This window comes from Myxine glutinosa, chromosome 5 (assembly GCF_964187855.1).
Source record: "Myxine glutinosa chromosome 5, kmMyxGlut1.1, whole genome shotgun sequence".
NCBI classification, from domain to species: Eukaryota; Metazoa; Chordata; class Myxini; order Myxiniformes; family Myxinidae; genus Myxine; species Myxine glutinosa.
This window is the reverse complement of record NC_136265.1, coordinates 54,006,839-54,151,017: the sequence shown is the minus strand read 5'-3', so window position 1 is coordinate 54,151,017 and position 144,179 is coordinate 54,006,839. Positions and strand designations below refer to the sequence as shown.

General features: G+C 44.6%; 5 protein-coding genes across 10 annotated transcripts in view; 2 read left to right on the top strand and 3 right to left on the bottom strand.

Moving 5' to 3' along the window:
- POLD3 (DNA polymerase delta 3, accessory subunit) overlaps nt 1–18,932 on the top strand; it is a 67,622-nt gene extending 48,690 nt beyond the window's left edge. For both annotated transcript variants that reach the window (XM_068117056.2, XM_078778077.1), the window contains 5 exons: nt 440–666; nt 1,124–1,203; nt 2,130–2,208; nt 16,926–17,005; nt 17,119–18,932. In XM_068117056.2, coding sequence (XP_067973157.2) covers nt 440–666; nt 1,124–1,203; nt 2,130–2,208; nt 16,926–17,005; nt 17,119–17,214 — 562 coding nt within the window. In that variant the 3' untranslated portion in view covers nt 17,215–18,932. The remainder of the gene's footprint in view (nt 1–439; nt 667–1,123; nt 1,204–2,129; nt 2,209–16,925; nt 17,006–17,118) is intronic.
- The window catches only part of LOC144892275 (uncharacterized), a 341,101-nt gene extending 307,502 nt beyond the window's left edge, over nt 1–33,599 (top strand). The window contains exon 2 of the mRNA XM_078778081.1: nt 31,752–33,599. Coding sequence (XP_078634207.1) covers nt 31,752–31,800 — 49 coding nt within the window. The 3' untranslated portion in view covers nt 31,801–33,599. The remainder of the gene's footprint in view (nt 1–31,751) is intronic.
- On the bottom strand, nt 18,073–28,802 carry LOC137427514 (chordin-like protein 1). The gene is made up of 10 exons (XM_068117059.2): nt 28,648–28,802; nt 28,399–28,544; nt 27,603–27,733; nt 27,259–27,352; nt 26,727–26,857; nt 26,410–26,500; nt 25,560–25,636; nt 20,765–20,918; nt 20,381–20,602; nt 18,073–18,774 (listed from the first exon to the last, which is right to left on the bottom strand). The coding sequence occupies exons 2-10, from the start codon at nt 28,505–28,507 to the stop codon at nt 18,608–18,610; spliced, it is 1,176 nt and encodes a 391-aa protein (XP_067973160.2). The 5' UTR covers nt 28,508–28,544; nt 28,648–28,802; the 3' UTR covers nt 18,073–18,607.
- Nucleotides 33,600–42,475: 8,876 nt separating the features above from the next.
- On the bottom strand, nt 42,476–66,978 carry LOC137427515 (non-selective voltage-gated ion channel VDAC2). 2 transcript variants are annotated; one of them, XM_078778075.1, is made up of 9 exons: nt 66,795–66,978; nt 61,441–61,512; nt 57,355–57,404; nt 47,046–47,198; nt 45,303–45,355; nt 44,952–45,179; nt 44,709–44,859; nt 44,529–44,586; nt 42,476–42,863 (listed from the first exon to the last, which is right to left on the bottom strand). In XM_078778075.1, exons 2-9 carry the CDS (start codon nt 61,505–61,507, stop codon nt 42,772–42,774), a joined length of 852 nt encoding a protein of 283 aa, XP_078634201.1. In that variant the 5' UTR covers nt 61,508–61,512; nt 66,795–66,978; the 3' UTR covers nt 42,476–42,771. The 2 variants fall into 2 exon arrangements, with proteins under 2 accessions (XP_078634201.1, XP_078634202.1); XM_078778076.1 differs by lacking the exon at nt 66,795–66,978 and adding an exon at nt 62,484–62,631.
- A 2,139-nt stretch (nt 66,979–69,117) lies between these two features.
- Nucleotides 69,118–134,716, bottom strand: LOC137427518 (lysosomal acid lipase/cholesteryl ester hydrolase-like). 4 transcript variants are annotated; one of them, XR_013623486.1, is made up of 12 exons: nt 134,516–134,657; nt 132,597–132,739; nt 130,648–130,762; nt 109,981–110,179; nt 107,337–107,446; nt 99,719–99,855; nt 86,294–86,440; nt 85,866–85,937; nt 72,355–72,426; nt 71,765–72,247; nt 71,072–71,130; nt 69,118–69,403 (listed from the first exon to the last, which is right to left on the bottom strand). XR_013623486.1 is itself a non-coding variant. In XM_068117066.2 (10 exons), the coding sequence occupies exons 2-10, from the start codon at nt 132,717–132,719 to the stop codon at nt 71,999–72,001; spliced, it is 1,224 nt and encodes a 407-aa protein (XP_067973167.2). In that variant the 5' UTR covers nt 132,720–132,739; nt 134,516–134,716; the 3' UTR covers nt 71,134–71,998. The 4 variants fall into 4 exon arrangements, 2 of the variants coding, with proteins under 2 accessions (XP_067973167.2, XP_067973166.2); XR_010984513.2 differs by lacking the exon at nt 134,516–134,657 and adding an exon at nt 134,087–134,272; XM_068117066.2 differs by lacking the exons at nt 69,118–69,403; nt 71,072–71,130 and having other exon boundaries at nt 71,134–72,247; nt 134,516–134,716.
- Between the last annotated feature and the right edge of the window lie 9,463 nt (nt 134,717–144,179).

The window sequence follows — 144,179 nt, the reverse complement described above, 5'->3', positions numbered from 1 at the left end:
ACAGTACTATATTATATTTATTTGACTTCCCCTCGATGGATTAAAGATTCTACATTTTAATGCGCGGACGTATCGAGTCGAAATGTATTCATTAAACTGCAATTAGCTGCCAGAAATTCCGTCCGTCCTAACAGGTGTTCTTTATGACTGGACTGTATTTGTCAGGATTTTTGATGTTGCGGCTGCAAGGCAATTTGTGCGAGTTTGTTAGAGATGAACCAAGTGATTGTTATGACTTAATATCATGAACTTTGTAAATTATATATGAAAAAAGGTGGGGAGGATCAATTAATTTATGTATTTTTGAACGATTGACATGTCAATGGCCTCCCAGCTCTGGGCACGGCCTGCCTGCCATGGCCTTCCACATGGTTCGTTGGTTTTGTGTTTGGCAGTTGGAAAGGTGTTCACGCGATTCTGTGATCTTTCCCTTTCTCAGCACGAGAGCACGAGTGAACAGGATCAGTGACACTGAAGAGGAGGAGGAAGAAGAAGAAGCAGCAAAAGACTCGGATGATCGTAAGAAGAGGAAGAAGAAAAAAAATGATGAAAATAAGAAAGGTAAAGAGGAAGAGCCGGCACAAAGCAAAGGGAAGAAGAAGAGGAGGGTAAAGCGGAACCATGTACGAAGGGAACTTTCGGACAGCGACGACGAAGAGGAAACAGGTGAGGAACCAACTTCATGGTGATTTCTCGTTTTCATTACATTATTCACCACCAGGTGGCGAGTCGGCAGCTCGAGGGGGTCCTGACCCCATCACTCGACTCGAGGTGGGAGGGGAGGACTTACAGAGAGGGGAGCTTGGCAAATTTCCCCTAAAATTAGGGCAAGCTTCAGTTTTCTACTCCATATCATCTTGCCAAGATAATGCAATCCAAAATCCAAAAGCAAGTTTCCCTCCGCAGAGTCCAAGGAATAATAAACTGAAGTTTACAAAAAACAGTATTTTTTTTTTTTGTAAATGAGCCACACGGGTGATTGGAAGGGAATAATGTAAATAATCATTATTTAAAGAGGGTTCTTGTATCTTGTGCCTGGATTTTATTACATCTCCCAACCCTCTCCCCTCCCCAACCCCCCACCAAACCCCCCTACCCACCCTCCCTATCTCCATAACCACAGTAACAGCACCCAAGGAGCCTCGTTCACCCTCTCCAACCACACACCTTGCATTTCAAGCAGGTGAAATCACCATATCTGAGGTACGGCCTATTTTCCTGCTCACCTGACTTTACGAATGCACTTTTGTAGTTTATTTTCCTGAAAGTTATTCAGTTTATTTGCCTGGAGCGAGGACTGAACCTCCAAAAAATTTTAAGGCATATTTTGATCCGAGGCATTCCAGACACCAGAGGAGACTATTTGGCCCATTTTGCCCGTGCGTATCCCCGTAAATTGTCGGCGGTGCTATGGAGGTACAGCTCGCCCACAAAGAATGGAATTTGGTCTTGATGCCAGCACGAGAGGACCATCCTTCCCGATCACGATGTAAATGCACGGTGCTGCTGGCTTTACGGTCACTACCCAGAGGACGGCCCACTTGGAGACATGCATCTCTTGCTGGCGCTGAGCCAGTATGGCGGGTTTTTTTTAAATTAAATACAAACCTACTGAAGATTGAATTCGGCTCGATGGCTGAGTGGCGAGTGAACTATCGACTAGGCCATCCCCACCCGCGTAAATATCGAAAACTCTGATTTATTTAATTTCCCCCCTTCCAAAGTGTCACCACGTTAGGGTCTGCCCTTCCACGAAGACTTATCTATAGGGAAATATAGTGAACCACTCTTCTTTATTAATTAACTTCCTTATTAACCATGTTGCTTTAAAAACTAAATTTGTGAATAACAATAGTTTTCCCGTCATCACAGGAGCGATATTTTAAAACCACTGAATCTCGTGAGATGCATGATGTTTTGGGGAGGTGGGTCGAACTGTTTACTTCCTCATTTAGATACATTTAAATAGGTGAGATGGTTTGGGCCTTTTGGGGAGTTTTTAGTTCCTCCTGGTAGATATTTTGTTTTTTAAATGTTGTTTTGTTTGGATTTGGTTTAATTCCCTGCAAATGTTTGCTCCGCACGGTGCCATGGCCGAGTACCGAGACGTTGCCTGTTTCATGCCACAGAGCAAGAGGGCGACCGTGGGCAAGAGGCAGCGGAGGGTCCTAAAGGACTCCACCTACGTCGACGAGGACGGTTCGATGGGTGGGTCTTGAACTCCCGTGATTCACGCGAAGCATCTTGGAAAGGAAATGCAGTTGTTTTGATCTCTTCCAACCATCCCTCGTTTCCTTCAAGTTCCCCATTTTTGTAATGTTCCTTTCATTTCCTGATTAACCTTCAATAACTGACCCTCCCTACCAAAGTTTTACAGCTTGATGCTCAGCTCCATTCATTCATCTCTTTATTGAGTCTGTCTTGAGCTTTTCCATCCAGGACTTCCTGTCTGCTGCCCACCTCCACCTTGTCGTCTCTCTCTCTCGTTTCTATATCTGGCTATTACTATTCCCACCGAAACCAGGAACTATCCCCATTAACCGCCAACTCCTCTCTTCGTGCAGCGGTGCTTCTGAAGTGTTCTTCTTCACCTGTTTCCCCTTCACCCAGTTATTTTTCCTTTGACCCTTTGCCCTCTCATTTCTACTCGTCCACAACCCTCAACTCGAAAAAGGACAAAACTTGTCTAATATGTCCAACCCCGCAATGCATCAAACTAGAGCGGGCAGATTGGACTCCCAAGGCAATCCTTTTCTCCGCTTTCATGAAAACAAACAGAAATTTTAGTGCTGGCTATTCTCCTATTTCTTTTGGATTGCCAAGCCCCCTCCTCCCACCCCCCAACCCTCCAAATCCCCATCCTACTGCTCCACCAGCCTCAGCCATGCATGGTAAGTGTTCAAATTCACCAGATCCCCGTGTTCATGCATCACGTTTCCTGAGCATCATAAGCGGAAGAGTTGTTGTTCTCAACAGGCAAGGACGGGTGGTGTGTGTGTGTGTGTGGTCGGCCGCGGTGTCGGTTTGGAAAATAGAGGAGAGTTAAATTATATTTTTATTTGTTAAAGCCATTATCTTCAATTTTCATGGTTAGAGTGTCTGAATTGTTTCTTCAACACATTAGAGCTTTGTATGATGGAAAGCAATTGAGAGATCTGAAGGTTAAAGTTCAGTCGTCATTTGAGGTCCTGGAAATCAGGGTCCATTGAACAAGTTCAGGCCTGACAGAATGGCCCTAGAGTTACGCACACTCGCCTATAAGCTGTCTAACTTGGGTTTGAATCTCGACCCAACTATGAACTGTCATCCCAGTGTTTCACAGGCGCGGTGATTAATCGATGTGTGCGCTGTCTCTCAAATGAACATTAAACTGGGCGTCATGTCTGCCGGCATTAGTTGATGGATGTTAAAGACCCTATGGTGTCCTTCGCAAAGAGTATGCGAGTTATCCCTGGTAACCCGGCCAAATTTTCAAATTACTGCTGAAAAGGCAACTGCAAACCACCCAGCATAACCCTAGCCAATAAAATACTGGTAGTACTGGACCTGCCATTTGGCAGAACACCAGACTATGAATACGAATTAACAAGGTCAGGTTGTTTGGATGATCAAAGCTGCGTGCATGGCGAAGCAATGTTCCGGGTCCCCTTCCTTGAGTAGAAGGAAAATTCGTTCCGTTTGCGAACAACTTGGCCTGAACAACTTGCATCATGCATGCTGTTTGAGCATTTGCCAGACAGCACGGGTTTGATAGTTAAATGGTAGGGATTGAACTGAGATTGTGGTCATTAAAGGGTGCTCTACTATGTTTTTATTTAATTTATTTATGTATGTTTTATATACTAAGTTGAGGCTCGTGTAAGAGCGAACACATAACGCATCCAACAAAGGGAGCGGGAGACGAGGGGGAGAGAGAGGGAAGCACAACGACAGTATAGAACATGGACATCAGGAGATCTGTGGAAGGTGTAGGGGGCGGGGTAGATACAGGATAAACAAGATGGACACTACACGGACTTTCAGGAAAGAAAATGGAATTTGAAGGAGGTGGATTTGGGGTGTTTTAATTGGCGTAGAAGAGGTCAAGGTTTTGGATGGGGGAAGATAAGAGATGGTGGTGAACAGCTGTTTTAAAGACCTGGAGGGAGGAGAGGGATTGAAGAGAGTGTGGAAGATTGTTCCAGAGGCGGGAGAAAAGAGGAATGAAAGAGTGAAGGTGAGCAGAGTCTTGATTTTGGCAGTTTCACCAGAGGAGAGTTTCTGGCACATCTTATGCGTCCTGCAGGAATATTTGGGGGACAGAGCACAGACAGAGCAGGGGGAGCAAAGCCGGAGAGAAGTTGGTAGAAGACAGAAAGACCACCTACCTGCCTGCGGTGAGAGAGAGAAAGGCCCTCGGAATGGGCTTCATCGCGGGAGATTCCAATGATTCTGAAAGCTTTGGTTTCTACAGCGTGAAGCCGAGCCAGGTGTGAGGCAGGAGCACCAGCCTGTAGGGGAAAGCAGTATTCCATTGAGCTGCGGGTGAAAGCTTTGTATGTGGTGAGGAGCTCAGTAGTGCCCAGAAAGGACTTCGCACTACAGAGTTCGCAATGGAATACTGCTCTCCCCTCTGGGCTGGTGCTCCTGCCTCACACCAAGCTCGTCTTCACGCTGTTGAAACCAAAGCGTTCAGAATCATTGGAATCTCCCGCGATGAAGCTACCTCCGAGGGCCTTTCACTTACTCACCGCAGGCAGGTTGGTGGTCTTTCTGTCTTCTACCGACTCCTCTCCGGCCTTGCTCCTCCAGTTCTGTCTGTACTCTGTCCCCCAAATATTCCTACAGGTTGCACAAGATCGGCCTGCAACCCTCTTATGGTTAAACTGCCAAAATCAAGACTCTCTGCTCACCTTCACTCCTTCATTCCTCTTTTCTCCCTCATCTGGAACAAACTCCCTCACTCTCTTTAATCCCACTCCTCCCTCCAGGTCTTTAAAACAGCTGTTCACCACCATCTCTTATCTTCCCCCATCCAAAACCTTGATCTTTTCTACCACCGCTAATTTCATCCCAAATCCACTTTTTTGAAATACCAACTTCTTTCCTGGAAGTCCTTGGTGTCCTTGTGTTTATACTTCTCCCCCCCCCCCCCCACCCCTCTCCCTTCCCACGCCGCCTCCCCCAAAGCCCTCTCCCTCCCACACATTCCCGATGTCCCTGCTCTCAAATGTTGTGTTTATGTGCTTCCCCTTTTCTCCCCATCTTGTCTTCCACTCCCCTTTTTATATACTTTGTTTGTTTGTCTGTTTGATTTGTTTGTGTGATAAATGTTAGCTCTTTCACGAGCCTCGATTCTGTATACAAAAAAAAAAAAAAAGAGAGAATGCCCAGTCGGCGACTGGCTTTGGAGGTCAATTTGGAAATGTGGTTTTCCCAGGAAAGATCATGGCAGATAGTGAGACCCAAAAGCTTGAAGTGACAGAACTTCTTCAAGAGGATTGTTGAGAAAGTAGATGGGAGGGTTGTCCAGACGGTCTTTTCGAAGAGACATCGTGAGAGTGTGAGATTTGTCAGGATGGAAAGACATGTTCAACTTTTTTGACCAGTTTGTGATTTTGTCGAGGTCTGAAGAGAGTGAAGAGGCTGCAGACTGCTGATCTGAGGGTTGAGATATGGAGCGGCAGAGAGTATGTGTTGTGTATGTGCAGGCCGAGTGGAGTCATCAGCAAAGAGATAGAGAGGATTTTCCAGAGAGTCGGAAAGATCATTAATGAAGACCAGAAAAAGCACAGGGCCCAGGATACTTCTTTGAGAAACTCCAGCCTGAACAGGAATGTGAGATGAGAGAATTCCATTCAGGGCCACACGTTGACTGCGACCGGAGAGGACGTCCGCAAGCCATGCGTGAAAGTTATCATGGATACCATAGGAGGAGAGTTTGGTGAGCAGGGCAGGGTGCAAGACCGGATCGAAGGCATGAGATATGTCAAGGGAGACAGCTCTGATATCCTGTTTGGCATTGAGAGCCTCCATCCATTGTTGAGACAGCAGAAGCAGCATGTCCAGAGTAGAGTAACCTGGTCTCAATTCGAATTGATGATCCGAGAGAAAGCCATTGGAGAAGAGGAAGGATTTGATGTCAGAAACGATGATGGATTCCATGGCCTTGCTGATTATTGGGAGCAGGCTGATTGGTCTGTCGGTGAAAGGATCTGTTTTTGCACCCGTTTTATGCAAAGCGGTAATGTTGGCTGATTTCCAAGCTGATGGCAGATGAGCTTGAGCAAAGTAGAGGGTGAAGAGAACAGAGAGAGGATGTGAAAGAGCGGCAGAGCAGGTTTTTAGGACCCCGTGGGCTGATGCCGCCTGGTCCAGTTGCAGAATCCGAGTCGAGGTTTGACAGAAACTTCTCCACCTTGTCAGGAGAGAAGGACACAGCGTCCAGGAGCAGCTGGGTTCGACTGGGTAAGGTGGGTACAGAGAGCGATGGGTTTGGGACACAAGATTTTGAGGCAAACACAGAATTGAGGCATTCAGCTTTGTCACGTGCGGAGTCAGCTGTATGGCCGTTTGAGGTAAGGGAGGGGATGGAGGGGGAACAAACACCAGAAACAGATTTGACCAGACGCCACCAGGATTTGGGGGAGGAAGACAGGTTTGAGAGTTGAGTCTTGAGAGTAGAGAGATAGTGTTTCCTGGCTCTCCTGAGGGTAGACACACACTTGTTCTGTGGTTTTAAAAAAAGAATGGAGATTGCCTTCCATGAGGCGAAGGCAAGTTGTTTCAGGGCAACTGCCTCACCACAGATTCACTGGTCATGGATGGGAGGAAGTGTATGACAACTGAAGACGAGATGGGATAAGTCTGTGCATGAGAGAGAGCAATTTACTTCGGAAGAATTGGTGTCAGAGGCAGTGAAGATGGGAGACCAGTCCAGATGATTGATGGCTGCTTGAAGACTGTGCCAGTCAGCCTGAGTGAAATGCCAGACTCGTCGACGCTGAGGAGGCTCTCTGAGAATGGCCAGAGAGATGTCTACTTTAACAAGCAAATGATCAGATGAACCAATTAGAGCAGATGAACTGTGTTGTGTATGTGCAGGCCTAGTCTCACTGTTGGTGTCGTCATCAATTCCACACATACTTCCTCAAGCCGAATGAGGTTGCACCTTTGGCTCAAGGAAGTCTGTGTGGAGTGGACTAAACTTCGCCTGAGACTCGGGACCTGCTCCTTCCCGTTTGTTTTAAATTGAGGGATTAAATCTCTCCTAACTTTTCTGCTGTGAGTGTGTTGGGAGTGTGGATTGAAATGCAATCTCCAGCCCAGTTGAAGTCTGTGGAAGCCACAAGAACGTGTGCTGATGTATCCTCGACAACCAGCGGTACCTTTTTCTGGACAATCTTATTGCGGAGGACCGTCTGCCATGGCCAGTTGATGAAGTGCTATTCTGGCTGAATGAGAACTGTCGGTTGTGGCAAGGACACACACCACAACTCAAACCCTCTCTGGGATTCAAGTCTTTGGATATGTCATGAATATCTGGAGTTTGCAATGACATACCGGAGCACCCACTGCCTTGATGGAGAGCTTCAGCCTGGCGGAGGTGTGCGCCCTGTCGAGTGCTGCCCTGGTAACCCTGATGCAGATTCTACGAAATGTGGAGTAGATTTTGTTGCAGCTCTTGAGTAATGACTTGGCCGAGGTCGGCTCCGTCCGTCCCAATCTGTACGTTCCCAGCCGTGTTCGATGACGTTCATGCAAGGACTCGGTGGCGCCCAGGCTTTTAGGCCGTTCCGTCTCTCCCCGGCATCGGTGGTTCTGCACGTATGGCAAACGTGGAACCATCTTCCAGCAGTTAACATGTTCACCATAACCATGTCCTAATACGTGGAGTCCATTTGATTGTGCTCGTATAACGGATTGTTAAAATAAGGTTTCTGTATTGTCGCAGGCATTCATTTAATACTGGCAGGGCACGGGAAAGTACTTCCCTGATTCACTAATCGTTTCCAGAGCAAGAAAGATGTTTATTTATTTATTTCTTTGTGAAGTGCGGTAGCCGCGTGTAGTTTGGGAAGTGTTTCCAGGCTTTTTTTTTTTTTTTTTTTTTTTTTTTTTTTTTGACTCTGGACCCCTCAACAGCAAATTTCAAATCTATTCAGTTTGGTTTGTCCACCACCTCCTAATATATGCCGAAAAGGTCCATTGACATGTCCTAATGTCCTTGCCCAACGCAAGACGTCACGGTTGCTCCACGAGCCTCGGATCGCCATTGATGAGTTGATTTTTGAATGGTTAATCTGCTTCTCGTATGTGAATCAGGTCATCCTTGAGTTATTCAAGAAATCGGGATGAGAAGCATCCTTCAAATAATTGAATTTGTCATTGGCGTCATCGTTCTGCCTAATGCTTCCAAAAACCTCGTTTGATTTCTCATGAGATCTGATGATTGTAATTATCTGACCAATTCTCATGAGAATTTTGTTTCTAAGGGGAATTTATGCCGTGATGATGTAATGTGTGCTCCCTGAGCTGTCTAGCCTGGATTCAAATCCTGGGCCAGCTATAAACTGCCGTCCTGGTGTTTCGCAGGCAGATTTAGGTATTGATGTGTGCGCCGTCCCTCGGATGGGCTTTAAGGACCTTTGTGCCGGCACTGGCAGCCTCAACGGATGACACCTCACACCATTCATGAGGAGTAGGTGCAGTGGTGTAGTCTAGTTTTTTGTAGTGGGTATACTGTGATTTTTCCCTTCCAGCCTCATAGTCACCCGTCCCAGAGCGACACCCGTCCCAGAGCGACACCCGTCCTGAAGTGACATTCATATAGTGCATTTTATGAATGAAAGTTATTTATATAGCGCATTTTATGAATGAAAGTGTGAAAGTTCTGTTACGAAACTATGTTGTTACGTATCCTCGCGCATTTTTAAGTGGGTATACGGAAATCCTGGACCTTTCCTAGTTGGTATACGGCGTATACCTGCGTATCACGTAGACTACACCACTGTAGGTGAGTTATCACCGGCACCCTGGACAATTTACAAAGTCATCAGTGGTCCAAATCGTCATCAGTTAAGCTTCCTATGGCGGAGTGGCAATCTGTCCAGGATTAATTTGAACCTTGAAACATTAATGCCCCAGAGCTTCGTCTAGACTCCATAGTACAGGCCTCAATGCTACATGCCATTATTTGTGTATGTACAAGCTCCTCTGTGAGCCTTCTGGTACCAAAGGGGATAGGAAAAAAAATAACTCATTGTGGGATGGAGCAATCCTCCAAATATTCCACCGATTCCAACCGTCCCTGTTGGTTTTCAGGAAATCGCAGACAAGATTAATTTGGCTCAGCTCATGATACCTGCTGAACGTCTTCCTCGATGGAGCGTTGCGCCAGTTTTACAAAGTCCGAAGCCTCGAGTCTTCCCGAGAGATCCGAGAACGTAAAGGCTCAAAAGGCCAGGATCATCGATTTCCTTTGAGCCAAACAATGGCAGTCCTCGGCGAAGGGAATGATCTCCAAATGTCTTTCACTATTGTTATTCCCAGCTGCCCTCGTGTTTTCCTTTTCTGAAGATCGCCCTTGGTTGTAAGATAAGTGCTTCGCTCTCCACGATCCAAGTCCAGCGTTCCCAGGCTAAATCTCACATGGGCCATAAAAACCCTAACCGCGGACACGGAAACGATATTCTCATTTCTCGTGCTTTTCGAAAATGATCGGTATGGCTCGGCACCTCAACCCGTCTCTCCGAGATTCCTTATCCTGGCCATGTATCCGTATCCCACGCACCCTTCGGGGCGTATCCACGAGGCCTTTCCTTGCCGGGTCCCGGCTGGACGTGCTCTCGCGGAGGTCTCGTTATTCCTCGTGGCGACCTCACCTTCAACGCACGAGGGAATTTGGAGCCTGTGATGGATTGCCGTTGACTTGTTACCATGGAACCCATTATTTATTTTTTTGGGATAGTGAGGCCTAAGGCTGGCTTCACTGTTTCTGGAGTTCAAGTTTATTTATTTATTTATTTCGCCTGATTTGAGAATTGCTTATCTTGTGCTCTGCTCGTGGAAGGTTTCCTAAAACTTGAAGCATTTTGAATAAGTGGGAGAGCATTTTAAGTGTGAAGGTGTGCAGATGGGAGCACCATGGGAAGTGGAAGTGGTGCGTGCTCAGGTCGTTGCTTTCTTATCGGGTTTGAACTGAGTTGGCACCTTTTCCCCAGTATAGCACGTCATGCATACCAATTAGAATTGCTTATGGAGGAATTCGGACATGGATCCATGCAAGACAAGGACAAATCGACACTGCATTTTTTTTTTTTTTGTATACAGAATCGAGGCTCGTGAAAGAGCTAACATTTATCACAAAAAAAAAATCAAACAGACAAACAAAATATATAAAAAGAGGGAGCGGTAGACAAGATGGGGAGAGAAGGCGAAGCACACAAACACAACATTTGAGAGCAGGGACATCGGGAGATGTGTGGGATGGAGAGGGCTTGGGTGGATGAGGCGTGGGAAGGGGGAGGGGGGTGTGGGAGAAGTATAAAACACAAGGACACCAAGGATTTCCAGGAAAGAAGTTGGTATTTCAAAAAAGTGGATTTGGGGTGAAATTATGCGGGGGTAGAAAAGATCAAGGTTTTGGATGGGGGAAGATAAGAGATGGTGGTGAACAGCTGTTTTAAAGACCTGGAGGGAGCAGTGGGATTGAAGAGGGTGCAGAAGTTTGTTCCAAAGGTGGGGAAAAAGAGGAATGAAAGAGTGAAGGTGAGCAGAGAGTCTTGATTTTGGCAGTTTAACCATAAGAGGGTTGCAGGCAGATCTCGTGCGACCTGTAGGAAAATTTGGCAGACAGAGCCCATAGAGAGCTGGGGGAGCAAGGCCTGAGAGGAGTCGGTAGAAGATGGAAAAACCACCAACCTGCCTGCAGTGAGTAAGTGAAAGGCCCTCGGAGATAGCTTCATCGTGGGAGATTCCAATGATTATTATGAACGCTTTGGTTTCAACAGCGTGAAGACGGGCTAGGTGTGAGGCAGGAGCACCAGCCCAGAGGGGAGAGCAGTACTCCATTGAGCTGCGGATGAAAGCCTTGTATGTGGTGAGAAGCTCAGGAGTGCCAAGGAAGGACTTCGCACGACGGAGGATGCCCAGTCGGCGATTGGCTTTGGAAGCCAGCTTGGAAATGTGGTTTTCCCAAGAGAGATCATGGCAGATGGTGAGACCCAAAAGCTTGAGTGACAGAACTTCTTGGAGAGGATTGTTGAGAAAGTAGATGGGAGGTTTGTCCAGTCGATCTTTTCGGAGAAACATCGTAAGAGTGTGAGATTTGTCAGGATTGAAAGACAAGTTCCACTTGTTTGCCCAGTCTGTGATTTTGTCCAGGTCTGCAGAGAGTGAGGAGGCTGCAGACTGCCGATCCGAGGGATGAGGAATGGAGCGGCAGAGAGTGGAGTCATCAGCAAAGAGATAGAGAGGATTGGGATTTTAACTTGGGATCCAGGCATCTGGAGTCGAGTGCTCTGATGGGAATTCCAAGCAGGCCGACCCTCGGTCCGGTTGCCTTTTATACGTCTTCATAATTGTTTTTTTTTTTGCGTGAATTTTGAGAGAAACTGAAACTCTGCGGCAAGGGATATCAGAAATGGCCTCAGGACATGCTGATGGAACCCATTCCCTCTGTGATTGGCCTTCCTTCCTTGGAATTCCTCAGCCTTTTTATTATTTCTTTTGACACGAAATGTTTTGGCTTTTTAAACCAAAAAACCTTCACGGTTCAGGACAATTTATCGGCTTCACATTTGTTCCTACATGAGTCATTTTTGTGAACAACATTTCTGAAATCCTCGGTGGCAAAAAGATCCAAGTTCCCGGCGAGCTAGTCTCAGGCGAAGTTCTTTTTATTTTTCCTTTGAATTCCTGGAAGATTGGGGAACTAACATGGCCTCTGGGGATTCTCTCCTGCACAAAGAACACTTTGTGCTTGTGCCATGAATTCACTGATGTACTTGTCTCAAGATGAAGTTTTCTTAGATAGTGATTCGATCCCTTGCGATATTACGGCTCAAGAAGTAGACGAGTCGGAAGGTGGTGTCCCGATTTTATTTTCTCCTTCCAAAAGGGATCCTCCTCGGATAGCTCTGCGATCTTGCAGCTGGACTGCATGGACGAAGGTCACGTCGCAGACATTGGCGGAACCAAAACCTTGGCCTCGACGCTGACGCCGCTCGTTATGATCCCTTCATGGCAAACAAAGGGCAAGTCCCGACGGAGGTCGTCAGCATTCCGACTCGGATCCTTTCGTGCTTCCCTGTTTGGGCCTCCTTATTTACACCCGTCCCTAAGTACACTGCTGATTAACAATCGTGTCTGGACAAAGCAGCGCATTTTGACAGTGGCCAAAAACTCGATCCATGGACGCCCCAAAATTGACAATGATGAAGACTTCATGTGACCTAGTTTTTAATCGCCGCTATTTGTTCATCCATTTTGTTTTCTCTTAATCATTTTGGCTCTCGTACGTTTCTCCTGCTCTGCGTTCACTCCCCACCCCCCTTTCCCAGCCATGGATGTCGTGTCGAGAACGCTACAATATTTCATCTTGTTGAATGAAGGCCAGAACCTCATTTTGTGCATGCCTGTGTGAGTGAACCGATCTTTGGTTCGCTCGACAGATTGTTTGTCCCTCCATGTTTGGGAAAGTTGCCCACCGTGAGGGTCGACTTGTATGACACGGACAACCTAAACTGTTGGGATTTCCAGCGGTGCACCTGGGATTCATTTTGTATACGTCTCGTATTATTTTGGGTTATTTGGGGTTTGGTTAGTCGAAACTCCATTCACTTCCTATGTAATGACCTATGTTTACCTAGTTTTATCATATTCAGTTCTGTTTACCCATGTGATCGCTTTCCTCCATCCTGAGCTTCCGCAAACTTGGTGACCGACGGGCGTTTTGTGATGCTCTGCAGTGTAAACTGGTGGTAGAAACATTGGTGCTTTTCTTTTATTCAAGCATGGTTACTATATGTTTCTTGTTTTCAATTTTGTGGATTCTCCAATAGTACTGTGTTGGTGATTGCATTCCGTTTCCACAAGTGTAATCAGGAGCGGCGGTTTGCTATGTTGGGCGGTATAATCGGTGGTTTTTGTGATGTCGGGAGGTATAAGAAGTGGTTTGTCTTCAACAATCCAACAGTTTATAGTTTCATGGGGAATCGAGCCCAGATTAGATAGCTGGAAGGCAAGTGCTTTTGGTAATGCAGTGTATAACCTGTGATTTGACCCTGTCACAACATCACAATGCAAATTGCCAATCTGGAGACAACAGAGACCGACCCAATGCAGGTACACTTGAGAGCACGTGGATCGAACGGCCTGGTTTCCATGTAGTAGGCCTTGTGGATGCTTCACCCGTGTTGTGAGGTGAATCATTCAACACTATCTCTTTATGGCTCGACCTCCCACTCGATACACCGTTATGCTTTTATAAACCCGTGATTGGAGTGATCGAAGTGTATTTGGCGTCATTTCTGAACTACAACGATTACCTGCCTTTCACTTGGATAGGTTCTGAAGGGATGTCCCCCACATCCCATCTTGTTTTCTTTCCCGCAGTCTGGCATTGGGAATGGAAGATGGGTAGATATTTCCGCAGAAACGAAATGCTGATACACCAGGGATGTTTCCTGATCCAGAAATCTGGAATTGGTTACGAGGGGCGTGCAAAGACAAAGCCATGTTTTTAAGGTGACGGGCCTGGCCGTTCGTGGTTCATCCCGTACGGCCGTCATGCCTCAGACCTGTGAAGAATACGCATCGTAGTTTACAAACTGGATTGAGATTTGTGCATACGTTCGGTCTATCCTGGGTTAATGGGTTGAGACCAGTTTGCTAGGATTGTAATTCTCCGTTCAGACGGACTGCTGTTTTCGACCTTCGGAATGGGACGTTGGGCAGCCGAGACTGCAGGGAATTGGAGGAATGCATGCGGCACATATCTGTTTGGAGTTATAGGCGAATGCAGCAAGAACTTAGCCGGACAGTCATGAACCGCGAGGTAGCCATGTGACAGGAATGCCTAATGTCGACAGCATGTAGTGCAACATTGTGACAGGACATTGGGGCCCGACTCGCATATTCCAGGTTTAAGATACGGTACGTGTTAAGCTGGGCACTGTCATCTTCTCAGGATGTCTTGGAAATTTTCACGACATTGTAGTATTTTCTCCAACAGCTCCTGGAAACTGAGGACATGATCTGCTCAAGGAAATCCTGCATTTATGGTGGAAGGCGGGAACAGCGGGTCAAAAAGGCCGCCACCTCATTTAACCACAAAGCGATGGTCCTCCCTCCCAGCGGTCTCAGCCCAGGAGTGTTAGGCCTTTTGATGTAGTTCCAAACCTATTCCCAACGATGGTTCCGTTTCCTAATGTGAACCGAGGTCGTCTCTTTGGGTCCGCCTGGTAGACCCAAAGAGACTTGTTGGCATTGGAGTGGGATCAACCTGGATTACCTAGTTCAGTGTGAATGTTATCAAAGTCAGGGACGAGGATAGATGAGCGTGTGTACATGGGAGGGGACGTTGTACGTCAAAGTAACCTAGTTGTGATCGCCATGTTGGCGGGTCTGTTGTTGGGGCCTGTCCAGCTAAGTGCAATTGTGTTGTTGTGCACAAAGCAGAAAAGTGATCTAGAGGAGAAGTGACATGGTGAAATAAGAACCAGACCATTGAAAATGAACCATTAACCTTTAATCTCTTCTCTACAGTTGTTGTTGTTGCTCACACAAGTCTTCAACACAAAAGTTGTACAGTGAATACTCATCTATAAAAGGTTGTGGTTGTCACTGTTATGATCTAAGTGGGTTTTTGGTGTGAAAAATCAAACTCAAAGCTAAAGACTTTACCCACTAAGCATGACGCAAATCTTAAGGAGAAACACCTGGTGATGACGCACGGCAGGTAAATGCAGCAAGTATGGCATTCCTTCAAATCTGCTAAAGCAGGTACAAATCGGGTTGGCTGATTGCAAAAATTGGCCCAGATTTGGTTATATGAACTCATTAGATTGTTCATCTAACCAGGTGGTAAAACAGCCACTCAAGTAAAAAAAAAAAAGAAAAAAAAAGTATACATATATATATTTATATTTATTTATTTGTTTATTAATTAATTAATTAATTAATTATACGCTACATGGCCAAAGATATGTGGACACCTGAACATCACACCCGTATGTGCTCGTCGAACATCTCATTCCAAAATCATGGGCATTAATATGGAGTTGGTCCCCCTTTGCTGCCATAACAGCTTTCACTCTCCTGGGAAGGCTTTCCATTAGATGTTGGAACATTGCTGCGGGGATTTGCTTCCATTCAACCACAAGAGCATTTGTGAGGTCGGGCACTGTTGGGTGATTAGGCCTAGCTCGCAGTCAGTGTTCCAATTCATCCCAAAAGTGTTCGATGGGATTGAGGTCAGGGCTCTGTGCAGGCCAGTCAAGTTCTTCCACACCGATCTCGCCAAACCATTGCTGTATGGACTTCGCTTTGTGCACGGAGGAATTGTCATGCTGAAACAGGAAAGGGCCTTCCCCAAACTGTTGCCACAAAGTTAGAAGCACACAATCATCTCGAATGTTATTGTATGCTGTAGCATTAAGATTTCCCTTCACTGGAACTAAGTGGTCGAGCCCGATCCATGAAAAATAGCCCCAGACCATTATTCCTCCACCAAACTTTACAGTTGGCACTATGCATTCGGGCAGGTATCGTTCTCCTGGCATCCGCCAAACCCAGATTCGTCCGTCGGACTGCCAGATGGTGAAGCGTGATTCATCACTCCCGAGAACGCGTTTCCCCCCTCTCCAGAGTCGAATAGCAGCGAGCTTTACACCACTCCATCCGACGCTTGGCATTGCACATGGTGATCTTAGGCTTGTGTGCGGCTGCTCGGCCATGGAAACCCATTTCATGAAGATCCCAACAAACAGTTGTTGTGCTGATGTTGCTTCCAGAGGAAGTTTGGAACTCGGTAGTGAGTGTTGCAACTGAGGACAGACGATTATTACACGCTTCAGCACTAGGCGGTCCCGTTCTGTGAGCTTGTGTAGCCTACCACTTTGCGGCTGAGCTGTTGTTGCTCCTGGACGTTTCCACTTCACAATAACAGCACTTACAGTTGACTGGGGCAGCTCTAGCAGGGCAGAAATTTGACGAACTGACACGTTTGGAAAGGTGGCATCCCATGGCGGTGCCACGTTGAAAGTCACTGAGCTCTTTAGTATGGCCCATTCCACTGCCAATGTTTGTTGATGGAGATTGCATGGCTGTGTGCTTGATTATATATACCTGTCAGGAATGGGTGTGGCTGAAACAGCCGAATCCACTAATTAGAAGGGGTGTCCGCATACTTTTGGCCATGTAGTGTATATTATATATATATGGGACACCCATGACGTATTAAATGGTAAAATAAAATGCAACAATGTACCCGTTTTTGGCCTCACTTACCAGTCTAATCCAATTATAAAGGTCGGAGATGATTATTTGTTTTCCGTTGGAGTTCATGTCGGGCAAGAACATGATCACAGAGGTCACTACGGATTAATGGAGTGCTTTTGCATTCCAACCTTATCTTTTGCTGAACTCTGTACTCCTATCACAAGTATCGACCGTTTTATTTGCTAAACTTCTTTCAACCTTCCATTCTTCTTTCTTTTGGGACCATGTTGATTAGGTTATGGGTCTTTGCAGTGGTGTTGCATTGAAGCCTGTCGTACAAGCCTTTAATAACACACGTTGCTTTGTATTGGGAGGAGGAGGGGAATACCCTGTGCAGCTCGTGCCACGTTCAAATTTGAATGTGCTGTCCCAATACTTTCACTTACGCCGGTTCAAATAACTGTTTGTTTTGACGTTTTGGATCTCTATGGTGGTGGATGCAGTGACAGAGAAGGTGTGGGAGGTCGAGTCTTGCTCAGAAGATGAAGTCCAGGCAGAGCCACCTGCGAAGAGGCCAGCGCAGGTAACGAGCTTGCCCGTTATTACTTCTACATGCACCAGGTACGCCACTCGGTTTAACCACTTGTAGGAGGTAAACCATGCGGTTGCATTGTTGCTTGTCTGCTCTCTCCCCAGGTGCAGCCTGCAAAGATTTCCAAAGAAAAGAAACGCCCAACGAAAGCTGGGAAACAGACCTCTATCATGGGCTTCTTTCAGAAAAAGCCCCAATAGGCCGTCGGTCCAAGGTCACCTGGGTGTGTGCTCCGGGGTTAAGGTGTCGTGCTCTCCCATTATCATTGGCGCACACACAAGGCCACTTGCGTGCTTGGGTTATTATTTGACCCCGTGGAGCCAGTGCGGCTCAAACAGTATCTCGGCCTTCGTCGCAATTCCATCTCGGGATCGGACGAGGACCGAGCCGCACGTCTTGCAAAGCACAAATCCAACGTGCCTGGCCTCGGTCCACCGCCTGCCCCTGCCCCCCCCCCCCTCTTCCTCATCTTCACCAGGATTTTCCACTTCACTCGATTCCTCTTTTGTATCGGTGCTGTTTGTTGCAATTATATCACTTTGTTTGTTATAAAAGCACAAATATCTTCACGTGCAGTTAACCTTTATTAATATGTGTGTCTTACACACTCACAAGGACTCCATTATCCCGTCTTGCAGGCTTCTCTCTCATCGTCCCCTTTTACGTGGGGCTGGAGTATCGGTTTTTGACAAGGGGTGCTTTGGAGTTTCGGGGTGGGGGGGGTGTATTTTTTTGTGGAAAACTTTCAACCAAACCTGTTTGCAATATAAAGTCTCTTCCTGACGGCGTCCACGTCCTGGTGTCGAAACGGTTTGCCGAGGATGCGCAGATGTGGAAAATCGGAAAGTAAGGGATTGATTTCGGACGGGACGCTGCCTGAGGATTAGATGTGGCGTCTTACTGTTGGCCAAGTTTGGATCCATGGATGAGATTGCTCAGGCGGGATGGCAGAGGGTCTTTACTGAAAAAATAAATAAATAATGCATTTATGGTGGAAGGAGGCCGGTGAACTCCAGGGAGACTTTCCTTGTAAAGTGGCATATGCCTGTTCACACGTCTGGGAGTTCATTTGGTTTATTAAAACTTTCCAGCAAACAATTCATATTAATAATCATAATCATCAGCATCATCTTCATCATCATCCCTGGTTTACTTTGAACCACCTCTGAACGCAGAGTTCCCCGTCGTACCCACTTCCTGCGTTTGGATTGTGTGTGGGTAACTAGAAAGCAGGGCCCCTGGTAGGCCTACATTTTAAAAAGGCCTGCTTTGCAGCCATCTTTGGATAATTAATAGGCATAAGAAAATAAACTCTGGAACTTCAATAAATAGGCTTAGATGCCAAAAGGGTGGATTAATAGCCAGTTAGCCGTGCGGTTGGAATATGTCGGCGTGTTTTGGCGAACGGCCGTTTTCCGCAAACCAGGCACGCTTTCCTTGTCGAACATGCTGGAACAAAACCGGTGACTGGGAAAAAGAACCAAACCGAGGGATGGCGTGCGGGTGTCTTGAGATGGGGGAATATGCGTCCTTACTGTCATGTCTGCTTTCAACCGCAGGTGTGTGTGTGTGTGTGTGTGTACCCTCTTTGTCTCATCGCTGACCCCATGACCTCCGGTGAGGCGTTGCCATCGCTTTGCTATCCGACCATGCCGCCGGATCGTGCCTCCCAGTCTCGTTCTTTTCGTGCCCCCTCTCGGCTGCTCGTCCGGTCGGGGCGCCTGGAATTGCCAAGTGGCGTCCCACATCTCTCCGTCCACCTACCAGACAAATTGCATCGATTGTAGGTTGCCTGTACTCTGCCTGTACTTCATGATTGTGTTTGCGGTTGTTAGGTTGTTAGTGTGACGATAACACTTTAGGAGGGGAACGAAACAAACGTCTTGATTTCTTCAATAAACATATATGATAAAGTTCACGTCCCTGTGCAAAAAATACTCTTCACAGGTAGTTGTTCACCATCCCATCTATCAAAACCTCCACCATAACGCCCCCCCCCCCCCTCCAGCAATACAAATCTCGACCATCCCCCCACACCACCATCAAAATTCCAACAAACCCAACATTTGTCTTCTTTTTTTTTTCATTCACAATTGTTATCTTTTCTAATTCTTTACTCTCTTGAAGGTGTGTGCATCCAGCTTGGACGGTGTGTGCATCCAGCTTGGACGGTGTGTGCATCCAGCTTGGACGGTGTGTGCATCCAGCTTGGACGGTGTGTGCATCCAGCTTGGACGGTGTGTGCATCCAGCTTGGACGGTGTGTGCATCCAGCTTGGACGGTGTGTGCATCCAGCTTGGACGGTGTGTGCATCCAGCTTGGACGGTGTGTGCATCCAGCTTGGACGGTGTGTGCATCCAGCTTGGACGGTGTGCCTCCATTTCTTTCTTTCAATTTCCCTCTTCCACTTCTTTCAAATTTCTCCATTCTGTCACTACCTGTGTGTGTTTCTTCTACTCACTCGCCCTGTTGTACACCTTGAGTCAGGCACTTGATCAGTGTGAACCATCACCTGGGTATTGCACTTCATTTTGCCGTGGTTTCTGCGATATGTTTTAAGGTTTAATCAATGCTGTCTGATTGTATGTTTATTCGGGCGAAGCGAGATCAAGGCCGTTTATTCCTGCGACGTGAAACACCCTGCAACCCATGCCAATAGAAAACACACTTTTTGGAACACCTGCCGCATTTTCCATCCAATCATCATGTACCTTTGTTAAAACATTCTCCATGGGTAGGCGCTCCTGTGTTTAAAGTTTTGTGTCAATCGCACATCAAGTGGTTGCGGAGAAAAGAAATTAAAAGCTAAACTACATTGACCCATGACGTCCTCTTTATGAAACTGAATTCTGAATTGGGTTTTAAATATTTCAAAAAAACAATATGAGGGGCCCTCAAATTCCTTGGGGTGGTCGAGTGGCTGGAGATGGAGGATTTTTTTGGGGGGTGGGGGGGGGGGGTGGAGAGATTAAGGAGGTTTTGGGGGGAGTGGGGAGATGGAGGATATTTTGGGGGTGGGGTGTAGAGGGTGGAGAGGTGATGGTCTTTGTTGGGGTGGAGATATTGAGGTTTTTATGGGGGAAGAGGGTTGGAGAGATGGAGGAGTTTTTGGTAGTGGGGGGGGCGGGGGGGGGAGGAGGAGGGTGTGGGTACGAGGATTGAAAGAACTTCACCATTTATGAGATAAAATAATTAATGGTGATTTCTGATGGCGCAGGTGCACACGATGATCTTATTAACCTCAGGGATGCATCAACAAATCCATTTCCTAAAATGGGCACCTTTGGAGGGTCGTCGGAGCTCCGCGCATGTTTTAACCTGGAATTTGAAATCATCCAGCAATCAAAAAATGGAGGGTTACTAGACCTGCTGCAGCGCGTAAAGACTTCATCCCAGCTCGGATGACGCCTCGACACGCCTGGCAGCATGCTGAATTCGGTGCGCCGCATCTGGTACGGCGGGTGCACCTTCGGCAAACGGGGCGACCCACCCAGCACGCGCACAGGATGCAGGGTATGCGACCGCGTGCTGCCACCCAGGGATGCCACGTGTCCCCGTGAGAGTATGTCCGTCCATGGCGCACGCACACTGTGAGGACCATGGGGATGCGGGGGAGTGGTGTTACCTCCCCCCAAGCACAGAGCGGACACTTTAACCACCACACCCCCCTGAGTCTGCTGAATAACAAGATCACAATACACCATCTCAACAGCCTTTGGTCTCCTGAATGATCTAAAACTGACAAACAACCTTTTCTGTTGCCCTCCAAGCTGGAATTGAACACGACGTTAATTTGAGGAATGGCCGCTGGTCTTGCGGCGCGCTGTGGTCGCCCGGCAGGGCTAGGCCTTAGGTTTTGCCTGGTGTCGGAACGGCTGGCATGAGGTGGATGCTGGAAATGGTGCTGGAGACAAGCACCATATTATGGTTAGACGTCGTTCATAAAAGTACGACACGATATCGTTAGTGAGTTCGACACCTCCGTATATCAACGGGAAGTGCAGTTTATTTAGCCGGTTTAACCTGAACGAAATCTTACGGACAAAGTTACTTCGTTGGTTGATGCAGAATGACGTCACGAGTGAGACAAAATCAGAAAATGTCAGATTAGTGTTTGGGACAGGGTTCAGGTTAACGATCTTGGTCTGAGTTAACTTAGGGTTCGGGTTAGCAATCTTAGCATGAGTGTTAAGTTAGGGTTCGGGTTAGCAATCTTAGCATGAGTGTTAAGTTAGGGTTCGGGTTAGCAATCTTACCATGAGTGTTAAGTTAGGGTTCGGGTTAGCAATCTTACAATGAGTGTTAAGTTAGGGTTCGGGTTAGCAATCTTACCATGAGTGTTAAGTTAGGGTTCGGGTTAGCAATCTTACCATGAGTGTTAAGTTAGGGTTCGGGTTAGCAATCTTACCATGAGTGTTAAGTTAGGGTTCGGGTTAGCAATCTTAGCATGAGTGTTAAGTTAAGGTTCGGGTTAGCAATCTTAGCATGAGTGTTAAGTTAGGGTTTGGGTTAGCAATCTTAGCATGAGTGCTAAGTTAGGGTTCGGGTTAGCAATCTTAGCATGACTGTTAAGTTAGGGTTCGGGTTAGCAATCTTAGCATGATTGTTAAGTTAGGGTTTGGGTTAGCAATCTTAGCATGAGTGTTAAGTTAGGGTTCGGGTTAGGAATCTTAGCATGAGTGTTAAGTTAGGGTTTGGGTTAGCAATCTTAGCATGAGTGTTAAATTGGGGTTCGGGTTAGCAATCTTAGCATGATTGTTAAGTTAGGGTTTGGGTTAGCAATCTTAGCATGAGTGTTAAATTGGGGTTCAGGTTAGCAATCTTAGCATGAGTGTTAAATTGGGGTTCGGGTTAGCAATCTTAGCATGAGTGTTAAGTTAGGGTTTGGGTTAGCAATCTTAGCACGAGTGTTAAGTTAGGGTTCGGGTTAGCAATCTTAGCATGATTGCTAAGTTAGGGTTTGGGTTAGCAATCTTAGCATGAGTGTTAAATTGGGGTTCAGGTTAGCAATCGTAGCATGAGTGTTAAGTTAGGGTTTGGGTTAGCAATCTTAGCATGATTGTTAAGTTAGGGTTTGGGTTAGCAATCTTAGCATGAGTGTTAAGTTAGGGTTTGGGTTAGCAATCTTAGCATGAGTGTTAAGTTAGGGTTTGGGTTAGCAATCTTAGCATGAGTGTTAAGTTAGGGTTTGGGTTAGCAATCTTAGCATGAGTGTTAAATTGGGGTTCGGGTTAGCAATCTTACCATGATTGTTAAGTTAGGGTTCGGGTTAGCAATCTTAGCATGAGTGTTAAGTTAGGGTTTGGGTTAGCAATCTTAGCATGAGTGTTAAGTTAGGGTTTGGGTTAGCAATCTTAGCATGAGTGCTAAGTTAGGGTTCAGGTTAGCAATCTTAGCACGAGTGTTAAATTGGGGTTCGGGTTAGCAATCTTAGCATGAGTGTTAAGTTAGGGTTTGGGTTAGCAATCTTAGCATGATTGTTAAGTTAGGGCTTGGGTTAGCAATCTTAGCATGATTGTTAAGTTAGGGCTTGGGTTAGCAATCTTAGCATGAGTGTTAAGTTAGGGTTTGGGTTAGCAATCTTAGCATGAGTGCTAAGTTAGGGTTCAGGTTAGCAATCTTAGCATGAGTGTTAAATTGGGGTTCGGGTTAGCAATCTTAGCATGAGTGTTAAGTTAGGGTTTGGGTTAGCAATCTTAGCATGATTGTTAAGTTAGGGTTCGGGTTAGCAATCTTAGCATGAGTGTTAAGTTAGGGTTCGGGTTAGCAATCTTACCATGAGTGTTAAGTTAGGGTTCGGGTTAGCAATCTTACAATGAGTGTTAAGTTAGGGTTCGGGTTAGCAATCTTACCATGAGTGTTAAGTTAGGGTTCGGGTTAGCAATCTTACCATGAGTGTTAAGTTAGGGTTCGGGTTAGCAATCTTACCATGAGTGTTAAGTTAGGGTTCGGGTTAGCAATCTTAGCATGAGTGTTAAGTTAAGGTTCGGGTTAGCAATCTTAGCATGAGTGTTAAGTTAGGGTTTGGGTTAGCAATCTTAGCATGAGTGCTAAGTTAGGGTTCGGGTTAGCAATCTTAGCATGACTGTTAAGTTAGGGTTCGGGTTAGCAATCTTAGCATGATTGTTAAGTTAGGGTTTGGGTTAGCAATCTTAGCATGAGTGTTAAGTTAGGGTTCGGGTTAGGAATATTAGCATGAGTGTTAAGTTAGGGTTTGGGTTAGCAATCTTAGCATGAGTGTTAAATTGGGGTTCGGGTTAGCAATCTTAGCATGATTGTTAAGTTAGGGTTTGGGTTAGCAATCTTAGCATGAGTGTTAAATTGGGGTTCAGGTTAGCAATCTTAGCATGAGTGTTAAATTGGGGTTCGGGTTAGCAATCTTAGCATGAGTGTTAAGTTAGGGTTTGGGTTAGCAATCTTAGCATGAGTGTTAAGTTAGGGTTTGGGTTAGCAATCTTAGCATGAGTGTTAAGTTAGGGTTTGGGTTAGCAATCTTAGCATGAGTGCTAAGTTAGGGTTCAGGTTAGCAATCTTAGCACGAGTGTTAAATTGGGGTTCGGGTTAGCAATCTTAGCATGAGTGTTAAGTTAGGGTTTGGGTTAGCAATCTTAGCATGATTGTTAAGTTAGGGCTTGGGTTAGCAATCTTAGCATGATTGTTAAGTTAGGGCTTGGGTTAGCAATCTTAGCATGAGTGTTAAGTTAGGGTTTGGGTTAGCAATCTTAGCATGAGTGCTAAGTTAGGGTTCAGGTTAGCAATCTTAGCATGAGTGTTAAATTGGGGTTCGGGTTAGCAATCTTCGCATGATTGTTAAGTTAGGGCTTGGGTTAGCAATCTTAGCATGATTGTTAAGTTAGGGCTTGGGTTAGCAATCTTAGCATGATTGTTAAGTTAGGGCTTGGGTTAGCAATCTTAGCATGAGTGCTAAGTTAGGGTTCAGGTTAGCAATCTTAGCATGAGTGTTAAATTGGGGTTCGGGTTAGCAATCTTAGCATGAGTGTTAAGTTAGGGTTTGGGTTAGCAATCTTAGCATGAGTGTTAAATTGGGGTTCAGGTTAGCAATCTTAGCATGAGTGTTAAGTTAGGGTTCAGGTTAGCAATCTTAGCATGAGTGTTAAATTGGGGTTCGGGTTAGCAATCTTAGCATGATTGTTAAGTTAGGGTTCGGGTTAGCAATCTTAGCATGATTGTTAAGTTAGGGTTTGGGTTAGCAATCTTAGCATGAGTGTTAAATTGGGGTTCGGGTTAGCAATCTTAGCATGAGTGTTAAGTTAGGGTTCAGGTTAGCAATCTTAGCATGAGTGTTAAATTGGGGTTCGGGTTAGCAATCTTAGCATGATTGTTAAGTTAGGGTTTGGGTTAGCAATCTTAGCATGAGTGTTAAATTGGGGTTCAGGTTAGCAATCGTAGCATGAGTGTTAAGTTAGGGTTTGGGTTAGCAATCTTAGCATGATTGTTAAGTTAGGGTTTGGGTTAGCAATCTTAGCATGAGTGTTAAGTTAGGGTTTGGGTTAGCAATCTTAGCATGAGTGTTAAGTTAGGGTTGGGGTTAGCAATCTTAGCATGATTGTTAAGTTAGGGTTTGGGTTAGCAATCCTAGCATGAGTGTTAAGTTAGGGTTCGGGTTAGCAATCTTAGCATGAGTGTTAAGTTAGGGCTTGGGTTAGCAATCTTAGCATGATTGTTAAGTTAGGGCTTGGGTTAGCAATCTTAGCATGATTGTTAAGTTAGGGCTTGGGTTAGCAATCTTAGCATGATTGTTAAGTTAGGGCTTGGGTTAGCAATCTTAGCATGAGTGCTAAGTTAGGGTTCAGGTTAGCAATCTTAGCATGAGTGTTAAATTGGGGTTCGGGTTAGCAATCTTCGCATGATTGTTAAGTTAGGGCTTGGGTTAGCAATCTTAGCATGATTGTTAAGTTAGGGCTTGGGTTAGCAATCTTAGCATGATTGTTAAGTTAGGGCTTGGGTTAGCAATCTTAGCATGATTGTTAAGTTAGGGCTTGGGTTAGCAATCTTAGCATGAGTGCTAAGTTAGGGTTCAGGTTAGCAATCTTAGCATGAGTGTTAAATTGGGGTTCGGGTTAGCAATCTTAGCATGAGTGTTAAGTTAGGGTTTGGGTTAGCAATCTTAGCATGATTGTTAAGTTAGGGCTTGGGTTAGCAATCTTAGCATGATTGTTAAGTTAGGGCTTGGGTTAGCAATCTTAGCATGAGTGTTAAATTGGGGTTCGGGTTGCAGTTAGTAATAGGAAGAAGTTAGACTTAGCGTTAACGTTTGGCTTCGAGTCAGGTTAGGGTTACATAAGGTCAGGTTAGGGTTGTCCAGGGAAATATATTTTATCGAATGCTAACCGGTTACTGATGGTGACATCATGCATTAACCAATGAAATTGATTTATCGATTAGATGAACTGAATATGCCTGTTACTGGTTAAGAGAACACTTTATCCTGCTTATCCTCGTGGCAATTTGACAAGTGCAGGCGTTCTGGGGAAGAGTTTGATGAGGAATAGCGAATGAAGAGTGAAAAAGGATCTCAACGTACCACCTCCTCTTGTTGTGCTCCTTCTCTGGTAATGATCTGGATCTTTTGGACACCGCCCCCTCTACCTTCCGGTGGCTCTGCCAACAACAGACGGTCTGGGTTCAGTGGCTGCTCCGCCATCACAGTGAACGTATCCCGATAGATCAGGAAGTAAGGTGTATACGCGGTGCTGTCAATTCAATCACACAGTGAACCGTGGGGCTACTCCGACTTGCGACCCCGGATGTGGTCGTATCGTGGGATGGTCCCTTTACCCCTTGCGCAAGCCACCCAAGGAATTTGGCCGTGGTACCATGGGGCAAAGGATGCCATGGGAATACTTCACCTCTCCGCAGGAAAGCTCTTACCGTCTTAAGGACGAAGTGCTATGCGATGCACCACCACGCTGGCACTGCACCACCACGCTGGCACTGCACCACCACACAGGCACTGCACCACCACATGCTGGCACTGCACCACCATGCTGGCACTGCACCACCATGCTGGCACTGCACCACCACATTGGCACTGCACCACCACGCTGGCACTGCACCACCACGCTGGCACTGCACCACCACTCTGGCACTGCACCACAGCGGTCTTTTTTGATTCGTTTCATAAAATTTATTTATTTATGGGTGTCTGGGTGGGTTTGTGTAAGAGCAAGGGGATAGAGGGGAGGAGGGAACACAGACAGTGAAATAATGGGACAACGGGACACGAATAATGTGATGGCGGAACAATGCAATAGCAGGCCAATCTAACAACGGACCAATTGGACAGTTGGACAACCTGTGGCCACAAGGAACAATTTATTTGCGTGTGCCACAGTGAATTTGCGTCGTCGTTTGTGTTGTCCTCGCAAACTGACCTTCGCACACAGGGCAGCACGTGTGTGGTGCGTAAGTGCTGGAGCAGTTGAGTGGTGCGCACGTTTTGAGCGCGCAGTACGTTTTCCCGTTCTGCAAGGGAAAACATTTACTGTGTTTACCAACGTGCAGGAAACTATAACAACACATGTGGACCACGTTTCACAGGCCTGTAAAGTGGAACTTTGTTGTGCTCGTCTATTTATTACATACGAACGCCATACGCAATGGACTGCGCGGTCATGCATTTGGATAAACGCCCTCCTCCACCCGACACAACCTGGACGCGTACAATCGCCCTCCATGGTGTGAGACGTACCGAGCAAGCGCACTCCACGCACTGGTCGGAGCGCCAGGACGGAGCCAAGACCCGAACCCTGGGATCGAAGGTGTCGCCGTGCCCGTACAGCGAACCCGCAAAGCGACACGGCCGGGCAACCGGCCGAGGAGCTGTGGGCAGAGACCCGACACCATATGCCATCCATCCTTCCTACTGTTGTCAATGTTGAATGAAACACCTCAACGACTCCGGAGGGAACTCCACCCTGGGTCTTGGAATTAAATCCTCTGGATTCCCATCCCCTGCCCTTCCCACGCCTCCTCCCTCCCACAGATCTCCCGATGTCCCTGCTGGCCATCTTGTGTCTTGCTCCCTTTATCATATGTTTTATGTGTCAGCTTGTATTTTTGTGATCAATGTTAGCTCTTACATGAGCCTCGATCTTGTATACAAATAATAATAATAATAATAATGAACGGTCACATCTGTCCTCACAATCTAATCTCACCAAGTGCCGTTTTCCAATAATCAAGACAAGTTTCACAAAGGAGCGACAGGAAAGGTGACGTACCGACACAGCGAGGACAGCAGGATCCAGGTTTTCGCTCCGAGCGGGTACAAGTCAGGTAGGGACACCGTACCGCACCACACTGGACCTTGCCACCCTAGTACACAGCACCACGTCAAGCTTGAGCACCACATCGCACAACGTGCGTGCCATCACCAAAATGATCATTATTTATTTATTCATTCCTTAATTAGGCCTTGCTTAAAATTTGCTCAAAATCAAATTGGGGAAAGGAGTTGGGGGTGGGACAGTGAAATATCCGACCGGGTTTGTGTACGTAATAAATATATGGCTAAGTTTGCCCTTGGTGCAGCGTTCTGAGATGGAGTGCGTGTATTTGAACCAACCTGAATGCACGTACAGGTGATGCAGTAGTCTATCCCACGAGGAGCTAGGTACGGGTGCCAGGCCTCGCCGGGGTCGTACGAGCGACCTTGGAAGGGACAAGAGTCGGCCGTGCTTGGCATCCTCTCTGTTACTGGAGGGAGGGATGACATTTGACCTTTGGTTTTGTTAATGTCACTTCTAAGGTCTAAGTACAAAAAGAAAAGAAGAGTTCAAGTACAGATACAGAGCAACACCGCTATTTCTGTCTGTCGACCCTACGGCTCATTCCAGGTAATCAATATAACCTGGAGGAGTAAACCCAACGAGCGAAGAGCAACTCACCACACCTTCCATCTTGTATCATCGCACAGGGACATCTGAGGTTCGATTCCAGAACCAAGAATAAACTAAACCGGTGCTTCACAGGCAGGTGAAGTGCATCAGCAAGTGCACCATTCTTTCGGGTGGACCTCAAGCTGGAGAACCGTTTGCCAACATTGACTGGTGGACCTTAAAGATCCTAGGATGTTTTTTTTTTTTTTTTTGCAAGTGGACCATTATGTGTTCTGACCCTAACCAGATGTCGAGGCTCCACAAAGAGTCTACACCCCGGAATGCTCTTCCCACAACGCACCTTTGTCTCACCTTGCCCAACATCCTAAGGAGTCTCGACTCTATAAGGTTCTTGTTATAACTAGTTTATTATAACTATGTCTTAATGCACTTTCCAGAATTAATGTAAAGTCGATGCGAGTAAAGGGTACACCTTGCTCTAGGTGAGGAAGACCTCACGTGGTGTTAACCTTGTTGACGTACCTTCCCCTCCCTGACCCCGAGTGGGAGTCAATGAAGTGATGAGGACAAGAGTCCTGTAGATCATGAATAATAAGCTGCACTGGCGCAGAGACCTTCCTGGAGCTGCCATGAGGTTCGAGGTGCTTCAGAGGGTCTCCAGGACCAATCTGCAAACGTTCAACCATCATCAATATTCCAAAAGCGAGCTGTTATAAACGAGTGTACCTGTGGTTAGGAATGCTTGTAAATAAGGTAACCATAAAGCATTACCTGTGAGGTGCGTGGCCACTCCTGAGCACTGACAGCCTCGTGCTGCCTGCGTCTCCAGCTCTCTCGACTCGAATGGAGGAACAGCCCAGTGAGGACCAGCTCAGAGAGCAATGCCCTCCTCCCTCCTACCCCAGCACCCTCCTCGTGTCTCGCTCTCATCTCCTGCCAACGATCCTGGGATTTTGCTCTTGGAAGCCCGAGCTCTGGCACCGACTCCCTCTAGTGGCTTTGCCAAAGTATCCCTGCTTTTCGACTTAAAAAACAGGGAGAGAACTGAGAGCAGTGAATCACACAAAGTGCCAGGAACGAAGTGATTTACTTCGTTTACTCGAATTCGACTGAAATGAGTGGGAAAAATACCATTTTGGTCCAACGTGGATCTTCTTCTTCTTCGCTTTGATGTCCACCATTTTGGCCCACCGTGGATCTTCTTCTTCTTCGCTTTGATGTCCACCATTTTGGTCCACCGTGGATCTTTTTCGCTTTGATGTCCACCATTTTGGCCCACCTTGGATCTTTTTCGCTTTGATGTCCACCATTTTGGCCCACCGTGGATCTTCTTCTTCTTCGTTTTGATGTCCATCATTTTGGTCCACCGTGGATTTTCTTCGCTTTGATGTCCACCATTTTGGTCCACCGTGGATCTTCTTCTTCTTCGTTTTGATGTCAAAGGTTAGAGGTCAGGCCGGTCATTCGGATATGCCTTTCCCATTCCACTCCGTCATCAGCACGTCCATGACTGTTACAAAGAGGAGGCTGGAATCTGGTGGTCTGCGGAAGACCGTCCTCCACTCTATGAGGTCGTGAGGCCCCATTTAGGCCTGACCGTAGTGTTGGCTGCATTATACACTTTCTATTCAGATGTCTTCTTTTTCTTCCGTATGCTCAAAATAACGAAAACAGTTTATTAAATGAATGCAAAATGAAAATTTTATGCAACCTTGACCTTTCACCTTTCGATCTTCAAAAAAACCCAATAAACTCCTACCTTTTGATTTGATTCAGTGATCTGATATGAAAATTCTTAGAATTTCAGGTCAATCAGATGGAAATTGATGATTTTATGTGACGCTGACCTTTGACCTTTTGAACAAATTATTAATTTGCCTTCTCTGTATTATCATAATAAAGTTTTGTTGAAAATTTGATGACAAAACTCAAATGGTAAATTTCAAGTGAAATGGATGAAAATTTTATTTTATGTGACGCTGACCTTTGACCTTTTGACAAAATTATTTCTTTCTCTTCTCTATTATCATAAAGCTCTGTTGAAAATTTGATGACAAAAGCTCAAATGGTAAATTTAAATTTCAGGTCAATTGGATAAAAATTTATGATTTTATGTGCCGCTGACCTTTGACCTTTTGACAAAATTATAAATTTGTCTTCTCCATATTCTCATAATAAAGCTTTGTTGAAAATTTGATGACAAAACTCAAATGGTAAATTGAAATTTCAGGTCAATTGTATGAAAATTGATTTGATGTGACGCTGCCCTTTGACCTTTTGCCAAATTATTAATTTGCCTTCTCCTTATATCATAATAAAGCTTTGGTGAAAATGTGATGACAAAACTCAAATGGTAAAAAAGTTATGGCCTGGAAGATTTTAGGCGACCTTGACCTTTTGACCTTAAACGCAAAATGCTTCAGTGATTCAGCATGTAAACCCTGCTGAAATTTCAAGTCAATCGGATGGAAATTGACGATTTTATGCAACCGTGACCTCTGACCTTTTGAGCTAAAAAAAACTCGCCTTTTAGCCTTTGATTGGTGAACCAATATTAGTCTAGTAGGAAGACTAGGTCCCCCTGCACCCCCCGGAGATATACTTCTAATCAGTGTTTCTAGATTGGAAAAAATGTGTAGAAAATGACTAGCTATGGCCCCAAGCTGAAAAAATGTCCCACATACCATTTTTATGCAAATTACTGCTGCCATTATCAAAAAAACGATTTTTGACATATCTCAGCCAATATTGCAGATAATTGAAAAATGAAGGTGTCTAGACCCATGTTTTGAAGGGCATAGATCATGATAGAACTATTCATAACATGATTACATGTGTCTATGGTATACTAGTATGCATATTAATGCTGTAATTACAAAATAATCAGTTTTACAAATGATAAGGATACGTTAATACTGCAGATAACTTAACATGGTACATAAGGGGTCTAAACCCAGGTATTTTCAAGGTTAAATGTCAACAAGATGCTCCTGAGTCTTGCATAGGGGCGGGACATTGGCAGTAACATTGGTACCACTCAACTTTTCTTCCCACCATTGACTTTGTATTGCGAGAGATTTTCACTTGCTTATTTAAAGGTTTCTCACCCAGCCCACGTAAAATCTACCAACTCCTGCTGTTAACTCCCAAACATATTTTTTTATGTTATCCAATCACAGTGCAGAAATGACAGACTAGAGATCCAAATTAGTGCTGCTATAGCTGCCATTTTACATTTCCATCCATGTAACATGCGCGCTCGCGCGCTCGTATCAATTGGTAATGTCGCGCGCTCGTATCAATTGGTAACGTTGATGTTATTGAATACCTCAGTTGAAAGTTCAGTCTTCCATTCCATCTGTGTGTTGTTCTTGGTATTCATCCTCCAATCTAGCCAGGTAAGATGCTAACTATAATGTTACTCACACTCTTGACTTCAGTTTCTGCATGAAATCATAAACAGGCAGAATAACAGCTGAGCCAGCTAGCACCATGTTAGCTAACGTTAAAGCTAGCCTCATCTATGTACAGTATGTTCCTAATGTCGGTGTAACTTAAACTTTTGTTAATGCCAAACATGAGACATATCTGTTGACTTCTGTATATGAATTGAACCAGAAAGAGGCACGACAGCTGAGCTAGCTACAGTAACTTAGCACAATGTTTCATTGGCCTAGATAGCTAACGTTAGTGTGGAAGAATTTAGATGTTTTAGCTATTAGCACTTTTGATGCCACTAAACATGGTTTAGTCAGCTAAAAAGTACCCTAGTGTAGAACATGACTCAGAACCTCTGTTACCTCACTGAAAACTCAGAGCCTCCTTTCACAGGCACTTTTAACATCATTCGTGATTTCTTATTTGTCATTTAACAGTGATGGTAGACATCGACAGCAAGCATGCCCAAAAGAAAACGGAGTGTAGAACCTGCAGCCCAAAGCTCTCCTCCTACATGCATCCTTCATGTACCATCCATGTCTGATCATGGGGATTTCACGCCCCTCCGTAAAATTAAAGGATCTGCTTCAGAAAAACTGCAACTGCTTCAAAAGATCCGGGATAGACGTCTCAACCAACCGCATGACTCCCCATGTCGTATGCAATCAGTATGTGATCAGATCCCGGCAACTCTTCCTGATGACCTAGAAAGAGTAGGATATCACAGCAAGTGTTATAAGCACTTTGTCCGCCACTTTCATCGTCTGGGAGATGATACAGAACCAGGGCCATCAACCTCATCATGGCATCACTCTCCTCGTAAACCAGGAGGTTCTGCTGAACCCATCTTCCCGCCAGAGTGTATATTTTGTGAGAAAGTTGAGACCAAAGATGCTCATCGCAATACTGAGAGGCCTACAACCTTCCCATCCTTTAAAAACAAAGAAAATGCATGGGAGCAAATCGAAACACGGGCTGAGAAAATGGGTCTCTATCGACTCCATCGAAAGGTGAAAAACAAAGACCTCTTTGCATGTGAGGCCAAACACCATCCGTCATGTTTTAAAGCTTTCCGCACAGCATTCTACAACTATGAGCGTGCGATTCACAGAGCCGAAGCACCAAAGGAGCAGGCTTGCATGTCAGCCGCCCATGAAAAGGCATTCAACTCAGTACTGGAACACATTCAAACCCAGGTCATCCAGCAGAATAAAGTTCTACAGCTTTCTTCCTTGCGCTTGCTCTATGTCGAGGAACTGAAACTGAATGGATATGAGAACTCAAATTATCGGTCAGAGAAACTACTGAAACGCCTACAGAATGACCCAATCAAGGAGCATATCCACTTCACGAAGGTTGATCATGACAAATGTGATGTCATTTCTTTCTGGCTTGTGCACAGCTCAAACATAACAGTTTCCAATGCTCTCGCACGAGCATTCACACTCGGAAGCACAAACAAGAACCAAAATGTTGCCCTCCAACTTCGCCAGGGTATTCTACAGGCTTTCAGAGAGTGTAAAGACCAACCATGGCCACCAACAGCTGAAGACATGGAGCTCAATCCTGAAGACATCCTACCTCCAGACCTTGTCCGCTTTCTCAGCGTGCTAATGACTGGCAAGGAGGGCATCGAGACAGAAAAGGTGAAGCGTCTGGTCTTCTCCATTGGACAAGATCTGTGCCGTGCAGTGTCAGATGGAAAATGGAAGTTACCAAAGCACATTCTCCTCTGTGTGACTGTAAGGCACCTGTTCCGAAGCAAACAGCTCACCACAATACTACACAGGCTTGGACACTCTGAGAGCTACGATTTCGCCTTGGAGTTGGAAACTGCTCTCGCCAAGGTCCTGGATGAAGTCTCAACTTATCGTACACCACAAATTGTGACAGGAGAGGGCAACCTTGTATTCCACTGTGAGTGGGACAACTTGAATAAAACCACTACCAGTGTGCACGGCAGCAACATTGTAAACAGTGCTGGAGGAATCATGGTGCAGGAGGACTGTTGAAACCAATGTGGTCCAGTGGTCCCATCCTACCAACCTCACTGGTGGATCTTCTGAACACAGGAGAGCACGAAGAGGAGGAGGAAGAGGAAGGAGAAGAAGAGTTTGACTCTGACGATTTCGATGAAAATGATGATGACTGACTCAGTGTAGAATCACTAATGCTAATGATGTTTATCTAAAACAAGCAAGAGAAGAGTGGTCACATTGAGTGCTAGGACTATTTTGACAGTTGTAATATTTAGAAAAATAAAACTTTGTGTTAACGTCTGTGTAGACGGACCTTAATATGAGTCTATTATTTCGTAAAACTGTGATTATTTTGTAAATAAAGCACTAATTAGCATACTAGTATACCATAGACACATGTAATCATGTTATGAATAGTTCTATCATGATCTATGCCCTTCAAAACATGGGTCTAGACACCTTCATTTTTCAATTATCTGCAATATTGGCTGAGATATGTCAAAAATCGTTTTTTTGATAATGGCAGCAGTAATTTGCATAAAAATGGTATGTGGGACATTTTTTCAGCTTGGGGCCATAGCTAGTCATTTTCTACACATTTTTTCCAATCTAGAAACACTGATTAGAAGTATATCTCCGGGGGGTGCAGGGGGACCTAGTCTTCCTACTAGACTATATGCAAGTGCAAAATCCAGGTTCATTTGATGAAAATTGATGGTTTTAGGTGATGCTGACCTTTAACCTTTTGACTTTTATTAATTTGTTTTCTCCATGTTCTCATAATAAAGCTTTGTTGAAAATTTGATGACAAAAGCTTAAATGGTAAAAAAAAAAAGTTATGGCCCGGGCACAGTGACACTGGCTCTGTCACTCCGCCCCCGCCCCCCAAAATTCCATTTAGTTCACCGTGGTTGTCACGCCGCAAAATAAAAAACAAAAAAGTACAATTTGGTCCACTGTGGCTCTGTCACACCCCAAAATTAAAATAAATTAAAATACAATTTGGTCCACTGTGGCTCTGTCACACCCCAAAATTAAAAACAAATACAATTTGGTCCACCGTGGCTCTGTCACACCCCAAAATCAAAAACAAAAAAGTACAATTTGGTCCACCGTGGCTCTGTCACACCGCAAAATCAAAATAAATTAAAATACAATTTGGTCCACTGTGGCTCTGTCACACCCCACAATTAAAAACAAAAAAATACAATTTGGTCCACCGTGGCTCTGTCACACACCAAAATAAAAATAAATTAAAATACAATTTGGTCCACCGTGGCTCTGTCACACCCCACAATTAAAAACAAAAAAATACAATTTGGTCCACCGTGGCTCTGTCACACCGCAAAATCAAAATAAATTAAAATACAATTTGGTCCACTGTGGCTCTGTCACACCCCACAATTAAAAACAAAAAAATACAATTTGGTCCACCGTGGCTCTGTCACACACCAAAATAAAAATAAATTAAAATACAATTTGGTCCACTGTGGCTCTGTCACACCCCACAATTAAAAACAAAAAAATACAATTTGGTCCACCGTGGCTCTGTCACACCGCAAAATCAAAATAAATTAAAATACAATTTGGTCCACTGTGGCTCTGTCACACCCCACAATTAAAAACAAAAAAATACAATTTGGTCCACCGTGGCTCTGTCACACACCAAAATAAAAATAAATTAAAATACAATTTGGTCCACCGTGGCTCTGTCACACCCCAAAATCAAAAAAAAAAATACAATTTGGTCCACCGTGGCTCTCCCACACTCCAAAATCAAAAACAAAAAAAATACAATTTGGTCCACCGTGGCTCTGTCACACCCCAAAATTAAAAACAAAAAAAATACAATTTGGTCCACCGTGGCTCTCCCACACTCCAAAATCAAAAACAAAAAAAATACAATTTGGTCCACCACGGCTCTGTCACACCCCAAAATTAAAAACAAATACAATTTGGTCCACCGTGGCTCTGTCACACCCCAAAATCAAAAACAAAAAAGTACAATTTGGTCCACCGTGGCTCTGTCACACCACAAAATCAAAATAAATTAAAATACAATTTGGTCCACTGTGGCTCTGTCACACCCCAAAATCAAAAACAAAAAAATACAATTTGGTCCACCGTGGCTCTGTCACACCCCAAAATCAAAAAAAAAAATACAATTTGGTCCACCGTGGCTCTCCCACACTCCAAAATCAAAAACAAAAAAAATACAATTTGGTCCACCATGGCTCTGTCACACCCCAAAATCAAAAACAAAAAAAATACAATTTGGTCCACCATGGCTCTGTCACACCCCAAAATCAAAAACAAAACAAAATACAATTTGGTTCACCATAGCTCTGTTACACCCAAAAAATAAAAACATATGTACAATTTGGTCCACCGTGGCTCTGTCACATCCCCCCCCCAAAAATAGAATTTGGTCGTGTGGTTCTGTCACCCCGAAAGCAAAAAAATATACAATTTGGTCCACCGTGGCTCGATTACACCCCAAAATCAAAACATATTGTTACGGAATCGGAGTACGGCACTCCCCTTACCGAGGGGGGTTTAATACCCTCGTCGTTAAGCTGGCCGTCTCCGTTCCTGGACCCAACCCGCTCCTTTGTGGGATCGGATTGGCCAAGGTGATTGGTCAAGGGATTCCCAGACACCTCCGCCAATCCCTCCACAAAGCAGGTGGGTGGCCCCGCTCCAATCCCGGACAAGATGGTATTTGCCGAGCGGTTTAGCAATCCGGAATCCGAGCCGTTAGCAAAGACTAACCCGATTGTAAAGCGGTTCTGCCAAAATCGTGCCACAGGTACGCAATCGAAAGAAGGGACGAAAGCGATCGGATGAGAAAGAAGAAACCAAAGTAAGGAAAGAACACAGGTTTATTTCTATCTACAAGAGGAAATGAAAGGGTGAGAATATACAAGAAATGGAAGGAGCAGAAGGACACAGAGCAATTCCTTAAACAAGCTTAACTTATACCCAGGGACAAGACAAAACAAACACGTACACGAATGGGGAATTGAAGGCAGGAATGAATGGAGGGATGAGAAGGTTCAGGTGGTCCACAGAACGGGCGACAGGGAGGTCCGAGGATCGCGGCACGACGTCGAGGTTCGCGTGCACGCACGCACTTGTTCTTTTGTTCAGAGTGCTGGTTGGTATCGCGAGCAGGGCGTGCCGATTCTCATTCGCCTTGCGCTCCTTGGTCATGCGTCTCTTTCCACAGAACTCGTCAAGCGCCTCCCTCCACAGAACTCTCAAGTGCCTCCCTCCACAGAACTCTGGTGGGGGCTCCGCGCAACGGGTTTTATAACCCCGCCCTTGGAACCCTCGCGAACCTGCCAGATCTTTCTCTCCACGCCCTCTCAAGCCATGCACACCGATTCCTGGTTGGTCGTAAGGGCTTTCTGGCTCCACCTTTTGGTGATGAGTGGGGCCACGCCCATGCTTCTGGCGGCTCCTCCCCCTTCTTCTCCGAGATGGAGCACATGGGCAATAGCGTCTTGTGGTGAAAATGATGCTGACAACCGCCCAATGCAACGGCGGCGAACGCCGCCTTATTGGCACTTTTAGGCCACGGGGATATCGTAAGGGATCCTATCTTATTTGTTTTGATGCAACGTAGAGTCAATTATTGAACACACAGCCTTACCTGGAACACAGAATAACGATATAACTAGAGTATAGAGAGGTCCTATGATTTGCTACGTGGTGCGATGTGGACTAACTAAGGTGCACTTATTTCAATTAACAGCCAATTAAGGGGAAATGTACACAGGGGTTATTTATAAGGAAATTTAGAACCAAATTGACAAAGTGAAGGTTCTAAAAACCGCAACAATATGTACAATTTGGTCCACCGTGGCTCTGTCACATCGCCCCCACCCCCCCCCCCCCCCAAAATAGAATTTTGTTGTGTGGTTCTGTCACCCCAAAATCCCCCCCAAAAATACAATTTGCTCCACTGTGGCTCTGTTACACCCCAAACTCAAAAAACAATTCGGTCATGGGATGGCAACATAGAGAGTAACCCAGTTTTAGGACCGGCAGAGAAGTTAACCGAGAAGGAAGTTGAGGAAGCGATAAAAGTAATGAAGAGTAGAAAAGCAGGAGAGCCGACGGGAGTTGTGGGAGATATGTTGAAGGCAGCAGGAAGTTGGGGTGTGAATAGAATGACAGATCTGCAATCTGGTGGTGAAAGAAGGCTGCATTCCAGTGGATCGGGAACTGAGTACCCTCGTCCCTCTATACAAGGGGAAAGGTGACCCTCTGGACTGTGGCTCGCATCGAGCGATAAAGTTATTGGAGCATGGAATGAAGGCGTTGGAAAGGGTGGTGGAGAGGAGAAGGAAGAAAGTGAAGATCGACGAAATGCAGTTTGGATTTATGCCAGGAAGAGGAACGACAGACACGCTCTTTATTGTGGCAGTTGCAGGAGAAGTACATGGAGAAGAGGAAGAAGTTGTTTCTTGGGTTTGTTGATCTGGAGAAAGCATTCGATAGGGTTCCACGCGAAGTAATGACATGGGCACTGAGGAAGTTAGGAGTGGAGGAATGGTTGATCAGAGTAGTGATGGCAATGTACAAAAGAGCGCGCACAGCTGTAAGGACGAAGGACGGGAACAGTGGTGAGTTTGAGGTGAAGGTGGGAGTGCATCAGGGGTCGGTACTAAGTCCACTACTATTTGTAGCTGTGATGGAGGTGCTAGCTCAGAACGTAAAGGAGGGTTTACCGTGGGAGTTGTTGTATGCAGATGATCTGGTGTTTATTGCAGAAAGTATGGATGGACTGAAGGAGAAGATAAACAAGTGGATGGAATGTATGAAGACAAAAGGTCTGAAGGTGAATATCGGAAAAACGAAGGTGATGGCAAGTGGTAAAGCACATGGTGAGGTGGAACGAACTGGAAAGTGGCCGTGTGCTGTGTGTAGGAAGGGTGTCGGAGTGAACTCCATTTAATGTACATTATGCGCTGAGTGTGTTCATCGAAAATGTAGTGGTTTGAGAGGGTCATTAACCAGTGTGGCAGCTACATTCAAGTGTAAGGTGTGCACAGAGGGAGCTGCAGATGGAGGAAATGTTGAGTTGGATCTTGGAGACAGCATGAAGCTGGAAGGTGTGAAAACATTTTGCTATCTTGGAGACATGCTGAATGGAAAAGGTGGATCAGACTCGGCAACGGTTGCTCGAGTGAGATGTGCATGGAAGAAGTTTCGGGAACTGAGTGGCATGCTGACCAGGAGGGGAGTGTAGTTGAAGCTGAAGGGAAAGGTGTATGCTGCATGTGTGAGAAGTGATTTATGGGAGCGAGACATGGGTAATGAACGTAGAGCAGCAACGAAGGCTGGAAAGGGTGGAAATGCGAATGGTTCGATAGATGTGGAGTATCGTTGAGAGAGAGAGGAAGACAAATGATGAATTGCAAAAGATGATGAGAATAGAGCCTGTGATGGATGCTGTGAAGAGAAACAGTTTGAGATGGTTTGGTCATGTGTTGAGGAAGGATGAAAGTGACTGGTTGAGAAGAGTGATGGAAATGAATGTAGAAGGAAGTAGAGGAGAGGGAAGACCGAGAAAGACTTGGCTAAAGGTGGTGGAAGAAGGAATGCGGGCAAGGGGATTAACAAGGGGAGATGCAGAAAATAGGGCAAAATGGAGAAGATTGTCATGGGGACCGCAAGGCTACCCCCCGCTCTTGCAGGGAAAATGGCCTTAAAATGCGTTGTTGTTGTCTCAAGACTGAACTCTCAAACCTGTCTCCCTCTTCCAAATCCTGGTGGCATCTGGTCAAACCTGTTTATGGTGTTTGTTCCCCCTCCATCCCCTCCCTTACCTCTCACAGCTACTCAGTGACACTGCACGTGAAAAAGCCGAATGCCTCAACTCTGTTTGCCTCAAAATATTGCGTCCCAAACCCATCTCTCTCTGTTCCCACCTTTCCCAGTTGAACCGAGCTGCTCCAGCACCCTGTGTCCTTCTCTCCTGACAAGGTGGAGAAGTTTTCATCAAACCTCGACTCTGATTCTGCAACTGGACCAGACGGCATCAGCCCACGGGTCCTGAAATCCTGCTCTGCCGCTCTATCTTACCCTCTCTCTCTCTGTTCTCTTCACCCTCTCTTTTGCTCAAGGTCATCTGCCATCAGCTTGGAAATCAACCAACATTACCGCTTTACACAAAAAAGGTGCAAAACAGATCCTTGCAACTACAGACCAATGAGCCTGCTGCCAATAATCAGCAAGGTCATGGCATCCATCATTGCTTCTGACATCAAATCCCTCCTCTTCTCCAATGGCTTGATCTCAGATCATCAATTTGGATTCAGACCAGCTCATTCTACTCTGGACATGCTGCTTCTACTGTCTCACCAATAGATGGAGGTCCTCAATGCCAAACAGGAAATCAGAGCCGTCTCACTTGACATATCACGTGCCTTCAATACGGTCTGGCACCCCGCTCTGCTCACCAAACTCTCCTCCTATGGTATCCATGGAAATCTCCACGCATGGCTTGTGGACTTACTCTCTGGTCGTACTCAACGTGTGGCCCTGAATGGATTTCTCTCATCTCCCCTTCCTGTTCAGGCTGTAGTCCCCCAAGGTAGTGTTCTGGGCCCTGTGCTATTTCTGGCCTTCATCAATGATCTCTCCCACTCTGGAAAATCCTCTCTATCTCTTTGCTGATGAATCCACTCTCTGCCACTCCATTCCTCATCCCTCAGATCGGCAGCCTGCAGCCTCCTCACTCTCTGCAGACCTGGACAAAACAACAAGCGTTACGCCTCGGTCCCCCGTCGGGGAAGTGATGCGAGTTGACAAAGTGGAAGACACAGAAAACATGCTATATGATATTTCGCTCACAAGGTTCAGACATACATGGAGGCGGCCATCTTGGATTTTGACATGGCGACCCAATTTTAAACAGCGTTCTTCCTTGTGCCTAGATACACCCACACACCAGATTAGAAGTTGGTACTTCGCTTATTTTTCAAGATATTCCACTCACAAGGTTCAGACATACATGGCGGCGGCCATCTTGGATTTTGACGTGGCGACCCAATTTTAAACAGCGTTCTTCCTTGTGCCTAGATACACCCACACACCAGATTAGAAGTTGGTACTTCGCTTATTTTTCAAGATATTCAGCTCACAAGGTTCAGACATACATGGCATCAGACATACATGGCGGCGGCCATCTTGGATTTTGACATGGGTTGTACCCACACACCACATTCGAATGCGGTCCTTCGCTTACGCACGCATGCACGGACGGACGGACACACGGACGGAGGGGAAAACCATAGTCCCCCTTTCGCTCCGCTGTGCGACGGGGGACAATAACAGACTGGTCAAACAAGTGGAACATGGCTTTCAATCCTGACAAATCTCACTCTTACTGCGTCTCTCCGAAAAGACCGACTGGACAACCCTCCCATCTACTTTCTCAACAATCCTCTCCAATAAGTTCTGTCACTCAAGCTTTTGGGTCTCACTATCTGCCATGATCTTTCCTGGGAAAACCACATTTCCAAGCTGGCCTCCAAAGCCAGTCGCCGAATGGGCATCCTCCGTCGTGCGAAGTCCTTCCTTGACACACCTGAGCTCCTCACCACATACAAGGTTTTCATCCGCAGCTCAATGGAATACTGTTCACCCCTCTGGGCTGGTGCTCCTGCCTCACACCTAGCTCGGCTTCACACTGTTGAAACCAAAGCTTTCAGAATCATTGGAATCTCCTATCTATCTCCGAGATAGATAGATAGGAGAAGCTATCTTCTCGGAGAAGCTATCTCCGAGAGCCGTTCACTCGCTCACCGCAGGTAGGTTGGTTGGTCTTTGTCTTCTCCCAACTCCTCTCCTGCCGAGCTCCACCCGCTCTCTGTGCTTTGTCCCCCAAATATTCCTGCAGGTCACACAAGATCTGCCTGCAACCCTCTTCTGGTTAAACTGCCAAAATCAAGACTTTCTGCTCACATTCACTCTTTCATTCCTCTTTTCTCCCACCTCTGGAACAAACTCCCCCACTCCCTTCAATCCCACTCCTCCCTCCAGGTCTTTAAAACAGCTGTTCACCACCATCTCTTATCTTCCCCCATCCAAAACCTTGATCTTTTCTACCCCTGTTAATTTACCCCAGATCCACTTTTTTGAAATTCCGACTTCTTTCCTGGAAGTCCTGGCAGTGTCCATGCGTCTTATACTTCCCACCCCCCCCCCCCTTCCCCCTCCCACAGATCTCCCAATGTCCCTGCTCTCAAATGTACTTGTGCACTTCCCTATCTCTCTCCCCATTTCTCGTGTCTTTTTGTGATTAACACACACACACACACACACACACACACACACACACACACACACACACTTTGGTCCTCCATGGCTCTGTCATACCCCAAATCAGTTTCGTCAACTCATCACTACATATATGCTAATATGAAAGCATCGCTCCTTTGCATTGTGAGGGTTCATATGGAGGTGGTAAAGCATGCACCTTTCATATTCAGTACCTCACTGTGAATAACCATTGCTGGAGTGCAGGCATGCTGCTGATGCCACGGCCTATCTACTCATATGTCAGGATTAACGTCCTTGCAGGTTCGGGTTACACCCATGTAGAGAGCGCACATTTGTATTGTACACACTTCGGTGTTATCTTCAATATAGTCAGATTATTTAAAAATATATGTAATTTAAACGTAACCTGTGCCACAGTTTTAAAGTTAACCAAGCCACAGATTACCTTTCCATCAGTATTAAAAACCACCGTTTGGTTAGATCGCGACATCTACAAACCTTTAGACCGGCCATTAAACAGGCCCACATTGGCAGTTTTTGTAGCACGAGCCGCAATCGATCAACTTTTTGGATGAGTGGATCAGGAAGTTCTCCAACGCTTTCATTGTACCGAGACCGCCCCACCCCCCTTTCTCGCAGGTACATTTCCAAGTATTTTCAGTTTCTTTAAGAGTTTGAGTCGTTTCATTCTGCAATCCTCATCTGGGAGGTGTGGAAAACATCTCGGCCACACCGAGATTGACTTGGTTACTGCAGGTTTCTGCGCGTGTGCACTGAGCAATCTCGGGCTGATTGCGTCAATTTGAAAGTGCCGTGTTGCTTCAACCAAAAGCGCAACCAAAGTGGTATTGTAAATAACAATGAGAAGTTAGGGAAAAAAAGACAGGTGAGCTTGGTGACATTTAATCGAGGGAAATGAAAGAACAGCCCAGAAGTCGAAATGAAACAGGCCAGATGTATCAACGTTAAAGTAGAATAGAATCTGCAGTTGTAAACCTATAATCTAGCATTTCAGTGAAGTGTGGAAATGCAACGGTACACAAAAACATGGGGGAGAAGGGCGGGGGTGTTCAATCGCTCCGTAACCGGGTCGTGCCTACAGCCAACAATAATTTTAGGCCCAAAGATGGGGGAGGGGGTGTCACAACTCCCCGGAACAGGACTCTTGCGCGCATCATCTCGTTCACGCCTCCATTTCAAGCCCCAGACCCACTTTGTGACCTCCGCCGTGAATGTTATTCCCGTCCAGCACAGCAGACATTGACAGTTTCACTCCTGGGAATGCGAGACAAGAAAAAACGCCAAACCAATCGTTAGGAAATTAACGATTATGCCATCTCCGGTAAATGAACAATGAATAACAAAATGTTTTTTCTTAACCATTTCAATTACCAAGGCACAGCCACCTGTACACTGTATAACATCAGTTCACGTCATCCCCTCACAATTGAAGCATGAACTGTACGATTTCACAAAATCAAACAGCCGTTGCTATGCACGCGGAAAGGAGGAGACCCCGGCCTTCCGCAAGGAGGAGACCCTGCCTTCCGCAAGGAGGAGACCCTGCCTTCCGCAAGGAGGAGACCCTGCCTTCCGCAAGGAGGAGACCCTGCCTTCCGCAAGGAGGAGACCCTGCCTTCCGCAAGGAGGAGACCCTGCCTTCCGCAAGGAGGAGACCCTGCCTTCCGCAAGGAGGAGAACCTGCCTTCCGCAAGGAGGAGAACCTGCCTTCCGCAAGGAGGAGAACCTGCCTTCCGCAAGGAGGAGAACCTGCCTTCCGCAAGGAGGAGAACCTGCCTTCCGCAAGGAGGAGAACCTGCCTTCCGCAAGGAGGAGAACCTGCCTTCCGCAAGGAGGAGAACCTGCCTTCCGCAAGGAGGAGAACCTGCCTTCCGCAAGGAGGAGAACCTGCCTTCCGCAAGGAGGAGAACCTGCCTTCCGCAAGGAGGAGAACCTGCCTTCCGCAAGGAGGAGAACCTGCCTTCCGCAAGGAGGAGAACCTGCCTTCCGCAAGGAGGAGAACCTGCCTTCCGCAAGGAGGAGAACCTGCCTTCCGCAAGGAGGAGAACCTGCCTTCCGCAAGGAGGAGAACCTGCCTTCCGCAAGGAGGAGAACCTGCCTTCCGCAAGGAGGAGACCCTGCCTTCCGCAAGGAGGAGACCCTGCCTTCCGCAAGGAGCGGACCCTGCCTTCCGCAAGGAGCGGACCCTGCCTTCCGCAAGGAGCGGACCCTGCCTTCCGCAAGGAGGGGACCCTGCCTTCCGCAAGGAGGGGACCCTGCCTTCCGCAAGGAGGGGACCCTGCCTTCCGCAAGGAGGGGACCCTGCCTTCCGCAAGGAGGGGACCCTGCCTTCCGCAAGGAGCAGACCCTGCCTTCCGCAAGGAGCAGACCCTGCCTTCCGCAAGGAGCAGACCCTGCCTTCCGCAAGGAGCAGACCCTGCCTTCCGCAAGGAGGAGAAGACCCTGCCTTCCGCAAGGAGGGGACCCTGCCTTCCGCAAGGAGGGGACCCTGCCTTCCGCAAGGAGGGGACCCTGCCTTCCGCAAGGAGGGGACCCTGCCTTCCGCAAGGAGGGGACCCTGCCTTCCGCAAGGAGGGGACCCTGCCTTCCGCAAGGAGGGGACCCTGCCTTCCGCAAGGAGGGGACCCTGCCTTCCGCAAGGAGACCCTGCCTTCCGCAAGGAGGAGACCCTGCCTTCCGCAAGGAGGAGACCCTGCCTTCCGCAAGGAGGAGACCCTGCCTTAAAGGCCAGTAAAGTGTCCTGTGCGTTGCTTTCCCACTTCTCAGCAAGTAGAATGGTTTGCTGGTCTCGTATTGGCACAACACCCCAGAATGGCCAATCATCACCATGTAATGCAAGTTGCTCGGGCTGAATGCAAGCCAGAAAAGGAACATCGTGCAAATGCGAAGAAATGAAACAATAAAAACCGAATCACTTACCATCTCTTAGCTTTTGCGTGTAGCCAAGGCCAATAAGGCTTGAATTGTTCACTTTAGCCTGCAACACAAAAACACATGTGCTTGTACCTTTTTATTTCATCATAAACAGGAACCTTCAACTCGGATGAGGATCGCCGCAATGCAAAAGCATCGTTGCTAAGAAACCTAGATATTACTCACACTGACGGAAGAGTGACAGTCCAGCTGGTACTTGGCTCCGATACCAAAGCGTGTTGTATTGCTGCCTGCGGTCCAAGCCAGGTCCACCGCGGTTTCCAAGTTGTTGTTCACCTTCTGGTAGATCGAGCCTCCAAACTCTGTGCCGTCATTACTTTGATGGACAAAACCACAGAGATGCGTCAGGCCTGGAAAATCCATCTCGCCCGCAACGGCACTCACCCCACATTCAGACCGGACACTCACACGTTGGTGTGCAGCTGGAAATCCCCGGTCTTGTAGCCGATGGCAAAATTGCTACGCGTCAGCTTCGATTTGGACGTGTCAAAGGACATCTGGTAACCGACGAGCCAGCCTTCGTAGCCCACGACGGACACCCCGTGTACCCTAGGCCCGGCGAAGTCCAGGTCTACGTCGCAGCCCAAGTTAATGTAATCCCGCTTGTATAAGGTCTTCAGCTTTCCACTCTTCTTTCTACCAGCACACAAAGTACAGTATGTCCAAGTCACACTATGTCCACCACCTCCCTCCCCCCAACCTCCACAAATTTCATGGAACCATCGATCATTACAATTACCGACCCCACATTGTACTCACCCCGTGTTCGGAGCAAACGTCGTGTCCAAAGTAAGCTTGAGGCCCTTGGTGAGCTGTCAAGATAAAAGGGGGGTGCACGTTAAACGATGCATCGGTATTTAAACAGGAAAAAAAGAAAAGAAAAAAGAAGTTGGCAAACTTTTGAGGCATCATCCACATTTAACAACTTGTGGTATCGTTTGTGTGTTCCCGTCCGATTACATGACAAATGATGCTGGGAATCCCAGGTAGTGTGTGGATTCGGCTCATTCCACAAGGTCCTTGCAATTCAAGTAGAAGTACAATTATGTAACCTCCCACAAACCAAATAGTAAAATTCACATTTCCACAACGCGATGCGAGTTTATCGCAGAACACCGACGGAAAATAATAATTAGCTAAGGGCATCCCAACGTGCTTGCCATTTACATTTCCCATCATGCATGTCTTCATCCAATACCATCGCTACTGACCATTCACGGTTACTCTCGGCAAATCACCAAGCCTGCCATGCTCACAGGAGGCACTCCCGCAAGGTACAAAGTCCATTCATTGGTAGTGACCCGTTGGGGGAGTTGGGTAGCACGTGCCTGTTCACGCGGGCCTTGCACAGGCCCACATGGTCAGGAATTTACATTTTTGGCGAGATCATAGTTCTCGAACTCTTTTGATGTGCAAAGGCAAGCCCATTTCTCTCTGGTACCTTTTCAAGTATTTTCGGCTTCTTTCACAAGCTTTTTAAATTTGACCTGGTGTCTACGCACATTACAAACAACCAGCGTGTTTATTTGATCCGAAAGGGTCTTCCTCCTCGATCGGAAAGCTCATAGGTAGCGCACTTGCAATTAAACCAACTAGTGGGGTCACCCGTGGGAATGCCACGGGCATGGAGGTGCATCGTTTTTTTTTGTATACTGAATCGAGGCTCGTGAAAGAGCTAACATTTATTTCACAAAGAAATCAACCAGACAAACAAAATATATAAAAAGAGGGAGCGGAAGACAAGATGGGGAGAGAAGGGGAAGCACACAAACACAACATTTGAGAGCAGGGAGATCGTTGCGATCGGCGCAGCCGTTTTTGCGGTACCCGGGACAATAACGTTGGGTGGGAGTCCAAACCTGAAAATGCTGGAGACCAAAGCTGAAATTGGAAAAACAATATAGCCTATTTTACTCCAGGGGGTCCCAGGATTACCCACCCAAAATTTCGTTGCGATCGGTTCAGCCGTTTTTGTTGTGGTACCTGGGAATGGCTGGACGGACATTTGGTGAATTATAGTAAGATGGGGGTTTGAGTCCCAACCTGAATACAAACTGGTGTTTCACAGCTATGACATTACATCAACGAGTGTGCAGTCCTTCAAATGAGACTTCACGGTAGTCACTCTTTCGACTGGTCTACATGACGACAGTAGAAGGTCCTACAGCACTTTTTCAAAAGCAGTAGGCCAAAGTGTTCTGGGACCTTGGTCAATGTGCATTTTGTTATATTTGTTCAAGCAATGGCCACTGTGGCAGCTTTGGCAGCTTTGGCTCTGGAGACACGACCTGCTGTGGGCTACCTGACACCACTACAACATGGAGTCTCATGGGTCTTACACCCTCAATACACATCCCCCTCTAGTGGCCATAGCATACATCTTTACGATTGTAAAGTGCAAACAACCTCCCCTCCCACGAGGCCATTTGCAAGGCCGCCCCCCATCGACCCCCCGCTCCCCTGCCCCCCTAGACCCCCCGCTCCCCTCCCACTCCCGCATACCTTGTCCTCGAGCGAAACCTCCGTGCTCAGAGTGTTGTCGGTGCTCCACTTTTCGGTGAACACAAGGCCATGCTCACACCAGTTGTATTTGGTCTCCAGGCTCGCATTGACCTTCCCAGTTTCCAACGCCGACGAACCCTTGGTGGAAAACTCCTGCAGCCAAAGGAAAGTTCATTTAATCAATACGCTCGAGTTACTCTACATAATGTTTGCTCCAGCTACGAAATATGTAACCATTGGACGTCAATGTAATATTACAAATCCACACGTACGTGTAGAAGCGAATGGAACAAGTCCGTAAAAACCAGATATATTTAATAAACCGATCGTAATCAACCATTCCTTAAAAATTTGGTCAAACAAAATGGACCGTTCGAGAATGGTTCTTCTTCCTCCTGTAACGTTTGCCCCGTCAAGTCTATGAGGTAAAGAAGCCGTTTAAAGAGCGTTTGCACATTCCTGGCAAAACCACAGTGTTTAAGAGGAAAACCCAAAGGGCCCACGGCTGCACTACATTCAGGAATTGGCTGTGCAAATCCATCAAATCGGGGTAGTTCTTGGTCGCCATTTATTCCGACGATTATGATCTGATCGCCATGTCTTGCAACGGCCTGGAGAATCAAGCGAAATTAAGCTAAGTACTGTGTAAGAATTTTTTTAAATGTCTGTAAACCATCGAGAGACCATGGAAAACTCGTTTACGTTATTATCATACTACATATATATATATATACATGCAGATTTATCTCTTCCATACACTCGTAAACCAGTGGACAGAATGAGTTTAAACCTGGTGGTTTGAGTTTTAGGTTGAGTTTTAGCGGGTATTAAAAAGAATCATAACCCAGGGGGATATTCAAATGTTCATCTTATCGAATCACCTGGTGGAAGACACCATTACAAGTTTATATCAAAAGTGAGAGCACTGACCCTTCCTTAAGGAAGGGTAAGTTGCTAGTAAGTGTAATCATGTTCTCCTATGGGGGGAGTAAAGGGGGAGGAGGGGTGATCGTTTGCAATATAGTCTTCCTTTTCAAATCAGGACCGCACACACTTGGCTGTCAGGGGTTAGGAATGACTGATTGATAAAATAAAATAAAACCCACAAGTGAAACCTTTTTTTCTCTTTACATAAAAGTCAAGGCTCATGGAAGATCTCAGTTGAAACTTCAACAGCACTCGGTAGAGCGCACAAGTGAAACCTTTTTTTCTCTTTACATAAAAGTCAAGGCTCATGGAAGATCTCAGTTGAAACTTCAACAGCACTCGGTAGAGCGCACACCTCCACCAGGCTGAACAGTTTACGGTTTCTATCCCAATGATAGGTCGGATCTGGATTCGGACCTGAACCAAAATCTAATCGGCTTGTTCTCGTCACCGAACCAAGTCGTCCACCAAGTTTAGTCATAACCTGTCCATAACTTTTTTAAATATCATGTTATTTATCGCTTTTCGCCCGATCTCTCAATGGTGAAGAATCACTTTAAAAATTCAAGTAGCCAGATGCGGATCTTCACCAAACTGGAATCATTTCGTCCATGTCACATACGCTACCTCCACCAAATTTCGTCCGAATCCGTCCACAACTTTTTGATACATCTTGCTCACAAACAGACAAACAGACAGGGGTGAAAACATAACCTCCATCCATCTTCAGTGGCGGAGGTAAAAAGATGCTTAAATTTGGAACAAATTACCTGGAGCGGTGGGTCGCTAAGCTGCGGCTGGAGGCAATACAGGTGCAGGCTTGCGGACGGGCGTGCCTTCCTTCAAGGTACCAGCATCACGATCTTGGTAGAGCAAGTTTGGTACAGCTCATTGCCCAGGATTCACATTTGTCACCCACCTTGTGTCTGGGCCCTTCCCAATCTGTCAAATGACCAACATTTAAGGTACCAAGTACTAAGCAAGTTCCACTGACCATCTCGAGATGAGTCAGTTCACGGTCGGTCGCCTCAGGGGCACGGTAGGTGTGACGTGATCTACTCACAAAGCAAATTCACAGACTAGTGTTATGGATTCATCACTTCCACCTATGTTGATTATTTACTTGTAGGCTTTTTAGTTTCAGCGAATTTTGTTGTTTAGATTTTTGTGTGTGATGGAGATGACTTCAGTGAAAGGTAAAAATAAATGTTTGCAGAGGAAAAAGGAAAACGCAGCAAAGAAACGGAAGGAGGAGGAGGAGGAGGAGGAGGAGGAGGAGAACGGCCATGAGAGATACAACCGTGAATCGCATCAAGGCTGCGAGCGAACTTTTTTTTGGATATTGCTCGGACTTTTTTGACATTGGCCGCGAATGAGTTGAGGCTTCCCAGGGGAGGGATTGCCCACGACATAGTCCTATATTGTGAGTGCAATTAAACCTGCGTCTCAGGGTTTATTACCAAGTGTGAGTTGTCGTTGGAGAAATCAAGCACCTCCATTACAGGCCTATACGCCATTTTGTCCTCGAAAAAGAAGAGGCTGTCCGCTTGGTGCATCTTGTCGTGTCGTTGGGATTTCCATATCAACCTCACCGTGTGGAGTGCTGTTGGTTTACATATCGGCTCAATTCTCATATCGACCTCTCACCTCGCAACTCCTCGTTCGTCGTCGTGCCGATACCTGGCTATTTTGTTCTCATCGTTCTGCACGACCTCGATCGTCAACCAGCGTGGAGATCCTTACACGGACTTTTGAGAATGTTACATCCCACTCACGTTTGGCGTATCGTGAGTTCATTGCTTTGAGAGCATTGGGGAATGATGGTACCATCATATGTATTGTTCATGTGATGCAAGTGACATTTTCATTGTACTTTCTTTAATAGTATTATTGTGTATGTGAGAGTTGTTAAGACTATTACCTGTTTTGTTCTACAATTGCATTGGTGTGGTTTTACCATGGTTTATTAGCAAATGCAAAATAACAAATCTTTCTGCCGTGTTCCCGCTCCAGACTCTGAGGTGCACCATAACCGGGGTTTGGGGAGGTAATACGTAATACGTAACACTAGATTAAACTTCAAAACTGCCACGTTTGACTCGCACCACAAAAATCGGACCCAATGAAAACACTACATACTTTATTCGGAGGAGAACTGCATCAATATCCATTTTGGTAAAGATATTTGGACAAGAACCAACTGTCGGGATCTATACTACATGAAAGCCATTTGTGAGTTTGTGTCAGAAATTTTCTCAGACGGCTGAATGGATTTTCGTCAAACTTTGAGGTTCGTCAATGAGTGTCGGGGAGTGATTTTGGCAAAAATAAATACATAAATAAACGAGCGCAGTGTAAAAAATAAATAATTCAAAAAGTTCGATATATATATCCCGGTGTGTGTGTGTGTATATATATATATATATATATATATATATATATATATATATATATATATATATATATATATATATATATATATATATATATATATATATATATATATGTCCCGGTGTTTACCCCGGTTTAGAATAGGTACACCGTATCCCTGCGTGTCGTAAGAGGTGACTAAAAGGGTTGGCGTCAGGAAGGGCATCCGGCCATAAAAACATTGCCTCAAAAAGAGAAATGACAATTACAACTAGATATGGGCAGGGTACAGCCCAAAGTACCCCGTGGGGGACCCCACTCCTTCTCGTCAAAACTCAAGGTGGGGAACCCGATCAAAGCAAGGATGGAAATCACTCCATTTATGACGAAAGGTCTGATGCCTGACGTGGAGATCGGTTTCTGAGGTTTGGGACATGGAATGTAGGGACAATGACAGGGAGATCAGGAGAAGTCGTGGAAGTATTGGTCAGAAGAAGAGTGGACATATGTTGTGTGCAGGAGACAAGATGGAAGGGAAGTGGTGTGAGAATGGTGGAGGGTAGGCAGGGACAGAAATACAAGTTTGTGTGGCAAGGGTGCCCAGAAGGCGTGAATGGTGTTGGTGTCCTGTTTTCTGAGGAGTTTGTAGACAGTGTGGTGAGTGTGACGAGAGTAAGTGAAAGGTTGATGATGGTGAAAATGATGATTGGAAAGCTCTTGGTGAACGTCATCTCGGGATATGCTCCGCAGGTTGGTCGGAGCGATAATAATAATACATTTATTTTATATGGCGCTTTTCAAGAAGCCAAAAGACGCTTTGACAGAGTACAAAAAAACAAGTGCAAAAAGACAAAAATCAATAGGTAAATAATCAAAGCAAAAGGAAGGAGAAGGAGAAGAGATAGTCAGGGGTTAAATGCTGTGGGTTAAATGTTGAATGCAGTGTTGAACAGGTGGGTCTTGAGTGTGTCTTGAATGTGGTGAGTGAGGAGGAGTCTCTGATGGTGTGAGGTAGTGAGTTCCAGAGGGTGGGAGCAGCGATGGAGAAGGCCCTGTCCCCCCAGGAAATGAATTTGGTCCGGATGGGGGGGGGGGGGGGGGGGGTCAGGAGGTTGGTACCAGCAGAGCGGAGGTTGCGGGTGGGAGTGTGTCTGGAGAGGAGGTCAGTCAGGTAGGATGGGGCCAGGTTATGGAGGGCTTTGTAGGTCAAGAGGAGGATTTTGTACTGGATTCTCTGGGGATGGGGAGCCAGTGAAGCTTGTAAAGGACTGGGGTGATGTGGTCACGGGTCCGGGAATGGGTGAGTAGACAGGCAGCGGAGTTCTGAATGTATTGGAGTTTATTGGTGATTATTGAGGGTGAACCATAGAGGAGGCTGTTGCAGTAGTCCAGACGGGAGGTGATGAAGGCATGGATGAGGGTTTCTGCAGCCGTGGAGGAGAGGGATGGACGGAGACGGGCGATGTTTTTCAGGTGAAAGAAGGCCGTCTTTGTGATGTTTTTAGTGTATTTGTCGAAGGAGAGGGTTTGGTCAAAGATGATGCCAAGATTCCGGATGTGAGGGGAGGTGGATACTGGGAAACCGTCGATGTTGAGGGCAAAGTTATGGTGGATTTGGTGAGCGTTTTTGGGCCAATGATGATTATTTCAGATTTATCATAGTTAAGTTTGAGGAAGTTGATTTGAAGCCAGGATTTTATTTCAGTGATGCAGTATGTCAGGATAGAGTGGGTGGCGGTGGAGATGGACTTGGTGGAGATGAAAAGCTGGATGTCATCGGCGAAGCAGTGGAATTGGAGACCATGACGGCGGATTAAGTGACCAAGGGGGGACAGGTACAGGATGAAGAGGAGGGGGCCAAGAACTGAACCTTGGGGGACACCTTGGGGGACGGGAGCAGTGGGGGATTTGCAGTTATTGATGGAGATGAACTGGCGTCTGTCGGAGAGGTATGATTGGATCCAAGAGAGGGCAGTGCCGGTAATGTTAAACGTGGTTTCAAGTCGGGTGAGGAGGATGGTGTGATTGATGGTGTCAAAGGCGGCGCTGAGGTCGAGGAGGATGAGAATGTTGAGGTTGCCAGCGTCAGAGGAGAGGAGAAGGTCGTTGGTGATTTTGAGGAGAGCAGTTTCAGTACTGTGGTTGGAGCGGAATCCGGATTGGAATGTTTCATACAGGTTATTGGCAGAGAGGTGATGTTTGAGTTGAGTGGCTACAGCGCGTTCCAAAACTTTTGACAGAAAGGGTAGGTTGGAGATGGGTCTGAAGTTATTTAAGGTGTCAGGGTTGAGTCCAGGTTTTTTCAGAATGGGGGTAACAGCAGCAATTTTGAGGGATGGTGGGACAATGCCTGTAGACAGGAAGGAGTTTATTGTTGCAGTGATAAGTGGAGAGAGAGCAGGAAGGGAGGCCTTGACAAAGCTGGAGGGGATGGGGTCAATGCAGATGGCAGTTTTCATTCCTATGAGGAGTTCAGAGAGGTCAGTAGGGGAGACTGGGGAGAATTGAGACAGGGGTTGGCAGGATAAGGGGGGGCAGGTGGTTTGAGGGGGAGCGGGTGCGGTGGTGGTTAAGCTGTTGTAGATGTTGTCAATTTTGCATTGTAAGAATGAAAGGAAGGAGATGCAGTTGTCTACTGTGAATGACTGGGTGGTGGTGTTCAGGGGGCTGAGGAGTTTGTTTATTGTAGAGAAGAGTGCTTTTGGGTTTCCGGAGCCAGAGTGGATAATTTGAGAGTAGTAGGCGGAGCGGGCGCGGGAGAGGGCATCTTTGTAGTGTTGTAGGTGGTCCTTGTAGGCTTGGGAGTGAATTGTGAGACCTGTTTTATTGCGGAGTCTTTCAAGTTGGCGAGCACGAGTTTTCATCAGGCGGAGTTCAGGGGTAAACCAGGGAGCAGAATGGGTGAAAGAAACTGTTTTCGTTTTTATAGGTGCAAGCTGGTCAAGGCAGGAGAGAGTGTGGTTGTTGTAGTCAGTGAGGTCAGAAGGGGTGTGGAGGTCAACCAAGGGAGAAGTGGACATTTTTTCAGAGGGTGGATTTGAATGAGGTAGGTGAAAGCGTTTAGCTTACGGAAGTTGATAGTGCGATAATGCCTTGGTGCTGGGGTGGGGATGTTGATGGTCATCGTGATGGCTAAGTGGTCAGAGAGGGTGAGGTCAGAGCCAGAGAGATGGTGCAAAATTAATCCAGTAGAACAGACAAGGTCCAGAATGTGACCACGGTTATGGGTAGGAAAGTTGACATGTTGAGTGAGGTTAAAGCAGGTGAGTAAATCAGTGACGTCAGTGGTTATTGTGGAGTCAGTGGAGTCCATGTGGATATTGAAATCACTGAGGAGGATTTTTGGGGGAGAGGGAACAGAGCTGGGTCAGAAAGTAGGAGAAGTCAGACAGGAATGATGGGTGTGGTTTGGGAGGGTGGTAGACGACAGCCATGACTGACTGCGTGTGACCAGAGAGCATGCTTAAAAACGTCATAACTCTGAAACCATGTGACGCATGACATCATGCTCGCTGACTTTTTTGTTTGTCGTGGGTATGTGATTCTACCTGCAAAGTTTGGCCTCGATCTGTTCAGCCGTTGCAGAGAAAAAGGGGTTCACGAAAAACAATATGGCGGCCGAACCACATGACCCATGACGTCATAATTACCATTAAAATATTCTACAGACCGAGCCCCCCCTACGGTGAAAATTTGATCTCAATCGGTCCAATTATTGCAGAGAAAATGGTTTTTAAAGGAAATTAAAACTTAAAATGGCACCGAGTTAAGGAGCATCAGAATTATCAGAATTACCAAAGTTCAAAGTGCCATAACTTTGTCAAAAATGATCGAAACGTCAAAGTTCGAACTTGATCTCTAACTTATCATGAGGAAACCATGTACCAAGTTTGAAATCATTAGCATTAAGAGTTTAGAAAAAAAAGTCCGGAAAACTGTTCTTTGCGTGACGGACTGACTGAGACAGACAGACGGAGGGACGGCGTGCAAACCTATAGTCCCCTCCGGTGTACACCGGAAAGGGCCTAATAAAAACCCAAATTGATTTCTTCAAAATGCCAACAGGATTTGAACATGACTGGCCACACCGGGTACTCTTGCTAGTTTAAAACAAAATTATTAAAATAAGTTGGAATAATTCACCAAGAGAGAATGGTGTCCTCAGTACCACGATGAAAGGGTAATAAATAATATCCTCCTGAACACGACATCAATCATCATCGGAAAGATCAGTTAGCTGTATTGCCATAAAACTTGTATCAATGCGCATTTTACCCACAATTCAAAGAGTTTGGGGGTGATGAGTTCCATCATACTAAATTACACAATTTGGTGCGTGTCTGACCACGATACATTCGGTCGTTACTTATCCAATCTCAACCAAACTTGACAGAAAGACTAACGGTCACATGATGGAGGTTGCAGCGATTTCATTTGCCACCACCCCTTCCCTAAGGGGGTTGTTAAGATAGCTTATTATGGCGTTTTTACAAGGGCGCTTTCGATAATAGCATAATATTGATTTTATTACAAACTAAAACTAGAAAGCATCTGAAAATGCAAAGGCCGTCCACTTTGTATTCAGATGTCTTCTTCTGTATGCCAAGCATGACGAAAACAGCTAAAGAAAAAACAAAATGGAAATTGACGATGTTATGCAGCCTTGACCCTTAAACTTTATTTTAAAAAAAATAAAAAATAAATAGAACGCCACTCTTCACCACTGCGACGTTGACAGATACCGTATGCCCACATTATTACATCATTATACAACCTTGAATCAAGTTTGATTTAAATCCCTGAAGCTGTTCTCAAGTATGACATTTTTACCTGACATTTGATCTTTGATGCCAAAACCCAATCAGTTCATCTTTGCATTATATATATATATATATATATATATATATATATATATATATATATATAGTTACGGTTTTTAGAACCTTCACTTTGTAAATTTTAGTAAATGTTCCCTTATAAATGATCCCCTGTAAATATCCCCATTATTTGGCTTTATTAAAGATCGCACCCGAGTTCGTCCATGTCGAGCACCATAGGACCTCTCTGTAGTTATCTCATTAGTATGTGTTTTAGTTAAGGATCTGTTCCCAATAGTTGAATCTGCGTTGCATTAATCAAATAAGATAGGCCCCTTCAATTTCCCCAATCATCTCCCGCTCTTCAAAATGCAGTAGCGGTAGGGCAGCGTTCGCTGCCGTTTGTCTTGGTTTGTTTGATGGCCCAAAGCCGCCATTGAACATGCTGTCTCAGGCCGAGGAAAAAAGGGGGCGGGACACAAGAACAAGGTGTAGCACGTCAACACCATCAGAGGTGGAGCCAGCGAGCCCTCACCGGCCAACCAGGGCCGAGGTGAGCCGACCAGTAGGCGTGCCATAGGAGCCGGCGGCTGGATACAAGAACACCCTATAAAAGCGGCTGCGAGGGACTGCTTCATCAGAAGAGGAGAGATGAGTGCGTCGGCAGATGAGTGTGAAGGTCCGAAGTACAAGGTACCAGAGGAGAACACGCTGAATCGTAAGGCAGGAGAGTGGGTCCGTTGACCACGACAATATCGCCATATATTCACATTGTCCGACCGCGTGAAACCATACGTGCAGCTGCCGCCGGGTTTCGCCTCAAGCCCGGAGCGTGGACCGGAGCGTGGACTGGAGCGGACCTCGACGCTGTGCATCTGCCCGGACCTTCCTGCCCTGCCATCGGCTTGGACCTTCTCCCCCTTCCAGGCATTCCCTTCCTGCCAGTCCCTATTCGTGTGAGTCTGTTTGTTCTGTTCGGGGCGTATGATATAATATAAGGCTGTTTTAAGGCTGCCCTGTGTACCTGCTTCTTCCTCTCCTTGTAAATGCCCTTCTTTTGTTTCCTCTTCATTTCGTGTACATAATTAATAACTATCTGTTCTTCCTTTACTTTGGTTTCTTCTTTCCCCAATCGCTTTAGTCCCTTCCCAATTGAGTACCTGTGGCACGATTCGGCCAACGCTCGGAGTCGGGTTTAGTCCTTTGTTAACGGCCCGAGTCGCAGCTCGCTTCGCTCGGCGCATCCAATCACGCTGCGGCCCGGGTGGGAGTATCTCCTCGCTTACGGCCGGTGGTGGTAATTAGGTAGTGGGGCGGATTGGGCTGACAACCCTACTCACCACCGACCGGAAGTGACGTCATACTTCCAGGACCGGCGGACGGCCAGCTCAACAGGACAAGGGGATTAAAGGGCCACAGACAGAAAATCATGTTTGGTTTAATTAATAGATATTGCTTCACTTAACACTTAATCATCCTTTTTTTTGAATAAATATCACTCGATTGGCCCCCGCCACCCAAAAAACGGCGATTTGATTGCTCATGTGACTGGCTACATCAGAGGGAATTTTTGTTGCTGCTGGTAGTTTTTAATAATGATTTTGACTATCAGAAGATTCTTGGTCAGGCAGTTACCATTGCGTGCTGAGAAACCTTTCCCTCGATTACATCACACAGGTGACATCATGAATGAACATCACGATTTTAGGGGCGGGACTCCACTACGTTATTATTACGAAAACGATACTACTGAAACGATACACAACTGTATTAAGCAACCTGGGCTTAATTTGTCCAAAGCGGTCCAAAGGGTAGGCATAAAGCCTAAGGCCTATACGTACCGTTTTGTTACAAGAGATGTAACGCCGATGCTTTCGATATTTGATGGTCATTTTAACAATCAGATTTTTGTGATTCACACTGAATGAAAAAACGTAAAGGTAGAGCATGGCGATTGTGATATGACAGGTTCGACGATATGCTCGGCCTGAACGACATTGGAATTAAAAGGCTGGAGTGTGGAGAGTCAGCTGCCATACTGCCGTAATCACATCACCCTGTCATGTGACCAGATCCTCAGCTCTGATTGGTATACCTTTGAGGGGACATACACATACATACAAACACTGTTCTAGACGGCTTTGCCCTATGGGCTACGCCATAAAAAACAAAACAATAGAAGACACTGGACTCACCACTCCACTGTTCGTCTTGGTTTTCAAATCAAGTTTGATAAAACCGAATCCTGCAATAAAAGTCAAACAAAATTACAATTCCAAATGAGAAACAAAAACAAAAACACCTACAAAGCACAGTTTGGGGGTTTGTATGTGTTTTGTGTAGACACTAGTCCTTATTAAAGACCTTCCCATTGTACAGCAAACCTTGGTCTCCGAGGGACCATCGGATGCACCAGAATAACTACATCATACAAAGGAAAAAACAAAACAAATAGAACTGCACTCCGAGTCGACCGATATGCCTCTGCCCACATTATATATACATGTACCAAGTTTGAGTTAAATCCCGACAGCTGTTCTCAAGTATCACATTTTTACCTGACATGACTTCTGACCTCTCATAACAATTTTATCGGTTCATCTTTGCATCATAATACATACTTAATACCAAGTTTGGTCAAAATCCCATCACTGGTTCACAAGTCAGCTCTGCTACAGAATGTTTACCTTATAGGCCACCTCACCTTTGACCTCATAATCGAATCCATTAGTCTCTAGATTACACAATAAAAGGGTGTGTATGTATGTATGTATATGCGTGTTTGTATGTATGTATGTATGTATATGCGTGTTTGTATGTATGTATGTATGTATGTATGTGTGTGTGTGTGCATGTATGTGTGTGTGCATGTATGTGTGTGTGCATGTGCATGTATATGTGTGTGTGCATGTATATGTGTGTGTGCATGTATATGTGTGTGTGCATGTATATATATATATGTGTGTATGTATGTATGTGTGTGCATGTATGTATGTGTGTGCATGTATGTATGTGTGTGCATGTATGTATGTGTGTGCATGTATGTATGTGTGTGCATGTATGTATGTGTGTGCATGTATGTATGTGTGTGCGTGCATGTATGTGTGTGCGTGTGCATGTATATGTGTGTGTGCATGTATATGTGTGTGTGCATGTATATGTGTGTGTGCATGTATGTGTGTATGTATGTGTGTATGTATGTGTGTGTGTGTGTGTGTGTGTGTATGTATATGTGTATGTATGTGTGTGTGTGTATATGTGTGTGACTGTATATGTGTGTGTGTGCATGTATATGTGTGTGTGTGCATGTATATGTGTGTGTGTGCATGTATATGTGTGTGTGTGCATGTATATGTGTGTGTGTGTATGTATATGTGTGTATGTATATGTGTGTATGTATATGTGTGTATGTATATGTGTGTATGTATATGTGTGTATGTATATGTGTGTATGTATATGTGTGTATGTATATGTGTGTATGTATATGTGTGTATGTATATGTGTGTATGTATGCATGCATGTATATATGTATGTATGAATGAATGAATATATGTGTGTGTGTGTGTGTGTGTGTGTATATATATATATATATGTGTGTGTGTATGTGTATGCATTATGTATGCATTTTGTGTGTGTATGTATGTATATGTGCGCACGTATGTATGTACATGTGCATACATGTGTGCATGTTCATGATAGTTGTTTTTGCCTGCTATCCCCACATGTGGGTGGGTCTCAGGAGATGGAGCGGAGATCTACTGGGTCTCAAATTATCCACCTACGTTTGCGTGTGCTTATACATCATAGATTTTTTTTTAAATACCAATCCCATCCCAAAAGGATAATATTATCGCCCCCTCCACTTTTCTAAACTCGTGCTTCCCCCTATGGTGAATGCTCCTGTGTCCTCTGGTGTGTATTATTATCCCCTGTTGTACCGAGTCAGAAACGGGGGCTTATGGATTGGGTCTCATCTGTCCATCCATCCATCCATCCGCAACCATATCTGACATGTATGGACAGAATTTGTTCATATTTGGCAAAGACAATACATTACTGTATACAATATGGACATTTTGTTTTGCGATGCAATGCAATCAAAGATGGCCAACTGGCGGCCATTTTAGTTGTAAAAAATAACAACCCGATGTTGAACATGTCCTCGACCATTTCTCGGACATGCATTTACCGATGTTGCACACTTAGCATACTTAGCGCACATAATGAATGATGGCTTACATGTGCACGTCATTTTCTTTCGAGACCAGATCCAAGATGGCCGACTGGCGCACATTTTGTTACTTAAACGTGTCCTCAACTATTTCTTGAACATGCATGGTCCGATTTTGTTCAAACTTGGCACAAATACATTACATCAGAATTTACATATGCAGAAGATTTTGTTTTGTAATCTCAAAGATGGCCGACTAACAAGCCTTTAGCTTCGTACAGCACAATTAACTAGAGCTTCCAGGGAAGCAGAACTCAACTGAACTGACTGGACAACTTTAAAGTAGGTCGGGTCTCACATGCTAAGTTTGATGAAAATTCGTCAATATATGTGGACGCTAGATTAACGTCATTTCAGAGCTGAAAAAATATGCCGGCCTAGGGCGGCCATTTTGTGACAGATCGGGTTGACATGCGATAGCAACCTACCTTGTGTGGTAACGGTTAAACATTCTAAGTTTGATCAAAATCTGTTAATATTTGTGGACACTAGTGTTAACGTCGTTTTCATGACCAAAAACAAAATGGTCGCCTACATCCGCCATTTTTCAACGGATCGGGCTGAAATGTAATACCAACCTGGTCCTTGGGGTAAGGTTGGTGTTGGCTTAGCGGTTTTTTTTTTTGTATACAATATCGAGGCTCGTGAAAGAGCGAACATTAATCACATGAACACACAGAAAGACAAACCGACACATAAAACATATAACATAGGGAGCGGTAGACAAGATGGGGAGAGAGGGGGAAGGACACAAACACAACATTTGAGAGCAGGGACCGAGAGACATTCTCCGTCATGTTCCCTGTTAGGGTGCCGGCTTGGGATCTTAGGATCCTGGGTTCGAATCACGGTCGATCGCTGAATTAACGCCAGGGGGGGTGACAGCCTGTCATCCTTCCGAGGTCGGCAAATTGAGTACCAGCTTGCTGGGATGAATGATCACGGTGTGTACCCCGATTTAGAATAGGTACACCGTATCCGTGCGCATCGTAAGAGCGTGACCAAGGGTTGGCGTCAGGAAGGGCATCCGGCCATAAAACATTGCCTCAAACAGGGAACCATGATCGTCATGGGGCCCGCAAGGCTAACTCTAGCATGGGGCCCGCTCTAGCGGGGAAAATGGCCTTAAAACGATCATTCATTCATTCCTTGGGGTAAGGATGCTGCATGTCAAGTTTGATCAGAATCGGTTGATATTTGTGGACGCTGAAGTGTTAACGTCGAAAAGTTAACGGACGACAGACGCCGGAGGGTTCAGTATGTGATGAACTCAACTGGACGGTAGTCCAGTTGAGTTAAAAAACCACGGGGGCTATAACATTTCATGCCTTTTTCTACTTGTTTTGTCAAGGGTGTATTCTCCGTTTTTGTATTCTCTGTTATACAAAAACAGTATTCTCCGTTTTTGTCACCGTTATCACGATGGCTCCAAGTATTCTTCAGGACCTCACAGGCTCATTTTACGGACGATTTGATTTCTGTTTTCATAGTCGCTGAGAACGATAAAGGCCTCGGTTAAACAAATTTGCTGCCAATCGGTTCAGTTTTGACTGCAGTATAGCGACATGTGGTGAGGCTTCTCCCCCCCCCCCTCTTTCCCCTACATCCCCCCTTTTTCTCTCGCAACTTCCCCCCTTTTTCCCTTTCCCAAGGGGCAACTCCCCTCACAGAGTGACATGTGACGAGGTGTTTGCGTCTGTCTCTCCCTGTCTGTCACACAGAACAATGGTGATGACAGTGACATGAGTTTCGACTAATCACCCGTGTCACAGTCATGACAAGACGGTAGTCAATGCAGTGTATTGGACCGCTAGTGTCACCTACAGAGATTTGACGAAGGATTTAAGGCGATCCACCTAACAAGAGAGCGCTGTGACTGGGCTGTCCAACTTTAATTTACTTGGATATGTGAGCTATAAATTTGTCACACACAAGATTAGAATGTACCCTGTTTATATGTGCACGCGTGTCAAGTGTCAAGTTAATCCCAAGCATTTACAACAGGATGGAACGTGCTGGGCAGGTGCCCAGGCAAGTACCAGATACTCACCATAGCCCTTGCTAAAGATGTCCCGTGCAGCTTTTCCCAGGTCAGCGTATGCTGGAGGCGTTGCCATTGTCTCTGAAAAGCAAACAACAATGAAACAACTTAAAACTACAGAGTACAAGACAACATGTGGCTCAAGTTTCAATTGCCCTCCTACATTATTTGTCGTTTTCTTTGTATGCAGAGGCAAAGCTCGTGGAAGAGCTATAAGACTTAATGGATCAGGACGTTACAGTAAAAAAAAGGAAGAGCGGAGGGACGGGGGACAACAGCAGCAGGGTTGAAGCAGGAAAGCATGGGCAGAAAAGGATTCTAGGGGTGGACAAGATGGATACACACTCAGGAGGGGAAACTGGATATTTGTAAAGGACAAGACGGTAGGGAGCGGGGGGGGGATGGGTCGACTGGGGTGTAAATGGTTTTGGATGGCGGATTTGAGATGTTGGTGAACAGCTTTACAATCAAATAAATATTAACACCCGAGCAACATGCCCGAAGATCAAACCCGGGCCCATTTGTTTAAAAAAAAAAAAAAAAAAATTTAAAAAACCGTCAGAGGGCAAATGGCGGGCCAAATAAAAAGGAAAAAAACCTCCAAACAAATAAACAAATAAATAAATAAATAAATTAACTACTGGAGATGGGAGATGGAGGGGAAAAGCATCAATGAAGTTTCAAAAACGCCACCACCATAAGGAATGGCAGGATCTAGGGAGGACCGTGATGAGCCGGGTCATTTAAAATATCTAAGCTTGTACAGCAGAGCAGGTTCTGCACCGTCGTATGGTAGGAAACCATGAGCCAATCACCAGACAGCGAGTGGTTACGTGAGGCAGGGGCCATGAGCTATTCTTGTGGAGGCGACGAGCACACGACGAAGGTGACCCCGCGAGGCCTGGCGCAGCGCTTCTACAACGGCTAAACTGAATGGACCGCAGCAGCGCTTGCCATGTCGAACCATGACCGACGACAATCACACAGAAAGAAAATAATGATAATAAAAGCCACAAAGGTTTCCCTAGTGCCAGATGAGCTGCGACACGCACCACCGGATCATGCAATTCTAGGCCTCAGCCATCGTCGGAGAATGACGTGTCAGAAGAGGGGAGTGAGGGGAGGGAAGAGGGGGTGAGAATACACTGCACAAAGCCAACATGTGCTGAGCTTGCTCAGGTCCCCCGACGGACTGTGTCTGTCTCAATAGATTCCCATCCAATCGGTGTGCCCTCTCCTGCCGCAAACTCCCATAATTAAATGGAAAAACGGTGAAATGCTGCTCCCTTTAGGGTGAGCAAATGAAGACAAGCGAGGAAGGAGATGAGGCAAAAGGGAGAATGGGGAAAAGAACATGGCATATGTAGACGGGCAAATACCTGGGGGGGGAAGAGATCACTGGCTCGGCCGACACGTTTGCATGCGTACACCGTTACTTGAACAACACCTTCCCTGCATTCACCAGGAGACCTCAAAGACCTGTCTGCAAACTAGAAACCTCACCAAGCTGGGCTCAGCCATGTGTGCCTACTTCCTCATATTCTGACAAACCACACCCAAAAACACACCCATGGTGCACATCGATCAAAAGGGATTTGCCTATAGCCGAGTGAAGGAGAGAAGGAGAGAAGCGTTTAGGTCATGGGTACATGGAACACCATTGGGTGGCGTAAGATGGTCATTGTTGCAGGTGCGCACACATGGCAAGATGAAGTTGGTCAGTGGATGCCCACAAGATGTTTGAAGCATAAAACTATGTCCAACCAATGGGGCCCAGCCCTACACAAAACCAGCGAATCAAAAGGTACTTAGAATAGGAATGACGAAACTGCAGTGGCATGATGGGTCTGAATGTGCAAATGTGGATGGAAGTCTGGCTTCCTTGTACATGTCGAGAGAAGGACAGACAGGCAAACCCAGCACACCTTGATTAATATACCCCCCCCCCCCCAAAAAAAATAATTCCCCCATGCACCCCGCATTCTAATTCCCATCGATACCCCGATCTGCCTCTTCGCAGACTTCAGTTTTGTGGCAGTGCTGACAATGCACCAGGACCTCAAACCAAACCACAGACGTCTACTTTTCGCCCATAGTCGTGATAAACGAGTGAAGGAGGGTCTAACGTCCACCCCCCCCCCCTTTCTCCCTCCACCCCCCCCCCTTCCCATGCCTCCTCCCCCCAAGCCCTCTCCCTTCCACACATCTCCCTGCTCTCAAATGTTGTGTTTGTGTGCTTCACCTTCTCTCCCCATCTTGTTTTCCACTCCCGCTTTTTATATATTTTGTTTGTCTGTTTGATTTGTTTGTGAAGTAAATGTTAGCTCTTTCACGAGCCTCGATTCAGTATACAAAAAAAAAAAAAAAAAACGTCTTCATAGTCACGAGAACTACATCGATAGCTTTTGTCGTGCGTTCACATCGAAATAACAGACGGTTGGAGAAACATGCTCTGGAGATGCGATCTCGATTGGTCGACCAAAACACCAAACTGGAGCACACCACGTGAAGCAATCCAACGACGCAATCCTTCAAGGTCAAAAGAAAAGTAAGAAAACACATGGGCCTTCACAAAGCACCGCGCATTAGGGTGGCAGGAGCCGAGCGATTCGCTTTGTACGCATTTCATCGAGAATAGGCCACTGCCTCGCGAGGAACAGAATAATCAGGGATCCTTTACAACGGCGGAAAGGTGTCGCCAGCCCGGTGCGGGACACCTGCACACCAACGAGGAAACGGGCAGAAACCCACGTGTTCACGCCTTGTTCGGCCTCAGGATGCCACCAATTTACCCTTTTAAGCAAAGGAAACCCTTATGCTTTACAAATGAATAGCCCCGAGTGGGCTGACGGGAATCTCTTGAGGTTGTAGTTCAGACCTCTGCCGATTTGGGGGGGACCCCTGGAACTCCCAGACACAAAATTGGGGAAAAACAAACAAACCGAAGACCGAGCAATCTTGAGGACCATCGAGTAGAAGGGTTGTGTATGGGTTTCTGAAAATAAAAAATAAAAATAAATGAACTAAATAAATAAATAGAAAAAGAGGGCCTGAGCCAATCTTCTACTTTCAATAGGACGGGAGAGCCATGGAACAATCGCATTAAGGATTTAATAATTGAACCCAACAAACAACAACAACATTGCGACGCAAGGAATGAAGCACCACCCACTGGAATACCGAGACGTCATCCAACATTTCCAAAAATCTACTTTGGACTGGGACGAACGGAACTCGTCCTTTTGCTGGTTAAAGCCGGACATCTTGTATAGCTCCTAACAACCACCCTTCAACGCAGGTGGAACCACTAGATCGTGGAACCTCACACAAGGTGTTATATGGGGGTTCACCTGTCGCAATACAGGGTTTCCTCGTCCGAGCCAGGTATCACATCTTCCTGGTCCAGCATTCTCTGCTGCAAGTAGAACGAGGGGGAGAGAAAGACCGTGCACCTCTCAGGGTCTCTCGCCACTACACCCGCGATTAAGACCGTAACATTGAGCACCACTACAACAACCAGAACCTTCGAGATTGTACAAGTTCGAAGATGTGTGCAGTACAACACAACTCCATTGGTGTATTATATCGGATTAGGCCCAAGGTGCGATTACGCTGCAATTCATGCTTGAAGACCCATGCACAAGATGAAATTTTCATAGCATCAGCCGATCAGCTCGCTCGGTGATGGTGCCACGAGTGACCATGTGCAACCAAAAGCCATGCTCGTTTTTGTGCTAAGTTATCCATCAACGATTCATCATCAATCCTCGTGGCGTGTCCCTCTCACTGGGTAGATGGAGATGTGTGACGGGTCATGCTCAGGGCGGCACAGCAAGGTCGTGTAATTGGTCCATTTACCTTCCTAATTATTCAAGACATAACTCAACGCAGCCAATTGATGTCAAAGCTGTTTGGTATCAATAACACTCAGCTGTCAGATTCAAAACCAATTCAATTGTGTGTGTACAGTGTGTCGAGTCCGTACATGGCACTTCAACCTCCACGCAGGACAGACTTCATTTTTACATAAATGGGCCCCAATTCCTGAAATAATAACATCTAATACATCGGAGCCCAGTTCAAATCATGGGCCATCGGCTTCGGATGAAAACACCGGAGACAGCAACCTGCACACAAAGTCAAAGGTAGCGGCTCCGATTACTGTGACCTCGGTGTCTCCAGGATTGATCTCAACTTACACTGAAAAATACAACAAAGAGGAACATGCACTTCAAAAAACAAAGGACAAAATCGTTTGAACAATAATTGCGAGCGGAGAAAGTCAACATGAGCTGCGAGGAACCGAGCTCGAATTTCAGCTCGTACGGGATCCGGCAATGTCATGTCACCGGTTCGGAAAGATCTCGTATCTTGGCTCCTCGATTGGTCCAAAGCAGACTCCATCCATCTTGGGCCCCATGACGTCACAATGTTTCATACATTGGAATACAAGGGAAGATGCACTCAGGTGCACAAGTTCACCATCTTGCCCATCATGTACTGAGATCTCGCTACCGTATGAAATAGTACCTGCCAATGACAACTGACATTCTCAGCGCGTCAGTTATGAATGACAGTCTGGACGAGGTTTTCGTCATCATCAGACCAGGGTCCATGGCCTGAGAGTAAAGAAGAGATAAGATAGGGGGGCTTTCAGGCAGGTAGGATAAGATAGGTGAGGCAGGTAGGGGGGCTTTCAATCAGAGTAGTTAATGCATGGAAAGGTCTCGCTGGAAAGGTAGTGGCTGTAGATAGTAGATAGGTTGGAATTGGAGTTAGGTAGGTACCTGGAAGGTATCTTGGCAGGGCTTTGAGGTAGTAACACCTACCAGTACCCCTTCCCTCTTCCCAAACGATTTATTTAATTCGGTGCTGGTGTAGCACAGGAATGATGGGCCGAATGGCCGCCTACATAATCACACCAACCGCACACGCCGTGGTTAACCCGTCAAGCTCCAGTGGAAGCTGTTAGCCCAGAGAGATCATTTTACACGTGCCCCAATCGGCCAATGCCACCATGAAGGCGTGCGAGCACCCGCACGATCACTTAGCCACGCCCACCCCAAGATCACGCATGCGCTGTGCCGAGAAAGAGAGACATCAAAAAAAAAAGGTGTGGAAATATCAAATGGGTGCGAGAAAAAAATTACGAAGGTGAATCAATAAATGTACAAAAGATTAACGGATCATCGATAAACACCGGCATTGTGTGTGCATCGAACGCAGACACAAATGACAGAAAATGGGACCAAGCAGTAGCACGCACGGCGCACGACACCCGGACAGGACGTACGAACTCGACGCACGGCACCAAGATAGGACGTGCGAACTCGCCGCACGATGCGGTACACGACGCGACACACCTGAAAGCAACCGTTCTTCACGGGGTATGATCCCGCTCCGCGTGCTCCGAGTCAGGCTGGCTGAAGGACAGGACGTCTTGTCTTGACGTCACAAGAAGGACCCGTTGGACTGTTCGTGGCGCCTGTGGTTATTTTTGGCGCGGGCGGGGCTCACTTCCGCTAAGGATGATCATCACCGCCATCCGGACGTTTTATTTGGTTATTTCACTTTTTTTTTTTTTTTTCTTTGGTTCATGTATTTGATATTTATCCTTTTTCCTGGGCACATTGCATTTATTTAGATATATATATATCAGTCACTATGCGACCTTCATATCATCAGTGGAGAACCGCCAGCAAGGTGTCCCATACAGCTGCTGCTGCACCTTGCTGGGAGCGATACGTGCATACGTGCACGTGCATGGCGATGACGTCATGTTGTCCGCTCATTAGGTTGGAGAACCAGATTACAGATACCATTATATATATATATATATATTTAATTTATTTATATATATAATTATTTTATTTTTTTTACATTTTAAAATATTTATTTATATATTATTTTACATTTATTTATTTGTATTAATAAAATGTATATTTATTTATATTTATATATTAGTGGATGCAGCTCTACTTTATGAAAATGGAACATTGTAACGATAATAACCCACTTCCGTTGTAGTTGTTTCTCGACATTATCTATCTGGACAATTTGTTTAATTCAAGAACGCCATGTCTATCCTTCTAATTCTTAATAATCTCGTGTTTTCTTCATGATTGCATTTGGCAACATCATCGATATAACCCATAAAACAACAACTTCTGCTGTGGTAGTTCTTGGTGCTCTCTGGACATTTTGTATTTCTATCAATTTAATATTTATCCTTTTCCCCCTCTTAGCAATATTTTGTTTTCCTTTTTTAATGTCTTTGTATGTGGCCCAACCACTAAGCGCTATTATGTGGAGGAACTACTGGCCGATGAGAGTGCGTTTGCTGATGAGGCCACGCAGCCGCCATCTTGGGACTCCCAACCGAAAGGCCCATAGTAATCAATGTGGACAAACTATAACAGATTAGCAGGTTTTTAAATAAACTGAGTTTTTTTTTCTAATGGTATGGTGAGTACCAAGATGGCGGCCGGTGATCAGTTTTTTTTCTTCAGTAAACCGGTGATCCAGTTATATTTAGATCAGTGAGCCCAACGTCGTCCCTAATGTATCATTAAACAACAACGACTATTCCCTCCTCCTCCCCCCCCCCCCCCCGCCCCCACAATCTTGCCAACCCGGACGAAAGCCACTACCCTGTATTTAATCTGGTAGCTGCTCATCAGGGTTGAGGTTGAATACAACTTACCTGTTTTAACGAGTTCTGCGCAAATATCAAACTGATGCTCATGAACCTTTGGCTCCACCAATGTCAACCCAACGTACGTTTGAGTAACCGGCTGGAACTCTAAGATCTCAATGTAGTGTCTTGAACACAGTGATCATGTGACCCCGTGTTCATGTGACCCCGTCATAATATGACCCCGTGTTCATGTGACCCCGTGATAATATGAACCCATGATCATGTGACCCCGTGATAATATGAACCCATGATCATGTGACCCCGTGATAATATGACCCCGTGTTCATGTGACCCCGTGATAATATGAACCCGTGATAATAAGACCCAGTGATTATGTGACCCCATGATAACGTGACCCCATGATAACGTGACCCCGTGATTATGTGACTCGTGATATGACCCCGTGATAATATGACCCCGTGTTCATTTGACCCCGTGATAATATGAACCCATGATAATAAGACCCAGTGATTATGTGACCCCGTGATAACGTGACCCCGTGATTATGTGACTCGTGATGTGACCCTATAATATGACCCAGTGATTATTTGACCAAGTCATAACGTGACCCCATGATTTGACCTCGTGATAAGGTGACCCCTTGACAATGTGACCCCGTGATCATGTGGCCCCGTGAGCATAGACGATTGACATGTTTTTCTGTTGTTAGGTGTGACAATGTCCTTTTGACCTTGATAATGGATTCTGAGATATGCTGATGAAAGTTAAGTCCGTTTTTAATCACAACAAACACCAAGGTCTTTCTCCGTTTGGACATCCTGTAGGATGACGTCATTCATACCGTATCGTTCTCAAGGTTTTGTCTTCCAACAGGCAGGACATTGCATTTGGTTCAATGAAAGGGGAGCTGCCAGGTGATGGACCATTCCTGTACCTTGTAATCAAAGTCATCTTGATACGAGTCTGCTTGTTCCTACTTGTTAAGTGGATCCATAACTTGTTTAATCAACAAGAATGTACATAAAGTTATTGATCAATTGTAGCAGATTTATTTATTTTTGTGTACAAGATCGAGGCTCATGTAAGAGCTAACATTAATGACCAAAAAAAACAAACGGACACATAAAACATAATAAAGGGAGCAGGAGACAAGATGGGGAGAGAGGGGGAAGCACACGAGTTCAACATTTGAGAGCAGGGACATCGGGAGAGCTGTGGGATCCTCTCTATCTCTTTGCTGATGACTCCACTCTCTGCTGCTCCATACCTCCTCCCTCAGATCGGCAGTCTGCAGCCTCCCCACTCTCTGCAGACCTGGACAAAATCACAGACTGGTCAAACAAGTGGAACATGTCATTCAATCCTGACAAATCTCACACTCTCACTTTGTCTCTCCGAAAAGACCGACTGGACAACCCTTCCATCTACTTTCTCAACAATCCTCTACAAGAAGTTCCGTCACTCAAGCTTTTGGGTCTCACTATCTGCCATGATCTTTCCTGGCAAAACCACATTTCAAATCTGGCCTCCAAAGCCAGTCGCCGACTGGGCATCCTCCGTCGTGCGAAGTCCTTCCTTGGCACACCTGAGCTCCTCACCACATACAAGGCTTTCATCCGCAGCTCAATGGAATACTGCTCTCCCCTCTGGGCTGGTCCTCCTGCCTCACACCTCGCTCGGCTTCACGCTGTTGAAACCAAAGCATTCAGAATCATTGGAATCTCCCACGATGAAGCTAACTCCAAGGGCCTTTCACTCACTCACCGCAGGCAGGTTGGTGGTCTTTCCGTCTTCTACCGACTCCTCTCCGGCCTTGCTCCCCCAAGCTCTCTCTGGGCTCTGTCCCCCAAATATTCCTACAGGTCGCACAAGATCTGCCTGCAACCCTCTTATGGTTAAACTGGCAAAACCAAGACTCTCTGCTCACCTTCACTCCTTCATTCCTCTTTTCTCCCACCTCTGGAACAAACTCCTTCATTCTCTTCCATCCCTCTCCTCCCTCCAGGTCTTTAAAACAGCTGTTCACCACCATCTCTTATCTTCCCCCATCCAGAACCTTGATCTTTTCTACCCCCGTTAATTCACTCTAGATCCACTTTTTTGAAATACCGACTTCTTTCCTGGAAGTCCGAGCAGATCTCCCGATGTCCCTGCTCTCAAATGTTGTACTTGTGTGCTTCCCCCTCTCTCCCTATCTTGTCTCCCGCTCCCTTTATTGTATGTTTTGTGTCCGTTTGTTTTTTATTGATCAATGTTAGCTCTTGCACGAGCCTCGATCTTGTATATCAACAAAATAAAAAAATTATGGTATGTGATTGAGGGAAACTTTAAAGTTACCATTTCCGCAATGTGAGAATCAGCTGCTCGGGACATCGCCCGTGTGCAATCTTCTTCTTCTTCCTTCATTAATCATGCGTGATCTGCCTCTATTAAAATGTTCTGTAATATAGGACTTGCCGAATAATCTTGTTTTTTCGTATACAAAGTCGATGCTCATGAAGTAGGAACACATGGTGGTTCAGGATGTCACAGAGCAATAGGAACAGGTGAGAGAGAGGAAAACGCACCAACAGCGGGGATGAGGAGGGAGGGGGGGAGGGGGATTGTGTGGACAAGATGGACACAGCCACAAATCCTCAGGAAGGACGTTTTGGAAAGTTGGGAAGAGGTGAGCTTGGTGAGGGTTATTGGGGGTATAAAAGATCATGGTTTTGGATGGAGGATGATGTTGGTGAACAGCTGTCTTCCTGGAGTGAGGTTTTCCTGTCTTAACAAACCACCTTGTTTGAACATGATCTTCAAGGATTACAAAATTCTGAAAGCTGGGGCACACCATGCATGAAATAGCTGCAACCGGTGCAATTCATCAATAATGCCGTTGTAACGAGAGTGAAGTCTTACAATATATCAGGACACAAAGATGTGTTTAGCTCATTCAATGTGTGAATAATTATGATCTTTCACATTCGGCAACCCGCTCACCTCCTCCATCCTTGCAAGGCCTGCCCCATTTAGGTAAAGGACTCAGCTCCACAAAGCATCTATCAAAGGAACAAAGATTTTAATTCAAACACGAAGTACAATTTGAAAGCGCAACACGCGAGTGCAATAAAAAGTGCTGGTGAAAACACAAATTAACAAAAGCAATTTTTTTTTTTTTTTTTTTACCATTCTTACCATTTATCGAAAACAAAAAATCACATGTTTACCCGACATGACCTTTGACCTTTGATGCAGAAATCTAATCGGTTCGTATTTTCATCATAATATCCACTTCTACCTAGTTTAGTCAAAATCCCATCACTGGTTCACAAGTTCGGGCAGTAACAGAATTTTTACCTAATTGGACCTCTGACATTTGACCTCTTGACCCCATAATCTAATCAGTTCATCTTTGCGTCATTATACGTACTTGTACCAAGTTTGACTTGGTTCCCTTTGGCCATTGTTAAGTTATCACGGTAACGAAAACCTTTTACGGACTCTGACATTTGACCTCTTGACCCCAAAATCAAATCAGTTAATCATTGCATCATCATGCATATTTATACCAAATTTGGTCAAAGTCCCATCACTGGTTCACAAGTTAACACAGTTTTCACCTAAGATGACCTGTGACCTTTGACCTCATGACCCCAAAATCAAATAAGTTCTTCTTCACGTTATTATACATACCTGTGCCAAGTTTTACTTGGACCATTTGAGCTGTTCTTTAGTTATCGCGGTAACGACAACCTATCACGGACACATGGACGGACAGACAGCCGGATGGACAACCTGAAAACATAATGCCTCCAGCGACTTTGTCAGTGGAGGCATAAAAATAAAATCAGACATCAATATTAAATCACAATGAAAACATTCAAGAGGAGTTTCCTGCCCCACCTCCCCAGGCAATCTATAGGGTTCCTATTTTGCTGAGGTGTTGGAATATTTGCGCAGAAGCTTGATGAGATCGAAGTAGAGGCGCCATGGTGCGTCGAGGCCCCAAATGAAGTCTAGGTGATTCCAGTCGGCAAGCCGCTTTGAAAAGACCACGTTGTTGAGTTGTTTGAGAAGCAAGTTCACGTCCTGAGGGTCGGCCAGCCAATCTTGCCCACCCGACCACACTGCGATGGGAACCTTCATGTTCTTTACCAAGTACAGTGGAGGCTGAGGCTGGAAAAGTAGGGAAAAAGCCAGCTTGCCATCTTGCATTCAACAAGTGACCAGAACTATTCAAGAGACGTCAGATGCAGCACAAAATCACGACGGTCAAGTCGTACCTGGTTGTAATGCTTCCCGTTCATCTCTGCACTGCCGTAGTCATAAGCTTTAAACTTCCCGGAGAGCACAGCCTGATAAAGAGAGGGCCGTGAGGAAAGAATTTTATTTTTTAAGCACCGAAAATATGTGCAACACACGAATTGTCGTTTGTTGCACATATGAAGTACACTGTATGAAGTACACATCAGAACTTCGTCTGCACGATTTGAGTTACGTTTGTGGGGGTAGAGGATGACATATCATAGTACAGGTAGGATTGTATAGTATTAGCATGGACCATGGACGCGTAGGAGACATTTCGATGTATTAAGTAGGGAAACTGGAGCTGAAGATTGTTTATGTGTCTTCACACTGGGGGTGGAGTTATGTTAACTAGGTAGGGGTTAAAGTTAGTTTTCCCCAGTCTGTGATTGCTCTCTGTGGTTTTCCCTATGTTTTTCTCGATATCGTTCTCGTTCAACCAATCTTGTAAGTAACGATCTCATTGAGCAAGCTGAGTGCCGGCCGACAAGAGAAAACAATTTATTTTATCATTCCCCTGTTGTGTATTTGTGTCTGAGTGAAGATGTCTCAAATTAGGATTTAGCTTACCTCACCTTTCATTTTCACCACTTTCGTATTGCAATTATTTTTTATTAAATCATTATCGTGGTACTTTCATTAGTTGTGTCATGTTATTTATTCATTGTAGGTTTCGGGAATCGACCCGTGTGCTTCGTTCAGGTAAGCACCTCGCCGCCTCCGATCCCGCGCGCGCCAAAAACTACCGCCATTATTTGGAGTTTGCCTCAGAATTAAAGACCATCCGGCTATTCATCCAAGGCTGGTGTTCATCAGCCACGGACTTGCCAATATGTGCAACCCACAAAACTTCGGAACTTCAGAACTTCGTCTTCACGATTTGATACCTCAGCCAGAGTGCCATTATTAAAGATTGGTTTCAACCAATAGCAGTGAAGGTAGATTGGGAATTGTATAAAATGCATTTTTAATTGCAATAACAAGATAAACTAGAACTGCGAGCAGTGATGATAGGCTTCCAGGCAATACGGCTGACAAACCACGTGGCAAATGACATGAAAATTTTCAAGACAATTTCCTCATAGATAGTCAATCCTTTCTGTAAAGTTTCATATCGATCAGAAGAGCAGTTTAGAAGAATAGTTTTTTTTAACGGTATTTCTTTTCAATCCAATGTCTGTGAAACCATGTGACTGATGACGTCATAGTTTTCCACATGTCTTCCCCATGCATATGCGATCATATGTTTAAAATTTCACATTGTTCAGCAGTTTTAGAGAAATACTTTTTAAATATTCTCCATCAGTTCAATATGGCTGCCAAGTCACGTGACTGAGGACATCATCAATGTCAAATTTTTTTGCTTGTGGGTAGTCAATCATATCTGCAACGTTTTGTATTCATTCGTTACACGGTTTTGAAGAATGGGATTTCGAAAGTTTTTTTTTCAATCCAATATGGCCACCAAACCATGTGACCGATGACTTTTTTCTTTTTTTTTTCCAACATTATATACTCATGGGTAGTCAATCATGTTTAACATTTTGCTTGATCTGTTCAGCACTTTCAGAGAAGACATTTTCAAGAAAGTTTTTCCTTAAATCCAATATGGAAGCCAAACCACGTGACTGACGACATCATCACTGTCAGAAAAGTTTACCCATGGGTATGAAGTTTACCCATCGATTGAGCAGTTTTGGAGGAGGTTTTTAAGGTTTTATTGCAAATTTATATCCCCATGGGTTGTGAAACATATTGTCGCGTAACCGTGATTAACACCACAGTTACGGATGACCGATTTGCGAGACTTTAACTCCCGAGGCGAACACTCAATGGCGGACTCAAGTTCAACACCAACGCGCGGAATGGCGGGGCGCAGCGAAGGCTCCGCAACCTTATCTATTAAAATCAAACACCCAGGAAAACTGCGTTCAGATATTATGTACAAAAAGTAATATAAGGGTTTATTAGGAAAAGTAAAGCCAGTGAAAAAGCCCGCCGGTAAATCTAATAATTCTAATAAACCTAAATCGGGACGTCCCCACACGACTGACAGCAAACACAAACGAGGGAGATTAATCACGAAAATAACACGTCCCGTCGTTCAAAATATACGCGGAGATCGGGCTTATCTGTCTTTGTCGTCTTGTATTGTTGGTGTCCAGCACCGCTCCTTCCGGCCCGATCGCACACCACGAGGCCCCTCGCTCCAAGCACCACGCGTCCGACGCAGGCCAGCGGCTCCACTTGACCAGGGACAGGAAGGACTCCTTTCAACTCCACTCGACTCGACGCGGGAGTGCTGGCAGCCAAGTGCCAACGAACTGCTCAGTGCCAACTGGGTGTGCTCTCGTGTGTCTCCTGCGACTCCCTACAACCCGAACTGCACTCGAACTGCGACTGGAATGGCGTGTCCTCTCCAACTCTCCACCACCGCTCAACTCTCTGGTGCCTGCCCGCGTCCGCCAGTGCCTGCCACGAACCCAACTCAACTCAACGAACTCGCTCCGTGTGACTTGGGACTCAACTCAACTGGCGTCCGACCGTCGCCTATATTGGTGGCCGATGACGTCACATTGCGCACTCCTCAGCCAATCAAAGCCTCCCGCGACTCCTGACATCTCCCCCGTTACGCGACCCTGCGGTCCTGGCATAACACGTGCCGGCCAGGTTTGTAGGCCTTTGGAGGTGTACACGGTGGCGGCCAATCGTGGTGGTGTTTTTGACCTGGTTTCCTGTCAATTTAATACGAAGTCCTTGTCAGGGAAAGGGGATTATTTAATGTTGCGCTAAGGACCTAACTAATGTTTATGTGGTTTGCAGTGCCATAAAGGACAAAGGTTTGATTACTAGGTGATACTCACAGGGGCGTTACCTTTAATCCCTCACTATTTAACACTCGGACCTCCAGGTAGATCCACACTCATACATCTTACCCCGACAACCGCCTGAACATCAATAACTTATTACATGTAGAGTCCCTGTCACGACAGCCGAATACCTACCTATTCAGATCTACCTAGCTCTAGATGTTGCATTACCAAATTCATAACACAGCCCCCCCCCTGGAACCGTAGCTCCTGCAAGGTTCACCGCAGGGCTACCATTCCAGCCTTAACACTTACTGTCACACACTTAATTAACCTATGAAATAAATCAGGAAGGGCTGTGGGAAGTGAGTCGGACTACCTACCTACACTTCCTTAACATGCTGAACCCCTTAACCATCATGCAAGTATGTACATCTTCTTCGTTGTTCCTGTGGAGGGAGGAAACAACAACACACAACACTAACTTAACCACAAAACTTAACCATCTTTCCAAAACTCAAAACTCTAACCTTTGTACATACCCCGGTCTACAGACCGCGTCCCCCGGTGGATGCCACAAGACACAACCTTACCTGCGGGGCCATCCCCAATGCATCCCCCTAAATTTTCCACGGCCCTGTCCAGATGTTACAGGTGAGTGACACGGCTCGGTGGATTTCGCCCACATTCATGCAACACAGACCCCTTAACCACTCATTCTCATTCCATAGGTCATCAAGGCATTTCAAAAATCAACAAAGCACTTATTCCCAATACACCCCCTGCAGGACCATGGCATTGATGTCATTCACGTGTGTGTGCATTCCTCAACTAGGCAGCGGGGAGGTACCGCACAAAAGATGGTGGGGGCGCATCAGGCTGTGGTGCCCGCAGTCCCAAAAACAAGTCAACCGACTTACAAATTCATTGCCCCCCCCCCCCCTTTACCTCTTGGCCCCGTGACAGCCCAACAGCCCCTTTCCGCCGTTACCTCGCCGGTGAGGGTCTCCACACACACCAGGCTCCTTTGCCTCCTGCTTTCACGCAGCAACACGGGTCACCGGGGGACTTCCTCACCCCGCGGCGCCCAACCAGACCCTCCACCGACGAGCTCCAATTTCCAGTTACCACCGGCTGCCAGGGGTAATTGCCGCAGAGGGGGGCCCGCAGGCATCGCTCCTCAGAGCTTGCTCTGTACCTGCGGACACACACACCTTCCCCACCCACAAGACCCCAAAACACACTTCCTCCCCCGCTGCCATTCAATTCTCCACACAACTCAGCACAATTCAGTACAATTCCATAGATGGTGTAAAAGGTGTTACAAGGCTTGCCATGGCCTGCTACATGTGAAATCCCCCCAGTTCACATTTAAACCATCACATCTTCCCAAAAGTACATTTCCAAAAGCACAATTATCATCCCTCATTATCTCCAATAATCATCACACACTCTCCAGGTTCCACTCTCACGACCACATCAAAACACATAACCACAATACAAAAACATACGCCACCCACAAGACACTGTGGCTCCCATTCCATCCCCTCACCGGCCATGTCATCACTCTCACCCGCCTCCCAACTCCAAATTACATGTCCCCAATTTCCCAAAGCAAATCCTGAAGCCTGGGACAGTACTCCTCAAAACACTCACCTCAAGTGCAGGTAGTTACAGGTTGGTCAGGTTCAAAGTGCAATCCACCCATACAATTCCCCAAATTTCACATTGGGCCTACCAAATCCTTCCAAATTTCTCTTTTGTCCCCACTACACTGGCAGGTATGTGGATCCGCATCCAACGGTGATCATCACTACACAACTACCTGTGGCCACGACAGCTCTGCACCTCTACCGTGCAAGGGTCACCGGGACAAGGTGAGCAGTCAAAACGCCAACATGGCCCATGAGTGTCCATAAGGGTGCGACCCACCATCCATCCTTCGGCCCCCCCTGCGAGGAACACAGCTGCAGCAGCCCCAGCTGGCCAATGTGGTGAGCACTTGCTGCCAAAACACACACTACCGCACACACAACCTCGGCCCTGGGGGGCACGGTCGCAGTGCGTGGCATCCCTACAGCCACGTCCCCTGCACCTCCCCATCATCCCCCAGTCCGACTACAGAACTGCAGCCCCCCAGTGCTCACCCACACTTGACCACACCAAGGTCCAGTCAACAGCCATGCTCCACCAGGAGACCCACCCAGAAGACATGGTCCACACACCTCGGACACGCACAGCACCACGTTGACCCTCAGGCTACACAACTACATCCCCATCATCCCGCGTCCCAAATATCAGCACAGTTGCCCCCGCAACCAGTTGAAAGCTGTGTCTTGCTACCCTATTAATTTCATCACAGCCTCCAACACTTTGGTCTACACACCTGGATCAATAATGGCGTCACTGTACAGTGTCCACCATGGCATTTCAAAATCCACCCTTAAATTTGCATCTAACCCACAGATTACCCATGCCAACCATTTGTCACATTTCACTCACCTCACCAAAGAAGGATGCTTTGCCATACACATGCCAGCCGAGCATGGCCCATATGCTCGGCGCGTTACACATCTCCCGATTCACATCCCCATGGCTCTCTTCCCAACCCGAGAGTCCATAAATCACAACGGAGCATCTGTGGAAGGTCGCTCACACCATCACGTTCCACAGATGCCCCAATGGTTGTCCGGCAGGCTATCTCCATCCCTGTCCATTCGGTTTGACCCGCGTCCATAGACCAACCACCATGCCAGGTCACCACATGCTGGTTGTCCCAGAGTCCCTGGAGGAGAGTGCCAGGCCGCATGCCCGGGTGGTCACCACATCAGTCCCAAGCTGGCCATCTGCGGTGCCACCACCAAAGCGCGACCCACAACACCTCCCCCCAGTGGTCCTCAATATTTGCCATCCCAGGCTTGAGAAACCACCTCGGACCCCTCTGGAGGTCTTAACCCCCACCAGGGTCCGGTGACCCTGCCGGCCCGAGCCACCAGCTCGGACGGCGCCCCGACGGACAAGGGACGCCACACTCCACCAGACCCCCCGTGGGACCCAGGTCGTACCTCGACACCCAAGGCTGGACCCCACGTCCAAATCTCGCCATCACAGCCCCCCAGCTGGCTGGCATACCCAAATTTTGAAAGGGGCAACTTTTGCCCGAGGCCATCACCCATGACCTCTCCATATCCAGATCCCGCAGCCCGGGGACCAATCCCCACCATGGCTGCTCCAAATCAATTTCCCATTGTAATTTTATTTTAAATTTTATTTTACAAATTTTCATTCCCACCGCCAAACCGCAGCTGCAGGGAACAACCTCTACCACCGGTTGTTCTGCCCCTCCCTGCAGTTGATCCAAATTCCCTACAGGGACCAAATCTCCAGAAGCTCTATCTCCCGATCCTCCAAGATCCAAATCCAGCCCGGAGCCAACACACTCCCCCAACTGGTTGTCCAATTTTGGAGCCTCTGTTTCCAAATAGCAGTGTACAGTGAGCGTCCCCTCGGTCATTCCAACCACCTCCTCGGACCAACTCACCTCTTCCCCCAGACTCCTTTGGGCCTGAACAAGCTCTACCTCCATGGGACTGTCACAGGTCTCCAGCCGCTGGATCAAATCATCCTCATCATCATCATTAGAAATCATTCCTGGCCCCGCCAGGCTTTGATCAATATCCCCAATAAATACCCGGTCCGGCTCTATCGCATGGACCCCCAAAAACTCTACCCCCTCTTGCTCCGCACCACCGCCCTGGTGCTGCACAATTCCAAATTCATCCCCCGGTTGGGGTGTTGTGACATCCACACGGTCCCGATAAACAACCAGGCCAGAATGTGGGAAACATTCCCCATTACAACTCTCACATTCCAAATTTCCTTCCCCGCTCACCTGTGGACACTCAACGTTTACCTGCAGGCATTCCCCCTCTACCTGTACACATTCCCCATCCACCTGTGGACATTCCCCATCCACCTGTGGACATTCCCCATCCACCTGTGGACCTGCGGTCTCCCCATTTACTTCAATTGCCATTCCCTGTGCAATTCCCAATTTTGCCATTCCCGGCTCCTGAGCCCCGTGCACATCTGCATGGGCCGTACTCTCTCCTGTTCCCAATCTAGCTTCCCCCCGTTCCGATTCAATTTTTGCCACCTTTGGCTTCTCCTGTGCCCCCATTTGAGTTTCTACTTTACCCTCAAATTTCCCCAGTCTGTCCGTAATTTGGTTTTGCACTCTCCCTTCTATGCCATCAATTCGTTCCCCCAGCTGCTGTGCCATTTCCCCAATTTTTCCTTCCAATTGTTCATTCCTTTCCTTTATTTCATTCCTCCATTCCTTCCCCTGGGACTCCATTTTATTTTCCATCCCTTCAATTTGTTCCTCCAATCGATCACTCATTCCCTTCATTCCTTCCCTACATTCCTTCCCTTGGGACTCCATTTTTCTTTCCATCCCACTTTTCATTTCTCCCATTTGCTTTCCCAATCGCTCACTATCGGCCCTCTGAGCATTTATTAAATTTACTATGGTCTGGAGATCTATCGGGGCCGTCCCAGCGGCGGGGAAAGTTCCAACGCTATCCTCCTTATCCCCCATTTCCGGCTCACTCCCGACGCTGACGGAGGCCTCGCTGCGTACTTCCATCTCGTCAATTTCCGACATCCGCTTTCCGGAAGATTGTTTCCCGCGCGCGTATTTATTTTAATAATTCCAGTAACACAATTTAAATTTGACGAAGACGCGATATCGCGCTCCGTATGCCCAATTGATTATTAAATTTCTCCGCCTCGCCTATACAAATTTTGCGTTCGAACGTCGGACGCAATGTACGCCCGACCGTGTCGATGTCTCGCCGCGGACAAAAAAATTTGTCCGACGGGTTCAAATCCCACTCCTGACACCACTTGTCGCGTAACCGTGATTAACACCACAGTTACGGATGACCGATTTGCGAGACTTTAACTCCCGAGGCGAACACTCAATGGCGGACTCAAGTTCAACACCAACGCGCGGAATGGCGGGGCGCAGCGAAGGCTCCGCAACCTTATCTATTAAAATCAAACACCCAGGAAAACTGCGTTCAGATATTATGTACAAAAAGTAATATAAGGGTTTATTAGGAAAAGTAAAGCCAGTGAAAAAGCCCGCCGGTAAATCTAATAATTCTAATAAACCTAAATCGGGACGTCCCCACACGACTGACAGCAAACACAAACGAGGGAGATTAATCACGAAAATAACACGTCCCGTCGTTCAAAATATACGCGGAGATCGGGCTTATCTGTCTTTGTCGTCTTGTATTGTTGGTGTCCAGCACCGCTCCTTCCGGCCCGATCGCACACCACGAGGCCCCTCGCTCCAAGCACCACGCGTCCGACGCAGGCCAGCGGCTCCACTTGACCAGGGACAGGAAGGACTCCTTTCAACTCCACTCGACTCGACGCGGGAGTGCTGGCAGCCAAGTGCCAACGAACTGCTCAGTGCCAACTGGGTGTGCTCTCGTGTGTCTCCTGCGACTCCCTACAACCCAAACTGCACTCGAACTGCGACTGGAATGGCGTGTCCTCTCCAACTCTCCACCACCGCTCAACTCTCTGGTGCCTGCCCGCGTCCGCCAGTGCCTGCCACGAACCCAACTCAACTCAACGAACTCGCTCCGTGTGACTTGGGACTCAACTCAACTGGCGTCCGACCGTCGCCTATATTGGTGGCCGATGACGTCACATTGCGCACTCCTCAGCCAATCAAAGCCTCCCGCGACTCCTGACATCTCCCCCGTTACGCGACCCTGCGGTCCTGGCATAACACGTGCCGGCCAGGTTTGTAGGCCTTTGGAGGTGTACACGGTGGCGGCCAATCGTGGTGGTGTTTTTGACCTGGTTTCCTGTCAATTTAATACGAAGTCCTTGTCAGGGAAAGGGGATTATTTAATGTTGCGCTAAGGACCTAACTAATGTTTATGTGGTTTGCAGTGCCATAAAGGACAAAGGTTTGATTACTAGGTGATACTCACAGGGGCGTTACCTTTAATCCCTCACTATTTAACACTCGGACCTCCAGGTAGATCCACACTCATACATCTTACCCCGACAACCGCCTGAACATCAATAACTTATTACATGTAGAGTCCCTGTCACGACAGCCGAATACCTACCTATTCAGATCTACCTAGCTCTAGATGTTGCATTACCAAATTCATAACAATATGTTTAAAATTTAGCATTGATCTGTTCAGCACTTTCAGAGAAGATTGTTTAAGGTTTTCAATAAATCCTTTTTATTTTATTTTTTAATTAAAAAAAATGATGGAAATGAATGTAGAAGGAAGTAGAGGACGGGGAAGAAAAACTTGGCTAAAGATGGTGGAAGAAGAAATGCGGGCAAGGGGGTTAACAAGGGGAGATGCAGAAAATAGGGCAAAATGGAGAAGATTGTCATGGGGACCGCAAGGCTAACCCCCGCTCTAGTAGGGAAAATGGCCTTAAAGTGCCTGTTGTTGTTGTTGTAATAAATCCAAGATGGCGGCTGAAAAAGGTGAAGTGGAAAAAAATGCATCAAGCACTAGTTTGCTTAGGTATCTATAAATCAGTTAAAGTTTAGTGGAGCTAACGATAATGGTTTTCTCAGAATAATCTCCACACTTTTGCGTCAAGTAATAATAAAAGTCTTCACAAGAAGAATAGGCTTCCAGTGGGAACCTCACTGAAAGCCTCATAATTCATGCAATAAAATATATCAATCAAAACATAATGAAAGAACCTTACAGGAAACTTTGATAAACATCAGCACTGTAACGAATAGCGATAGACATAGAAAATATGAGGACTATAAAATAAAACCACAATATTGTAAGGAATACGAATCCCGTCGGAAAATGAAGTCAGATGAGGCAGTCCCGAAATGAGTGTGCCATCAAGAGATTTCCTGCCGTCCCAAATTGAGCAAGATGACCCGTTTAGCTTCATTGTTGTGCCTCTTCGTGGTTTGTGAGAAGCGTTTTCTGTTGCTTTGCTAGTGAGAGTAACAGGAGTATCTGCGTTGAAATCTTAAAGCTTCTCGTTTGAGGAAAGGGAAGTCCATTTTATGTATCACAATGGTCTGCGCATTCTAAATTTGAAACTTGTACATTTCTCTTCTCATCAAAACAAATGATAACAAGAAAAAGAGCAATCAGAGATTGCAAACCCTCACCAGGATGTATTTTCAGTGGTTTTTAAGGCTTTTGTGTTAAAACAAATATGGCGGCCGAACCACGTGACCAATGACGTCATCATTATTTTTTTTTTCTAAACTAATTTATTCCTAGATTATACTCAAGAAATTTCATCTTGATCGGATGAAGTTTTGTACTTGTCGAATAATGACGTCATAATTGAGGCACCTATGACATCATCATTAACATATTTTATTCCCCATGGAGAGTTCTTTAAACAAATGGTAACAAGAAATGACACCTAGTTTGAGCCATGTCTAATTTTTTTTCGATTCAGCGCTTTCGGAGATATGGAGGTGCAAAGTTTTTCGGTTTTTCCAAGATGGCGGCCGAACCACGTGAACTATGACGTCATGATTACCATTAAAAAATTATACAGGTGGAGTTGCACCTACGGTGAAAATTTCCTGTCAATCGGACCAACGGTTGCAGAGAAAATCATATTTATTCTGTGCGGACAAACAAACAAACAGACAGACAAACAAACAAACGGACTCAAATGCAATACCCTCTCCTCAGACGAGGGTAATAATCACACGAAACATCATTCAAACTTGTCTGCCTCCTCTAAAACTTGGTGTTTCCTTGGGAAGTCTGTGTCTGGAGTATGCTCCCCTTATATCCCTTCCCTCTCTTCAAATGGCGCCACAGCCAACTCTGCTCGTGAGAAGGCCGAATGCCTCAATTCTGTTTGCTTCCAAATAGTGTGTCCCAAACCCCTCAATATCGCTATAGACATCCCTTCCTGTTGTACTCAATTGTTCCCGGAGTCTGTGTCTTTTTCAGCTGCGATGGTGCAAAAGGTTCTTTCAACGCTCGACTCTGACTCTGCTATTGGGCAGGACAGCATTAACTCGCATGTTCTAAAAAATCTGTTCTGCTGCTATTACACATCCTCCCTCTGCCCTTCTGACTCTGTTTCCACGAGGTCACCTTCCATCTGCTTGGAAATCCACCAACATCACTGCATTAAACAAATGAGAACAGCACTCTGTAGAGCGCATACCTCCCTCCGCCAGGCTGAACACTTTACGATTGGTATCCCACTGATAGGCCAGATCGAGATCCGCACCTGACCCAAAATCTAATCGTCTTCTTCTTGTCGCCTACCAAACTCATCCACCTAGTTTGTTCGTAAGTAGTCTGCAACGTTTTGAGATGGTGTGCTCTTTATCACTTCTGGCCCAATCTCTCAATGGTGAAGAATCATTAAAAAAAAAAAAAAAAAAATCAGATACGCACACGGATCTTCACCAAAATCGAATCAATTCGTCCTTATCACACATCAACCTGCCCACCAATTTTCGTCTGAATCCATCCAAAACTTTTTGAGATATCATGTTCACAAACAGACACAAAGGCAGGTGTCCAACAACCTCATCTTTTCTTTTTCTTTCTTTTTCCCCAACAACCTCGTCTCAGATCACCAATTTCGTTTCAGACCAGGTCATTCCATTTTGGACGTGCTACTTCTACTCACCCAATGATGGATGGAGGCCCTCAATGTCAGACATGAGATCAGGGCCGTCTATCTCAACAAACCTCGTGCTTTTGATACAGTCTGGCATCCCACCTTACTCTCCAAACTCTCTGCCTATGGAATCCAAGGCAATTGCACACATGGCTGACTGACTTCCCCTACTCTCGTAGCCATCATGTGGCTCTCTCGCTCCACAAATGGAGCTCTCGTAGCCATCAACTCTCGTAGCCATCATGTGGCTCTCTCGCTCCACAAATGGAGCTCTCGTAGCCATCTCGTAGCCATCAACTCTCGTAGCCATCATGTGTCTCTCTCGCTCCACAAATGGAGCTCTCGTAGCCATCTCGTAGCCATCAACTCTCGTAGCCATCATGTGTCTCTCTCGCTCCACAAATGGAGCTCTCGTAGCCATCTCGTAGCCATCAACTCTCGTAGTCATCATGTGTCTCTCTCGCTCCACAAATGGAGCTCTCGTAGCCATCTCGTAGCCATCAACTCTCGTAGCCATCATGTGTCTCTCTCGCTCCACAAATGGAGCTCTCGTAGCCATCTCGTAGCCATCAACTCTCGTAGCCATCATGTGGCTCTCTCGCTCCACAAATCTCCACACATGGCTTATTGATTTCCTCTACTCTCGTAGCCAATGTATTGCTCTCAATGGAATCCTTTAATCTCCTCTCCCTGTCAAGGCTGGAGTGTCCCAAGGCAGTGTTCTGGGCCCAGTCCTGTTTCCGGTCTTCATAAATGATCTCTCTGACTCCATGGAAAATCCTCGTTGACTCCACCATCTGCCGTGACATCCCTCATCCTACTTGTAGGCTGCAGCCTCTTCCCTCTCTCCAGATCTTGAAAAAAAATCACAAGCTGGAAAAACACTTGCAATATGTCTTCTTGCAATGCTTTTCTTGCAATTGCCAAACTTCTTTCCTGGATGTCCTAGCAGTGTCCATGTGTTTTATACCTCTCCCACCCCCCCCTCCCCCCATGCCTCTTCCCCCCCAAGCCCTCTCCCTCCCAAAGATCTCCCGATGTCCCTGTTCTCTGCTGTGCACTTGTGTGCTTCACTCTCTCTCCCCATATTGTCTCCCGCTCCCTTTATTGTATGTTTTGTGTATCCGTTTGTCTTTTTTTGTGATTAATGTTAGCTCTTACACGAGCCTCGATCTTCTATATTTAAAAAAATGTCTTTCAATCCTGACAAATGTCACACTCTCACTATCTCTCTCTCTGAAAGGACCATCTGGCAAACCCTCCCATCTACTTTCCCGACAATCCTCTTGGGAAGTTGTCATTCAAGCTCCTGATTTTTCTGTGTTTCTCACTGTCATATATGATCTTTCTTGGGCAAATGACATTTTAAGGTTGGCCTCCAAAGCCAGCCGCCGACTTGGCACCCTCCATCGTCAAAGTCCTTCCTTGGCACTCCTGAACTCCTATCCACATACAAGGCCTTCATCCACAGCTTGATGGAGTACTCCTCTCCCCTCTAGGCTAGCTCCCCTGCCTCACATCGTGAAAACCAAGGCCTTCAAGATCTTTGGAATCTCCCACAATGAAGCCGAGTCTATGGGCCTATTACTTTGCCAATGCAGACAGGTCGGTGTTTTTTCTGTCTTCTCCCACCTCCTTTCTGGTCTCGCACCCACTTCACTACCATCTCAGATCATCTCCAATCCAGAACCATGATCCTTTCTACCATCGTTACCCTGCAACTTTCCCCCAACCAACCCCAAGCCAACCGAATTCCAAATTTCCATTTTTTTCCTCTTGAGTTTTCTTCTGTATCCATCTTGACAAACTTTCCAACTTGCCAAATTGCTGTTTCCATGGCAACTATTGTTGACCTTGATTAAGCAAGTATCATGCTATGCATGACTGACATCTTTCTGGTTTGTTTGTTTTTGTGTTTGACATTTACTCCTAAAGTGGTTGTACTCAGGATGTGCCCGGGAAGGTTTTACGGAGTCAAAAAAATCGCCCACCTGCCGCCAGTGACGGATGTTCTGCACAGAAGTGCCGGCAGGATAGTAAGATGTATACACAGGGATCTGGCTCTGTAAGGTGGGCGGGGGAGTGGATAAATAAATAAAAACGACAAAGAGAGGGATTAACACACAAACACCTTATATTGAACGCAACTACACAACACCAACTCTCCTTTAACCAGATTCGCTTCCCATTCACCTGTGGAAACATGTTAATATTCCCTTACCTGTGTCTTGCTCCCATGTGGGTGAACTAACGTACAGCAGCTTATACACCATCTCATTATCCTTAACTCATCTCCACCCGTTTTACAAACTGAGGACGAGACCTAACTTGATATCACATTCACACAGACACACGTGGAGCCCCCTCTGAGGACGAATCACACCGCAGCTTCAATTTTCAGGTGCTGGAAACAACTTACCAGGTTAAGGTTTTTCTCGTTGAAACCGCTGAAAAGGAAGAAGATGTTTCCACAGAGGTGTTTGATTATGAAACGGCCACACACTTCGGCTGAGAGCCACTTCAGCCAGTCGTTCTCTGGTGCAAAATCCTTCTCCCCAAAAAGGGACTGCAGAGAAGGAAATGGAAGGAAAAGGAGAAGAAGTTATGGAAATGAAACCAACGATGTGCAGCAATTAACATTCAAAAACACAAGATAAGTAGGGACGAGACACACAACAAACTCTATGCCTCCGCAATAAAGTCGCCTTGATTTCATTTTTACCTCCGCTACCAAAGGTTGATGACGGTTATGTTTTCACCCCTGTCTGTTTGTTTGTTTGTGAACAAAATATCTCAAAAAGTTGTGGACGGATTCAAACGAAATTTGGCAGAGTTGTAGCGTATGTGAGACGGACGAAATGATTAGATTTTGGTGAAGATCCGGATTCGGATCCGGCTACTAGAATTTTTAAAGTGATTCTTCACCATTGGGAGATTGGGCCAAAAACGGTATGTAGCAGGATATCTGCACTACGGTCTATTTTTGAGGATGAAACAAACTCAAAAAACCTTTTCCATAAAAGAGTAATTATGTCTCTTCTATTGGAATTGTAGATGGTTGCCCGCAAACCAAGCCTTAAGGGCGGTTTACAGAAGCGCTTTTTAAAAATAACAATAAATACAAGGTGCAGGAGGTGAAATTCGCTGCACATGATGTGCAATGCGCACAGAGTAAAATGAGTTGGGTGAATGAGTTGGACGTGTGATCCATGTCCGTAGGAGGATGTCTAAAAAAATAAAGAAAATATAAACATCTGACACTAGGCCGAGGCTTCAGACTTTGGCACACTCATGAGGCTGCACCATCGAATAAACTGTTCAACCCGTCATTACTCCCACCAGGGAGTAATGCATTCACTCTTGTCCGTGTGTGTGTGTGTGTGTGTGTGTTCGTGTGTTTGTGAACAAGATATCTGGAAAAGTTCTGAACGGATTTGGATGAAAGTTGGTGGGATGATTGCCCTTGGGATAAGGAAGAATTGATTAGTTTTTGGTAAAGCTCAGGATATTATTCCCGATCCAGGAATTTTTTGAAGGAATTTTTTACCATTGGAAGATAGGGCTCATTTTTTAAAAACATTATCTTCTATATATTCTATATTTAACATTGTGATATGAAAATAGTTTTCATATTTGTTGTAAATGTAGTTTAAACTCGTGGTTATGCGTTCGAGCGGTGTATTTTTTTTAGCAGCAACGTCTTCAATGTCCATTTTTTTTTTTTCTAATAAAGACATATTCTGTCATTTTAAAACCACCAAAGTGTGTATTAGGTTTCTCATTTCATAAAATGTATCGTTTGATATGTGTAATGCTTTAAAACTGTTTTTTGTTTGTTTGTTTATTTTACCTCAGAAGAGATATCAACATTTAGCTCAGCGAATGTCATTCGCGGTGTCAGTATTTGATGAACTTATAAAGACTTAGTTCCAGATTTATCAATGGCTGAGGTATATTAACAAACGAATAAAACAGATTTGGCAAAATTCCAATTTTTTTTTTAAAGATCGCATATTCACCCAGGATTGTGAGGCTGAAGAAGAAGAAACTCACATGGGCTTCCCAGAACAAAAAATAATTCTGGCTCTGCGATTTTCAGGTTTATTTATCTATATATCTACATATCTGGGCAGTGTCTGTTGTCACTGAACTACTCCCTGAAACTTTTATTTCCGTGGTTGTGAAGTGTTTTTAATAACATGGTGGTGGTTTTGAATCACGTGGTGGTGAGGTATTTTGCATTATGTGGTGGTGAGGTGTAAAATGACGTGGTGGTGAGGTGTTTTTAAATCACGTGGTGGTGAGTAGTTTTTATTTCCGTGGTTGTGAAGTGTTTTTAATAACGTGGTGGTGGTTTTGAATCACGTGGTGGTGAGGTATTTTGCATTATGTGGTGGTGAGGTGTAAAATGACGTGGTGGTGAGGTGTTTTTAAATCACGTGGTGGTGAGTAGTTTTTATTTCCGTGGTTGTGAAGTGTTTTTAATAACGTGGTGGTGGTTTTGAATCACGTGGTGGTGAGGTATTTTGAATTATGTGGTGGTGAGGTGTAAAATGACGTGGTGGTGAGGTGTTTTTAAATCACGTGGTGGTGAGTAGTTTTTAATTTCGTGGCTGTGAGGTGTTTTTAATTTCGTGTTTCGTGGCTGTGAAGTGTTTTTAATTTTGTGTTTTGTGGCTGTGAGATGTTTTTAATTTTGTGGCTGTGAGGTGTTTTTAATTTTGTGGCTGTGAGGTGTTTTTAATTTTGTGGCTGTGAGGTGTTTTTAATTTTGTGGCTGTGAGGTGTTTTTAATTTCGTGGCTGTGAGGTGTTTTTAATTTCGTGTTTTGTGGCTGTGAGGTGTTTTTAATTTTGTGGCTGTGAGGTGTTTTTAATTTTGTGGCTGTGAGGTGTTTTAAATTTTGCGGCTGTGAGGTGTTTTTAATTTTGTGGCTGTGAGGTGTTTTTAATTTTGTGGTGTGAGGTGTTTTTAATTTCGTGTTTTGTGGCTGTGAGGTGTTTTTAATTTTGTGGCTGTGAGGTGTTTTTAATTTTGTGGCTGTGAGGTGTTTTAAATTTTGCGGCTGTGAGGTGTTTTTAATTTTGTGGCTGTGAGGTGTTTTTAATTTTGTGGTGTGAGGTGTTTTTAATTTCGTGGCTGTGAGGTGTTTTTAATTTCGTGTTTTGTGGCTGTGAGGTGTTTTTAATTTTGTGGCTGTGAGGTGTTTTAAATTTTGTGGCTGTGAGGTGTTTTTAATTTTGTGGCTGTGAGGTGTTTTAAATTTTGTGGCTGTGAGGTGTTTTTAATTTCGTGGCTGTGAGGTGTTTTTAATTTCGTGTTTTGTGGCTGTGAGGTGTTTTTAATTTTGTGGCTGTGAGGTGTTTTTAATTTTGTGGCTGTGAGGTGTTTTTAATTTTGTGTTTTGTGGCTGTGAGGTGTTTTTAATTTTGTGGCTGTGAGGTGTTTTTAATTTTGTGGCTGTGAGGTGTTTTTAATTTTGTGGCTGTGAGGTGTTTTTAATTTCGTGGATGTGAGGTGTTTTTAATTTCGTGTTTTGTGGCTGTGAGGTGTTTTTAATTTTGTGGCTGTGAGGTGTTTTAAATTTTGCGGCTGTGAGGTTTTTTAATTTCGTGTTTTGTGGCTGTGAGGTGTTTTTAATTTTGTGGCTGTGAGGTGTTTTTAATTTTGTGGCTGTGAGGTGTTTTTAATTTCGTGGCTGTGAGGTGTTTTTAATTTCGTGGCTGTGAGGTGTTTTTAATTTCGTGGCTGTGAGGTGTTTTTAATTTTGTGGCTGTGAGGTGTTTTTAATTTCGTGTTTTGTGGCTGTGAGGTGTTTTTAATTTCGTGTTTTGTGGCTGTGAGGTGTTTTAAATTTTGCGGCTGTGAGGTGTTTTTAATTTTGTGGCTGTGAGGTGTTTTTAATTTTGTGGCTGTGAGGTGTTTTTAATTTCGTGGCTGTGAGGTGTTTTTAATTTCGTGTTTTGTGGCTGTGAGGTGTTTTTAATTTTGTGGCTGTGAGGTGTTTTTAATTTTGTGGCTGTGAGGTGTTTTTAATTTTGTGGCTGTGAGGTGTTTTAAATTTTGTGGCTGTGAGGTGTTTTTAATTTTGTGGCTGTGAGGTGTTTTTAATTTTGTGGCTGTGAGGTGTTTTTAATTTCGTGTTTTGTGGCTGTGAGGTGTTTTTAATTTTGTGGCTGTGAGGTGTTTTTAATTTTGTGGCTGTGAGGTGTTTTTAATTTTGTGGCTGTGAGGTGTTTTTAATTTCGTGTTTTGTGGCTGTGAGGTGTTTTTAATTTCGTGGCTGTGAGGTGTTTTTAATTTCGTGGCTGTGAGGTGTTTTTAATTTCGTGGCTGTGAGGTGTTTTTAATTTCGTGTTTTGTGGCTGTGAGGTGTTTTTAATTTCGTGGCTGTGAGGTGTTTTAAATTTTGTGGCTGTGAGGTGTTTTTAATTTTGTGGCTGTGAGGTGTTTTTAATTTCGTGTTTTGTGGCTGTGAGGTGTTTTTAATTTTGTGGCTGTGAGGTGTTTTTAATTTTGTGGCTGTGAGGTGTTTTAAATTTTGTGGCTGTGAGGTGTTTTTAATTTCGTGGCTGTGAGGTGTTTTTAATTTCGTGTTTTGTGGCTGTGAGGTGTTTTTAATTTTGTGGCTGTGAGGTGTTTTTAATTTTGTGGCTGTGAGGTGTTTTTAATTTCGTGGCTGTGAGGTGTTTTTAATTTCGTGTTTTGTGGCTGTGAGGTGTTTTTAATTTCGTGGCTGTGAGGTGTTTTTAATTTCGTGGCTGTGAGGTGTTTTTAATTTCGTGGCTGTGAGGTGTTTTTAATTTCGTGGCTGTGAGGTGTTTTTAATTTCGTGTTTTGTGGCTGTGAGGTGTTTTTAATTTCGTGGCTGTGAGGTGTTTTAAATTTTGTGGCTGTGAGGTGTTTTTAATTTCGTGGCTGTGAGGTGTTTTTAATTTCGTGTTTTGTGGCTGTGAGGTGTTTTTAATTTTGTGGCTGTGAGGTGTTTTAAATTTTGTGGCTGTGAGGTGTTTTTAATTTCGTGGCTGTGAGGTGTTTTTCATTTCATGTTTTGTGGCTGTGAGGTGTTTTTAATTTCGTGGCTGTGAGGTGTTTTTAATTTCGTGTTTTGTGGCTGTGAGGTGTTTTGAATTTTGTGGCTGTGAGGTGTTTTGAATTTTGTGGCTGTGAGGTGTTTTTAATTTCGTGTTTTGTGGCTGTGAGGTGTTTTGAATTTCGTGGCTGTGAGGTGTTTTTCATTTCATGTTTTGTGGCTGTGAGGTGTTTTTAATTTCGTGGCTGTGAGGTGTTTTTAATTTCGTGTTTTGTGGCTGTGAGGCGTTTTTAATTTTGTGGCTGTGAGGTGTTTTGAATTTTGTGGCTGTGAGGTGTTTTTAATTTCGTGTTTTGTGGCTGTGAGGTGTTTTGAATTTCGTGGCTGTGAGGTGTTTTTAATTTCGTGTTTTGTGGCTGTGAGGTGTTTTGAATTTTGTGGCTGTGAGGTGTTTTGAATTTTGTGGCTGTGAGGTGTTTTAATTTCGTGTTTTGTGGCTGTGAGGCGTTTTTAATTTTGTGGCTGTGAGGTGTTTTGAATTTTGTGGCTGTGAGGTGTTTTTAATTTTGTGGCTGTGAGGTGTTTTTAATTTCGTGTTTTGTGGCTGTGAGGTGTTTTTAATTTCGTGGCTGTGAGGTGTTTTTAATTTCGTGGCTGTGAGGTGTTTTTAATTTCGTGTTTTGTGGCTGTGAAGTGTTTTGAATTTTGTGGCTGTGAGGTGTTTTTAATTTCGTGTTTTGTGGCTGTGAAGTGTTTTGAATTTTGTGGCTGTGAGGTGTTTTTAATTTTGTGGCTGTGAGGTGTTTTGAATTTTGTGGCTGTGAGGCGTTTTTAATTTTGTGGCTGTGAGGTGTTTTTAATTTTGTGGCTGTGAGGTGTTTTTAATTTTGTGTTTTGTGGCTGTGAGGTGTTCTTAATTTCATGTTTTGTGGCTGTGAGGTGTTTTTAATTTTGTGGCTGTGAGGTGTTTTAAATTTTGTGGCTGTGAGGTGTTTTTAATTTCGTGGCTGTGAGGTGTTTTTCATTTCATGTTTTGTGGCTGTGAGGTGTTTTTAATTTTGTGGCTGTGAGGTGTTTTAAATTTTGTGGCTGTGAGGTGTTTTTAATTTCGTGGCTGTGAGGTGTTTTTCATTTCATGTTTTGTGGCTGTGAGGTGTTTTTAATTTTGTGGCTGTGAGGTGTTTTAAATTTTGTGGCTGTGAGGTGTTTTTAATTTCGTGGCTGTGAGGTGTTTTTCATTTCATGTTTTGTGGCTGTGAGGTGTTTTTAATTTCGTGGCTGTGAGGTGTTTTTAATTTCGTGGCTGTGAGGTGTTTTTAATTTCGTGTTTTGTGGCTGTGAGGTGTTTTGAATTTTGTGGCTGTGAGGCGTTTTTAATTTTGTGGCTGTGAGGCGTTTTTAATTTTGTGGCTGTGAGGCGTTTTTAATTTTGTGGCTGTGAGGCGTTTTTAATTTTGTGGCTGTGAGGTGTTTTTAATTTTGTGGCTGTGAGGCGTTTTTAATTTTGTGGCTGTGAGGCGTTTTTAATTTTGTGGCTGTGAGGCGTTTTTAATTTTGTGGCTGTGAGGCGTTTTTAATTTTGTGGCTGTGAGGTGTTTTTAATTTTGTGGCTGTGAGGTGTTTTTAATTTCGTGTTTTGTGGCTGTGAGGCGTTTTTAATTTTGTGGCTGTGAGGTGTTTTTAATTTCGTGTTTTGTGGCTGTGAGGTGTTTTTAATTTTGTGGCTGTGAGGTGTTTTTAATTTTGTGGCTGTGAGGTGTTTTTAATTTTGTGGCTGTGAGGCGTTTTTAATTTTGTGGCTGTGAGGTGTTTTTAATTTTGTGGCTGTGAGGCATTTTTAATTTTGTGGCTGTGAGGTGTTTTTAATTTTGTGGCTGTGAGGCGTTTTTAATTTTGTGGCTGTGAGGTGTTTTTAATTTTGTGGCTGTGAGGTGTTTTTAATTTTGTGGCTGTGAGGTGTTTTTAATTTTGTGGCTGTGAGGTGTTTTTAATTTTGTGGCTGTGAGGCGTTTTTAATTTTGTGGCTGTGAAGTGTTTTTAATTTTGTGGCTGTGAGGCATTTTTAATGTTGTGGCTGTGAAGTGTTTTTAATTTTGTGGCTGTGAGGTGTTTTTAATTTTGTGGCTGTGAGGCATTTTTAATTTTGTGGCTGTGAGGTGTTTTTAATTTTGTGGCTGTGAGGCGTTTTTAATTTTGTGGCTGTGAGGTGTTTTTAATTTTGTGGCTGTGAGGTGTTTTTAATTTTGTGGCTGTGAGGTGTTTTTAATTTTGTGGCTGTGAGGTGTTTTTAATTTTGTGGCTGTGAGGTGTTTTTAATTTTGTGGCTGTGAGGTGTTTTTAATTTTGTGTTTTGTGGCTGTGAGGTGTTTTTAATTTTGTGGCTGTGAGGTGTTTTTAATTTTGTGGCTGTGAGGTGTTTTTAATTTTGTGGCTGTGAGGTGTTTTTAATTTCGTGGATGTGAGGTGTTTTTAATTTCGTGTTTTGTGGCTGTGAGGTGTTTTTAATTTTGTGGCTGTGAGGTGTTTTAAATTTTGCGGCTGTGAGGTTTTTTAATTTCGTGTTTTGTGGCTGTGAGGTGTTTTTAATTTTGTGGCTGTGAGGTGTTTTTAATTTTGTGGCTGTGAGGTGTTTTTAATTTCGTGGCTGTGAGGTGTTTTTAATTTCGTGGCTGTGAGGTGTTTTTAATTTCGTGGCTGTGAGGTGTTTTTAATTTTGTGGCTGTGAGGTGTTTTTAATTTCGTGTTTTGTGGCTGTGAGGTGTTTTTAATTTCGTGTTTTGTGGCTGTGAGGTGTTTTAAATTTTGCGGCTGTGAGGTGTTTTTAATTTTGTGGCTGTGAGGTGTTTTTAATTTTGTGGCTGTGAGGTGTTTTTAATTTCGTGGCTGTGAGGTGTTTTTAATTTCGTGTTTTGTGGCTGTGAGGTGTTTTTAATTTTGTGGCTGTGAGGTGTTTTTAATTTTGTGGCTGTGAGGTGTTTTTAATTTTGTGGCTGTGAGGTGTTTTAAATTTTGTGGCTGTGAGGTGTTTTTAATTTTGTGGCTGTGAGGTGTTTTTAATTTTGTGGCTGTGAGGTGTTTTTAATTTCGTGTTTTGTGGCTGTGAGGTGTTTTTAATTTTGTGGCTGTGAGGTGTTTTTAATTTTGTGGCTGTGAGGTGTTTTTAATTTCGTGTTTTGTGGCTGTGAGGTGTTTTTAATTTCGTGGCTGTGAGGTGTTTTTAATTTCGTGGCTGTGAGGTGTTTTTAATTTCGTGGCTGTGAGGTGTTTTTAATTTCGTGTTTTGTGGCTGTGAGGTGTTTTTAATTTCGTGGCTGTGAGGTGTTTTAAATTTTGTGGCTGTGAGGTGTTTTTAATTTCGTGGCTGTGAGGTGTTTTTAATTTCGTGTTTTGTGGCTGTGAGGTGTTTTTAATTTTGTGGCTGTGAGGTGTTTTTAATTTTGTGGCTGTGAGGTGTTTTAAATTTTGTGGCTGTGAGGTGTTTTTAATTTCGTGGCTGTGAGGTGTTTTTAATTTCGTGTTTTGTGGCTGTGAGGTGTTTTTAATTTTGTGGCTGTGAGGTGTTTTTAATTTTGTGGCTGTGAGGTGTTTTTAATTTCGTGGCTGTGAGGTGTTTTTAATTTCGTGTTTTGTGGCTGTGAGGTGTTTTTAATTTCGTGGCTGTGAGGTGTTTTTAATTTCGTGGCTGTGAGGTGTTTTTAATTTCGTGGCTGTGAGGTGTTTTTAATTTCGTGGCTGTGAGGTGTTTTTAATTTCGTGTTTTGTGGCTGTGAGGTGTTTTTAATTTCGTGGCTGTGAGGTGTTTTAAATTTTGTGGCTGTGAGGTGTTTTTAATTTCGTGGCTGTGAGGTGTTTTTAATTTCGTGTTTTGTGGCTGTGAGGTGTTTTAAATTTTGTGGCTGTGAGGTGTTTTAAATTTTGTGGCTGTGAGGTGTTTTTAATTTCGTGGCTGTGAGGTGTTTTTCATTTCATGTTTTGTGGCTGTGAGGTGTTTTTAATTTCGTGGCTGTGAGGTGTTTTTAATTTCGTGTTTTGTGGCTGTGAGGTGTTTTGAATTTTGTGGCTGTGAGGTGTTTTGAATTTTGTGGCTGTGAGGTGTTTTTAATTTCGTGTTTTGTGGCTGTGAGGTGTTTTGAATTTCGTGGCTGTGAGGTGTTTTTCATTTCATGTTTTGTGGCTGTGAGGTGTTTTTAATTTCGTGGCTGTGAGGTGTTTTTAATTTCGTGTTTTGTGGCTGTGAGGCGTTTTTAATTTTGTGGCTGTGAGGTGTTTTGAATTTTGTGGCTGTGAGGTGTTTTTAATTTCGTGTTTTGTGGCTGTGAGGTGTTTTGAATTTCGTGGCTGTGAGGTGTTTTTAATTTCGTGTTTTGTGGCTGTGAGGTGTTTTGAATTTTGTGGCTGTGAGGTGTTTTGAATTTTGTGGCTGTGAGGTGTTTTAATTTCGTGTTTTGTGGCTGTGAGGCGTTTTTAATTTTGTGGCTGTGAGGTGTTTTGAATTTTGTGGCTGTGAGGTGTTTTTAATTTTGTGGCTGTGAGGTGTTTTGAATTTTGTGGCTGTGAGGTGTTTTTAATTTTGTGGCTGTGAGGTGTTTTGAATTTTGTGGCTGTGAGGTGTTTTTAATTTTGTGGCTGTGAGGTGTTTTTAATTTTGTGTTTTGTGGCTGTGAGGTGTTTTTAATTTCATGTTTTGTGGCTGTGAGGTGTTTTTAATTTTGTGGCTGTGAGGTGTTTTAAATTTTGTGGCTGTGAGGTGTTTTTCATTTCATGTTTTGTGGCTGTGAGGTGTTTTTAATTTTGTGGCTGTGAGGCGTTTTTAATGTTGTGGCTGTGAAGTGTTTTTAATTTTGTGGCTGTGAGGTGTTTTTAATTTTGTGGCTGTGAGGCATTTTTAATGTTGTGGCTGTGAGGCATTTTTAATTTTGTGTTTTGTGGCTGTGAGGTGTTTTTAATTTCATGTTTTGTGGCTGTGAGGTGTTTTTAATTTTGTGGCTGTGAGGTGTTTTAAATTTTGTGGCTGTGAGGTGTTTTTCATTTCATGTTTTGTGGCTGTGAGGTGTTTTTAATTTCGTGGCTGTGAGGTGTTTTTAATTTCGTGGCTGTGAGGTGTTTTTAATTTCGTGGCTGTGAGGTGTTTTTAATTTCGTGGCTGTGAGGTGTTTTTAATTTCGTGTTTTGTGGCTGTGAGGTGTTTTTAATTTTGTGGCTGTGAGGTGTTTTAAATTTTGTGGCTGTGAGGTGTTTTTAATTTCGTGGCTGTGAGGTGTTTTTCATTTCATGTTTTGTGGCTGTGAGGTGTTTTTAATTTTGTGGCTGTGAGGTGTTTTAAATTTTGTGGCTGTGAGGTGTTTTTAATTTCGTGGCTGTGAGGTGTTTTTCATTTCATGTTTTGTGGCTGTGAGGTGTTTTTAATTTCGTGGCTGTGAGGTGTTTTTAATTTTGTGGCTGTGAGGTGTTTTTAATTTCGTGTTTTGTGGCTGTGAGGTGTTTTTAATTTTGTGGCTGTGAGGTGTTTTTAATTTTGTGGCTGTGAGGTGTTTTTCATTTCATGTTTTGTGGCTGTGAGGTGTTTTTAATTTTGTGGCTGTGAGGTGTTTTGAATTTTGTGGCTGTGAGGCGTTTTTAATTTTGTGGCTGTGAGGCGTTTTTAATTTTGTGGCTGTGAGGCGTTTTTAATTTTGTGGCTGTGAGGCGTTTTTAATTTTGTGGCTGTGAGGCGTTTTTAATTTTGTGGCTGTGAGGCGTTTTTAATTTTGTGGCTGTGAGGTGTTTTTAATTTTGTGGCTGTGAAGTGTTTTTAATTTCGTGTTTTGTGGCTGTGAGGCGTTTTTAATTTTGTGGCTGTGAGGTGTTTTTAATTTTGTGGCTGTGAGGTGTTTTTAATTTCGTGTTTTGTGGCTGTGAGGTGTTTTTAATTTTGTGGCTGTGAGGTGTTTTTAATTTTGTGGCTGTGAGGTGTTTTTAATTTTGTGGCTGTGAGGCGTTTTTAATTTTGTGGCTGTGAGGTGTTTTTAATTTTGTGGCTGTGAGGCATTTTTAATTTTGTGGCTGTGAGGTGTTTTTAATTTTTTGGCTGTGAGGCGTTTTTAATTTTGTGGCTGTGAGGTGTTTTTAATTTTGTGGCTGTGAGGTGTTTTTAATTTTGTGGCTGTGAGGTGTTTTTAATTTTGTGGCTGTGAGGTGTTTTTAATTTTGTGGCTGTGAGGCGTTTTTAATTTTGTGGCTGTGAAGTGTTTTTAATTTTGTGGCTGTGAGGCGTTTTTAATGTTGTGGCTGTGAAGTGTTTTTAATTTTGTGGCTGTGAGGTGTTTTTAATTTTGTGGCTGTGAGGCATTTTTAATTTTGTGGCTGTGAGGTGTTTTTAATTTTGTGGCTGTGAGGCGTTTTTAATTTTGTGGCTGTGAGGTGTTTTTAATTTTGTGGCTGTGAGGTGTTTTTAATTTTGTGGCTGTGAGGTGTTTTTAATTTTGTGGCTGTGAGGTGTTTTTAATTTTGTGGCTGTGAGGTGTTTTTAATTTTGTGGCTGTGAGGCGTTTTTAATTTTGTGGCTGTGAAGTGTTTTTAATTTTGTGGCTGTGAGGCGTTTTTAATTTTGTGGCTGTGAAGTGTTTTTAATTTTGTGGCTGTGAGGTGTTTTTAATTTTGTGGCTGTGAGGCATTTTTAATGTTGTGGCTGTGAGGCATTTTTAATTTTGTGGCTGTGAAGTGTTTTTAATTTTGTGGCTGTGAGGCGTTTTTAATTTTGTGGCTGTGAGGTGTTTTTAATTTTGTGGCTGTGAGGTGTTTTTAATTTTGTGGCTGTGAGGTGTTTTTAATTTTGTGGCTGTGAGGCGTTTTTAATTTTGTGGCTGTGAGGTGTTTTTAATTTTGTGGCTGTGAGGTGTTTTTAATTTTGTGGCTGTGAGGCGTTTTTAATTTTGTGGCTGTGAGGTGTTTTTAATTTCGTGTTTTGTGGCTGTGAGGTGTTTTTAATTTTGTGGCTGTGAGGCGTTTTTAATTTTGTGGCTGTGAGGCGTTTTTAATTTTGTGGCTGTGAGGTGTTTTTAATTTCGTGTTTTGTGGCTGTGAGGTGTTTTTAATTTTGTGGCTGTGAGGCGTTTTTAATTTTGTGGCTGTGAGGCTTTTTAAATTTTGTGGCTGTGAGGCGTTTTTAATTTTGTGGCTGTGAGGTGTTTTTAATTTTGTGGCTGTGAGGTGTTTTTAATTTTGTGGCTGTGAGGCGTTTTTAATTTCGTGTTTCGTGGCTGTGAGGTGTTTTTAATTTCGTGTTTTGTGGCTGTGAAGTGTTTTTAATCTTATATATATATATATTGTTGTGGATATGAGAATGTTTTTTTGTTGTTGTGTGTAAATTGTTGTTAACATATCGCCCTCCTTACTCCAGTGTTGTATAAAGGTCAAAGGGCGTTCCCGTAGTTAATTCCATAAAGCATACATGCAGGACACCATATATCTTTGTTGACAGTTATTTCCTTATTATGTGTATTAGGGTAAGGCCTTGTCTTCCATTAATTAATACTCCATTGCACCGAATTCAAAGAGATAGATCCCCTTTCATTCCCATTCCCAAAACTTCTACTGCCAACTGCAATTGCCGCCATTACGGCGTGGTCAGCTCGGGGAAGAAGGGTGTGCCCGCCCATCGTCATCAAGGGTGGAGTCAGAGGGCCTGTGCCCACCAATCAGGGCCGAAGCGAGCTCACCGATGGGCGTGTCCTGAAGGCCGGCGGCTTGATCGCCCGAGGCGTTATATAAGCGTGCACGGACGCCGTTGCGCCAGAGAGAAAGAGAGAAGGTTCGAGAGAGAAGGTTCGAGAGAGAAGGTTCGAGGTCAATTACAAGAGTTGCACGAGAAGTCAATTATAGAAGTTGCGCCAAAGGTCTATTACAAGAGTTGCGCCAAAGAGAGGTGAATGACAAGAGTTGCGCAAAAGGTACCAAGACAGAGTTGTGCAAAAAAGGGTCCAAGAAAGAGTTGCGCCAGAGACGGCAGACGCGTCCTGAGGTGAGCCAGAGAAGCAGCTTTGGCTCCACCAGCAGCGTTGACTCCACCAGGCAGCTTCAACCCGTTACCCCGCGGGAACCAGATAGCGGTGGCATCGGTGGCCGTCGAGGTCCAGCCGACGTCCCGTGCGGGATCAAACCCGAACCATCTGCCCCAGCTGAACCTTCCCATTCCTCCTTCCAGCATCCATTCCTGCCATTCCATCCTTCTTGTGTACGTGAGTTTGTTTTGTTTGTCTTGTCCCAGGGTTAATTAAGCTTGTATAGTTAAGCTCGTATTTTCAGTGTCACCTGCTTTTTCCATTTTCCCTGTATATAACCTTGACTGCTCCTTTTGCTTAGTGTGTGTAAATAATAAATCCTGTTATTCTTCTGTACGTCTTCTTCTTCCTCTTTACATTCGGTCGCTTTAGAGGTTTCCAAATTGAATACCTGTGGCGTGATTTTGGCCAACGTCCAGGAATCGGGTTAGTCGGAGTAACTGTTAGGGCCGCGGCGTCATCCGCTCGGCAAAACAACATCCTATCCGCGGTCCGTAACAATATATATATATATACATATATATATCTGTGCAGTGTCTGTCTTGTGTTGTCTTGTCTTGTGTTGTCACTGAACTACTCCCTCAAACATTTGTGAAATCGTACTATTCCAACTTGACCCACGGCGGGAGTATGCGCTCTACTGAGTGGCGTTCTAGTTTTTAACAGGCTTTTACTCGTGAAAAATAATTTATAATGAACCTCACATCAGATGTTATTGAACCGGAAGATGCTTCAGCCACCCACAAAAGACTCATTCATCCAATGATCATACCGAGAAGATCCAGGCTGGGATCTTCGCCAACTTGACAATGGGACTACGGGAATATCCCATAGTGGCCACGGGACCCAAAGCAGAAAACAAACGGATCTTTTTGGCCAGAGAGGCGTTCGAGGAGAAAGCGGCCATCCCTGAATGGAAAAAATAGAAGCACACAGGGGAAGTCTTGGTCAAACAACGTGCACCGTATGCTCATGGTCATCTTCATTTATTCCTACTCCTTGTCTTTAATTTGCTCAAAATTCAAAAACATCTTCAGTTGATGTGACAGAACCCGCACCGCCACCTTCTACATAACACACTGTCGACGTCAGTTATCGTGTAATCATGAATGCAGTCACTAATACATTTTGTCATCCTTATGATAATAAAGGTTGGGCCAGCAGATCAAGGTTGGGTTATTACCCTGCGCTCGAGAAGCGAAAAGCAGGGTTAAGCATTCGGGTGCATACGTGCGTGCGTACGTGTCTACATTTTTAAAATTCACTTTCTCGGCAACACTTGGTCCGCCTGTAGAATTTTTTAATTCATAATTATGATGTCATAGGTCACGTGATACGGTCACCATCTTGGAAAAATGTTGCACCTCTATATCTCCCAAACCGCTGAATGGAAAAAAAATTTGAAACATGGCTCATTGTCAAGTACTCCCCATGGGGAATAAGATATGTTGATGATGATGTCATCGGTGCCTTCATTATGACGTCATAATTCGACAAGTACAACGCTTGATCTGATCAGTATGAAAAAAAAAATTCCTCTGCAACTGTTAGTCCGATGGACATGAAATTTTTAGAATATGAGCTGCTCGTCCTGTATAATTTTTTAAATGATAATTATGACGTCACAGATCACGTGGTACTGGCGCCATATTGGAAAAACTTCGCACCTCTATATCTCTGAAACCACTCCATGAAAAAAATTGAGACCTGGCTCATTGTCAACTACTCCCCATGCAGAATAAGATATGTTAATGATGATGTCATCGGTGCCTGTTATGACGTCATAATTCAACAGATACAACACTTATCGGAACATTATTAGAAATGTTCTCAGCAACTTTTGGTCCGAATGACACAAAATTTTCACCATAGGAGCGCCTTCTCCTTTATAATATTTTAATGATAATCATGACGTGATAGGTCATGTGGTACTGGCGCCTTCTTGGAAAGACCAAAAAATGTTGCACCTATATATCTCCAAAACCGCTCTATGGAAAAAAATTGAAAGGTGGCTCATTGTAAAGAATTTCATATGGGGAATAGGTGTTGTTAACGATGACGTCATTGGTGCTGTAATTATGACGTCATAATTCGACAGGGACAACGCTTAGTCTGATCAGTTTCAAATTTATTGAGCATGATCTATGCAACAATTATATTAGAAAATATAAATTTATGATGTCATCTCTCACATTGTCTGGCAGCCATATTGGATGAAAGAAAAAAAAATGTTCAAAAACAGAAGAGTTGGCTCGCACCAAGTTGCACAGGGTAAGTATTCTATGAATACCATCAAAATGTACATAATAATATTGAAATTAAACTTATAATGTGAGGATGGCCTTCATTGTAAATATAACACGTGTGTTATACATAGTAAATTTTACATAGTAAATACTATGTAAAAAGAACCAAACAAACATACGTGTGCGTGCATGTGGCGTTTTTATACTAAGCTAGCCACCTCTCTCTGTCTCGCACGCACTCCTAAACTGCTGGTCGGAGTGAGTCGAAACTCGGTGGTTTGTACTCGGGGCGTGCCGTGATTATTTTATAAAGTTGGGATGGTTACAAACTTACAATCAATATAACTTTTAACATTAAAGTGAGCAGATTATCATTATATAGTATATTGTAGCGGTTACCGCTGGATGTACATAATCGCCTTGCACCGGCCAGAACACGGCCAGACGCGCCTCTCCCGGGCATGCCCGGACTCACTGTTCCCGGGCACGCCCGAACCTCCCGGGCACGCCCGGTCTCGTCTTTCCCGGGCATGCCCGCTCTCGCCTTTCCAGGGCTCGCCCAGAGCGTCCGGGCATGCCCGCTATCGCCTTTCCAGGGCTCGCCCAGAGCGTCCGGGCATGCCCGCTATCGCCTTTCCAGGGCTCGCCCAGAGCGTCCGGGCATGCCCGCTATCGCCTTTCCAGTGCTCGCCCAGAGCGCCCGGGCACGCCCAGCCTCGACTTGCCAGGCCGCAGCCAAACACGCCCGGGCAGGTCCAGACTCGCCTTTCCAAGGCTCGCCCTTGATACCCGGGCATGCCCGGTATAGCTTTTGCCGGGCAAACTTCCCGACATAAATGTGTATATATATTGTTGCCCGATAAACGGGCTTGTCAGAATACCTGAGCTGTTTTGTTTCAATAAAGCAACTCGGACGAATTCCGTCTTTGGTCGCGTCAATTCTTTCGACTCGCGTTGGAGCGCAGTTCCTTCATTGGTGACCTACCGACATGGATACGGCAGTGACGCTTAAACTGCCTACCTTCTGGGAGGCTCACGCGGCTGTTTGGTTCGCCCAGGCGGACTCCCAGTTCGCCCTGCGAGGCATCACCGCGGACGACACCCGCTTCCACCATGTTGTGGCGGCGCTCGGTTCCGCCACCGCGGCCCGCGCCTTGAGCCTCCTCCAGCACCCGCCGGCTGCTGACAAATACGACGCGCTGAAGACGCTCCTCCTCGGCGCTTTCGCCCTCTCACCGGCAGCACGCGCACGGCGCCTGCTTGACCTGCCCGAGCTCGGCGACACGCGCCCGTCCGAGCGCATGGACTATATGCTCTCGTTGCTCGGCGAGCACTCTCCGGCATTCCTGTTCCGGGAGCTGTTCCTCCGTCAGCTGCCTAACCCGGTACGCCTCGCCCTGGCTGGCACGTTGATCACGGATTCCCGCGCCCTCGCCAGGGAAGCCGATAAGATCTCCTCGGCGGGCCAGCACATCGGCGCGGTTACCTGGAGCCTGCCGCCGTCCGAGTCGACGCCCGAGCGCCCTGCGCGGTTGGAGGCCGAACTGCCGGTGCAACTGGCGGCCGCCACGCCGCACCGCCCGCTTCCGACACGACGGCCGGGGCCTCCACCTGACCGGGCGTGGTGTTATTACCACGCCAGGTTCGGACACAAGGCTCGGACGTGCCGGCCCCCGTGCACTTTCGGCAGGTCGGGAAACGGCCGGGCCGGCGTTCATTCCCAGCCATGAGCGCCGGCCACTCGGGCAACTTGCTGTTTATTCGGGACAAAGCGTCTGGACGGCGTTTCCTGTGCGACACCGGCGCCCAACTGAGCGTCATACCTGCCTCCGAGCAGGACAGGCTGGACGCAGTTTGCGGCCCCTCTTTGGTCGCTGCTAATGGCTCGGCCATACGCACTTTCGGCCCACGCGTCATCACCCTCTGCTTCGGCAGCCAGCGCTTTCAATGGACTTTTGTTACCGCCAGCGTCCCCGTGGCTTTGCTGGGCGCCGACTTCCTCTGCGCGCACGGGCTGCTGGTCGACGTCACACGACGGCGCCTTGTCCACGCCGAGACCTTCAGCTCCCTGGCGTGCACAATGAGCAGCTCCGCGCCGACCGAACTGGCGTGCGCCCTCCCGGCAACGAACGAGTTCGCTCGCCTGCTCGGGGAATTCCCGGCCCTCACGCGGCCGACGTTTTCGGCCGTCGCGGTGCGGCACGGGATCGAGCACCACATACCCACTATGGGCCCGCCGGTCTACGCCAGGGCCCGCCGCCTCGACCCAGCCAAGCTCGCCGTGGCAAAGGCCGAATTCGACGCGTTGGAGCACCTCGGCATCGTGCGGCGCTCCGATAGCGCGTGGGCCTCGCCACTGCACATCGTGCCAAAGCCGGGGGGTGGATGGCGCCCGTGTGGCGACTACCGCCGTCTCAATGACGCTACCACCCCCGACAGGTACCAGATCCCGCATATTCAGGACTTTTCCGCCCGTTTGGCGGGACGGGTCATCTTTTCGAAAATTGACCTGATACGGGGCTACCACCAGGTACCTGTCCGGGCGGCCGACGTCCCGAAGACGGCCGTCATCACGCCGTTCGGCCTGTTCGAATTTTTGCGGATGCCGTTTGGCCTCAAGAACGCGGCCCAGGCGTTCCAGCGCTTGATGGACGGCGTGCTGCGCGACCTGCCGTTTCTTTTCGTCTATCTGGACGACATCCTCGTCGCCAGCACGTCCCGCGCCGAGCACCTCCTCCACCTCCGAACACTGTTCGGTCGCCTCAGCGAGCACGGCTTAATTGTCAACCCGGTCAAATGCCACTTCGGCGCGACGACCGTTGACTTTTTGGGCCACCGCATCACCAAGACCGGGGCCATGCCGCTGCCGACCAAGGTCGAGGCCATCACCACGTTCCCGCATCCCCGTTCCATCAAGGCCCTCCAAGAGTTCCTCGGCATGGTGAATTTTTATCACCGATTCGTGCCCCGCGCTGCTCAGCTCATGCGGCCCCTTTACGAGGCCCTCCGGGGCAAGCCGGCCAAGCATGACATTGTTTGGTCCGCGGCCATGGACGCGGCCTTCGCCAGTGCCAAACGGGCCCTCGCCGACGCAACGCTGCTGGCTCACCCGGTGCTCAACGCGCCCATCGCCCTCACTACGGACGCCTCCAACTACGCGGTGGGCGCCGTCCATGAGCAATGGGTGGACGGGGTTTGGCAGCCACTCGCTTTTTTCAGCCGGCAACTCCGGCCGAACGAGTTAAACTACAGCACGTTCGACCGCGAGCTGCTCGGGCTATTCCTGGCCGTTCGCCATTTCCGACACCTCCTGGAGGGCCGCCCGTTCACGGCTTTCGTCGACCACAAGCCGTTGGTCTACGCAATGGCTAAGGTCACGGAGCCGTGGTCGGCCCGCCAGCAGCGCCACCTCTCCGCCGTGTCGGAGTTCACCACGGACATCCAGCACGTCGCCGGCAAAGACAACGCCGTGGCCGACTGCCTTTCGCGGGCCAGCGCGAACGCGGTCCACCTCGGCATGGACTTCACGCTCATGGCGGCCGACCAGACCACCGACGCCTCGGTGCAGGCACTCCGCGTGGCGGACACGGGCCTCCGCCTGGCCGACATCCCCTTCGCGGGCACCGTCCTGCTCTGCGACGTCTCCCAGGGCCAGCCTCGCCCCATCGTGCCCGTTTCCTGGCAGCGCCGCATCTTCGCCTCCATCCACGGCCTTTCTCACCCGGGCCGGAAAGCTTCTCAGAAGCTGGTGTCGGTGCGTTTCGTCTGGCACGGCCTTCGACGAAACATCCGCGACTGGGCCAATGCCTGCACGGCCTGCCAGCGAGACAAGGTCCACCGCCACACCCAGGCCCCGCTGGCACCTTTCGCCGTGCCTGAACGGCGTTTCGACCACGTCCACGTGGACCTGGTGGGTCCCCTGCCCCCCTCGCGGGGGTTCACCCACCTGCTCACCATGGTGGACAGGACCACCAGGTGGCCGGAGGCCGTGCCCCTCACCTCCACCACCACCGCCGACGTGGCGCAGGCGTTCATCGCCACCTGGGTCGCGCGCTTCGGCGCACCAGCGGACATCTCGTCCGACCGCGGCCCACAGTTCACGTCTGAGCTTTGGGGCGCGGTCGCCCGTTCGTTGGGGGTCACGCTGCACCGCACCACGGCCTACCACCCCCAAGCCAATGGGTTGTGCGAGCGGTTTCACCGCTCCATGAAGGCCGCACTCATGGCCGGCCTTCAGGACGACGGTTGGGCCGACCGGCTGCCGTGGGTCCTTTTGGGCCTTCGCACGGCCCCCAAGGAAGACCTCCAGGCGTCCGCCGCCGAGCTCGTCTACGGCCAGCCACTCCGCGTCCCGGGCGAATTCGTGCCTGACGCTACCAGTCCCTGGTCCGCCGCTCGCCAGCGCTCGGACCTCCAGGAGGCCGCCCGACGATTTGCCCCCGTGCCGACGTCCCGCCACGGTGGCCCCCAGTCCTACGTCCCCCCGGCGCTTCGCACAGCGGAGTACGTCTTTGTGCGTCATGACGCGCACCGGGGGCCACTCCGGCCGCCGTACGACGGGCCCTTCCGGGTCCTGCGACGGGGCGACAAGTCTTTCATCGTCGACTTCGGCGGCCGGCCGGACCGGATTTCTGTGGACCGCCTCAAACCGGCGCACATGGACGTCGACCGACCACCACGGTTGGCCCTTCCTCCGCGGCGAGGCCGCCCCCCGTCCACAGTTCCCCCCGCTCGACCACCCACCACCACGTCAGACCCCTCCCACGACCCTCCAGGGGTCGCTTCGGCCGGGTCATCCGGACCCCCCTTAAATTGACCCTGCCGGTGCAGGTCGATTCTGGAGGGGCGTGTGTAGCGGTTACCGCTGGATGTACATAATCGCCTTGCACCGGCCAGAACACGGCCAGACGCGCCTCTCCCGGGCATGCCCGGACTCACTGTTCCCGGGCACGCCCGAACCTCCCGGGCACGCCCGGTCTCGTCTTTCCCGGGCATGCCCGCTCTCGCCTTTCCAGGGCTCGCCCAGAGCGTCCGGGCATGCCCGCTATCGCCTTTCCATGGCTCGCCCAGAGCGTCCGGGCATGCCCGCTATCGCCTTTCCAGTGCTCGCCCAGAGCGCCCGGGCACGCCCAGCCTCGACTTGCCAGGCCGCAGCCAAACACGCCCGGGCAGGTCCAGACTCGCCTTTCCAAGGCTCGCCCTTGATACCCGGGCATGCCCGGTATAGCTTTTGCCGGGCAAACTTCCCGACATAAATGTGTATATATATTGTTGCCCGATAAACGGGCTTGTCAGAATACCTGAGCTGTTTTGTTTCAATAAAGCAACTCGGACGAATTCCGTCTTTGGTCGCGTCAATTCTTTCGACTCGCGTTGGAGCGCAGTTCCTTCAATATACTGTATGTCAGTTTTAACTTGTATTTTAACATTAACAATTCTCTGTATGCAAAACCATTCGCTTCTTTCTCGGCTTTTAAAGCCCAAATTTGGCACATTCACGGTCGAAGGCCGGACACGACCGGACAGAATATTGAAGACAAAGAAGAAACAAAATATTGGCAGGAAAACAAGGAATACGAAGAGATGAAGAGAGGCAGGAGCACCAGCAAAACTGGCGAGTAACTGACCGTGTGACCCAGTAAAGCCCATTAATCCTGGACTATGTGGCCCAGGATTAGTGGAGCAAAGTATGGATTGAAAGAGCATCAAGAGAATTCTGTGTGTACACGTGAAAGGTATGGCGGAGTATACGAATGAGTAAGGGGGAAGCTCGTGATGAGATTGAGGACTAGGTTTGCAGTTGTTAGCTGAAATGGGCCATGTAGTCGCACGCAAAAAACCCCCCCCAAAAACACACACACACACACACACACACACACACACACACACACACACACACACACACACACACACACACCTCTCAATGCTCAATCAACCCATACTTTGCTCCACTAACACAATGGTGATTGAGTTTCAATTTGGACATCAACTCGAGCGAAGCAATTAAAACAAGTTGGATGATAAATGAAAGGCAAGCAAAGAAGAGATCAGAGTTTTAAAAATATATTTTCTTGAACAAAACAAAGATCTGAAGCAAGCATTATCCTACGTGGCCCAAATAATCCAAATGCAGATCACGCGTACCAATAGTTGCTCCCTGTGAATGTCCAATGTAAAATAGTTGCTGATTTCTGGTAACTTCCAGAATGAAATCAACAACAGCCGGAAGATCGTACGTGGCCATTTCATCAAAACTGCAAGCACAGAGGGAAGAGTGCAAAACAGATGTCAGTTTGTGGGGTTTTTTAAAGGTGTGAAAGTGTGGTGGTGCTGCAGTGAAGGTGGTGGCCTAAGAATAAAATACATCGGGCTGTGGAGTGGACTCGCGTCCGGGAGGTTGAAAGCTGAAGTGTAGATGAACACAGGAGACTGAAAGATTCGGATTGGAAGTTCTGGAATGTGAGCTGTTCGCAGGAGAAGCAGCACATCACCAACAGAATTTGGATTAAATATAAATAAATAATCCATGGGTCATTTATGACCATCAGGGAAGGGCTAGTGTACCTGCCCTGAAAAAATGGTAGTTCACACTTTATGCTCGACTCTTGATGCTCTGAGGGTAAGTTGGAATGAATACTATCATTTTACTCAAGAAAAGACAGCACTGTCCACATTGTCCTCATCGACAAAATTCATTACTTAGTATTATTATGATCATCTGCGGTGTAAAAGCACAACTCAGAGCTCATGACACTGTACAAGGCCTGCATCTGAAATATCGTAGACTATGGGGATTGAGAAGCTGCATCCCATCTTGGTACCACTGAGGTAATAAGCTCTTCATGTTACGGGATATCTCGACAAGAAGCCTAGTTCCAGCGTCTGCTTCTCACCCACAGAGGACAGGTTGGTGGATTTAGTATTCCAGTGCTTTCCTTGTGGCCTCACTCCTCTCCCCCTCTGACTTACGCCCAGGTAGTGCGTATTCTTCGAGAATCTCAAACCTGGTTACCCTCACCAACTCTAAACTGAACGCTTAACTCCATTCCTTCATCCCTCTAATGTGCCTTCAGAAAGTTATTCACACCCCTTAACTTTTTCCATATTTTGTTGTGTTACAGCCTAATTTTAAAATTGATTAAATTGAGATTTTTTTGGCACTAATCTCCACATAATACCCACATAATGTCAAAGTTAATGATCTCTCCGACTCTCTTGCAAATCCTCTCTATCTCTTTGCTGATGACTCCACTCTCTGCCGCTGCATTCCTCATCCCTCAGATCGGCAGTCTGCAGCCTCCTCACTCTCTGCAGACCTGGACAAAATCACAGACTGGTCAAACAAGTGGAACATGTCTTTCAATCCTGACAAATCTCACACTCTTACGATGTCTCCGAAAAGACCGACTGGACAACCCTCCCATCCACTTTCTGAATAATCCTCTCCAAGAAGTTCTGTCACTCAAGCTTTTGGGTCTCACTATCTGCCATGATCTTTCCTGGGAAAACCACATTTGAAATATGGCCTCCAAAGCCAGTCGCCGACTGGGCATCCTCCGTCGTGCGAAGTCCTTCCTTGGCACACCTGAGCTCCTCACCACATACAAGGCTTTCATCCGCAGCTCAATGGAATACTGCTCTCCCCTATGGGCTGGTGCTCCTGCCTCACACCTAGCTCGTCTTCACGCTGTTGAAACCAAAGCGTTCAGAATCATTGGAATCTCCCGTGATGAAGCGACCTCCGAGGGCCTTTCACTCACTCACCGCAGGCAGGTTGGTGGTCTTTCTGTCTTCTACCGACTCCTCTCCGGCCTTGCTCCTCCAGCTCTCTCTGGGCTCTGTCCCCCAAATATTCCTACAGGTCGCACAAGATCTGCCTGCAACCCTCTTATGGTTAAACTGCCAAAATCAAGACTCTCTGCTCACCTTCACTCCTTCATTCCTCTTTTCTCCCGCCTCTGGAACAAACTCCCTCACTCTCTCCAATCCCACTCCTCCCTCCAGGTCTTTAAAACAGCTGTTCACCACCATCTCTTATCTTCCCCCATCCAAAACCTTGATCTTTCCTACCCTCGCTAATTTCACCCCAAATCCACTTTTTTGAAATACCAACTTCTTTCCTGGACGTCCTTGGTGTCCTTGTGTTTATACTTCTCCCCCCCCCCCCCCTTCCCACGCCGCCTCCCCCCAAGCCCTCTCCCTCCCACACATTCCCGATGTCCCTGCTCTCAAATGTTGTGTTTATGTGCTTCCCCTTCTCTCCCCATCTTGTCTACCGCTCCCCTTTTTATATACTTTGTTTGTTTGTCTGTTTGATTTGTTTGTGTGATAAATGTTAGCTCATTCACGACCCTCGATTATGTATACAAAAAAAAAAAGAAAAAAAAAAGTGGCATTGTTTTTTTTGGGGGGGTTTTTTTTTACAATATAATTAAAAAAGAAATACAGAAATATCTAATTTAAATAAGTAAACAACCCCCGATTCAATACATTGTATTCAACTGGACGACTAACAATATACAAGGTCCAATGAGAGAGGGAGAAGTCGTCACATGACTGCAATATCAAACATCGCATTTTGCAAAAAACAGTCCCTTATTAAAAACCTCCAACAATTTTGGTGAGAAGCATATCCTCGTCATTAGAGCCCAATAAAGATGTGGCATAAACAATGTTGGCAGGTGTGAGGAAGAAGACCACGTGACGATGCAAAATAAACACGATTAAATAAAGAAGAGCCACAGCAGAGGAACATAAACACATCCCGATCTAGTGATTGTGCAGTCACCTCCAAGCCCAGAAATCCGCGTCGCTGGGACTCAAGCTGCGATGTTTGCGCGACCAGGTGTTTCCTCTACTGTTGGCGAGCCACACGTCAAATCCAGCATCGGCGAGCAGAAATCCGAGACTTTTGTCGGCCCCGTCGCACACCCAGTTGGTTGCGTCGGCGAGGACGCCATGTTGAAGGAGCACCGGTGGCCTTGTGCCTGGGAACACCACAAATCCCAGCGGGGACTTCATGGAAACTACCACACACTACCATATTTTTAATTTTCATGAGTTATATAAAAGCACATGACGAATTTCTGGCCACAAACAACAACGAATCGAGTACAACATTAAATAAAGGTAGTTGGAACTAAATACAATTTATCACAAGAAAATTAATTAATAATTGCATAGCTATCCATAATTGCGCAAACTTTATTTTCTAGTTTCCAATCTATCAACCTGTTCTCAATCGAATATATTCAGCCAACAGTTTGAGCCGTGAAGGACGTGATGAGATGGAATTTTGCTTCATAGATCAGGAGGGCCATAAGCAACAACAGCAACAACAGCAACAACAGCAACAACAGCAACAACAGCAGCAACAGCAGCAGCAGCAACAACAACAACAACAGCAACAACACCAACTAGAGAGTTCATAGAACACCTTACCCCATACAGTGCTCAGCTTTATAACTCAATTGAAATGCAATAATGATTGGAAAAAGGTCATATAATAAAAAAAAATCCGGAAGTTTAGCACCATTGATGCAGTGTCTTATACACCACCTTATTTAACATGTCCAAGTACTGAAAAACTGGAGGTTTTTGGAAGTGGTCAGAAGGCGATTTGTTTTCTTCAGTGTTCAAATTAATATATAATATAAAATAAATAGAAATAAAGTAAATATTGTAAAGGTCGTATATAAAAAAAATTATATCAGAGGTTTAACGCCAAAGACGAAGTGTCGATTACACCACCTTGTCTAACACCCTCCATTCGTTCTTCACGTCTCTGTTGTTTGTGTCCTTTATGGCGTCGCTATACAGTCACGTGAAAAAGTAAGTACACCCCATGTAAAGTTTTGACTTTTTCAACATATTTCAACATACAGCTATTTGATCTTCATTTCAACAATATTGATAGATAAAGGTGATATAATATTACAAATATCATGAAACATTTACATTTTGTAGACCATTGTATAATTTAAATAAACATAAATGCAAATTTCGCATGTGGAAAAAGTAAGTACACCCCTACATTTATCACTACTTCAAACAACTAAAATTAGAATCAGGTGCACCAGCTCAGGTGCAAATGATTAGAACATCGTTCGAGAGGATCTTGGAGGAACCTGTCTTATTTAAACCTCAGACATTTAGTTTGATTTGCTCTTTGTTGTTGAAGTGTGCAGCATCACCATGCCTCGATCAAAAGAGCTCTCTGAGGCCTTCAGAAAGATGGTTAAAGATGCCTACGAGTCTGGGAAGGGATTTAAAAAGATCTCCAAACAATTTGAAATCAATCATTCGACTGTCCAGAAGATCATCTACAAGTGGAGAAGATTCCAAACAACTGCCAACTTGTTCGGGCCAGGCCGCCCCAGCAAGTTCAGCCCGAGAGCAGACCGCAAGATGCTGAAATAAGTCTCCAAGAACCCCGAACCCCATAATGTCATCACGGGACCTACAGGTAGCTCTTGCCACTGTTGATGTCAAAGTGCACGAGTCTACCATTAGAAAGAGGCTGCACAAATTTGATCTACATGGGAGGTGTGCCAGGAGGAAACCTTTGCTGTCCAGAAACATCAGGGCAAGACTAAAGTTTGCCAATGAACACCAAGGCAAAGACCAGCACTTCTGGAACAATGTGCTCTGGACAGATGAGTTAAAGGTAGAGCTATTTGGCCACAGTACCAGAAGACATGTTTGGTGAAAACCAAAGACAGCATTTGAACACAAGAACCTGATACCAACTGTAAAGCATGGTGGTGGAAATATTATGGTTTGGGGCAGCTTTGCTGCATCAGGGCCTGGGCAGCTCACCATCATAGAATCCACTGTGAATTCTTCATTGTACCAGAGGGTGCTTGAGGATAATGTGAGGCCATCTGTCGGCAAGTTGAAGCTCAACCGAAGGTGGACCTTGCAACATGACAATGACCCTAAACATACCAGTAAATCCAACAAGGAATGGCTGAAAAGAAAGAAATGGAGGGTCCTGGAATGGCCAAGTCAAAGCCCGGATCTAAATCCCATCGAAATGTTGTGGGGGGATTTGAAACGAGCTGTGCATGCAAGAAACCCCTCAAACATCGCACAGCTGAAAGTATTCTGCATGGAGGAGTGGGCAAAAATTTCTCCCAATCGATGTCAGAGACTGGTACACAGTTATAAGAAACGCCTACTTGAGGTTGTTTCTGCCAAAGGGGGCAATACCACCTATTAGAGCCAAGGGTGTACTTACTTTTTCCACATGCGAAATTTGCATTTATGTTTATTTAAATTATACAATAGACTACAAAATGTAAATATTTCATGATATTTGTTGTATTATATCACCTTTATCTGTCAATATTGTTGAAATGAAGATCAAATAGCTGTATGTTGAAATATGTTGAAAAAGTCAAAACTTTACATGGGGTGTACTTACTTTTTCACGTGACTAAGTATAAAATGTAGGTTTCCTGTCTGGAATGATTTTCAATTTTGTTTGACGACCAGACAGGCAGAGCAATAAATGATCTCAATCCTCTCTGCGTATGTGCGATCGGGTCAAATGCAGAGCCAACGTACTGTTCAACTACAGGTTTGTTCTCCAATTTGTGTTAAAAATATAACATTCAATTACAATAATGTTGTTACTCGATCATAAACTGACGTTTGTGGATGGATGGACAGACGGAAGTGAACCAATTGCTCAAATTCAATTTTCGCTTCATGTGCGCGGGGTAATAACCATGTGACAAACAGAACGAACGAAGACACCAACAATGCGACATCATCCGGCATGCCAAACGCTCTGAGAAAAGTCTTCTTTCGTTTGGACAGAACGGAATAAATAGTTGGAAGTGAAATGAGATACTGTAACCGGAATTGTAAGATATTAATAACAAGAAAGAGCAATCAGAGATTGCACATTGCCAGGATGTGTTTGTGTGGTGTATTTTGTGAGGTGTTTATGAGCTCCTGTGTTTGTGTGGTTTATTGACGATGTCGATTTATGTTCAATCCAATATAGCTGCCAAAACACGTAACCAATGATGTCATCGATTTAATTCTCCCATATCATTTTTGTGTAGATCACACTGATCGGATCAAGTATTCTATTTGTCTAATTATGATGTCATAATGAAGGCACCGATGACATCACCATGAATATATGTTGTTTCCAATGGGGAGTACTTGACAATGAGCCATAATTTCCATTTTTTTCCATGGAGTGGGTTCGGAGAAATAGGAGGTGCAAAGTTTTTCGGTTTTTCCAAGATGGCGCCTGTACCAAGTGACTTATGACATCATAATTATTATTAAAACTAGCCGAAACCCGTGGAACATCCACGGAAGGGAGGATGTGGTGTATGGATAGAGTGTACCATTATGGATGGCATAGGGGATTTGCTTGTCCGAGTAAGAGTTAGGAAGAAAGATGAGAATGAAGAGTGCGTATATGAACAACGATCGCCGACACCGGCACAAATGCATGCTCTGGATTGTCCACTTAGTGGACGGCTTGCTTTCGCCTTCGCCTGTCCAATCAGCGGACGGCTTGCTTCACCTTCGCCCAGCAGACGCCAATACGATGGCGTCGTAAGATGGCGTCGTATCGGCAGTTAATCGGATGCTTTTGGGCCCCAACGTCGGCTAATTCAGATTTTTCGAGTATGTCTGTTTGTGATAAACAAAGCGTGCGGTTCGTAGATCGTAAATCCATTAGTGCCGTGGGCATCGGGTCACTGGGTGCGGCGTAAAAGGGATAACAAATTCGAGTCCTTACGCTATTATTATATAGACTAGCCAAAACCCGTGGAACATCCACAGAAGGGAGGATGTGGTGTATGGATAGAATGTACCATTATGGATGGCATAGGGGATTTGCTTGTCCGAGTAAGAGTTAGGAAGAAAGATGAGAATGAAGAGTGCGTATATGAACAACGATCGCCAACACCGGCACAAATGCATGCTCTGGATTGTCCACTCAGTGGACGGCTTGCTGTCGCCTTCGACTGTCCAATCAGATGAGACAGCTGGCTTAACGTCCTCTGATGCGACGTCACACCGGCGAGGTATCAGGAGGCGGGGACCGAATCCAAAACAGAAGCTAAAGTAAAGACCATCGGAGATCTCCTGCGGCAGCGTTTCTAACCGATGTGGTAAAGTACAGTACGTACAGTAAAGGACATTCTCATTGATCCGTTGATTAACTATAACTGACCTGCGCCGCCCTGCTGTAGCTTGACATGTTAGCAGGTACTCTGACCTTTTTCACAACTTCAAATGGCGTTTCATAAAATCCTGCTGTGACTCGACATGCGCCGCACCATAATCATTGCTCATAAAACCCGACATTGCTACAGAGGATTATACTACCACCGGAAGCCGACACTTGGTTGTCCACAGAGGGAGGGAAGAAACACACCATGTGGAATGAAAAACAAAATGCTTTAAAATATTCAAGAAAGAAACATTTTTTTTCATTTAATATTCCATAAGTATTTATTGTACGACTAACGATTGTCAAAATAAGAACCTGCTTTGGGCAATCGCACACTATACCGTCGAGGCCGCTTTTACAGAATAAGAAGGAAATAATTAAATTAATGCTTTCCTATTTACATCGTTGTCAATACGTCAAAAAATCATTTTTTAAACCTGTAATCACTGGTTGTAGGGAATGCAGATTTGACGATCAGCTGATTTATGTGTGTGTGTGTGGGTGTGTATTTTAGACTTGGACAATATAAGAAGGAAAATTGCTTTGCAATACATGCCCATTTGCAAGTTTCAGATCAATATCAGTAAGCACGGCCCATTATTTAATGACACCACTCGACTGTCCAATCAGCGGACGGCTCGCATCGCCTTCGCCCAGCAGACGCCAATACGATGGCGTCGAAAGATGGCGTCGTATCGGCCGTTAATCGGATGCTTTTGGGCCCCAAAGTCGACTTATTCAGATTTTTGGAGTCTGGCTGTACGTGATAAACAAAGAGCGCGGTTCGTAGACCGTAAATGCATTAGTGCCGTGGGCATCGGGTGACTGGGTGCGGCGTAAAAGGGATAACAAAGTCGAGTCCTTACGCTATTATTATATAGATAATTCTACAGGAGGAGGCGCTCCTATGGTGAAAATGTATTGGCAGTCGGACCAACGATTGCAGAGAAAAGCATATTCGCTCTGTGTGGACAAACAGACAGACAGACGGACAAACAAACAGACAAACAAACGGACCCAAATGCAATACCCTCTCCTCTGGGGAGGGTAATTACATCAATACAAGGATTGGGGATGATTTGGGAAGTGGTGAGAGAGTGAGGATGTGGGAAGTGGTGAGAGAAACCGCATAGAGTGACGTATTATTTACATAGATTACAACAAATAAGTTTCAGATTACATTGAAAATTTTCATATTTCCCCCAAAATGGTGGTGTTTGCTCCCAAGACTTTGACCTGTAATGTATATGCATGCATAATGTTCTATTAAAAAACAAGTGGCGATTCATTCAAAGTACACTGTCCCCAATAACATATGCAGCACATGGAGACGGAATTGGGAGGGAGCAGTGTGCAATAATAATTGATTGATTATTTAATTAATTGCATGATTTAAATAAATAATGATCGTAAAATAATTAATTTCTTAATCAATTGGCTAATAGAATCCCTAAACCACCACGGTTTCATTCGAATCTGTAACATTTTGCAAATTGAGTAATTACTCCAAAATAAATAATTAATCGATTAATTTATTAATCAAGAAATCAAAAATACCCTTTACAGCCAAATCACTTGGCCACTGTCTTGTCAAATATCAGCTTCGTAGCTCAAGAGATACGGAGATATTGCCCAGATGAGAAAGGAAATAAATAAGTACTTAATAAATCGATAATAATTAAGTAATTAACCCAGTAAATCCCTCTGAGAACCTCCATTATCCAAAATCGAAAATTGAAGCCTGAGCAATTGTGTGGGCTACTGTCCTTGTATTCATGCACCAAATTTCAGAACAATCAGGCTGGTGATAAGGGAGGAGTAGCAGAAATAGCAAAAACTTAACAGACAGATGACCGGACGGACAGACATCTGGACATCATGACCCATTTTGGAAGATCATCTTTTCCAGAATAACTTGAACGGCACTCTTCAACGTCACGACATCGACCAATATGCCTCCGCCCACATTATTACGTTATACATACCTGTAGCAACTTTGATTTTAAAACCTACAGCTGTCTTCACGTATCACACTTTTACCTGACATGATATCTGATGCTGAAATGTAATCAGTTCATCTTTGCATCATAATATGTCATCATAATATGTTGTGTCACCGGCGATTAAGACCACCTGATGACGGATAGCCGAACTGCTTTAACTCCTGAGGCAAGCAGCCGAATATATGGCGGTTAATTTACACATGCGCGGGTAGGAAGAAATGTGAGGCATTTATCTCAACCAAAAAAATACACGGGTTTATTCCCGAACCCACAAAACATGCAAACGAGACAGTAAATTCAACAATCAAATAGTTCAATGAAATAAAAACTGGGAATGAAAAATGAAATGCGAAGTAAAATTAATCTTCTAACTGAGGTACCTCCACACATGGACTCAAACACGGACACAGGGGAAAGATAAATGAACTCCCTTTTCGTGCCGGCACTTATAGACTGTGGGCCATGCCTCAAAATAACACTTTTTCTTGGTCTCCACCTGGGGGCTACTTGATATTTCCAACAGTAATAGATAATAGGTCACTGATTACTTTTTTCAATGTTCCCATCATACTAAAATACGCCATTTGTGTCTGTCTGTCTGTCTGATGAATTTTTGACGCCAATACATCCCGTCGCTACTTATCCAATCTCAACCAAACTGACAGGATGATGAAGGATTACATAATGAAGGTTGTAGCGCATTCATTTGACCCCCTCCCTAAGGGGGTTTTCTCCCCGAGCGGGTTTTCCCCACCATTGCCGTCAATGGGGGTGTGAGTTTAGGTGTATATCAATATTATGTTAGCGTTATCGTGGCGTTTTTCCAAGGCCGCTTCGAATAACAAAACTAACGATAATAGCATAATATTAATGTTATGACAAAACAATATCAATACCATTAATATCATCTCCCCAAGGCGTTATTCCTCCTTGAACAAACAGTCAACGTTTATAAATAGCTTATCATGGCGTTTCCGTAGGAGCAATGGCACAACGGCATCCACAAGAAGTAAAAATATGATATAACTAAAAAAAATTATGATATATAAATATTATAAAAATAAAAATCCACAAACATGTTTGATTCGCTTTTGAAACAGTCGCTATTAACAGACCAATCACAAATGCTGTGTCTGCAAGGGCCGACGAATTGACCAATCACAGGCTTTGTACTAATATCACAGCCCAGCTGATGTATCTGGCCAAACAATGGTATGCTGCATGCACATTGGCAATGGCATGCTGGTTCAAAAGAAAAGCTTACTTCATTTCTTTATTTATTTATTTATTTGTATACAAGATCGAGGCTCATGAAAGAGCTAACGTTAATCACACAAAATTCAAACCGACAGAGAAAACACAAAATAAGGGGAGCGGTAGACAAGATGGGAGAGAGGGGGAAGGACACAAACACAACATTTGAGAGCAGGGGCATCGAGAGATCTGTGGGAGGGAGAGGGCTTGGGGGGAGGTTGGAGAGGTATAAAACATATGGACACTGCAAGGACTTCCAGGAAAGAAGTTGGAATTTCAAAAAAGTGTATCTGGGGTGAATTAGCGGGGGTAGAAAAGATCAAGGTTTTGGATGGGGGAAGATAAGAGATGGTGGTGAACAGCTGTTTTAAAGACCTGGTGGGAGGAGTGGGATTGAAGGGAGTGGGGGAGTTTGTTCCAGAGGCGGGAGAAAAGAGGAATGAAAGAGTGAAGGTGAGTAGAGAGTCTTGATTTTGGCAGTTTCACCAGAAGAGGGTTGCTAGCAGATCTTGGCGACCTGTAGGAATATTTGGGGGACAGAGCCCAGAGAGAGCTGGGGGAGCAAGGCCGGAGAGGAGTCGGTAGAAGACAGAAAGACCACCTACCTGCCTGCGGTGAGTGAGTGAAAGGCCCTCGGAGTTAGCTTCATTGCGGGAGATTCCAATGATTCTGAAAGCTTTGGTTTCAACAGCGTGAAGCCGAGCGAGGTGTGAGGCAGGAGCACCGGCCCAGAGGGGGGAACAGTATTCCATTGAGCTGTGGATGAAAGCCTTGTATGTGGTGAGGAGCTCAGGTGTGCCAAGGATTTTCGGAAGTTGGTTGGCTAAAATTCATCACAAGTGCTCATTAGTGGAAATCTGCAGATACCAAAGAAGCTGAAATTGCACGAAATGCAATCCAAACTTATGCATTGGAGCTTGTTGGAGCCCCAGAAAGACTCGATACCATCCCCTCCCAAGCTGGATATCATCGCAAGTGCTACATGCGATTCACAGACAAGTGAAAGATTGACAGAGCCAAGAATAAGCCTGCAAACGTGCCCCAAAGCAGTGAGCATTGTGAGTAGATGTCCACATTAATTTTCAAATGTCTTTTTTTATTATTGATTTCCTCTCCCAAGCTTGAAATCATCCCTTTATAGTGCCGTTTTGTTCATCTAGGAAGTGTAGTAGTACATGTCCCATGTACTGAGATCTGCGTAGTGCTGACTTTTCTACTCTTCGTAATTCTGTAATTCTTGTAATTCTTCGTAATTCTTTGTAAAAAGTAATTGTTTGTGGTATTGGTAGTCTTCTCAAGTGCTCGTGCAAATGTCACCACAGTGGGTCATCATTTTTTTAAGACACAGACACAGACACTGGAAATGACACAGCATCCCGCAGGATGACAACTCATATGGAATACAGAGCCCTGTACCATGCTGCTCTGGCACTGAAGTGTTCAATACAACACAAATGTAGTGGCATCCCTCCACTGAATTGGCCACCAACTGCAAAGGACTTAACATTACAAGCAGCTGAGAACATAGCACCATATGAGTTATTTAATTTCCTGGCATGGACTACAGGCATCACAAGCACTATCCCAACAACTAACTCACGTGTAGAAGTTGATGATTCTGGCAGCAAAAAGCTTACATCTGTATGCCAAGACATAATGAATCTGGGAATTAAAGGGAAATGGCTAATGCCAAAGCATTCCGCCTTGGCAATGTCAGTGCGGCATCTGACTGGGTCAGCTAGATTAATTGGACTCCTGAATGGCCTTGGACACTGTTCCTCAAAATCAACAGTATTAGAACATGATACAGCACTTGCAGAGTTACAGCTTACAAGAGAAGAGGAGTACATCCCACCGAACATTCAACCCAATGTACATACAACTTTGGTTTGGGATAATAATGATTTCAGGGAGGAGACTTTGTCAGGAAAGGGAACAACCCATAACACCAACGGGATCATTATTCAACATGGAGAGCCGAGTGTTGCAGAAGAGCAAGATGTACAACAGCCATCTCTGGCCAGATCAAGAACACGATCTCTTCAGCTGCCTGCTCCAAACATTGATTGGTACTCCAGAGGGCAGAGGAAAGGTCCGGAGCCGTATGGTGTAGGAGTATCTATGAAACAGGCAAATCCCTTACACTTCCAAGAAGATGCACGAAGACTTGATGATGCCTACTTCCTCAGTAAGTTCCTAGAGACCAGCATGGATGCCCTCCCTGGATGGACAGGTTTTAATACCTTGTTGAATGGAGATAACATTCCACCGAAGTCAACAATTGGATATCTCCCAGTAGTCGATGCAAGTCCTACTGATCGTAACACTGTCTATACAATTCTGCAACGAAGCATTAACATCGCAAACAAACTTGGCTTCGAGAAGATAGTAGTAGTCATGGACCAGGCAATTTATTCTAAAGCTCAGGAGATCCGGTGGCAAAATCCAGTCTTCATGCAAAGTATACCTCGTATGGGCGAGTTCCATACAGCCATGACATTTATGGCCTGTATTGGGAAACGCTTTTCTGATGCAGGACTACAGGACATTCTCATTGAATCTGAGCTGGTTGGAGTTGGTTCTATCAATGGTCTTCTTAATGGCCATCACTATAACAGAAGTGTGCGAAGCCACAATATTGTTTGTGAGGCCTTGCAGAGATTAAGATAGCAAGCATTCATCAACTCTCTGCCAGTTGAGCAGCAAGACCTCGTAGTTTGCCATGCAGGAGAGGTGCAATCTGCACTTCAAGTGATTTTGAGACCTTGGTGAGGTCTGAAGGAATCAGCTCTCTCCTCCAGAGGTTTGCAGAGTTTGTAGAGAAAAACAACAAACAGAACCTGATATTTCAGTACTGGAGGAGCTACATTGAGAAAGTGCAACAGTTACTCCTGTTCATCAGAGCAACCAGAGTTGCCAACTGGAATCTCCACTTATCGAGTGTTCGCTCCATGCTGCCATGGTTTTTCTTCTATGACCGCATCAACTATGCACGCTATTTGTCCGCATAGTGGCTTGAGATGTGTAGCCTTAGAAATGATCATCCAGACATCAGTGATGAGTTAGAGAAAGGAAAGTTCGTCGGTCAGAGGCAGCAAGAATATGGCTTTTCTCAGGTTGCCTGTAACCAGGTGATAGAACAGACAGCCAACCGTGATTCCAAAACCAAAGGAGGTCTCACTGGATTCAGCATCAACAAAGGAGCTGCTCAAAGATGGGCTTTGACCCAACATGAGAGAGCTGGGATTATCAGACAGTGTGAAGAAATGGCTGGTAAGAAGGCATCTACACGGTCTCCAATTGACCTGGATGAATCTAGAAAAATGTGAGATGAGAAAGATGTTAGAAGTTCCAGCCTGGAGTTCCAACAAGCCCCAAAGTACCTCGGTGTACGCCTAGATCGGATACTGTCCTTCAAGCAACACCTAGAAGAAGTTAAGGCCAAGGTGACATCAAGGGTCTCGCTTATCCGACGTCTCGCTGGTACGACCTGGGGAGCCTCCGCCAAGACCCTACGAATATCCACGCAAGCCCTGGTCTTCTCTGCAGCCGAATACTGCGCCCCAGCCTGGAGCAGAAGCCCACACGTGAGAAAGGTTGATGTTGCCATTAACAACACTCTCCGCATTGGAGCTGGTTGCTTGAAGCCCACCCCGGCATTCCACCTGCCAGTCCTAGCGGGAATCGCCCCGGCCGGCCTCCGACGGGAGTCTGCTACACTCGCCCTGGAAAGGAATGCCCAGAAACACGACTGGCACATCCTGCACAACACCACAATGATAGTGGCGCCTCCAAGCAGACTCAAGTCCCGCCATCCCTACAACAAGGCGGCACAAGAGATACTCAGTTCTATCCCTGGGGACCTGTCTAGAAGCGCATGGCTGGCGGCATCTTGGAAGCAGGTGTGGGAAATGGCCGGGCCCACCCGCATCCACCGCTACACCTGGGACCCAGGAGGTGGCGTCGTAGGAGAAGACCTACCACGCCTGCAATGGACCTTGCTGAACCGTCTACGTACGGGGGTCGGCCGCTTCAAATCATCGCTGAAGATGTGGGGCCTGGCAGATAGCGCCGCATGTGAGTGCAGCGAGCCTGAGCAGACTGCTGAACACATAATTACCACCTGTCCCCTATACAGACCACCTTCAGAAGCCGGCCTCTTCGATATAGGACCAGAGACGAGGGCATGGCTGCACGACACTGAGCTGGCCATCTGATGATACATGAAAGAAGAAATCCCTTTGATTCTTTCTTGGAATCCGATCAGCTTTTTCACATTACCTCAGGGAAAGTTGCATCAACACCTGTGGTGCAAGATCTCCAGCAAGCGCATGAGAAAGGAGAAGCAGCATTTCAGACGTTTTGTGAGAAGCGACTCCAAGCCTCAGATATCGGCTTTCATGATCCCATCGCAAAAATGAAATTGAAGACATTCAAGGACACAGGAAAGGCAGCGTTATCAAAGGTGAAGGGTAAAGAGATCACTCTCAAGGCTGACCGGAATCTTTTTGCCAGGCTTATGGTGATTGGTACACTACGGAAGCTGGATATTGATGAGATGCTAACTCATTCACTAAGTTCTTTGCCCTTGCCACTTGCAAACTATGACGGATCACTTAACAAGACCAACAGAGCAAAGCTCTTACACTTTCTAGAGGGAGCAGTAGAACCTACTCCCACAATCAGCGATATCCCAATTGATTCAACATGTGTGTGGGATGCTATGGCATTGATTCAAGTTCTAAAGCCACCAGGAACATTTGGCCAGCTTGCCGATCAGGTACTATCAGTCCTAATGAGACAAGCCAAACTGGATAAGTCGAAAGTGGTGCACTTTGTTCCTGATAGATACCATACTGACAGCATCAAAGGTGGTGAGAGAAGTAGACGGTCAGTAGGAGGAATACATGTCAACAAAATCTTCTCTGCTGAACAGAAGATACCCAAACAGTGGTCAAAATTCTTGTCATGTGGCCAGAATAAAGAGAATCTTTTACAGTTCCTCTTTGAATACTGGTGCGGGAATACAAGAGAAATCATTGATGATGTAACACTCATCGTTGGACATGGCAATGAATGTCATGCTCTCCGTCAGAATGAAATGAAAACTTATCTTGAAGTAGTAGCCATCCAATGTCTCTTCACCAATCAAGAAGAGGCAGACACTAGACTGTTATTGCAAAGTGCATTTGCAGCCAGATCAAGTTAAGTGATCATGTTGTCATTCGCAGCCCAGACACAGATGTATTTGTGTTATGTATTGCATTCTGCCAGGATATTGATGCAAAACTCTATTTCCACACTGGAAAAGGAAAGGCCACACGTACAGTTGACGTCCAGCACATCTTTCATCACTTTGGAAAGGAGGTGTGCTCTGCTCTGGTTGGATTTCACTGCTTTTCTGGATGCGATTCAGTCAATGCCATGTATGCTATGGGGAAGGTGAAGTCTGCAAAGGTCTTGATATCAAGTAAAGAGCACTGTGCTACATTTGAGAAGTTGGGAACATCTTTTGAGGTTTCTGAAACTCTGTAGACAGGACAGAATGTATCACTTGTGAACTCTATGGCCAGAATGGCTGTGTAGATGTGAACCAGGCCAGGCGTCAGATGTTCAAGACCGGTAGATGTGAAGAGAAATGTTTGCCACCCAACAAGGATGCATTGCACAAACATATCCAACGTGCAAACTATCAGGCAGCAATTCACAAGGGATGTCTTGAGAACTTGCCAAACATTCCACCTCCAGCAGATCATGGATGGAAATTTGATGGTGGTGAGATAGCGATCGATTGGATGGGACTTCCCCCTGCACCTGCAAGTGTTATGGATTTGTCACACTGCTCATGCAAGAAAATGCAGTGTTCACAAAGGAGATGTTCTTGTTTGGCTAACAAGGTTCCTTGCACAGACCTGCACTCTTGTATAGGATGTGAAAATGTTTCACTTTCACCAGATCAACCTGAACACAATGAAATTGACACTTCTGACTCTGAGGATGAATTGTAGCTTGTTATTGTCTTTCGTGTATTTCACAAAAGCAATGACTACTGGATTTTTGTGATATATATATATATATATATATATATATATATATATATATATATATATATATATATATATATATATACATATATATATATATATATATATATATATATATATACATATACATATATATATATACATATATATATATACATATATATATATATATATATATATATATATATATATATATATATATATATATATATATATATATATATATGGTATTGTTACGGGTCGCGAACAAGATGTTACTTTGGGCCGAGCGGATGGTCAACCGCGACCGTTACAGGATCCCCGATTAGCCCGACTCCCTCAAACGTTGACCAAATCGCGCCACAGGTATTCAATTTGGAAACCTCTAAAGCGACCGAAAGAGAAGGAAGAGAGGAGGAAGACAGAGTACAGAGGAAGAACAGATTTATTATACACACACAAGCAAAAAGGAGCAATCAAGTTATTTACAAGCAATGGATGGAAGAAGCAGGTGACACAGGGAAATCATTAGCTTATACTATGCAGTTTACTTATAAACCCCAGGACAACATTCAAGACAGACGACGTTCACACTTACACGGGGGAAATTGCAGGCAGGTATGGCTTGAGGATGGATGGTTGTTTGGGAGGCAATGGAGGGTCCAGCATGGATTCCTGCCTGGCGCGCCCTTTTCTTGGCCTGCGTCCTCTTAGCTGCAGCGCAGCTGGTCGCACGATGGCTCGCAGGCTCGGTCACACCTGCTCGTTCAGGCGTCTTCCTTCTCCCCAGCAACAATGAGCGACAGCAAGCAAGAGGACGGAGTGCGTCCCGCAGCGGTTTATATTGGTTTCTCACCGAACCTTCGCGCACTTTCTCGGGGGTTCCCGCTCCGCCCTCTCTTAGCCAAACCCCTTGTTCTGGGTTGGATGAGCGGGGCCGACTTACTCCTCCCCCCTATGATGAGGGGGGCGACCCGTCTTCTCTAGCCACTCCCCTTGTTCGTAATGGCCGCAAATGTCGAAAACCGGTCAGCAGCTGCAGGTAATGTGCCGTCACGTTGCACAGCAGTTCAGTACTGCAATAAACGGTTGCTGTCAAAGCTCAAGTGGGGGAATCCCTGGCACTTGAGCTGCCATGGATCATCGGAGGGGCCTACGCTTATTTCGTTTGATGCAATGCAGAGTCAATCTAGTGGGAAACACATATTTAGCCTACATAGAATAAGGAAATAAGCTATTTAAAAAAGATATATCGTGGCCTGTCTGTAGGTTCATGGAATTAACTAGGGGGACGTCTTTCGATCTTATTTACTCTACGAGGGCCAGTTAAAACACAGCAAACCAGTTCTCACATTCTTTACACTTTCCAAATTCGTTACAGTATATACAATATATTGTTATGAATTTGGTAATGCAACATCTAGAGCTAGGTAGATCTGAATAGGTAGGTATTCGGCTGTCGTGACAGGGACTCTACATGTAATAAGTTATTGATGTTCAGGCGGGTGTCGGGGTAAGATGTATGAGTGTGGATCTACCTGGAGATTCGAGTGTTAAATAGTGAGGGATTAAAGGTAACGCCCCTGTGAGTCTCACCTAGTAGTCAAACCTTTGTCCATTATGGCACTGCAAACCACATAAACATTAGTTAGGTCCTTAGCGCAACATTAAATAATCCCCTTTCCCTGACAAGGACTTCGTATTAAATTGACAGGAAACCAGGTCAAAAACACCACCACGATTGGCCGCCACCGTGTACACCTCCAAAGGCCTACAAACCTGGCCGGCACGTGTTATGCCAGGACCGCAGGGTCGCGTAACGGGGGAGATGTCAGGAGTCGCGGGAGGCTTTGATTGGCTGAGGAGTGCGCAATGTGACGTCATCGGCCACCAATATAGGCGACGGTCGGACGCCATTTCAGGAGTTGTTGAGTCTCTCTGAGCAGACGCGGGCAGTTGAGTTGAGTTGAGTTCGTGGCAGGCACTGGCAGACGCAGGCAGGCACCAGAGAGTTGAGCGGTGGTGGAGAGTTGGAGAGGACACGCCATTCCAGTCGCAGTTCGAGTGCAGTTCGGGTTGTAGGGAGTCGCAGGAGACACCCGAGAGCACACCCAGTTGGCACTGAGCAGTTCGTTGGCACTTGGCTGCCAGCACTCCCGCGTCGTCGAGTCGAGTGGAGTTGAAAGGAGTCCTTCCTGTCCCTGGTCAAGTGGAGCCGCTGGCCTGCGTCGGACGCGTGGTGCTTGGAGCGAGGGGCCTCGTGGTGTGCGATCGGGCCGGAAGGAGCGGTGCTGGACACCAACAATACAAGACGACAAAGACAGATAAGCCCGATCTCCGCGTATATTTTGAACGACGGGACGTGTTATTTTCGTGATTAATCTCCCTCGTTTGTGTTTGCTGTCAGTCGTGTGGGGACGTCCCGATTTAGGTTTATTAGAGTTATTAGATTTACCGGCGGGCTTTTTCACTGGCTTTACTTTTCCTAATAAACCCTTATATTACTTTTTGTACATAATATCTGAACGCAGTTTTCCTGGGTGTTTGATTTTAATAGATAAGGTTGCGGAGCCTTCGCTGCGCCCCGCCATTCCGCGCGTTGGTGTTGAACTTGAGTCCGCCATTGAGTGTTCGCCTCGGGAGTTAAAGTCTCGCAAATCGGTCATCCGTAACTGTGGTGTTAACCACGGTTACGCGACAATATATATATATATATATATATATATATATATAATTATATATATATACATATACATATACATACACATACATACGGATCCGGGGGACGGCACTCCCGTTAGCAAGGGGGGGTAATCCCCTTGTCCTGTTAAGCTGGCCGCCCGACCGGTCCTGGGGGTATGACGTCACTTCCGGTCGATGGTAAGTAGGGTTGTAAGCCCAATTTGTCTTAATTGGGCTTACAACCCGTAAGCGAGGAAATACTCCCACCCGGCCCGCAGCGTGATTGGATTGCGCCGAGCGAAGCGAGCTGCGACTCCGGCCGTTAGCAAGAGACTAAACCCTACTATAAAGCGTTTGGCCAAAATCGCGCCACAGGTATTCAATGGGAAGAAGAGACTAAAGCGATCGGGGGAAAGAAGAAGCCAAAGTAAGGATTAACAGATATTTATTAATTATGTACACGAAAACCCAAAGAAGAGGAAACGAAAGTAATATACAGAAGAAGAAGAAGCAGGACACAGGACAGCCTTAAGCAGTCTTATATTATACCCCGGACAAACAAACACACTCACACGGGATTGTAGAACAGGTAGAGGGTCCGGCGATGGGGTCCAGGCTCTGGTGCCGTGGGCGAAACCCGGCAGGCAGCTTGGCGTATGGTTGAACGCGACCGGACAGTTCATACAGTGGGGAGGGGGGGGGGGGAGCTGGTGTTCTGTGGCGTACGTAATAAATGCACGCTCGTGCCAACGCACCCTCTCCATGTTCTCTGATACAAGCGCACCCTTCTTCAACAAGTCTCTTACAACCAGCACTCTCTCATCAAAGAGTTACAACGTGCGCGCCTCCAACCAGTTCCGTACAACCAGCGCTCTCCCATCCAAGTCTGTAAAAAGGCTTTGCGTTCACGCTTATATAACGCGACCAGCGATCACTCCGCGAGGCAAAAAGCCACGCCTGCCAGCGATGTTCCTTCAGCCCTGGTTGGCTGGTGAGGGCTTACCGGCCACGCCTTTGACGACTGGATGACTGGATGACGTGGCCACACCTTCTTCTTGGCGCTCCGCCTCCTTTCTCGGCCTAACTGTATGGCTTATGGCGGCGTGGTGCCAGCAAACAGCCCAATGCAAACGGCAGCGAACGCTGCTGGCAAGCAAAGTACCACAATTTGGAGAGAGAGAGAGCATAATGGATGGAATGGGGCCTATCTTATTTGATTAATGCAACGCAGATTCAACTTTTGGGAACAGATCCTTAACTGAAACACATAATAAATGAAATAACTACAGAGAGGTCCCTATGGTTCTCTACGTGTTGTACATGGACTAACTAGGGTGCGATCTTTAATAAAGCCAATTGATGGGGATATTTACAGGGGATCATTTATAAGGGAAACATTTACTAAAATTTACTAGTGAAGGTTCTAAAAACCATAACAATATATATATATATATATATATATATATATATATATATATATATATATATATATATATATATATATATATATATACATATATATACATATATATATATATATATATATATATATATATATATATATATATATATATATACATATATATATATATATACACATATATATATATATACATATATATATATATATATATATATATATATTTAAAAAAAAAAAAAAAAAAATATATATATATATATATATATATATATATATACATACATATATATCTCTTACTATAATTCACCAAATGTCCGTCCGTCTGTCTGTCCATCGTCCGTTCCAAGGTACCGCAAAAACAGCTGAACCGATCGCAACGATAATCCTGGGTGGGTAATCCTGGGATCTCCTGGAGTAAAATAGGGTATATTGTTTTTCCAATTTCAGCTTTGGCCTCCAGCATTTTCAGGTTTGGACTCCCGCATAACGTTATTTTCCCGGGTGCCGCACAAACGGCTGCACCGATCGCTGCGCAGCTGCACCGATCGGACTCGGTGACCTCGGACTAAAGACCTTTTATAAGGACATGGGTTGCATCCCTGCTTGAGAGAATGCCAACCCCTCCCCGCCATCACGGTTGTCTCTCCAACTCACAATCCCACGAGATATGTGGAAAGGACGATCCAAAACCAATTATCTTCTTTTTATGATTCGTATATAAACATCATTAAAAGTAAATGATGACCTTGGCCAAAGTTCAAACGACGTTTAATCACTACATGAGAGAATTCCACATAGCTATTTGGGCAGTGTATAAGCTAACAGATCGCTGTCTCCATCGATCTGGCTAAGGCCGTAACACCTATCAGCTCAAAATCCTTTTAACTGTTGACTTGGTAGTTTTTACAATGAAGGAAACATTAACAATGTTGTTAAAAGTTTATTTTGTGATTAATTTGTGATTGGAATGAAAAAAGAGATATCGAGTTCAAGTGAATGATGACATGCCGTGATGGTTTCTAATTTCTGAACGTGAACTTCGCGGATCGCCATATGCAGATTCGCCATGGACCCACGATCGATGTTTCTATACGTGAACGTACCCGTTTGTTTGTGAACGGGTACGTTTTTCATGGAAGTCCTTCACGAACTTGCTGTCCATGTCTGACGTGTGACTGAAGGTGCTACAGGAATGTGGAATTTATTGGTTTCATGCTTTAGCATTCGCCGTATCTGCATTACCTGTTTGCTTCTGGCTTCCCACCCATACGTAGCACGGGTATCTCACTAGTATATATAATTAATGCTTTGAGACATTAGGAGTATATCAAAATCTCTCCAGCATAGTTTTGACATTCCAGTGCCCCAAAACATGTTGACATTGCTTACATGTAATGGTTCCTAGGGTAAAATGGCCTTAGCAACCATTTATTTGTATTTCTTTGTTTTTCTATGACTGTCACTAATTTCTGCTTTGAGATATTAGGAGCATTTCTAAATGTCTCTCCAGCCTAGTTTTGACATTCCAGTGCCCCAAAACCTGTTGATCTTGCTTACACGCCATGGTTGATAGGGCAAAATGGCCTTAGCAACCAACTCTATGAATTTCTTTAAGTTTGTATGAATTTCTCCATTTGCTCAATTTTCAGACTTGGGAACAATTGATTTTGATGTTCAGGTACATATTTTGAACATATTAACGAAGGTTTCATGTAGTCCCCATGTGGAGACTACGGAACTCAAAAACTAAGAGAAAAATTGGGTATGGCCCATGGTCCATTAGCTTTGGCCTCAAATGGCCCTTTCTGAGAGAATGTAGTGGTGATAGCGAGGTTCAATGCCTCCCACGTCGGAGCACCCCAAAATGTCGTCGGCCAACGATGGTGAGAGTGCACAGAGCCACTAAGCGAGCTGTGAAGATGGCCCTCTTTCCTCTCTCTATGTCCCTCCCACGAACGTCACGGCCTTCAGACCACCACAAGCCCATCAGTCTCCAAAACCTCCTTTAATAGCCGCCACCACAGCAAAGAGCTCCTTTCTCTCAACAGCGCGCACACTCAACCAGCACCAGGCCCACAAAGATGGCGCCACCTTCTTCCTCGAAAAACAAGAGAGACAGACTCCTCTTCTTCCTCTCTAGACCCAATCGGGCCGTTTCCCTCGCCGTTCGCCCCGCCACATCCACAGTCCAATCACGTCCCTACAGGGCGTGGCCTCATGGCCTTCCTCCCTGCCCTCTTATTCTCTGCTTCTTATGGGCGGGGCTTTCTCCTATTAGGTTCATTGTGGGGCGGGGTTTAGTCTGACCGGCTCCTTCTTTGGCTTCTGTCGGCGGTAAAGGTAATTTCAAGGAGGTGCATAGCCGGCCGTGACAGCAAAAACGTTAGGGGAAAGATTAGAGAGGGTAAGCAAGCACTGGGGTAAATTTTCCATTAACCCTTACTACTAATTAGCACTGATTCACCCACACCCCCCCTCCCCCCCGTGTGAAGAACAATTAAACAACTTTAAGTTACAGTCTCCCTACTTATTACATCGAGATTTCTTCTACGTGTCACACGGTCCATGCTATTAATTATACAGTGCTACATTTCCTACGGTATCCTTTTATCTAACCCCCACAAACATAACAATGTCATATATGTCATCATATATATCATAATATTTGGACATAAATTCTTTTTTAACTAACGGGACCTCTGAGCAAGCGATTGACTTAGCTACCCTCAGCCGATCTTAAATTATCGCGGTAACGAAAACCTGTCATGGACGGACGGACGGACGGACAGACAGCCGGCCAACCCGGAAACATAATGCTTCCGGCGACTTTGTGGGTGCAGTCATAAAACACCAGGCTTTTCCTCACCGTTTCTGGAATGATTGATGCCAAAGGGGATTCGGTTGATACTCAGAATGAATCCATCAGCAGTCGTGACCTCGTATTCTTCACTTGGATATCCCTGGCTTGTTATAATTTGACTCTGTAAATATCAAATTTACACACAACCCCTGGTCGAAAACAATCATGAACTACATGACAAAAGACTTGCATGAAAATCACTAGTTGTGCACTCAAAGATCGCCAAAAACAAAAATGAGGTGAAAAAAAAACGCTCAACCAGATCGACACAAATCAATCGGGATATCAATCCTGGGATCACAAGATCCCAAGCCAATAAGTAAATAGATATCAGGGCCTCAAAAATGAAATCCACCTGCGATCGGGTTAACGTTTTATTTCCTTATTTAAATATTGGTGCGGTCCCGGGTTTCGGGGTTTACTGAGGGGGGGCCTCAGTTTCCCTCGGACTTACCGGGCCTGAGGCCAACCAAGCATGGATTACTTCACATCCCCGCGGGTTGCGAACACCAAATAGTTGACTACGTGGCCCAGGGTCCTCAGTTTAATTACCGTTTACCTGGGGGTCACGTGGTTTCCTAACTGCGCCCTCGATATGCACAGATCTTATCTTATCTTCAGGTCTTTATTGGATGCAGCCGACCTAAACTGCCAGTGCACATCAGACTTAGACTGATTAGAGCCAATTAGTTGGGGAATTAAAACCTCCTCGGCTAACCTATATGCGGACAGTGCTAGACCAATGAAGGTGCTTTGATCTAGCCTGACCTAGCGGATGATGCTAGACTTAGGTCCGTCCCTCAAACTCCATCGCACAGCTCCTGCTCCATTCCAACCAGCTCCGACCCGCCTTTCATCGTACACCGCTGACCAAGCCAAAATGAATCCGTTTTGTGTCCAGAACACTGTGCATTATATAGCCGCTAGGCAGTGCTGGAGCTTTGATACGGACCATTAGTGATGCTAGGTGTGGTTACCAGCATTTGCAGTGCATTGGTGTACGTCCAGTTTCTTCAGGGTTGGCACCACCACACGTAAGACTCCAGTCGTAAAAAATGCCCTCATTCTCTGCGGACGTGCCATGTAGTGGAGCTCCCAAATTAACATATGGCTGTTGTCTTTCTCTGTGATTTCCGGAGAGTATGAACGAGCGCTGGGAGTCTAATTGATTTTCCAAATAAGCTGAGCGTTAGGACTACTAATGAGGAGCTAATGACCGATTAACCCACATATTTGCTCTTCTGCTAACGAGGCCTGAAGAGGGATGGTGAAGCGTCCATAGCCATAGCATCACGCCACTGTCGTTGCTGCTGCTTTCCGAAGATGACAGCAGGCGTCTGCCGTTTTTGTGGTTGAAGGGGTGATAGTGGCAGCATTGAGAGTGAGCTGTGGTTGAGGTGGCATCATGGTTGTGGTTAGTACTGCGGTTTTGAGACGTTGTGGTTGTTTGTACTGAGGTTGCGGTGTTGTGGTTTGAGCAATGGAGAGCATGTACAGTGAGCTAGTGTAATGTTTGATTAATGTGAAATGTTAATAAATGTGTTTTCATTATTTTGTAGTGCAGTGCGATGATTGCAGCATTTGTAGGAAGAGCATGGTGAAGGTTATAATGGTGTGACAGTTTGTTTCTTGCGCTCGACTTTAATTGGGCTTTGGCGCCATATGCAAATTAGGTAAAGGGGGTTGTGTTAGAGGTTAGGTTAAGTGTCGTGTGCCCATGTGGGAGTTTGCTTACACCTAAATGGAGGAAAAAACCTCACTAATCCCACACAACGCATCTTAACCCAATAAGCCCACTACACAAAAGGGGAGGCCTATCTGAACAATCACGAATGAAATAACTAACTATAGGGACCTGTATGGTGGTTGCATTGCCTGGGGAAGGGGAGGTGACGACTTGAAGAACAAGATGAGGAGGTGGAAACGGCACCGAGTCGTATGGAGGAGGATCTTACGATGTTCATGAATAACTCTGGATCCGGGGAAGCAAAGTTCCCTCCAACGGTGAGGCCGTCGGCATGGGAACCGGTGGTCAGAAAACTCCCCAGCAGCAAATACAGCCACAGTAGGTTGCACATTCTGTATTTCGACGGGTCTCCTGCAAGTATCAATATGTTCAAAACATCAGTGTCACAAACAAATTCCACATCTCGCAAGCCATCTCTGGCATCCCAAACAAATTACAAATTCCTGGTCTCACCTATAGGGGGAACTGCATCAGCAACACAGCCGCACACACCAAACACAACACAAGCACACAATTCCACATGGACGTCTCAAACAAATTCCACATGGACGTCTCAAACAAATTCCCATGGATGTCACAAACAAATTCCACATGGACATCACAAACAAATTCCACATTCACGTCGCAAAACAAATTCCGCATGGATGTCACAAACAAAATCCACATGGAGGTCACAAACAAATTCCACATGGACTGCACAAACATTCCACATGCCGTTCACAAACATTCCACATGGAGGTCACAAACAAGTTCCACGTGAACATTGCAAAACAAATTCTGCATGGATGTCACAAACAAAATCCACATGGAGGTCACAAAACAAATTCCACATGGAGGTCACAAACAAATTCCACATGGATGTCACAAACAAATTCCACATGGACTGCACAAACATTCCACATGCACGTCACAAACATTCCACATGGAGGTCACAAACAAATTCCACATGCACGTCGCAAAACAAATTCTGCATGGATGTCACAAACAAAATCCACATGGATGTCACAAACAAATTCCACATGGAGGTCACAAACAAATTCCACATGGATGTCACAAACAAAATCCACATGGATGTCACAAACAAAATCCACATGGATGTCACAAACAAAATCCACATGGATGTCACAAACAAAATCCGCATGCATGTCACAAACAAATTCCGCATTGATGTCACAAACAAAATCCACATGGAGGTCACAAACAAATTCCACATGGATGTCGCAAAAACTTTCACATGGACGTTGCAAACATTCCACATGGATGTCACAAACAACTTCCACATGGATGTCGCAAACAACTTTCACATGGACGTTGCAAACATTCCACATGGATGTCACAAACAAATTCCACATGGATGTCACAAACAACTTTCACATGGACGTTGCAAACATTCCACATGGATGTCACAAACAACTTCCACATGGACGTCGCAAACATTCCACATGGAGGTCACAAACAAATTCCACACGCACGTCGCAAAACAAATTCTGCAAGGATGTCACACAAATTCCTTATGAATGTGACAAACAAAATCCACATGGATGTCACAAACAACTTTCACATGGACGTCGCAAACATTCCACATGGAATTCGCAAACATTCCACATGGACGTCTCGCTAAGAATAACAGCTATCGGCATGACATGTTCATCAATAAATCGATTACACAACGCACAACAACAGCTGTAGTGTACTCACCTGTATTCTCCAAAAGACTTCAGGAAAATTAATATATAAATATTCCAAAAACGATTTCCTTGTACTTTGTAATTGAGAACGAACGAATTGAAGTGTCCCAAGCACACCTTGAACCCCGTCACTGTCGTCGTCCCAGGTACTCAAACGCTATTTGTGTGATCTCCTTCCCCTGTAACCTGATATTCTGGTCATACTAAACACCGCCCGGACACGAAATAGGGTGGAGTGAACGTCATTGGGAGGAGGTAAGAGTGAATGGAAGGATTGCCGCCAAACTCGCATATTCTATGGCGCTGCGTTCCCTTTTGCCTACATTCACTCTTACCTCCTCCCTATAAGGTCGACACAACGCCATACGGTCCATAAATCCAATATGGTGGCCAAATGTCAACATTTCTTTCCCGTCTCTACACCTATAAGTTGGTTTACCGGTTAAGGTGGCTGGCGTAAGATCGCAAGGTCCCTGTTGGATTAGCACCAGGTGGGGTCGACTCGGCCTGACATCCTTCCGAGATCGGCAAAATGTGTAACAGCTCTCCTGGGATGAATGAGCCCTTCTGATATCCTGGGAAGGAGTGGCAAACTTTCCGGGACTCTGCCCAATAGCGAAGAAACTGCTTTGGCAGCCAAATGCATCTGAAAATGCAAAAAGGAGTTGTCTTCTTCTTCACCTATTCCACACACACGAAGCCAATAAATATGTTTACGATTCACAAAATACTTTTTTGTCAAACACACAGGACAATGATACATGGAATAAAGAACAAATGATCCAGATTTATGAAGTTATATATACTTGTGACGAGACAATTCAAATAATGGTAAATTTAGTGTTATGGGGACAAACTAAAGCGAACACCAACAACTCAATTCAGTACAAACGGCGAGTCTAAGGACACCAGATGTTAAATTATGTTAGTATACGTCATATTCCCTGAGTTATTGCATATTGAACATTCAAATTTACAATGTGGTGAAAACGTTGATTTTCAACATTCTCGAGCAGAACAAAAACAAACTTATTTACAGTTTGACTAAACCGAAACTTATTTACAGTTTGACTAAACCGAAACTTATTTACAGTTTGACTAAACCGAAACTTATTTACAGTTTGACTAAACTGAAACTTATATACAGTTTGACTAAACTGAAGCTTATTTACAGTTTGACTAAACTGAAGCTTATATACAGTTTGACTGAACTGAAGCTTATTTACAGTTTGACTAAACTGAAACTTATATACAGTTTGACTAAACTGAAGCTTATTTACAGTTTGACTAAACTGAAGCTTATTTACAGTTTGACTAAACTGAAGCTTATTTACAGTTTGACTAAACTGAAACTTATATACAGTTTGACTAAACTGAAGCTTATTTACAGTTTGACTAAACTGAAACTTATATACAGTTTGACTAAACTGAAGCTTATTTACAGTTTGACTAAACTGAAGCTTATTTACAGTTTGACTAAACTGAAGCTTATTTACAGTTTGACTAAACTGAAACTTATATACAGTTTGACTAAACTGAAACTTATATACAGTTTGACTAAACTGAAGCTTATTTACAGTTTGACTGAACTGAAGCTTATTTACAGTTTGACTAAACTGAAGCTTATTTACAGTTTGACTAAACTGAAGCTTATTTACAGTTTGACTAAACTGAAGCTTATTTACAGTTTGACTAAACTGAAGCTTATTTACAGTTTGACTAAACTGAAGCTTATTTACAGTTTGACTAAACTGAAGCTTATTTACAGTTTGACTAAACTGAAACTTATATACAGTTTGACTAAACTGAAACTTATATACAGTTTGACTAAACTGAAGCTTATTTACAGTTTGACTGAACTGAAGCTTATTTACAGTTTGACTAAACTGAAGCTTATTTACAGTTTGACTAAACTGAAACTTATATACAGTTTGACTAAACTGAAACTTATATACAGTTTGACTAAACTGAAGCTTATTTACAGTTTGACTGAACTGAAGCTTATTTACAGTTTGACTAAACTGAAGCTTATTTACAGTTTGACTAAACTGAAGCTTATTTACAGTTTGACTAAACTGAAGCTTATTTACAGTTTGACTAAACTGAAGCTTATTTACAGTTTGACTAAACTGAAGCTTATTTACAGTTTGACTAAACTGAAGCTTATTTACAGTTTGACTAAACTGAAGCTTATTTACAGTTTGACTAAACTGAAGCTTATTTACAGTTTGACTAAACTGAAGCTTATTTACAGTTTGACTAAACTGAAGCTTATTTACAGTTTGACTAAACTGAAGCTTATTTACAGTTTGACTAAACTGAAGCTTATTTACAGTTTGACTAAACTGAAGCTTATTTACAGTTTGACTAAACTGAAGCTTATTTACAGTTTGACTAAACTGAAGCTTATTTACAGTTTGACTGAACTGAAGCTTATTTACAGTTTGACTAAACTGAAGCTTATTTACAGTTTGACTAAACTGAAGCTTATTTACAGTTTGACTAAACTGAAACTTATTTACAGTTTGACTGAACTGAAGCTTATTTACAGTTTGACTAAACTGAAGCTTATTTACAGTTTGACTAAACTGAAACTTATTTACAGTTTGACTGAACTGAAGCTTATTTACAGTTTGATTGAACTGAAGCTTATTTACAGTTTGACTGAACTGAAGCTTATTTACAGTTTGACTAAACTGAAGCTTATTTACAGTTTGACTAAACTGAAGCTTATTTACAGTTTGACTAAACTGAAGCTTATTTACAGTTTGACTAAACTGAAGCTTATTTACAGTTTGACTAAACTGAAACTTATTTACAGTTTGACTGAACTGAAGCTTATTTACAGATTGACTGAACTGAAGCTTATTTACAGTTTGACTAAACTGAAGCTTATTTACAGTTTGACTAAACTGAAGCTTATTTACAGTTTGACTAAACTGAAACTTATTTACAGTTTGACTGAACTGAAGCTTATTTACAGTTTGACTGAACTGAAGCTTATTTACAGTTTGACTAAACTGAAACTTATTTACAGTTTGAATAAACTGAAGCTTATTTACAGTTTGACTAAACCGAAACTTATTTACAGTTTGAATAAACTGAAGCTTATTTACAGTTTGACTAAACCGAAACTTATTTACAGTTTGACTAAACCGAAACTTATTTACAGTTTGACTAAACTGAAGCTTATTTACAGTTTGACTAAACTGAAGCTTATTTACAGTTTGACTAAACCGAAACTTATTTACAGTTTGAATAAACTGAAGCTTATTTACAGTTTGACTAAACCGAAACTTATTTACAGTTTGAATAAACCGAAACCTATTTACAGTTTGAATAAACCGAAACCTATTTACAGTTTGACTAAACCGAAACTTATTTACAGTTTGAATAAACCGAAACCTATTTACAGTTTGACGAAACAGAAACTTATTTACAGTTTGACGAAACAGAAACTTATTTACAGTTTGACTAAACCGAAACTTATTTACAGTTTGACTAAACTGAAGCTTATTTACAGTTTGACTAAACCGAAACTTATTTACAGTTTGAATAAACCGAAACCTATTTACAGTTTGACTAAACTGAAACTTATTTACAGTTTGACTAAACCGAAACTTATTTACAGTTTGACTAAACCGAAACTTATTTACAGTTTGACTAAACTGAAGCTTATTTACAGTTTGACTAAACTGAAACTTATATACAGTTTGACTAAACTGAAACTTATTTACAGTTTGACTAAACTGAAACTTATTTACAGTTTGACTGAACTGAAGCTTATTTACAGTTTGACTAAACTGAAGCTTATTTACAGTTTGACTAAACTGAAGCTTATTTACAGTTTGACTGAACTGAAGCTTATTTACAGTTTGACTAAACTGAAGCTTATTTACAGTTTGACTAAACTGAAGCTTATTTACAGTTTGACTAAACTGAAGCTTATTTACAGTTTGACTAAACTGAAGCTTATTTACAGTTTGACTAAACTGAAGCTTATTTACAGTTTGACTAAACTGAAGCTTATTTACAGTTTGACTAAACTGAAGCTTATTTACAGTTTGACTAAACTGAAACTTATTTACAGTTTGACTGAACTGAAGCTTATTTACAGTTTGACTAAACCGAAACTTATTTACAGTTTGACTAAACTGAAACTTATTTACAGTTTGACTAAACCGAAACTTATTTACAGTTTGACTAAACTGAAGCTTATTTACAGTTTGACTAAACTGAAACTTATATACAGTTTGACTAAACTGAAACTTATTTACAGTTTGACTAAACTGAAACTTATTTACAGTTTGACTGAACTGAAGCTTATTTACAGTTTGACTGAACTGAAGCTTATTTACAGTTTGACTAAACTGAAGCTTATTTACAGTTTGACTGAACTGAAGCTTATTTACAGTTTGACTAAACTGAAGCTTATTTACAGTTTGACTAAACTGAAGCTTATTTACAGTTTGACTAAACTGAAGCTTATTTACAGTTTGACTAAACTGAAGCTTATTTACAGTTTGACTAAACTGAAGCTTATTTACAGTTTGACTAAACTGAAGCTTATTTACAGTTTGACTAAACTGAAGCTTATTTACAGTTTGACTAAACTGAAGCTTATTTACAGTTTGACTAAACTGAAACTTATTTACAGTTTGACTGAACTGAAGCTTATTTACAGTTTGACTAAACTGAAGCTTATTTACAGTTTGACTAAACTGAAGCTTATTTACAGTTTGACTGAACTGAAGCTTATTTACAGTTTGACTAAACTGAAGCTTATTTACAGTTTGACTAAACTGAAGCTTATTTACAGTTTGACTAAACTGAAGCTTATTTACAGTTTGACTAAACTGAAGCTTATTTACAGTTTGACTAAACTGAAGCTTATTTACAGTTTGACTAAACTGAAGCTTATTTACAGTTTGACTAAACTGAAGCTTATTTACAGTTTGACTAAACTGAAGCTTATTTACAGTTTGACTAAACTGAAGCTTATTTACAGTTTGACTAAACTGAAGCTTATTTACAGTTTGACTAAACTGAAACTTATATACAGTTTGACTAAACTGAAACTTATATACAGTTTGACTAAACTGAAACTTATTTACAGTTTGACTAAACTGAAGCTTATTTACAGTTTGACTAAACTGAAACTTATTTACAGTTTGACTAAACTGAAGCTTATTTACAGTTTGACTGAACTGAAGCTTATTTACAGTTTGACTAAACTGAAGCTTATTTACAGTTTGACTGAACTGAAGCTTATTTACAGTTTGACTAAACTGAAGCTTATTTACAGTTTGACTAAACTGAAGCTTATTTACAGTTTGACTAAACCGAAACTTATTTACAGTTTGAATAAACTGAAGCTTATTTACAGTTTGACTAAACCGAAACTTATTTACAGTTTGAATAAACCGAAACCTATTTACAGTTTGAATAAACCGAAACCTATTTACAGTTTGACTAAACCGAAACTTATTTACAGTTTGACCAAACCGAAACTTATTTACAGTTTGACTAAACTGAAGCTTATTTACAGTTTGACTAAACTGAAACTTATATACAGTTTGACTAAACTGAAACTTATTTACAGTTTGACTAAACTGAAACTTATTTACAGTTTGACTGAACTGAAGCTTATTTACAGTTTGACTAAACTGAAGCTTATTTACAGTTTGACTAAACTGAAGCTTATTTACAGTTTGACTAAACTGAAGCTTATTTACAGTTTGACTAAACCGAAACTTATTTACAGTTTGAATAAACCGAAACCTATTTACAGTTTGAATAAACTGAAACTTATTTACAGTTTGACTAAACCGAAACTTATTTACAGTTTGAATAAACCGAAACCTATTTACAGTTTGACGAAACAGAAACTTATTTACAGTTTGACTAAACCGAAACTTATTTACAGTTTGACTAAACTGAAACTTATTTACAGTTTGACTAAACTGAAACTTATATACAGTTTGACTAAACTGAAACTTATTTACAGTTTGACTAAACTGAAGCTTATTTACAGTTGGACTAAACTGAAACTTATTTACAGTTTGACTGAACTGAAGCTTATTTACAGTTTGACTGAACTGAAGCTTATTTACAGTTTGACTAAACTGAAACTTATTTACAGTTTGAATAAACTGAAGCTTATTTACAGTTTGACTAAACCGAAACTTATTTACAGTTTGAATAAACTGAAGCTTATTTACAGTTTGACTAAACCGAAACTTATTTACAGTTTGACTAAACTGAAGCTTATTTACAGTTTGACTAAACTGAAACTTATTTACAGTTTGACTGAACTGAAGCTTATTTACAGTTTGACTAAACTGAAGCTTATTTACAGTTTGACTAAACTGAAACTTATATACAGTTTGACTAAACTGAAGCTTATTTACAGTTTGACTAAACTGAAACTTATTTACAGTTTGACTGAACTGAAGCTTATTTACAGTTTGACTAAACTGAAGCTTATTTACAGTTTGACTAAACTGAAACTTATTTACAGTTTGACTAAACTGAAGCTTATTTACAGTTTGACTAAACTGAAACTTATATACAGTTTGACTAAACTGAAGCTTATTTACAGTTTGACTAAACTGAAACTTATTTACAGTTTGACTGAACTGAAGCTTATTTACAGTTTGACTAAACTGAAGCTTATTTACAGTTTGACTAAACTGAAGCTTATTTACAGTTTGACTAAACTGAAACTTATATACAGTTTGACTAAACTGAAGCTTATTTACAGTTTGACTAAACTGAAGCTTATTTACAGTTTGACTAAACTGAAGCTTATTTACAGTTTGACTAAACTGAAGCTTATTTACAGTTTGACTAAACTGAAACTTATTTACAGTTTGACTGAACTGAAGCTTATTTACAGATTGACTGAACTGAAGCTTATTTACAGTTTGACTAAACTGAAGCTTATTTACAGTTTGACTAAACTGAAGCTTATTTACAGTTTGACTAAACTGAAACTTATTTACAGTTTGACTGAACTGAAGCTTATTTACAGTTTGACTGAACTGAAGCTTATTTACAGTTTGACTAAACTGAAACTTATTTACAGTTTGAATAAACTGAAGCTTATTTACAGTTTGACTAAACCGAAACTTATTTACAGTTTGAATAAACTGAAGCTTATTTACAGTTTGACTAAACCGAAACTTATTTACAGTTTGACTAAACCGAAACTTATTTACAGTTTGACTAAACTGAAGCTTATTTACAGTTTGACTAAACTGAAGCTTATTTACAGTTTGACTAAACCGAAACTTATTTACAGTTTGAATAAACTGAAGCTTATTTACAGTTTGACTAAACCGAAACTTATTTACAGTTTGAATAAACCGAAACCTATTTACAGTTTGAATAAACCGAAACCTATTTACAGTTTGACTAAACCGAAACTTATTTACAGTTTGAATAAACCGAAACCTATTTACAGTTTGACGAAACAGAAACTTATTTACAGTTTGACGAAACAGAAACTTATTTACAGTTTGACTAAACCGAAACTTATTTACAGTTTGACTAAACTGAAGCTTATTTACAGTTTGACTAAACCGAAACTTATTTACAGTTTGAATAAACCGAAACCTATTTACAGTTTGACTAAACTGAAACTTATTTACAGTTTGACTAAACCGAAACTTATTTACAGTTTGACTAAACCGAAACTTATTTACAGTTTGACTAAACTGAAGCTTATTTACAGTTTGACTAAACTGAAACTTATATACAGTTTGACTAAACTGAAACTTATTTACAGTTTGACTAAACTGAAACTTATTTACAGTTTGACTGAACTGAAGCTTATTTACAGTTTGACTAAACTGAAGCTTATTTACAGTTTGACTAAACTGAAGCTTATTTACAGTTTGACTGAACTGAAGCTTATTTACAGTTTGACTAAACTGAAGCTTATTTACAGTTTGACTAAACTGAAGCTTATTTACAGTTTGACTAAACTGAAGCTTATTTACAGTTTGACTAAACTGAAGCTTATTTACAGTTTGACTAAACTGAAGCTTATTTACAGTTTGACTAAACTGAAGCTTATTTACAGTTTGACTAAACTGAAGCTTATTTACAGTTTGACTAAACTGAAACTTATTTACAGTTTGACTGAACTGAAGCTTATTTACAGTTTGACTAAACCGAAACTTATTTACAGTTTGACTAAACTGAAACTTATTTACAGTTTGACTAAACCGAAACTTATTTACAGTTTGACTAAACTGAAGCTTATTTACAGTTTGACTAAACTGAAACTTATATACAGTTTGACTAAACTGAAACTTATTTACAGTTTGACTAAACTGAAACTTATTTACAGTTTGACTGAACTGAAGCTTATTTACAGTTTGACTGAACTGAAGCTTATTTACAGTTTGACTAAACTGAAGCTTATTTACAGTTTGACTGAACTGAAGCTTATTTACAGTTTGACTAAACTGAAGCTTATTTACAGTTTGACTAAACTGAAGCTTATTTACAGTTTGACTAAACTGAAGCTTATTTACAGTTTGACTAAACTGAAGCTTATTTACAGTTTGACTAAACTGAAGCTTATTTACAGTTTGACTAAACTGAAGCTTATTTACAGTTTGACTAAACTGAAGCTTATTTACAGTTTGACTAAACTGAAGCTTATTTACAGTTTGACTAAACTGAAACTTATTTACAGTTTGACTGAACTGAAGCTTATTTACAGTTTGACTAAACTGAAGCTTATTTACAGTTTGACTAAACTGAAGCTTATTTACAGTTTGACTGAACTGAAGCTTATTTACAGTTTGACTAAACTGAAGCTTATTTACAGTTTGACTAAACTGAAGCTTATTTACAGTTTGACTAAACTGAAGCTTATTTACAGTTTGACTAAACTGAAGCTTATTTACAGTTTGACTAAACTGAAGCTTATTTACAGTTTGACTAAACTGAAGCTTATTTACAGTTTGACTAAACTGAAGCTTATTTACAGTTTGACTAAACTGAAGCTTATTTACAGTTTGACTAAACTGAAGCTTATTTACAGTTTGACTAAACTGAAGCTTATTTACAGTTTGACTAAACTGAAACTTATATACAGTTTGACTAAACTGAAACTTATATACAGTTTGACTAAACTGAAACTTATTTACAGTTTGACTAAACTGAAGCTTATTTACAGTTTGACTAAACTGAAACTTATTTACAGTTTGACTAAACTGAAGCTTATTTACAGTTTGACTGAACTGAAGCTTATTTACAGTTTGACTAAACTGAAGCTTATTTACAGTTTGACTGAACTGAAGCTTATTTACAGTTTGACTAAACTGAAGCTTATTTACAGTTTGACTAAACTGAAGCTTATTTACAGTTTGACTAAACCGAAACTTATTTACAGTTTGAATAAACTGAAGCTTATTTACAGTTTGACTAAACCGAAACTTATTTACAGTTTGAATAAACCGAAACCTATTTACAGTTTGAATAAACCGAAACCTATTTACAGTTTGACTAAACCGAAACTTATTTACAGTTTGACCAAACCGAAACTTATTTACAGTTTGACTAAACTGAAGCTTATTTACAGTTTGACTAAACTGAAACTTATATACAGTTTGACTAAACTGAAACTTATTTACAGTTTGACTAAACTGAAACTTATTTACAGTTTGACTGAACTGAAGCTTATTTACAGTTTGACTAAACTGAAGCTTATTTACAGTTTGACTAAACTGAAGCTTATTTACAGTTTGACTAAACTGAAGCTTATTTACAGTTTGACTAAACCGAAACTTATTTACAGTTTGAATAAACCGAAACCTATTTACAGTTTGAATAAACTGAAACTTATTTACAGTTTGACTAAACCGAAACTTATTTACAGTTTGAATAAACCGAAACCTATTTACAGTTTGACGAAACAGAAACTTATTTACAGTTTGACTAAACCGAAACTTATTTACAGTTTGACTAAACTGAAACTTATTTACAGTTTGACTAAACTGAAACTTATATACAGTTTGACTAAACTGAAACTTATTTACAGTTTGACTAAACTGAAGCTTATTTACAGTTGGACTAAACTGAAACTT

Coding starts and splice junctions, on each gene's coding strand:
- LOC137427518 (XM_068117066.2), bottom strand. CDS start 132,719: ATGTGCAACCTACTGTGGCTGTATTTGCTGCTGGGGAGTTTTCTGACC. Junction 72,427..85,865: donor ACATCCGTCACTGGCGGCAG/GTGGGCGATTTT, acceptor TCTCTTTATCAG/GCTGTGCTCTCCGGGAAGTT. Junction 72,248..72,354: donor ACGGGAAGCATTACAACCAG/GTACGACTTGAC, acceptor CTACTTTTCCAG/CCTCAGCCTCCACTGTACTT.
- LOC137427515 (XM_078778075.1), bottom strand. CDS start 61,507: ATGGCAACGCCTCCAGCATACGCTGACCTGGGAAAAGCTGCACGGGAC. Junction 57,405..61,440: donor CATCTTTAGCAAGGGCTATG/GTGAGTATCTGG, acceptor CTTTTATTGCAG/GATTCGGTTTTATCAAACTT. Junction 44,587..44,708: donor ACTGTCACTCTTCCGTCAGT/GTGAGTAATATC, acceptor TTTGTGTTGCAG/GCTAAAGTGAACAATTCAAG.
- LOC137427514 (XM_068117059.2), bottom strand. CDS start 28,507: ATGGCAGCTCCAGGAAGGTCTCTGCGCCAGTGCAGCTTATTATTCATG. Junction 27,353..27,602: donor TCACCTGTACGTGCATTCAG/GTTGGTTCAAAT, acceptor GCTGTGTACTAG/GGTGGCAAGGTCCAGTGTGG. Junction 26,858..27,258: donor CTGCTGTCCTCGCTGTGTCG/GTACGTCACCTT, acceptor CTCTGCCCACAG/CTCCTCGGCCGGTTGCCCGG.